Genomic DNA, 144,179 nt, shown 5'->3' on the forward strand with positions numbered 1-144,179 from the left:
TGTATAGCGTAAAACGTGGCCAAGAAGGGCACGTCCGTTCGGATTGTCTCCGAAGACGGCTTACTCAAATCGCGACAGGTGAATCTATGACTCCTTCTACGGTGACGACCCTTTCTCTCAATTACGCCGAAGTTGCACGGGCAGCAACCTTTACCGATGCTGACCACACGTCCGATAGCCGCCCCCGAGAGCGAGGCCATGATGGATTCTGAAGTACGGGTTCCGGCCTGTACAACAGCGCCCCCACCTGAAGATACTCACCGACCAGCCTTGCAAGAAGGCGTTGTTGCCAGGATGGACATTGACCCACGGGTTGTGCCGACAGCGGCTTTCCTACCAGACACCAGAACAGCTCGAGAAATCCACCCACATTCAGGTAATGAAACAGACGTCCGTAAACAGCGTTCCCCGCGAAAACACAAGAGACGGCGGCGTGCTCCTACGGACGAGTGTTTGCAGCGATCGTCTGACATGGACTGTGGAAATTCCGGCGACGGTACCGTCGGTATAGAGGCCGCTGTAACTTCAAACTCGACAGATCGCCGTGGTGACGGCTTCAGCCCCTCCGACCCCACAGAACAGCAGGATCACAAGCAAACAGCCGCTGCCGATTCCCAGCCAGCATAGCCGATGGAGTCAGCGCCGAGTGCCGCAGCAGCCACTAACAGCCACCAACGGCCGATGGTATTTCATGGCGACTGGGTGGACGACAATGAGGAGAATTCCTTGCCCATCGTGTCGGACGACACGCGGGGAAATCTACTCTACCAGCGTTGATCCTTTTCCGCCATCAGTTACAGTGACGAGACAGCCTTACAAGAGTATCGATGGCCAACACGGGTGCAATGGATAGACCTCAAACTTATCGCGTTGCAACTATAAACATCAACACTATACGGACGCGCGCTAAGTTATCCTTGCTTCAGGATATTTTGAACTTTGCTTCCATCGATATAGCCCTTCTCCAAGAAGTGCATGTCGACGACTTCCCAGGCATGTACGGTTACGATGCTTGCGCCTCTCCAGCAGCGGTGTCGCTGTACTTCTTCAGGAAGGGATAGTGGCGGACGATATCCTGTTTCCGCCTGGGGCCAGAGGAATGACACAGTATTAGGTGTCCACCTTATTAATATCTACGCACATTCCGGGACGGACAAACGTCGCCAATGTTCACGATTCTTTGCGGAAGACGTAGCCCCTCTCTTCCAAGGCCGCCACGACCATCTGCTGTTTGGAGGTGACTACACTTGCGTACTGGCGCCCAGAGACCAACTCCCACGACATAATCCGTGCCCGGAACTCGAGAAGCTAATTCGAGACCTTGCAAATGGTGGACACTTGTGAACATCTTCACGGCCACCGGCCGGGATTCACTCACTTCACGAGTCACTCTTCCAGGCGTATCGACCGGATTTATGTCTGACGCTCTCTCGCCGCTGGAACACAGGATACGGAACTGTGGCCTGCAGCTTTCTCCGACCACTCAGGTGCCGTCACCCTGCGGCGGCAACAAGTTTGGATAAGCCGCAGCCCTTGGAAATTAAACATCGCTCACCTGTCGTACCGGGATTGCCACCAAGCCGTTGAGGATACGTGGCATTTGTGTGGAAATCGCCTCCGTGCATATCCTACAACGATCCGCTGGTGGCTGGACTGCGACAAACCGGCACTGAGGCGAACGTTGATAAACTACGGTCGCGACCACGCCACTTGGCGTAGACATGCACTCGACTTTTACTTCAGGGTACAGCGCGACTGTGATGCTATGGCGCCGTCTCCGTAACGGCAAACGGCAGTCCACCGTGCTAAGGCTTAGATCATCGCTCATATGCGACGCCACCTAGAAGGGATAGTCATCTTGTCGAGGACGCAGGATCGGATACCGAGCGAACGCCCGTCAATGTTCCACGTCCTTCGTGAACGTGAACGACGCCAACGAGCGCTGATACGCTTCATCGACACGGAGGACGGTCGTCGCCTCATCACGCAACAAGACATAAACACAGCATTCTACAATCATTATTCCCAGCTCCATTCCGCTCAGACCCCTGATCCGACAGCACTGGAGGACGTCTCTCAGACGATTTACGGCACCGTCACCCCGGCAATAGAAGCGGCCTTGATGAACGAAGTTACAGAAGAATAAGTGATCGACGCCATTAGAAAAGGAGCTTTCAACAAGTCTCCGGGTCCTGATGGCCTCCCCTTGGAATTTTACCGGACTTCAATATTTATTAGCGTCCCGATGGACGGACATCTGTCGCGAACTACTATCCCCGGACGTGCCGCTCCCTGCGGCCCTTGTGGAAGGGATGATAATTCCTATTCACAAACCGTCCGGTGGCTCACGACCGCAGGACTACCGCCCGTTGACGCTATTGAACTGCGACTTTAAGATCTTTTCTCGACTGTTGGCGGCGCGGATACGCCAGATCTTACGAAATGTTATCTCACTCGATCAAACTTCATTAGGAGGCGACAATAATATTCAAACAGCACTCAGTGAATATCGTAACTAGATCTCACTGGATAGGGCTTGTCGTCTGAAGGGTGCACAGGTGGCAATGGATTTTAGTCAAGCTTTCGACCTGCCCGCATCTCGTGGTCGTGCGGTAGCGTTCTCGCTTCCCACGCCCGGGTTCCCGGGTTCGATTCCCGGCGGGGTCAGGGATTTTCTCTGCCTCGTGATGACTGGGTGTTGTGTGATGTCCTTAGGTTAGCTAGGTTTAAGTAGTTCTAAGTTCTAGGGGACTGATGACCATAGATGTTAAGTCTAATAGTGCTCAGAGCCATTTTCAAGCTTTCGACCGTGAGGACCACGACTATTTGGAAGCGGTCCTCCAACTTTTGCGGTACCCACAGCCATTCGTCAATGCCGTCATGCAACTACTCCGTGGCGTGATGTCCAAGGTGATCGTCAACGGCCGAACTACGCAGCCCCTCACCATTTCTCGATCGATACGTCTAAACTGCCCTCTGTCCACTTTACGCTGTGGCCATGGAACCACTTCTCTGCGGCCTGGGCCAACGGCTAACGGGTATGACGTTACGAGGCCACACTTTCCGATGTAAAGCGTACGCTGACGACCTGGTGATTGTCATCCACAACTGTCACGACACCGCTGAGGCACTGAATTGGATAGAGAAATATAGCATGGCCACAGGTAGTCGTATCAACGTCGCAAAATCAGTGGCGATGAACATCGGGGTCGGATTGTCTGAGAACAGAGACACCCCCTTACAGCTCAGAGATAGTTTGAAATGTCTCGGCATTGATTTCACAGACGATATACGACGGACCGCTGCTCGCAACTTTCGACGGCTTTTACGAAATGTTCGAACTGGAATTGTCAACAACCGCCTACCAGCCCTGGATAGTGTCTGAAGGACTCAGTATGTCAACACACATTTAGCGTCACGCATTCCGCGCATCGCCCAAATATTACCTATACCGGTGATGTTAGCTCGCCGTATACTTGCGGCTTTTGGGTCCTTCGTGAGTTCAGGGATGCTTTTCAATATCAAATATGAGACTCTCACCCTTCCCCCAGATCGGGGAGGGCTTGGCCTTTATCACGTTTATGACAGCGCAGTCGCCCTATTTGTGAGCACATTAGTCAAACTATGGCACCGCCGTCCGGACAGTCTGACCAGTTTGTTAATAGAAGAACTAGCACCGCCCTCCCTGCTGCCACCTGTGTCGATACACCACGTCCCCTCCTCGCTTTTCTACATCTTTGTCTTTTACCTCGAACTCAGTTACGTTTACTTATTACCAGCGACTCAATTGGCGACGGCAAAGACGGTTTATCGGGTCCTGCAACGTGGACGACCCGATAACGTCGTGGAGAGGAAGCACCCGACCGTCAACTGGCGAGTAGTGTGGAGGACAATTCACCACGTCACACTGGACTCTGACGTCACAGCGATGTGGTATATCACTGTCAAAGGTAAGCAGGTGACCAGATCAAGCCTACATGCAATCCACATGGTAGACTCACCCACGTGCACGAGCTGTGGCGTTCCGTCTTAGCTGTGGCGAGTCTGCAGCAGTGTGGCACTTAGTGGCTTCGTGGACATGCAGTGCATTGTTTGTTTCAAGACGGCACTAAGGACACTTTAGACTTTTGGAACTATTTGCGAGAACGTCATTGCAAGATCCTCCGTAACCCAAAGTATCAACAATATTTTTCCAATTATTTGTGGAGTGCGTTCCACGACCCTCCACGTATCTGGAACATCACGGTAAGAGAAGCTAAAAATTACAAGACGATGATAGAACACTACACGAGAAGTCATACCTGGATGATACAGCAGAGTTTCGTCGTGAACCCTCACACTCTGTAGCAGTATTTGCCCCATTTTCTATTTTTGTCCCCGGTGCTGAAAAGTCTTCGCAGTTTTTGTTTCCCATCAAGTGCAAGATGTAGCACTGGTTAATGGTGGTATGGATTCCACCCTTCAGTTTTGTTTCATGGTTTCCTTAGCCCCGCACTTTTCTCTCTTTCTTTCTGCTTTTTCTACAACTATTAGCATGTTTTTAGTTATGTGCGTCCCCAACTCGACGCAGCGAGTGCACTTACTACTTTTCAGTTCCTTACCGTCTAAAAAAAATTTTAATTAAATTAAATTTAAAAAAATATTTAAAAATTTAAATAAAAGAATAGAAAAATATAAGAAGTTCACAAAAAAGGCACGTAATCGCTGGGTCGGTGGATCGAGTTCGCCTCGTCAGTTTTTTTTTCTAACACAGTCATTTTCTTTACTATTAAAAAAAAGTGCGAAACGGTTAAGGTAACCGGCTGGGAAGTGGTGAACGCGGGTCCGAATCTCGAGGAAACTATACAGATTTTTTTCAGATTTTTTTTTTCTAAATTGTAGTTTCCCTTTCAGAATTCTTAAGGGTAGGGGCGTTAATAAGGTACGCAACTCAACACCGAAGAATAATAGTAATAAGGTAGGGAAATTAATTTCCCAAGGAACGTGAACTAGTAAAGAATTAAACTCTAACCTCTTCACACGAAAACAGCTCCGAGTAAGAATGCTGCGAATTCCTCACGAGTGACCACAGATAGCCAGCCGCGTGGCGCTTGTTTACAGCGAGGCACGGGACAGAACGATGCGGGGAGAGTTACTGCATGCTGCCCCTATTGCCTCTTCGTCGTATCATAGTAGTGAACCTCGAAGAACCCAAGCACGACCCTTATATGGTTCAAATGGCTCTGAGCACTATGGGACTTAACTTCCGAGGTCATCAGTCCCATAGAACTTAGAACTACTGAAACCTAACCAACCGAAGGACATCACACACATTCATGCCCGAGGCAGGATTCGAACCTGCGACCGTAGCGGCCACGTGGTTCCAGACTGTAGCGCCCAGAACCGCTCGGCCACTCCGGCCGGCACCGACACTGTGTTTCGATTGGCAAAAGTGTTACAAGACCGTTTTATTATCAATATAGTACCGGAAGCAGGCAGTTCTGTTTCTCGGCGTTCCAGATCGATAGGAGCTGCTATCGTAGAGCGATTTTTGGAGCTTACGAACGAAATGATTTTTGTTGATACTGAAGAACTATACAGTGAAGGCGAAGCAGAAGTTGATTAAGTGGAAGATATCACGACTAGTGAATCTCAAAATGATCATAACACTTTGGAAATGTCCACGTCACAGGCAATCTATGCTCCATCTGTTCCCCTTGAGCTTTACGAACCGGTTACTAAAGGATTTAACTATGGCGCTATACCCCTGGAAGTAAAAGTAAAGGCGGTAGCGCTTGCCAGGAATCACCCAGATTGGAACCCACAAACACCGCAAAAGGATGGATCAACAACAGCCCTGGAAAGGAAGAAGGACCTAAAATTGTGGGAAAATGATATTGTTAAAGGAGGGACATATACCAGGCGATAAATAAGTGGTCATACGACCGATCAGTCGAATCTCGTCGTCGTAACGAGAATCTAACAACGAGAATACACCTGGAACGGGCTGCAGGGATTTTACGTTTGCTGCATCATTATTTTCGGCAAGGAATTTCAAATCGGAATATAAAACTCGCCAACCGCACGTCACTAAACACGTATCCCACAAGGAGGTAGAAAATAGAGAAGATATACAGAAAGTGGCGGCTCCTTTCAGCACATAAACGGCGTCACTTGTGATCGGTTGTAATCGTGATTACGCGATCAACGCTGATCATACAGGATGCAAGTATCTCGTGAACATTCGACGCACGTTATCACATAAGGGAGGAGAACAAACACTTGTCGCAGTTAGTAGTAAAAAAAACTAACATTCCTGCATGGCGCAGTATGCCATCACAGCCTCTGGAAAAGTGTTCCCTAAGGTTTTCCTGTGTTTACTAGAAACGAATATCACATTTGGTCCTCGGGTTATGGAAGTGGTCAAACACTTAGCCAACTCGTTGAAAAATGTTTACATTACTTGCTCCAAGTCCGGGAAATTTACAAATGCGGTTTACAGAACATTTGTTGAGAATGTTTTAAAGCCACACCTTGCTGATAACAAGTTTTGTCTAATATTGGATCGCTGGGGTGGGCAAACTACTACTCTAGTGTATGACACCATGTTTATAGATGACGAGCGTCAACCGACGCGCACGGTAAAAGTAATACCGCCAAACTGCGCACCTCTGTGCTAGATGTGTGATGTTTATTTCTATCACCAGGTTAAAAATTTTATTTCCAGGCTTTAGAATTGTAGTGTGTTTCTGGAAACCCAGCGGGAATTGCACTCCCGCACGGATGCAATAACTGTTCACAGCATAACTCATCACCAACTTTCAGCACCGATTTTAGAGGCAATGATATCGTATACCCGGTGCGTATCAAAATTAATTCCCAGAAAAGACATACTTTTAAATGTAAACCAAGTTAGTTTTCCGCAAACTCTTCGGAAGGAACAGTGAAGCTATTGAAAGATTGCATTATTAGATGTTCTTGGTGCCGTGAGTATATTTCTTTCGAATGTTTATATGAAAGTACCATCCATGTAGTTGTTCGAAAAAAAGTGAGGACACATAACGGTGGATGGAAGAGCCATTGGAAAGTAACCAGGAGTAACATTTTAGTTGTTTACTATCCCAAGAGGTTTGAGAAACTTATTTGCCTACCATTTTATCAATCATAATTGTTTTACTTATCTTATTAACCCTCCTATTCCTATCAATTGAGATACGGAAAAATAGAAAGGAGGAGAATAACTTGTGCTAGGTTTCCTCGAGGTTCGAACCCGCTTCTCGGCAGTTACCAGTTAACTTGAACATTTTTCTTTTGCGTTTTGTTCGTTATTGTTCGTTGTATTCGGTCGTAGCGGAGATCACACGATATCTGTTGAAGTTCGTTGTTGATCGTTTCACTGAGTTTTTGTTTTATTTTTTATCATAGAGGCCAGGCATATCTCTGACCGAACACACAATGGCCGTTGCGCTATCGTCTCTCTCGGCGAAAGTGTTTGCCGTGTGGTTGCACAAGAGGCAGTTAAAGAAGTTTCTTTCCTCGATTTATGGAAAAGTATCATCAAAAATGCTCTATTTACAGTTATCTATCGATCCCATTAATTTTGAGTCGATTGTTCATCATAACCTTTAAGGGCGATTTTCTCAAAAACGGGAGGGTGTTGAGCCAAAATATCTTAGATTGCTTCGTTCTAGGTTGTGCACAAGCGACCTGCCAAATGTGAGCCAAATCGGTTGGCCATGTCTGATGCCTTCCCCTTGTCAGAAAATTGTCTAGTTTCAGAGAAAAATTTCTAGCACTTGCGAATTTAACTTTGTCGTAGTTTCTCATCGACTCTTAAGTCGTTCTGATACTTTTATATTACATGCACAGCTTAAGTTCAGTGTCTGACAGTGCCGATTCTGTGAGGACTGTCTTTTCTGTCACAAATTTGATTGAAATACATCCAGAGTTTTTTTCTTTTAGTTTCTTCGGCATCAGTGTACGCACAGTCTGCAATATCAAGTATTCCATTCTTCCTAATCAAATACGTCCCCTTTTGAAAAGTCGTTCTAAAAGTTTAATCACTTTTTCGCATGTACGCAACCTTCAAATGTGTTTTCTGTTGATGGTGTAGTGGGTACGGACACAGTGAAATGTAAACATTGTAAAAATTATAGATACACATTGAAGTTATTAGTCTTTTGTTTATCTATTCATCGTTTCCAGTGTAACAGACACCAAATACTAGATGTGTGCATTCATTGTAGTGTTCTTTGTATTGCCAAATAACTAATAATTTTTACTAGGATCCGCAACTGGTGTGATTGTGAACATCCAAGAGGCACTCGAGTCATTCGAACGTAACTGCAGCAATGTTTTCTTAGGAAAAACTTACCATTGAACGCCACTGCTACGGAAACGTCTCTTTTGGAAATTAAAATACAACCTTTCTAACGGCAAAACGTAAGGATAGGATTTTTGCAAGTGGAGCCAATTTACTACCCCAAAACTTAACAACGAAATGTCAAACTATCACTATGTTTTGCGATCGCTTGATAGCGAGGTTGCTGAGCTAATTTCTGATTTTATCTCCAAACCACTACCAGCTTCCTCACATAGACACAAAAACCATTTAATATAGAATTTAAAGAATCTGAGTCACGTTCAGTTAAAAAAAAAAAAAATGTGGACTGCCACGAATTTCTCTCCCGTGCGATCACTTTCATCTCAGCGCAGCATCTGCAATCTACCTCCTCAATTACGTGCTGAATATATTCCAATCTCTGTCCTTCTCCACAGTTTTTACACTCAACAGTCCCTTCCGGTGCCGTGGAAGTTATGCCCGATGTCTTGGGGGTGTCCTATCATTCCGTCCCTTCTCCTTGCCTGTGTTTTCCATATACTTTCTTCGCTGATTTTGTGGGGAATCCCTTCATTTCTTACCTTATTAGTCCAGCTAATCTCCAACATTCTTCTGTAGCGCCACATATTAAATGCTCGGATTTTCTTTTCCGGTTTTCTCACAGTACATGTCTCACTATCGTACAGTGCTGTGCTTCAAAAGTACATCCTCATAAATTTCTTCCTAAAATTGAGACCTGTGTTTCATACTAGCAGACACCTTTTGGCTAGGAACGCCCTTTTTGCCAGTGCTAGTGTCCTTTGATGTCCTACTAGCTCTGTCTGTCCTGGGTTATTTTGCTTGCTAGGGAGCAGAATTCCTTAACTTCATCTAATTTGTGATCACCAACCCTGATGTTAAGTTTCTTGCTGTTCTTCTTTCTGCTACTTCTCATTAAATTCGTATTTCATCGATTTACATTCGTTATGTATTTCCTTGTACGCTGTGTTATTCTTTAGTGGGCACAGGAGCGCCGAGAACAAGCTCTTTATCAACAAAGAATTCTTATATTAATTTAATCTACATGTAACATCAAACAGTAAAATTATACATAACTTCGTTGCGGTATCTGTAGCGCTAATCGCTAACAGTATGTTTAAATGATTTATAAATATGTGACTCTCCAATACAGTATCGTTCAGGACATGGCAAGATGACAAGACATTATCCAACTGGCGAACACACAAATGGGGCTAGGTCACGAATGTTCGAGCTTAAGTGCGCCCGCTGCTGGACATCTGAAGACGGGATGCTTGCTGGCGCCGCGTAATCGTTCGTGGGAGCGCCACCGTGCTGCTGTCATGGCTGTAGGAAACGTTGCGCCGTGCCTGCCGGCGCGTATGTGAATGTGCGGCCGACCAGGTAGCGGCAGGCTCAGAAACTATTAATCCATCTTCTGCACTAATTACGCTGTTCGCCCCAGTCAGTAGATCCTATAATCCTCTTCACTTTCACTGAGGACAGAAATGTCATCAGTGAATCTTATCAACGGTTGGCGAATTTTATATTCCGATTTGAAATTCCTTGCCCACAATAATGATGCAGCAAACGTAAAATCCCTGCAGCCCGTTCCAGGTGTATTCTCGTTGTTATATTCTCGTTACGACGACGAGATTCGACTGATCGGTCGTATGCCCACTTATTTATCGCCTGGTATATGTCCCTCCTTTAACAATATCATTTTCCCACAATTTTAGGTCCTTCTTCCTTTCCAGGGCTGTTGTTGATCCATCCTTTTTATCGTTGATATCCTTCTACCCTGTATTTTCATCACACTTCAGAACCTTCCTTTTATTTCTGTCATTGATGCTCCAAGTATAGATTGAACAGCAAGGGTGAAAGACTACATCTCTGCCTAGTACTCATTTTCTCAGATGACACTCTCAACACAAAGGACCAAGTCTATCAAAGAGATGTAATATTGTTTGACCTGAATAAACCATTTGACAACGTACAACATTTAGAAGTATTAACTAAATAATTGATGAGGCAATCATTCACAACTGAGGAACATATTAATGGAGCAAAATCAGATGAAGTTTTAAATAACTTTTTTAATCCGAGCACTTCATTCTTGGTGTTCCAGTCTTGTTGTTTCCTTTTCCTTCTTGTACATATAATTTAATCTCATCTTTCCCTACAGCTTTTTTATTTCACAATTGGATTAATTAATTAACGAAATTAATTGAATTGTTGATATCTTAACTACTCCATATTATATGGAAGCAGTAACAGGCTGCTGACAACCAGTTACTACTACCTCATAAGCAGTGATAGAATGGCTATGTAATTTAATCTTATAATAGAAAATTCGGGTCCAAAATTCCGAGCTAGTCAACCATTCTCTGCAAAGAAGTGTGTGCCCTCTTTTCATTTTGTTTACAGCGAAACAGTTAAAGCTGAACCTTAATCAGTAATACAGCCAGAAGCAAAAGACAGCACCTCCAAAACATAACATTTGTATCTTCATTATATTGTCATGTCTACTTTTCATCGTTAAACAACAACCATCGAAGGATTTGAGGTTTCATTTCAAGCAGGAGACAGATTGTCAATATGATCACAGTAAGAGAACAACATGGGTTCCATAACACTGCACACAAACTGTTGCACATATCAGGGACAATCATACAGGTGAGGCGATAATGAATTGCATGAGATTATAGGAAATAAAATGCTCTAATTTCGCTCATGATCAAATAAATGATTATTACTAACAGAATGTCTAACAAGAGTGTTACTGTTTCAGACCTTCGGAAAACGGCATCCAAACAATTCTGAAGATACCAAGCGCCGACTATTGCGAGCATTACCGTATTGTCAGCTTAACATGTCGTGCATTCAACTTTCTCAAAATAGTAATATACGCAAGAGTGGAGAAAACAACTGAGGATCTATTAGATGACGATAATTTTGAGTTCAGGAGAGGTAAAGGCACTAGACAGGCAGTTACGACATCGTGGTTGATAATGGAAATAAGACAAGTTCATAGGATTTGTCGACCTGGAAAAAGTGTTGGACAGTGTCAAGTGATGCAAGATGTCTGATGGTGTATCTCCAGTCTCATATATTCAACAGTCGTTTTGTTGCCACTTCTACCAAAGGTTTTCAGATATTATCCATCCCTTCTGCTTTATTTGCTCCTAAGTCGTCCAAGGCTCTTGTGAATACTCTTTTAATACTGGATCCCATATCCCCTTGTCGACTCCTGTTTCTTCTTCCGTCACGTCAAACAAGTGCTCCTTCTCACAGACGTTTTTATGTACTCCGTTCAGCTATCCTCTCTCTCTTTTTCATTTAACAGTGGAATTCGTTTTAATTTCAAACACTATTGTTTTGACATTTCTGTCTGGGGTGACAGTTTTTCCAATAATCATATCTTTTCCGTTTTTTTCTTACTTTTCAATGCAGTCACTCCACCTTAGCTTTCCTGCACCTCCCATTTATTTCGTTTGTATTGCTGTACTACTGAATTTCCCTGAAGATTTTTGTACTTCCTTCTTTCGTCGATCAACTGACGTATTGCTTCTGTTACCCATAGTTTCTCCGCAATTGCCTTCTTGTATCAATGTTTTTCGTTCTCTTCATCTCTGACTGTTTTCTGAGCTACTCATTATAGCGGTAGTTACTTCAATACCTTTTGATGAATCACCATCCAAAGTAAGATGCTGCTTCCTCCCTATCAAGAGAACTTTTGTACAGTGATAATTTTGTATGGTACCCTATACGAGATTACTTCAGTTAGTAAGTATTAATGGAATAAAAATCTGCTTACTTTGTAAGTAATTATTTTTTTGTTTGACCATCGGTCTTGAAAGTCTAAAGCTCTGTCTTCAGATGGTGCTAAATAATTAAGAAATAATAAATGTGTGGTAGTGGAGCCAGGCACCCACAAGGGACCAAACCCATGTTGACAATATATGGAAGCATAGGAACGGCAACCAGGGCACCCGCATCGACTTTGTTCTCATCTGTCGAGATGGCCCGCACACCGATGCTCCTACACACACGTGTTGCTCAGTGTGGCTTTGATACCTGTTGGCTGACCCGATCACCACTCATTTATGACTTCTTGAGTGATTTGGGTTCACCTGAAGATGGGGCTGTAGGCATCCAAATCCAATTGTGAAATAAAAAAGTTATTTAAAACTTCATCTGATTTTGCTCCATTAATATATTCCTCAGTTGTGAATGATTGCCTCATCAATTATTTAGTTAATACTTCTAAATGTTGTACGTTGTCAAATGGTTTATTCAGGTCAAACAATATTACATCTCTTTGATAGACTTGGTCCTTTGTATTGAGAGTGTCATCTGAGAAAACGGAATTTGATTTCACACTATGAATGTTTTGAAGATCATGTCAGTTAGTATGGAGGAATTCTTCTGTTAGAAGCATTCATTCAGTAAGTACAAAAATACATCTCAAATATGTATTAGCTATACTAGTAACATATTAAATCTGCATTGTGCACACAAAAGCAGAGTTTTCTACATCAAAACAGCTTCGAATTATCTTTTTATTTGAAAGCCTGTATGATTGTCCCTGATATGTGCAACAGTTTGTGTACAGTGTTATGGAACCCATGTTGTTCTCTTACTGTGATCATATTGACAATCTGTCTCCTGCTTGAAATGAAACCTCAAATCCTTCGATGGTTGTTGTTTGACGATGAAAAGTAGACATGACAATATAATGAAGATAGAAATGTTATGTTTTGGATGTGCTGTCTTTTGCTTCTGGCTGTATTACTGATTAAGGTTCAGCTTTAACTGTTTCGCCGGCCGCGGTGGTCTCGCGGTTCTAGGCGCGCAGTCCGGAACCGTGCGACTGCTACGGTCGCAGGTTCGAATCCTGCCTCGGGCATGGATGTGTGTGATGTCCTTAGGTTAGTTAGGTTTAAGTAGTTCTAAGTTCTAGGGGACTAATGACCACAGCAGTTGAGTCCCATAGTGCTCAGAGCCATTTGAACCATTTTTTTTAACTGTTTCGCTGTAAACAAAATGAAAAGAGGGCACACACTTCTTTGCAGAGAATGGTTGACTAGCTCGGAATTTTGGACCCGAATTTTCTATTATAAGATTAAATTACATAGCCATTCTATCACTGCTTATGAGGTAGTAGTAACTGGTTGTCAGCAGCCTCTTTGTCGACTGAAACTGCTGATCATAACGCTTTATTATTCATTTTGACAAACTGAAAAGTTCTTTCTCTGTGCATAGCCGTTTATTTTAAGTACCACGGGAGCCATCAGTTCTAATTACTTCGGAGGAGGTTTACGTGTAGAGTCACATGTGGCAGGAAGGAAAAGTAGACAGAGTGAAGACTTATGTCACCTGATACAAGGTAATATGTACGTATTATAACTTCAGCATTGTGGATCATAGTATTTGAAGCTGTTGTAACATTACTCTTACTTACAATTAAACTGACAATATGGTTCCAGGTGACAATGCGAGAACAAGGTGGTAATATTGCTGCCAGTCTTACATTGAAATTAAACACTGTAGCCATCTGTACTAAACTGAGGCTGCATTCGGTAGTAATGCGCTGTGGGCATTGCTAATAATTCCAGATAGTAACCACAATCACAAATTATTGCACTCTCTGCATGCAGAAGTAAGTTCAGTTTTAGATATTAATGAAAGATACAGTCTAACAGTAAAGCTTATAAGACGATAATGTGCATGTGGTAGTTTCACACTGCACCAGAATGCAACTACCGAGTATTTTGCAGTAAAATATGTAGGAACTGCTGTTTATTAGTAATTGAATGCTTTTAGAGATCTGTTGACTACACAAAAGAAAGTTCCTGTTGCTTACATTAGTTTGTAGATATCTCTGTCTGTTGCTATTGTTGTAATGTTACTGAAGCTGTTCTACATGCTATTCAGTGGGGGGTACACAAAGTGGTTGCAGAATAAATTATCTCAAAAATTCCCGTTGGAAGCTTTATTTCTGTTTCTCTAGCTAGATCTTAGGATGTCTACCAGCTGCTGGTGGCCGTTCGCCCTGGCGAGGTCCAGTGCGCTGCTCCCGCGGACGTCCCTGGCCTCCACGTCGGCCCCCGCCTCCAGCAGCGCCCTCACCGTGTCTGCGTAGCCACGCTCCGCCGCCCAGTGCAGCGGCGTCTGCTCTTCGTCGTCCTTAGCGTTGGGGTCGGCAGAAGACGCCGCCAGCAGCCGCACCACAGCTACGCGATCGCTTCCTGCAGCGAAGTGCAGAGGGGTAGCCTCGTAGTCGTTCCTCGCGTTCACCTCCGCCCCGGCCCCAACCAGGCACCTCACAGCCTCCACGCGTCCCCAGAAGGCAGCCCAGTGCAGCGCGGTCCACTCCAAGTCGCTGTCCCTCGCCCTCACATCCGCCCCCGACGCGAGTAGCGCCTGCAGGTCCCCAACTGCCCCCTCCTTAGCCGCCTGGATCAGTCTTCTGTTCTTCTCCTCTTGAGAGAGGTTCCTGCACAAAACAGCTGGATAATTACACATTCATCCTAACGCACACACACACAGCTCATTAAGAGTTTTATCACAAAAGTCACACCGAGACCAACGTTAAAAGAAAAAAGAATGTTGCCCAGTGACAAATAGCTAATCTGCAATTATCTCCTTTCTGTGATACAGTAAAATGGGAACGTCTGTGTGTATTATGGTACAGACGAACAGAAGTATCGTCCTCTGTGAGGTACCATCCATTCTTCATTACAAGTTCGCATACTCCATCCTTCAAGTAATCGACTCATTACATTTTATCACATTGATTGTTGACACTGAATTCCTGTAGCTCAGGAAGCAGTCAGTGACGTCCACTGAAGGAAACGCATCCTGCAGTCAGGACTAGTTACCTGTGTGCAGCAATCCCTTCCAATGCTTACAAACATAATACAGAAATTTGTCACATCTACAGATAATCAGTAAAACAATTGTGTCCAATTATTTGCAAATATATAGATACAGTCTTGTTGGACAAAGCATCTTATTAGCAGAAAGTCATTTAATCAAAATATTTCAAACATGGCAATGGCACTAACTGCATAGCCACACCTCTGTGCATGAATACAATTATTGTCACATGCCCCCATGGGCACTTGCTACAATAAACGTCGTTGTATGACAACCAACATGCAAGCATGCAATCAGTCACACAAACACTCACACACCTACATAATTTTAATCTAAATTGTTGCTCTGATATGTCTGAAGGCAACAACAAAACCTTCACGTCAATAAGGGTAAATTAATGTCTCACGAACTTATCTCGATTACCATTAGAAATACTGTTCCAAGTAATTACAGATTTCTTGAAAAAATTGTAGTCTCCGCACCACAGATGTCAACACTGAGAAATACACGACGTCACTTGCACGTGACAGCCTCTGGCACTAACAGACAATATGAGAACTGCTTTATAACCTAAACACAATGAAGAAGAAATTAATTTCGTTATTCAGCTAAGTGAGATTTTACAACTTGTAAATCCACTTCGATCAATTGATCAAGTACTCACTTCCTTCTTCCGCATATATATGTGCATGTAGCGGAGCTAATGTCGCTCTTTCGACTGAAAAGTCATACATTTCATATATTGAAAATGGGTGTTAGTGTTCTGAAACAGTTTCAAATAGTTTAGATCCACTCTATCGTGTGAAGAGGCGAACAACTGGTAATTTTCATCAGCCAACAAGTTGGTTTGTCCCCCACTGTGCTTTTTTAGGTGTGGCCTGGGAGGAAGCGGCGCACCTATGACTGCCTCTTGGGTGCACACCGCTTGAAATGTAGCCTACAGTCTGGTGTGGAATACCAGCAATGTTCCAACATAGTTTTTAAACGCATAGAGTACTGGCACATGTCCGAGTGATGTCTACAAATTCAAAAACTCGTATAAATGCGACTCGAATCCTAAGCTGTAGAACTGGTGAGTACTACGGAGCAACTGGGCTTGTTGACATACAAACGCTTGACTGTCACGGTCACCTGATGCAAACTGCTTAGGATCACTGATGTTGTACGAGATTTAGCTTACCACGTACTCTCATTGTTTACGTACATTTTTGGGGTAGGCCTCACCATCAGTTCCACTGCAAGAACCCCCTGCATGACCAAGTTACGGGAACGCTGTATTTTCTTAGGACAATCATAGGTGACCAGTTTGTTTGCTGTTAAATTCTGTAGTGTTACCTATAACAGGAAGAGATTCTGTTTTTCGTGTGTGTGGTTACTGGGGTAGGCTGTGACGTCAACTTGTAAGGGTGTGCCCAGGCTGTGGACTTGTAACGGCCTCCTAGGAAGTTTGAGACAGATCAGGACGTTTGGTGAAGTAGCCTACTGGTTAAGGCGACTGCTCGTGATAAGCCAGAAACCCGCCTTTCAGTCCCAATGTCGTTCAGGTTGTAAGTGTTCACTACACACAGAACTACCCAAAAAAGCCAGATAAAGAAAAAATTATTTAAAACTCACATAGCTTCTTAACAAACATTCCAAAACATGTATGATGCATGCACATAATTTTTATTCCGCGGTAGGTTCTGACCTCAAGTAAAAGCAAGTTATTTTTACCAGTTATTGGCCAAAAGAACTGCTCATACCAAATTTAAATTTGCTTACTCCCATTTTCCCACTCTTGCTTACTGTGGACTGAATATTCCCTACTTCCCCTGCAAGATGATGCACACGAGAAAGAAACGTAGCAGCCAGAGCACCTCCTACTTCTGGCAGCATAATAAATAATTTTCCAAGCAATCTACCACCCAGATTAACAGTCGGCAAAATCGTAAACGACTGTGTTAAGACAGTGATGTCAGTTGATTTAGACACAACTCTCTTGGTGCCTCTAATTTCTGTGGTCCTCTCATATGCATTTCCCCTTCAAATCCCGATTCGTCGGTGTTGAAAACAAATTCTTTCAAAATGGCTGTGAGCACTATGGGACTTAACTCCTATGGTCATCAGTCCCCTAGAACGTAGAACTACTTAAACCTAACTAACCTAAGGACATCACACAACACCCAGCCATCACGAGGCAGAGAAAATCCCTGACCCCGCCGGGAATCGAACCCGTGAAACCGCACGACCACTAGATGACGGCACAAATTCTTTACTTAACAATGGGATAAGTATGTTTATCTCGTCTACAAATCTTCGGGCCTATTCCGCAGTTTGCTGTGCATCGTCAAGTTGATGCATCGTTGGAAATGTCGTTATCTTACGTCTTACAATTCTTTAGCACTCTTTGAAATTATGCAAACCATCCACTGCTCCCCTTGAAATCACTGTAATTTATGTCGCGCGCAGTTTGATGTGCATAACGTAGTAGGTTACTATTATGCACATCCTGTAAATTTTATGGAGCATCTCGAAACGCGCAACCACAAGTTTTTGTAACACGGCTCCTTGTGCCCCCTTGAATATCCGTATTTTTTCTTATGCGTTACACGATCATATTGATGTGGGCTTAATCTACATCTGTTCATAATCGTTTTTTTTTTTTACTTTTTACTATGCTGCGGGTATCTTCCATGTACGTAGTTATGTTTAGCAAACATTTTTCTTTTACTACGTTTCACTGTAGACGTGGTTTGTGGCTTCCTGTCCCACAAGGACGGTGAAATACACGGCTCGACATCTGCTTCAGTGTCACTCTCACATGTTAAGCACATATCGTGTTCATTGTAGTCCTCATGTATGTTGTACACCCAGTCGAGCGTACACGACACCACATTCCACTCAAAAACGCTAATATTTCATCTGCCACTTCTTTCTCACTCTGCGAAATTCCTTGGGTTCCTTTCTGACGAAATTTTAACTTCGACAGTTGTTGACGTAGTTATAACACAAGGTTTGTCTTATTTATCATTGCCACTGGTTTGCTTGAAAGATGATTATTGTCAATGAAGTAAAAGATCCACGCAGAGAACACCAATTGAAAAAGCTACTCATTATGTTTCTGATCTAGACTGCCATAAAATGCGAAGGAACTATTCTTCAGAACTCCGGAAGAAGTTGTAGCCTAATTCACAGTCGATTTATTGATCTTAAACATGACCAGAAAATTAAAAAGAAACATCTAACAGAAAAATATTTTTTTAACAAAAGCCTTCTTAAAACGAGTTCTATGGTGGACAAAGTGATCTGCTGGGGATCGACACACGACACTTACCAGAACACTACTCGCTCTGTCTCACTTCATACACGTGAATCCAGGTTATGGCATCATACTACGCCACCACCAAGCATCTATATTTTACCATAGAAAAAAAAGGAAAAATATGGTTCGAAAGAACAGTGAGCTGCGAAATAGATAGCATAGCCCTACGTCGCAGCAGTGAATACTTTACCATCCTACTGGTCAAGGCGGCACACCATGATGCTTTCGGCGACTGAAGTCATGGATGGCGGCAATCTGTTATTTAATGTACGTTCCCGAAACATGCAAGTACGCAGTCTCGCGTTTGGTTAATTCAGAATGCAGGTACTTCCCTAAGAGTCTCTGAAAGCCCGATGGATTCCAGTCGGCAGGTGGACCAGTTTGCTGGTCTGCCAGCACCGTGCATGTCAGACTACGTCAAATGTTTAGACGTCCGACTCAAGACAAATAAGTACACGGACACATCACTCATCATGACCGTGATGATATAAGCAGTACCTCTGACGGTTTAGAAGGTGACTGGCACAGGCTCTAAGTCGCAAGCTAACAAAGGACACAAGTCTCACCGCTTAGGTAGAGACCTGTAGTTCTTTACCAGCAAAGTGCCCGTACAAGAGACTTGCACAAAGGTGCCTCTTCTTCATTTATCTGTGTTTCCTCCTCAGCTCGGTTCCAAAAGCACATTTTTCTTTTTTGACTTTCCCCAATTTCGCACAAGCCAGTCACGAACTGGAGCCTGGCATTCTAAGCTTGGAGAACGGTCATTGCACTGCTAACCCATTTGACCAATCAGAGACTTTAAAGTTAATTTGCATAAAACGGAAAAAAATGTGCTTTTCTGCCTCTTTCCTAAGTGTTGGCATGTCTTTTGCCAACACAATACAGGGTGAAAGCACAGCCCTCCACAAGCAGCTTGTTATCTCCCCTGTTGCGTCCATTGCGTGCATTGACAAAAACAGAGTCTGGATGTCTGGGCGCCAGTTTCCCTGTCCCACGGACATTTGCAGAACGTTTGCATTTATTTTGGCAGCTGCCTCCTAACAAGGCCTACAATGCGCTGTCGGCGGCTTTTCGGCTCTGGACGTCTGCCCCCTCACTGGTGCCAAGCTAAATGTGTTTTGCACAATGTGACCGCTGCATGCAGCCATCTGGGTCTCCTCATCGTTCCCCAGAAAAAACGCGCTTTGTTGGCCCACCAACGCCTTGCTTTTACTGCAGTCATTTAAGTTGGCACCCTGTTCTTTTGAACGCAGGCAAAGTTTACCGTATTTCTTTCCCTAGAGCACGCAAACAAGACCATAAAGTGCTGCACAATGTATGGAGTCAAATCGCAGCAGGTCGTGTTCCCTACACCGCATCAGAAGTGAGAGTGCCCTGCAATCTCTCATGGCTGATATCGGCAGCACTAGCACCGAGCACTGCCGTGAGTCCGTCGCCGGCTAAGCAGTGCAACTACGTTCCGCGGACTCATGCTGTGCTCACCGTTGCATACCCACAGTCCCGCATCCTGTCGCCATTAGCAGGCAGTATTTTGCTTGCATGGTAGGCAATATGTAGGACGTCGAATGCTGCAAACATCATTGACCTTTTGTGAGCTCGCACTCAAGGGGTTCCTTTCAGTGCTGTTCGCAGTGCTTCGTTTTCCGTATGGCAGTACGAGAGACAGAGGCGCCGTATTAGTAACCTAGAGAGCGCGTGGACTGCTGGAGGTGGCTTCGTTGTGATCGGAGCGCGCGCCACGGAGGGCTGTGCTGGCGACACGTGTCTCGTCACGCTCACGCCTGCAGCAGCAGAGCGCAGGAGTCTACGTGTGGCCCTGCAGCTGGGCCTGCTCCTGAGTTGTGATGCAGCCTGCGATCTGGCTTCGATTACACCTTGCCTGTGGAACTACAGTCAGCATTCCCGAACTTTATAATCGAGTTCCTCGATCTTTGGCCAGCTCACCGTAACCTCACTCTGTGCTTAAGACTTACAGGTTTGCTTTGGGCAGCGGGGGCGAGCGTGAAAGCAAGTGTGTCCTCGGTTGTCCCACGCTCGACTTAACTGCTGAAATTTTGGAGATATATTTTTAACACAGCTGTTTACGGTTGTCAGCCATTAAGGCCACCTTGTGACAATCGTGCGACCTAATTTATGCTCAAACTAATCGCATTTCCCCGTCTGTTGTAGTCTTGTGTGCGATTTTGCCTTTTCCTGATATTACGGCGCACGGTGTGGTGAGGCACTGGCAGCTACAACAGGAGACAACAAAAGGGTGCCATTCACTGTGTGCAGGCTGACTGAACGTTTGGCGCGCCATGGGTTAGTACTACGGGGTAACTGCATAACAAGCTCATGTGTCTTTTCATGAGGTTGTTCTGTATTATCAAGTCTGTTGTTCCTTGCTTAAACAGAATTCAAGACCTTGTGTTGACTGTGTTTGCCTTTGTTTTTCTTTGAATATTGGCGGCCGAGTTCCTCAAAAAAGTGACTTGAAATATTCTAACACTCCCTTGGTGTACTACTGTCGCTTTACATTTAAATGTAGCAGTAAATGTTCTTCCATGGGTTATTACGGTCGTTTGTGCAGAAAGTAAATTTTGCTTGACACATCATCATTTGACAAACAGCCTGCTGGATTTTATCTCAGGTTCTTCGTCCGACGTTTGTCTGATGATTTCTCTGTTGTATCGCCAGTAAGAGTGTCTGGAATTGTCAAAGTTTCACCCTCTATTGCTGATGGTGGACTGGAGGCGAGCTCGTGGCGTGCCAACGTCCAGGGGCTTCTCCACAGTCATTTCCGGTCCGTTGCTACCTGCAACGATCGTTCACTGCAGCACGGGAATCCAGGATCCGTTTACCTTGAGAATCTCTTCCATCTCTGTGTATTTCTGTAGCTTCTCTCAACAACCAAGTGTGGTAGCTCCTCTCTAGAGCCAGGACTTCCCTGTGGGCGAATTTTACTACGTAGTTGGCCTCAGACCTCATGCGCTTAGGAGTAGCTCAGTGACTTCCTAAGGCAGCCTCCATGCCAACATAAATGGCGCTAGGAAATGACAAACAACTAATATTTCTAGATGTGCTGCTCACAAGAAATGGTGAAAACCTGGGACACAGCGGGTATTAAAAACCGATAGACACAGACCGATACGTGCAGCAACTGTCGTATCAAAACCCAAGCCAGAAAAGAGGCATGTTTAATATAATAGTAAACTGATATATGGCCACAGCACCTCAGACGCGAAATGCAACACTTGGAAATTGTTCTCAGGAGTACTGGGTACTCCACAAGTTATATTAGAAGTGTAACAGAATCAAACAGTCGGCGAAGTGTCATGTACCACACATTTCCAGAGTGAAGTGCAGAGTCGGCCCTATATTGCGCAAACATGGCGTAAAGACTATTTATAAACCGACAAAGAAGACCAAACAGTGTTTCAGATAGGTTCAAAAATGGTTCAAATGGCTCTGAGCACTATGGGACTTAACTTCTGAGCTCATCAGTCCCCTAGAACTCAAAAGTACTTAAACCTGACTAACCTAAGGACATCACACACATTCATGAAGGATTCGAACCTGCGACCGTACCAGTCGCGCAGCTCCGGGCTGAAACACCTAGAAGCGCTCGGCCACTCCGGCCGGCTGTCAGATAGGCAAAGGAAAAAGCGACCGACTTTCCATGTCGGGAGTATGCGGCGTAGCATGGAGATGCGGAAAAGTTTATGATAGAACCAATGGACGATCAGTCAATACCATAATCAAAGAACATAAGCGACATTGCAGATTGGCGCAGGTGGAGAAATCGGCCGTGGTAGAACATGCGCCATTTGAGGCAGGCTACATAATAAAATTTGACAACACGGAAGTCCTGGCTGTAGAGAAGAGCTGTCACACCCGCTTGTTCAGAGAAACCACAGAAGTACATAAACATCAGAAAAGCTTCTACAAGAAAGAAGAGAGCCTCATGGCGAACGGATCCTGTATTCCCGTACTGCAGCGAAAGATAATTGCAGGTAGCAAGTGGAGGATCTCACCGGAAATAACCGCGGAGAAGCCCTCGGACGTTGGCGCGGCAATTACATATAACGTGCGGCCACGGTTTCGCCTCCAGTCCATCACCGGCACTCGATGGTGGAGCTTTGACAATGCCAGCAACTTGTGCTGGTGAATCGTCAGAAAAATCATCAGACATACGTCGGGCGAAGAACGCGAGAGAGAAACCAACAGGCAGTTTATAAACAAGTGGCCATTAGAGCCTCAACAATTATGTACTTCCTGATTTGTCTGACAGTTTAAACCGCCTATCGTTACTTGAAGGGTACTCTAGTCTTCAATACCATAAACTGTCTGACCGAGCCAGGTCAGAGGCGTGTTACTTAACAACTCTCATTTAAATAGTTTTTGCTTGCCTTAACTTAACTGGTCTTATTGATCAGTCATGACTATCTTTACTTAGTTAAAATTTGCTTCACCAGGTTACGCTCCATTCAGACTTTTGCACGCAGCGACTGTTATATTTACTTGTAAATAATAGAATTCAGCTATCGGACGCCCCTTTGAAGTTTTCTTGGCAGTTCTAGGTTTCACCTAGAAACTAGCCATTCTCAGTGCATTATCATTTTTGATCAATGCATGTAATGCCAATTCAATGAACTGTGGATGAAGCCCGACCAAAAGGCATTACATGCATCGATCAAAACTGATCAATGAACCGTGGATGGAGCCCGACCAACAGGCATTACGTGCATCTATCAAACATGATAGTGCATTGAGAATAGCTAGTTTATAGCTGAAATCTTGATCTGCCAATAAATTTCAAAGCGACGACTGACGGCTGAAATCTATTATTTAAATGTTAGAATTTGCTTATTTATACACTAATAGCTCCAGTTAGTCACCGCCGTTCTCTCTCTAAAATTACTTGTATTTTGCTGAAATTGTTGGCGTGTAACACTGCTTATGTTGTTCATTTTACTGTTGCACGTCCATGGCAGTTTGGGGATAAAGAAGAAATTTCACGACACTAATTTGGAAGGTCTATGTTTACGTATAATTCAGACTGTTCTCTGGAATTATTGGACTTCAATCCTTTTTGGGAAAATAGTAGTTATTCTCATTTTGCTTGCGACTACTTCGATGTGCATACATATTTAATCGAAACTGTTTCTATTTTCTTACACAACAGCTTTAATTGTATCTGTTGTGTAGAATTGACAGTATTTATGTTTTGTTTTCTACTAGAAAGAAATGTTTTACCCATGTATGCCTTTTTCTGTATTGCTCACGTACCAGTGCGTATACTGTTTGCCTTCACGTAAAAACAGATTTTGAGAAGAGCTCAGTGACTTACCCCTCAGGAAGCCCAGTTTCCATGCATACTAGCTACAAGATTAAGTTCTGCCCTTCAACTCACCCTCCTTTGTCATATTATTTGGTTTGTCGCTTCCTGCTCATTATTCCTTGATCTTTTACTTTTGATGATCGCTGTAGACTTAGATTCACAATTATTTATAGGTACCGGGTGATCAAAAGCTCAGTATAAATTTGAAAACTTAATAAACCACGGAATAATGCAGACAGAGAGGTAAAAATTGACGCACATGCTTGGAATGACATGGGGTTTTATTAGAACCAAGGAAAGAAAGAACAAAGTTCACTAAATGTCCGACAGATGGCGCTGGACAGCAAAACGTCAGGACTGTGCATGACAGTCGCGTACAAAAGGAGCTGTAATGCGAGAGAGAATCAGATGCGCCAGCAGTCGCAGTATGTTGACATTACCTTAAAAGACGCTTTTAGAGAAGCTGTATTATCAGAATGGGGAATGTGCTAGTTCAGCGTTACGATCCTATCCCATAGGAAGGGGATTCTAACTGGTAAAGGTCTGTTGACAAATGCAGCTGTGGCGAGAATGATTTTGAAATTCGAAGCCACGGGTTGTTTAGACGATAGACACAGTAGTGGCCGACCGAGCCCAAGGCGTAATGCTGCTGAGACAGTTCACAAAGAAATGGAGACTGTAGCGGATTTGTGTATGAACGGGGAAGTCAGCGCTCGTGTGCAGTGGCACGTCGCACCGGCATTCCATACACTACTGTTTGGGGAGGAGAAAGACTAATTGACTTCTGCAACAAGTTTCAGCTAGTAATAGCGAATACCCTGTTCAAGAATCACAAGTGGAGGAGGTATACTTGGACAAGGCCGGGAGATACGGGAAGATTTCAGTTACATTACATCATGGTCAGACAGAGATTCCGGAATCAGATACTGGATTGTAAGTCATACACAGGAGCAGATATAGACTCAGATCACAATATAATAGTGATGAAGAGTAGGCCGAAGTTCAAGACATTAGTCAGGAAGAATCAATACGCAAAGAAGTGGGATACGGAAATTCTAAGGAATGACGAGATACGTTTGAAGTTCTCTAACGCTATAGATACAGCAATAAGGAATAGCGCAGTAGGCAGAACAGTTGAAGAGGAATGAACATCTCTAAAAAGGGCCATCGCAGAAGTTGGGAAGGAAAACATAGGTACAAACAAGGTAGCTGCGAAGAAACCATGGGTAACAGAAGAAATACTTCAGTTGATTGATGAAAGGAGGAAGTACAAACATGTTCCGGGAAAATCAGGAAGACAGAAATACAAGTCGCTGAGGAATGAAATAAATAGGAAGTGCAGGGAAGCTAAGACGAAATGGCTGCAGGAAAAATGTGAAGATATCGAAAAACATATGATTGTCGGAAGGACAGACTCAGCATACAGGAAAGTCAAAACAACCTTTGGTGACATTAAAAGCAACAGTGGTAACATTAAGAGTGCAACGGGAATTCCACTGTTAAATGCAGAGGAGAGAGCAGAATTATCGCACAATCACCATAACAGCTCATGCATCGAAGCTGCTTACAAGAATTAAATACAGAAGAATGGAAAAGAAAATTGAGAATGCGCTAGGTGACGATCAGTTTGGCTTTAGGAAAAGTAAAGGCACGAGAGAGGCAATTCTGACGTTACGGCTAATAATGGAAGCAAGGCTAAAGAAAAATCAAGACACATTCATAGGATTTGTCGACCTAGAAAAAGCGTTCGACAATATAAAACGGTGCAAGCTGTTCAAGATTCTGAAAAAAAGTAGGGGTAAGCTATAGGGAGAGACGGGTCATATACAATATGTACAACAACCAAGAGGGAATAATAAGAGTGGACGATCAAGAACGAAGTGCTCGCATTAAGAGGAGTGTAAGACAAGGCTGTAGCCTTTTGCCCCTACTCTTCAATCTGTACATCGAGGAAGCAATGATGGAAATAAAAGAAAGGTTCAGGAGTGGAATGAAAATACAAGGTGAAAGGATATCAATGATTCGATTCGCTGATGACATTGATATCCTGAGTGAAAGTGAAGAAGAATTAAATGATCTGCTGAACGGAATGGACGGTCTAATGAGTACACAGTATGGTTTGAGAGTAAATCGGAGAAAGATGAAGGTAATGAGAAGTAGTAGAAATGAGAACAGCGAGAAACTTAATATCAGGATTGATGGTCACGAAGTCAATGAAGTTTAGGAATTCTGCTACCTAGGCAGTAAAATAACCAATGACGGACGGAGCTAGGAGGACATCAGAAGTAGACTCGCATTTCTGGCCAAGAGAAGTCTACTAATATCGAACACCGGCCTTTATTTGAGGAATAAATTTCTGAGGATGCACGTCTGGAGTACAGCATTGTATGGTAGTGAAACATGTACTGTGGGAAAACCACAACAGAAGAGAATCGAAGCATTTGAGATGTGTTGCTATAGACGAATGTTGAAAATTAGGTGGATTGATAAGGTAAGGAATGAGGAGGTTCTACGCAGAATCGGAGAGGAAAGGAATATGTGGAAAACACTGATAAGGAGAAGGGACAGTATGATAGGACATCTGCTAAGACATGAGGGAATGACTTCCATGGTACTAGAGGGAGCTGTAGAGGGAAAAAACTGTAGAGGAAGACAGAGATTGGAATACGTCAAGAAAATAATTGAGGACGTAGGTTGCAAGTGCTACTCTGAGATGAAGAGGTTAGCACAGGAAAGGAATTCGTGGCGGGCCGCGTCAAACCAGTCACCAGACTGATGCCAAAAAAAAAAAAAAAAAAAAAAAAAAAAAAAAAAAAAAAAAAAAAAACTGTTTGGTTGGCACTGAGGCGTATCCTCCGATGCTATCCGAACAAAATTTATCAGCATCATGAACTGTTACCTTGCGATTTAGTGAAGCGGAGGGCATTTGCCGTGTGGGCGTTTCAAAAGATGGCGGAAGAATACGATTGGTTGAGTAACTTGTTGTGGAACGACGAAGCTCATTCCACGCTCCAAGGGTCTGTCGACGTCCACAACTGCAAAATTTGGGCTACCGAAAATCCTAGAACTGTCGTGGAAACTCCACTGCACGACGAGAAAGTCACGGTATGGGTTGGATTTACCACATCTACCGTTATTGGACCTTTTTTCTTCGAGGAAATGCGTGATTCTGGTTTTGTAACTGCTACCGTGACAGGTTAGAGGTACGCCCATATGTTACAGAATTTCATCATCTCCAGCCTGGCTGATAAACACCTACAGGAACGTACGATGTTTATGCAAGATGGCACTCAACGCCATATTGCTAGACGAGTGAAAGATCTCTTGCACGCGTCGTTTGGTGATGATCGTGTGCTCAGCCGCCACTTTCGTCATGCTTGGCCTCCCAGGTCCCCAGATCTCAGTCCGTGTGATTATTGGCTTTGGGGTTACCTGAAGTAGCAAGTGTATCGTGATCGACCGACATTTCTATGGATGCCGAAAGACAACACCAAACGCCAATGCTACACCATAACTCCGGACATGCTTTACAGTGCTGTTCACAACATGATTCATCGACTACAGCTACTGTTGAGGAATGATGGTGGACATATTGAGCGTTTCCTGTAAAGGACATCATCTTTGCTTTTTCTTACTTTGTTATTGTAATTATTGCTATTCTCATCAGATGAAGTACCATCTGTAGGAGATTTTTTAAAATTTTGTAATTTTTTGGTTCTAATAAGACCCCACGCCATTCCAAGCATGTGTGTGTCAATTCCGTGATTTATTCAGTTTTCAAATTTATACTGACTTTTTGATCACCCGGTATATTATCAAGGCTTTCTGCTTCTGCAATGCATCAAAACTCATTCCCAGATTCTTTCCGTCTAGAATTAGTTTGGAAGATAGAGAACCATCACTGAAAACAGAAATTGCCTCCAGCATACAAATAAGTTCACTATCTCTGGGGAAGAATTAAGTTTTATAGGATCTTTGCAGTATAGGTGCACTTAGTAATGTATTTGTGTCTCGATGTGAAAGTAATTCTCACTATGAACCCGGAGAAGGATGTAGAGAATCACTTATATCCGTGCCAGTCTATTGTCAACATTTACAGGAGGAGCGATATATCCAGGCCGCTATAAGATCTCCTTTACTAAAATAATTCGCTAAAGCGACATTCTATATTTTACCGTTGTACTTCATTAACGCTGCTATAAGTCGTGCTATACATGTGGTGAACACGGCCTTGTAGTGATGTAACTCAATGCAGGAGGCAGACGGCAGCATCGTCAAGAAAGAGTGTGGAGCAGGCAGCTGCGATGCAGGGGCGGCTGCGACGCGGGGGCGGCCGTGGTCTGTGGTGGGCGGCGTGGACGGGGAGGCGCCGGGCAGTCGCACTCATGGGTCGACCGCACACAAGTTGTTGTTGTTGTCGTTGTTGTGGTGCTCTCCATGCTACTCTATACCGAGCAAGCTGCTTCATCTCCCAGTCCCTACTGCAACCTACATTCTTCTGAATCTGCTTAGTGTATTCATCTCTTAGTCTCCCTCTACGATTTTTACCCTGCACGCTACCGTCCAGTACTAAATTGACGATCCCTTGATGCCTCAGAACATGCCCTACCAACCGATCCCTTCTTCTAGTCAAGTTGTGCCACAAACTCACCTTCTCCCCTATCATATTCAATACTTCCTAATTAGTTATGTGATCTATCCATCTAATCTTCGCCATTCTTCTGTAGCACCACATTCCAAAAGCTTCTATTCTCTTCCTGTCCAAACTATTTACCGTACATGTTTCACTTCCATACATGGCTACACTCTATGCAAATACTTTCAGAAACGACTTCCGGATTTATGGACAGCCCTGCAGTATTCATGGTGTCAGTTCCATCCAGCATTATTTGAGACATTAATTTTGAGGCGCTTCTGCGAGCTCGCGGGGGCCCTGCATTATTTTAGGCAGATGTAGCACTATCTTTGTCTCTTCAGTGTAGAAGTTAGTGCACTAAGGTATTGCACATATCCTGAGAAACAATTGAAAAGGAATGGGAAGAACATTTAGAGTAAAGACCGACCCTAGAGTGCAACTGCCTGAATCTGCTGTCGTGTTGTGAGGACCGGTTTGCTGTCTTGTGTGGTGGTCACAGTGTGTACAGAGAGTAAGTCGCTACATCCGCCTGTACACGCTCTTATCCCATTTTCTTTGCTGCATCTCTTCCAGAGTTGCTCTGATTGGGAAATGTGCCCTTCATTTTGGGGACTAGTCCTTAAAAGTTGTACGCTATTCCCCTCTACTTCTCGAGGAAGATAAACGAGTTTTGCAATCGAAATTCTAGGTGTGTCTTTATGAAAGATAAATCCGCAACATACCATAGCGATTACTCTCAGTGTCAGCTTCTAACGACCCTACCACAACAAAGGTCAGCATTTAATAACGATTGTGGTGTCGCTCATGCTGCTAAATACTTCAATTTCGGGCAACAACAGTCATATTATGTGGCAGGTGTCATTAGAGCACAGTTAATAAAGTCATTTCATGTAATAATCAAAAACCTAAGCACTCATCTTTTTGTGTTTCCCACACTGGTCTCGTCGTAAAATCATGGCTCAGTCGTTGAAAATCTAGGTGGTTATGATTCCAAGCTCGGATGCAAAGGGGTCTAGGTTTTATTCTGCTATATTCAAGAGTTATGTAGATGCGTTTCACAAACCATTCTTGAAGATTACACTTTTGCTGAACAATGGTGATGTAAAAAATAAATCAGCACTCCGAAATTAAGTTACACTTCGTTTTAATTGCTTCTATCACGTGACACACAAACATCACTTCACAATACAAAACATACTTGAAAACATCTTCCTCACGTTTTATAAGCCAACTACAAAATGCATCTTTCCAACATGACGTCGACGACTTGACTTACTCAAGGTCCGACTCTCTAACTAGTTAACAACTAACTAATAATCGCTTACGCGCCCAAAATCAGTGTTACAAGTACGTCAAAGATCATAGTGACAAAAGAAAGAATACACATAGGAATAATATCATTGCAATATAAACGTATCGATGTATCACAAATGAAATCAAATCTGAATGTTGTCTCAGAAATATGTTAAATAGTTCACAGAAATACAGTAGAATATTACTGGTATCGAGAGGATCAGGTGACGTACCATAATGGTTACGTAATTTAAGTACTATTACAAGCGTCACTACATCTAAGATATCCCCAGGATCGAATTTACAGCAGGCCAACAGCGACTTCAAACATGTAGCCGCCTTCATTGAACCATGTTATGGCATACTACAGAGTTCCTGGTGCTCAGCCTGCTCTTCTTCCCTTGACACAGCATGGCGTCTCAATTGTCAGCACCAGCAGAGACAACAGACAACAATCACACCTATACTGCGTAAGAAGATTACAGTGATCTGACTAGTACACACAAAGGAGCCTGCACTGACGCTTTCCGTGTCTGCCAACAACAAACTTCAGTGTTTCTCTCTTTGTTCTCAGCAGCATATCATTGTGTCCGTGACTATAACGGCTCGTGCTATATTCACGTTAAGTATACTTCTCTTTCAGGTATTGAAGCCAACAGCTAAATAACTGCTTCTTGCTCTCGTGGAATTTAACAGAATTAATGACTGGAAATAAGGTCATAACAGTTTATGGAGCTACAAAAAATTTGGCTCTTCCGAGGCATGTGCTAGCTACGTTCTCTGCTAGGAAGCAGAGTTCAATTTAGGGACTCAGTGAACCAGTTATTAGAAGTCAATGAAAGCATCATGAGTAATCGGAAAACGGCCATCAAGAATGGTATGCCTTACAGCACAGAAACATCTATGGAAAGTAGCAAACATTGTTGCCTTGGATATATTCACACGTAGAACCAGGCAACACAGACGAATGGCTTATCTCGCACTTACATAATTTCTGACGGCGTCTGTAGGAGCACAGCTGTGGTCTCGTTGACCTCCTGACCTCGTTCCACTGTAGAAGAATCTGAAACATGGAGTCATTGAGCAGCCCTTTGCCCTGACGCAGTACCATCTACAGGGTGACTCAGGAGGAAAGATACATGCTTTGCGGGTAATAGTATCAGTCATTCTGAACAAAGAACATCATATGAATATATTCTTAACAGTCATATGAACATATTCTTAATAATTTCCGAAGAAACTAATGCAAATAATGACAACAGGACAAACTGCAAGGGATAGTAAATGAAACATTGTGATTTAATGTTTTGTTTAATCATGCACATTTTCTCACAAAAAGACGTTCAGAAAGTCCACCATCAACTCCAACGCATTTTTCAGCCCTTGTAGACAGCTGCTTTGAGTTCATTCGTGCAGTCCTTTACTTGAGCACATGCATGTAAAATACGAGCGAGGCATTTCTCCTTTGTGCCCGCTCGGCACGTATAGACTTCGTTCTGAAACCAACAAACTGTAATCTAACGGAGTAAGATCATCACTCGTATTCGTGAACAGTGGAATTCTCATTTCATTACCTGTAGGCGAAGGTCATGTCAATGTACTCCACATACGTGACGACATTGCCTTTTAATTACACTGAGCTGCACGATTTTGGCTGCACGCATAACAACATTGCAGTACACTGGTGTCACCACTATAGCACTGAGACACAGGGTAACCATATCTCGTCGCCATTCCGTGTGCAAGTGGTGTGTGCATTGAAGTGATCAATAATGACATCACTACGTATCCCCATGACACCTTGCTTCTATTCGTATGAGAGTGCTGGTGAAGAAGAACATGAGACTGCCATCTGTGATTCTCAGACATCTGTATATTGGATATGCTTAAGAAAAGAGCGTACGTTAATTCGGAGCTTCTTGTCCAGAATCACCAATACTATCACCCCTCAAGCTTGTATATTTCCTCCTGAGCCCCCCTGTATACTTCTATGAGACACATGCAGGTCAGTATCAAGTAGCAATTGATAAATTTTGTATATAGTATGTTAATTACACCAATGTGCCACAATGATGACACAGGTGAATAGCTGTAATTCGGAAATAACCCCAATTTAAAAACCCCTATTTCCTTCAGCACATTTAATTTCTACAACAAACCATAGAAGCGGTGGAGACATCAGATCTTTAATTTTTTTCTACACTTACCTGTTCAGGAAGCCATTCGAATTGGAAATCTAGCACAATACTAATATGACGACAAGATAGTAATACTTTATTCAATAAGCTGTCCACTTGACTTATGTTTTTATTTAAGAAACCCACGGTATTTTAAGACTAGAATCTGTTTCATACTGCCATTAACGGCAAGCATTGCATGCTGCTATGACAAAACTGGTCCGCACAGTGGATCAGTGATCTGCTACTGAAGTCTGGGGAGCATGACTGGGCATCACTAACTAGAAATGACAAGCTTAGTCAGACTTCTCATTCTCAAACATGCTGCCATAGTCCAACATGACAACACCCAACCACGACTAGGACGATACGTCAGAGCCAACCCTAGAGAATAGGTGTTTCCTTCTACTAACATATGTGCTAACGTTTTCTAGCTGATGCTTCGCTACCACAGCATTGGAAATGGTACTGAAAAGTAAGTTATTCCATTGACACAAGTTTTCAGTAACAACCTCGAACTGTCATTAAAGAAAATCTTAGTTCCAGTTCACACTCAGTATTTAAGATGTCCACAGTAGATGCTCAAGCTGATCCTTTAAATGAGTGGTTAAGTTACTATTTATTTCCTGCAATTACTTTTTATCCACTAACACCAGTCGTTCTGGGTTTCTTTTTGAAACTGAAGTGTGAAGTGCCTGCAAATAATATGGGAAACAACGAAGCCTGAAACATATAATGTGAAAAATAAATTATCTTCATTCGCGAAAATTACCAGGCCCTTAACCTAGATATGAATGCATCATAAAATAATAATCTCCACTGTCTTCAAGCAGTTGACGCCACGCTCTCAGAAAATGAATTAGGGTTCAGTAAAAAATTATGGAATCGCAGGAGAAAAATCTGATTTAAAATAATTTAGAGAGAAATGTACGGAAAAGAATTTGTAAGTATAAGAAGCTTTTGTAGATAAACGGAAAGTGTTTTATAATGTAAAGGGACAAAATAAAGCTTGCGGAACAGAAGGGAGTAGGAATAAGTCAGGGGCACTCATAACTTATCTGGAAGCTTTACAAACACATGAGGAATGTTACTGATGGGTGCCCAACGCAGACAGGAGCACATATTTAGAAAGGAGCCATAAGAATATCCGCAAACGGTAATTATTTTTATGGTATAAATGCTAAATGTTTTTAGTTAGGTGTTGGACATACAGTATCTACATACATAATGTGGTGTGCGTACAGTAAGACCTTCGTTACACACACCATCAGATTATTTGACTTGTCGCTCTAACAAAGTAGGCGAGTGTCAGCAATATGTCTCGTGGTCTTATCGTGGCGTGTTTATCTTCTGCCGTTAGTTCAGACGATAGAAATGCCACTTGCACGCTTAAAGTAGCAGATTGATGATGTCCAACTTTAAACAGAACTTGATTAATTTTCACACACATTTATTAAAATAGTAAGAATCATAAACCTTACTTAACTTGATTCTGGAAGCTATTTACAATTGAAAATTTGAAGTTTCTTTGGTCTTGTTACGTTAATCTTATTCTCATATATCTCTGTTACTTGACAAAGTGTCATGGCTATGTACAGGAATATGATAACCTTATTAGGCGCAGACTCAAACTTTAATGCAGACTAATGCAGACTGGTGCAGACCAATGCAGACTGGTGCAGACCAATGCAGACTGGTGCAGGCCAAAGCAGACTGACCACTCGGAGGTCTTTACACTCGTCATAATACCTCGCGCGTTCAGGTATCACTGCGCAAGTGTGATCCGCGAGGAGAAAAGATTCGACGTTAGCAACAATCGCATTGGCTGCGTTACATATTAATACGCGGATCGGCGGAAGCAGAATTTGGTCCATCTCTAAGACAACGCCATCTCGTAGTGCGGAGACGGACGAGCCCTGCGCCTGCGCTGTTGTGTTAGCGGGGCGCGCTCTAGTGGGAAAGTACGCGCTGACTACGCGGAACTATGTACACAACACATATTTTACAATGTTACAGAGTTAAAGGCTTTTTCATACTTTTCATTGTTAACAGACATATACGTATTACTTTTTATGCCTTGCTTATCGGCTAAATGTTTCCTTTCGAAAATTTGCTTGCAGGCACACATAAATTTGTTGACATATTTTTAGTGTCAAATATTTCGTTTTATGTATGTCTTTGTACACATGTACGCATATAGTTAATAGTATTTATTTATTGAATGCTCTTATCATATGTCTGATTGTGAACAGAAACATATACCTTCTTAGAACTGTGTTGTTGTCTTATATACTGCTGGACATGGATCCACCAAAAAAATAGTTTTTTGCAGCAACTAATCCAGATTCGATTTTCTAGTTACGTCGAGTCCGAAGCCTACATTTTAATGCCATTGAAAAAGGAAGATTTATTTCCCAGTTTCGTTTCTTGTTTTATTCCATCTAGTGCATACTCGAATAAATCATGAAGTTTTCGATACACAAGAAGGCGACATACAGATGCCCATGAGAGAAGGATGGATTTGTCCAATTTAGTCGGCGTTCTTGTAGCAAATATAACTGCGAGTCACAAATAGCATGCGTTTGAATTTGAGAGGCATATCTGTTGAAATCAATGGGACATGTGGCAACAGTAAATCTTCTCCTTTAAATGTTGTTGTTGTTGTTGTGGTCTTAAGTCCTCAGAATGGTTTGATGCAGCTCCCCATGCTACTCTATCCTGTGCAAGCTTCTTCATCTCCCAGTACCTACTACAGCCTACATCCTTCTGAATCTGCTTAGTGTATTCAACTCTTGTTCTCCCTCTACGATCTTTACCCTCCACGCTGCCCTCCAATACTAAATTGATGATCCCTTGATGCCTCAGACCATGTCCTACCAACCGATCCCTTCTTCTAGTCAAGTTGTGCCACAAACTCCTCCCCCATACTATTCAGTACCTCCTCATTAGTTATATGATCTACCCACCTAATCTTCAGCCTTCTTCTGTAACACCACATTTCGAAAGCTTCTACTCTCTTCTTGTCCAAACTATTTATCGTCCACGTGTCACTTCCATACATGGCTACACTCCATACAAATACTTTTAGAAACGACTTCCTGACACTTAAATCTATACTTGATGTTAACAAATTTCTCTTCTTCAGAAACGCTTTCCTCGCCATTGCCAGGCTACATTTTATATCCTCTCTACTTCGACCATCATCAGTTATTTTGCTCCTCGAATAGCAAAACTCGTTTCTACTCTAAGTGTCACATTTCCTAATCTAATTCCCTCAGCATCACCCGACTTAATTCGAATACATTCAATTATCCTCGTTTTGCTTTTGTTGGTGTTCGTCTTATATCCTCCTTTCAACTGCTCTTCCAAGTCCTTTGCTATCTCTGACAGAAGTACAATGTAATCGGCGAACCTTAAAGTTTTTATTTCTTCTCCATGAATTTTAATACCTACTCCGAATTTTTGTTTTGCTTCCTTTACTCCTTGCTCAATATACAGATTCAATGACATCTGGGAGAAGCTACAACCATGCCTTACTCCCTTCACAACCACTGATGCTCTTTCTTGTCCCTCGACTCTTATAACTGCCATCTGGTTTCTGTATAAATTGTAAATAGCCTTTCGCTCCCTGTATTTTACCCCTGCCACCATTAGAATTTGAAAGAGAGTATTCCAGTCAACATTGTCAAAAGCTGTCTCTAAGTCTACAGATTCTATAAACGTAGGTTTCTTAATCGAGATTCTAAAATAAGTCGTAGAATCAGTATTGCCTCACATGTTCTCCTATTTTGACGGAATCGAAACTGATTTTCCCCGAGGTCTGCTTCCACCAGTTTTTCCATTCGTCTGTAAAGAATTCGCGTTAGTATTTTGCAGCCGTGACTTATTAAACTGGTAATTCGGTAATTTTCACATCTGTCAACGCCTGCTTTCTTTGGGATTGGAATTATTATATTCTTCTTAAAGTATAAGAGTATTTCGCCTGTCTCATACATTTCGCTCACCAGGTGGTAGAGTTTTGTCGACCGAGCGAGGTGGCGCAATGGTTAGACACTGGACTAGCATTCGGGAGGACGACGGTTCAATCCCGCGTCGGGCCATCCTGATTTAGGTTTTCCGTGATTTCCCTAAATCACTCCAGGCAAATGCCGGGATGGTTCCTTTGAAAGGGCACGGCCGACTTCCTTCCCTAATCCGATTAGACCGATTACCTCGCTGTTTGGTCTCCTTCCCCAAAACAACCAAACAACCAAGAGTTTTGTCAGAACTGACCCTCCTAAGGTTGTCAGTAGTTCTATTCGAATGTTTTCTACTCCTGGGCCTTGTTTCGACTTAGGTCTTTCAGTGCTCTATCAAACTCTTCTCGCAATATCATATCTCCCATTTCATCTACATCTTCTTCCATTTCTATAACATTGCCCTCAAGTTCATCGCCCTTGTATAGAATCTCTGAATACTCCTTCCACCTTTCTGCTTTCCCTTCTTTTCTTAGAACTGGGTTACCATCTGGTGGTTCTCTTTTCTCCAAAGTTCTCTTTCATTCTCCTGCCCGCATCTCGTGGTCGTGCGGTAGCGTTCTCGCTTCCCACGCCATGGTTCCCGGGTTCTATTCCCGGCGCGGTCAGGGATTTTCTCTGCCTCGTGATGGCTAGGTGTTGTGTGATGTCCTTACATTAGTTACGTTTATGTAGTTCTAAGTTCTAGGAGACTGATGACCATAGATGTTAAGTCCCATAGTGCTCCGAGTCTTTTCAACCTTTTTATAAATTTTCCTGTAGGCAGTATCTATCTTACCCCTAATGAGATAAGCCTCTATATCCTTGCATTTTTCCTGCAGCCATGCCTGCTTAGCCACTTTGCACTTCCTGTCGATCACATTTTTGAAACGTTTCAATTCCTTTTTGCCTGCTTCATTTACTACATTTTTGTATTTTCTCCTTTCATCAATTAAATTCAATATTTCTTCTGTTACCCAAGGATTTCTAGCAGCCCTCGTCCTTTTACCTACTTTATCCTCTGCTGCCTTCACTACTCCATCCCTCAAAGCTACCCATTCTTGTTCTACTGTATTTCTTTCCCCCATTCTTGTCAATTGTTCCCTTATGCTCTCCCTGAAACTCTGTACAACCTCTGGTGTAGTCAGTTTATCCAGGTGCTATCTCCTTAAATTCTCACCTTTTTGCAGTTTCTTCAGTTTTAATCTACAGTTCATAACCAATAGATTTTGATCAGAGTCCACATCTGCCCCTGGAAATGTCTTACAATTTAAAACCTGGTTCCTAAATCTCTGTTTTACCATTATGTAATCTATCTGAAACCTGTCCGTATCTCCAGGCATCTTCCATGTATACAATCTTCCTTTATGATTCTTGAACCAAGTGTTAGCTCTGATTAAGTTATGCTCTGTGCAAAATTCCACCAGGCGGCTTCCTCTTTCGTTTCTTACCCTCAATCCATATTCACCTACTACATTTCCTTCTCTTCCTTTTCCTGCTATCGAATTCCAGTCACCAACGACTATTAAATTTTCGTCTCCCTTCACTATCTGAATAATTTCTTTTATCTCATCATACATTTATTCAATTTCTTCGTCATCTGCAGAGCTAGTTGCCACATAGACTTGTACTACTGTCGTAGGCGTGGGCTTCGTGTCTATCTTGGTCACAACAATGTGTTCTTCTGTGCTGTTTGTGGTAGTTTACCCGCATTCCTATTGTTTTATTCATTATTAAACCTACTCCTGCATTACCTCTATTTGAATTTGTAGTTTTAACCTTGTATTCACATGACCAAAAGTCTTGTTCCTCCTGCCACCGAACTTCACTAATTCCCACTATATCTAACTTTAACCTATCCATTTCCCTTTTTAAATTTTCTAACCTACCTGCCCGATTAATGGATCTGACATTCCACGCTCCGATCCCTAGAACGCCAGTTTTCTTTCTGCTGATAACGATGTTCAAAATGGTTCAAATGGCTCTGAGCACTATGGGACTCAACTGCTGTGGTCATTAGTCACCTAGAACTTAGAACTACTTAAACCTAACTAACCTAAGGACATCACACACATCCATGCCCGAGGCAGGATTCGAACCTGCGACCGTAGCAGTCGCACGGTTCCGGACTGCGCGCCTAGAACCGCGGGATAACGATGTCCTCCTCAGTAGTTCCTACCCGGAGATTCGAATGGGGGACTATTTTACCTCCGGAATATTTTACCCAGGAGGACGCCATCATCATTTATCCATACAGTAAAGCTGCATGCCCTCGGGAAAAATTACGGCCGTAGTTTTCCCTTGCTTTCAGCTGTTCGCAATACCAGCACAACAAGGCCGTTTTGGTTAGTGTTACAAGCCCAGTTCAGTCAATCATCCAGACTGTGGCCCCTCCAACTACTGAAAAGACATGCCTTTGTCTGGCCTCTCAACGGATACTCCACCGTTGTGGTTGCTCCTACGGTACGGCTATCTGTATCACTGAGGCACGAAGAGATTATAGGCACGCTAATTTTCAGCGTTAGAACTTGTGGTGGCGGGCTTCACATACCTAGTAAATTCGAGAATCCGGTTCTTTACCAGAGAGCTTCGTCTTGATTAACTACATTAACAATAAACAGATGCACCGTCACTTCGCGCGGTATTTAGTTTCCAATTTTGAAGCAGATGTCACTGTCATTGAAGTTTTTGGCTGCTAAAATAGCACGTTTGCTGAGCCGCTGTTGTTATTTGCAATTATTTGCGAGTTCTGAAAAATCTTTGTAAGTCGATTCGTCTCTCTCTGCTCCGACACTGCAGAAGATCATCGAAAATGTAACAAATTATGTGGATGTATCCATTGCCATTTCCCAGTCCCAACATTCGAAAGTTTATTCAAAACGTTCAGTGGCTGTAATAACAGTTGTAAACTCCAAACACAATTTCTGTACGTGTCCCTATACAACCGACGATTTTGGAAATGCTTTCGGTTCATCTGTGGCTGTGAGTTTGTCAACAATCACCAGAAAATAAAGTGAGTGCATCACCGAACAGCTGTTCATTTTCACTCAACTCTCTGAGTTTGGGTTAAAGAGCTTGTAATTGTTTTTTCTCCACTGTAGTGCATTAGTCCCATGTAATGAGCTGGGGTACATTACTCGTTACATACTTTTTGTTGGTATTGTGTAGTAATGCCAACGATTTTCATATTCATCTCCCACTCCAGTCTGAATACGCAGTTTGTTCATCATCCAGAAGAGTTTTGCAGTTACAGATGTTACGATTGCCAGTTCAATATTTTCTCGTGTTTGTGTGATTACCAAATGAGAGTGAAATGCCTCTGGGCGCATATAGGAAATAGAATCCACGTCTTGGGCTTGCAATTGCATGTATAATCTATATATATTATAAAAGTAGGAGTACAATGTGCGTGCCGCTAAAATTCAGAAACGAGACCCGGTACGATCAAGGCAGTTATATGGTATGGCAGCCCTCTACCTCCCATCCATGAACAAGGTTCCCGTTTTCACCTGAAGGGCGTGCTTTTCAACATTCCTGAAAATTCGAGAGTATTCGAGAACGTCCCAGACATTCTAGAATATTCAGAAGAACTCCATAACATTCCAATATGTCCGAAATATTCCACAATGATCCAGGATATTCTGTAATTTCGGGAGTAGTCTGTAACATTCGGAAAGATTCCGGCGGGGATTCTAACGTCAGTTCCTTACCAGTGACGAAAGCAGGAAACGAAAAAGTAGTGCAGTGAGTGAATGAAAACAGATAGAGAAGTGTGAGTGTTCAAAGTGACTGACTATAAATCGAAGATAAAGAATGAAAAGTGTGTAATATCTACTTAGTGAATTTATTTGTAAAAAGTTGATTTGATTTATTTTAGACAACGCGGAAGCGTAAAAGAGAAGGAGATTTTGACAGTTCTGAAGCAAAATGGGAGAAACAGAAAGCACGTTTTAAGTTCCCGGCGAACGAGAATGAGCGCCGCAAGAAGCAGAGAAAGGGAATAACAACGAGAGGGAAGGACTGAAGAATCAAGAATTGAGACACAATCTTATAATAAAAGACTGCAAACTCCTGACAGCCATGAAAATATCACGCTACGAGAAGCGCGGTAGAGGACAAGTAAACAGTACAACCTAGCAAATGAAGCTTTCCACAACGATCCAACGAAAGAATATAACAAACACAAAATGGATTACATCTGCCAGTTTTGCAAAGCGAAAAAGATCAGTAGAGAAACAACAACAGTCTCTTCATTGATGGAAAACTCAATTAGCACCACTCGAGCAGGAAAATTGTAGAGCCAAACACTTTTTTCAAAATACAAATCTCTACAACGCCTGCTTCCAAATGACTTACAGTCTCATCAACACTAAGAGAGATGAAATTGAAAACGTTTTCGCCATTCAAGGGCAAATCTATCACAGCACAGGATCGTTACTACCGCTACCCAACAAAGATCAAGAATTATTGCAAGTGCATTTCATCGCAAAATAAGAAACAGAAATTGAGCAACAATGAACAGCTATTAGTGGACTGAGACAAGAAGTAGTTCGAGAGGTGTAGAGGATCTTACACGAATAGAATCAACTTACTTACGTATTTAAGACAGCACTAGACAGAATGATTTCTGATGACTATAAACTCATAATTCGAACCGAAGAAAGACCACATCTACAGCACGAACGTCGACTTAGCGCACTTTAGATTGCAGTTTTGGACAATGAAACCACAAGCCGCGACGTAATTGTAAAACGAATAAGAGAAGGACTACAACGAATTGCAAAGACCCACCGTTCATATGACGCCCTCCAATATCCATTAACACTTCTGCACGGAGAGGACGTATATCATTTTAATTTGAAACAAATCGAACCTTCAACAGGCGTAGAAACAAACAGTAAAGGCACTTCCAAGGAGTTCTGTGTTAACCGGTCAATGATCGGAGACAATGAAACTTAAGTCAGGTTCTCAACAGTCACCGTTTATTCCAACTATTCCTGGTAGATAGGTATCCAAAAACAGAAGTGGAACGGAATTACGTACGGAAGAACACAGCCACCTTCGAGACGAAATCATAAATGACGGAAATATTTGCGACATTGGAACAATGGTAATCTTATGCCCATCATGCACATAAGGTGTCCGAGACCCATGCACGAATACACTCAAGATACGACGACCGACATAAAAAATATGGACAACCTGACTTCTTCATAAAATTCACATGCAACTCCTCGTGGCCAGAAATCAAACAGAAAGTAAGATATGGATTAGCCCCCACGCATTGACGCGACATAATAGCCTGAGTTTTCCGACAAGAAAAGTGACATACCAGATCTCTGCAACATTTTGGTATGGATGCATGCAATCGAATGGCAAAACGAGGACTGCCTCACACAGTCTCATGTGGCTACACGACGCAATTAATCCCACCGATATCGACAAAATCATCCAAGCTGAATCCAGTCAGAAGGAAGACCCGGAACTATACGACACATTAGTGAAAAACATGGTTCACAGACAATGCAGGCCATTTAAATTCGCCATGCATGAATAATGGACAATGTACAAAAAAGTGCTCAAAACCATGCTTGGACGACACACAAACCGCAGTTGATGGCTATCTTAAATATCACCTAAAGTCAACAAAAATACGAATACGAAGCAGCGACGACCTGGAAACAGGTGTCAGTGAGTAGTACCATAGAACACACTACTTTCCAAAATCTTCATAGCACGCATAAACGTAGAATACTACAATTCAATGGAATCCATAAGATACGAGAATCAGTAAGTATGTGAGCAAAGGCAGGGACTTGCCAGGAGAGCGAACAACAAAACTCACGTACCAAATGAGAAGATACATCAACAGCAACGAAGCAGCGTGGCAGATTTTCGGTTTTCCCATACACGAACGCGAACCATCTGTGCAACATACAGAAGTACATTTGGAGAATGGACAGAGAGTTTATTTCACAAAAGACGCTGCCATAAAAACAGCAAGCGGAACCATCTCAGGAAACAACATTAAAAGCATTTTCCCAAATCTGCCAAACTGATCCACTCACGAAAACATTACTATATGTCGACGTCCCTATATACAGTATTATACGTGGAAGACAGCAAGAAAAATCTTACAACGACGAAATCAAGGAATTCAATAGTAGAATATCCGGGAAGCATAGAAACGGACGCAGTAGGCCAAGTATACACCGTACATCCGAAGAACGCCGAATTTTCTGTCTCCGGATGTTGCTACACGAAATACGGCGACCAACAAGTTTCACAGATCTTAAGACTGTTGCTTACACCAGACGTACACAGAAGCAGGTCAGCTGTTACGACGACCGGGGGACGACAACCACTGTGGACTGACTCTACAAGAGGTTTCACTCACAGCCTCATCTCAAGAAATGACAGACTTATTCGCCATAATTGTAACAACATGTAACACGTCGAATCCAAAAGCCTCCTTCAAAGAGAGTATGAATGCTGACATACTATACCAAATCCGACCTCATCCTGAACTGAATTCAACAGCGATATCTTCAGTGAAACACTTATTTGCCTAATAAATATTTAGCAATAACCAACCAAACTTATTACAACTTGAGATGCAAGCACCACGAAAAGACGTTATCAGTGTGCTTAACTTCGAAACTACAAAGGAAAAAAACTACATCAACGACCTACTTCAATATATTGCTCACAACAAACCATTCCCTAGTGACAATCAAAATTAGATTTACAATGTTATCGCGGATAGCGTCGATGACAACACTGGGGGAATTATTTACTTGGACATAATAGGCGGCAGGGCGAATATGTTACTAATAAATCGATTGCTGACGGAAATACGTGCTAAATAACATATCGAACTTGCACTGGCATCATCCGACATTGTACCCATGCTTATGGGAGCAGAACGAACGGCCCATACCGCCCTATCACTACCGTTGAACTCAGTCGAAGAATAATTCCCGGTATGTAAAATCTCAAGAGCATCTGGACGGGGCAAACTCCTAAAGCAAAGCTAAAATTGTCTTGTGAGACGAATGCACAATGGTACGTAAAAAATTACTCTACATCATGGACACGACATTACAAGACTTTCGAGGATACTCTGAAGTGATGGGAGGAACTCTACTCATACTCTCAGGAGATTTTCGACGAACACTTTCAGTTATCCCCAAGTCAACACCAGCAGACGAGATAACAGCATGCTTAACAAAAATTACATCGCTGGCCATACATACAAATACTGCGACTAACAAAAAAAAATATAAGAGTTGAACTATCGACAGATGACTAACTCATCGATCAAATTTATTCAAATATTGTTCATAACTGTATCAATCCGGGATGACTACTGAAAAGGCCAATTTTGGCACCTAAAAATAATATCGTCGAATATATAAACTTTAATATTCAAAACAAAGTTTCCGGTGAAGAGAGAATATACATATCAATCGACCCGACGGTAAACGTTGGAGAAACTGTGGACTTCCCTATGTAATTCCTAAACTCTCTGCATCACCCTGCCATCGACATAAAATAGGATCTCCGATCACACCTCTCAAAAATCTCAGCTCAGGAAAACTGTATAATGGAACAAGGATAATCGTCAAATAGCTGTCGAGTAACATCATCGAGGTCGAACTTATGATTGGAAAGTACGAAGAACACACACGCCCCCAAAATGCCACTGACCTCTACTGCACTACCATTCCAATTTAAATAACTGCAATTTCCAACCAAATTAGTTTACAGTTTTGCAATTAACAAAGACCAACGACAAACTTTAAAATCTTGTGGCATCAACTTCAACGAAGACTCCGGCTTCTCTAACAGTAAACTTTACGTAACTTGGTGACTAGTAACAAATTCGAAAAATTTGTATATACATACCCCTCAAAGTTAAAAGGGAAATATTGTTAATAAACAAGTATTGTAGATAGTTAGACTATATTTACAAAAAAAATACCTCTTATAAATTCAAGTTCATTCTTCTGTTCCACCTGCCACACAATCCCATATCAACTCCCTGAGCGAAGCCGGGTATCAGAGATAGCTCTAGCATAAGAAATGATTTGTTCTGGTGCCAGATTCGGAAGATTAGTTTGAACGAATGTACCCAGTTTGTCGACATCAGGAAATGTTTTTCGTTGCAAATCACTACAAAAATGTCGTTTGCATATTGATTCAGTGCAGCCATTCCCAACTATTTTGCTTGCAGTTGCCAAACATACCTCCTCAGTCAAACCCAGTGGCGCATTAAATACGTTTGGTATTAATTTAATATCCGGATTTTAATTCGTAACACTGAAACGATGTAGTATGTCTTCTCTCAAGAATGTTTTTGTATTTTTCTCAGAGATCGTTTTGTTATGATGGGTGGCATGGTGCTAATGATCGTAAGTAATGTGCGTATTTGTAGTGGTTGAGCAGTTCAGTACATCAGCGAGTGACGTGCCTCAATGTGCATCATTCTGAAGACGATTTAATTCCTGCCAAGAGTTCTCAATTCTCGGAAGGACACCGATCTGCGTACGTTGATTAACAATTATCATAAGTGAGAGCATTTTTGTTTTTTTGTGTGAATAGCATGCAGACGGCCTGACGCGACGGTGTAACATAAAGTGGGAAGTCCTGAAAATACTTTACCTAATTTACAATGTTAAAATCTGTTCACAAATACATTCTACATTATGTAATATTCTGGCACTTCGAAGTAAAGTCTTAGCAGATATTACGCTTTCATTATTAGAAAAATCCAGTTAACGTAGTTGGCGGTGTCAACAATATTCTTATATGTGTATTGTCTATTACGAAGCACATGTACCGTCCATTTCAGAAGTGAGCTGTGAAATGAACAATTATTAGTTGTCCCAGTTAATACTCGTCGCTTGTTGCGTTTTCCCTGACATAACGCTTCACATTTTGAAATGTATGATCATGTGTTTAAACTTTTTCATCAAACTACACTACCCGATACTAATATGTGATTTGTGAGTTTTCGAGAGTAACTGTGAATGCGGTACATCTTAACCATTATTGTCCTTAACATCATTGCGTAGTACTTTTGAATTGATGGATTTTTCACCATCTTCAGTTGATCGTGTACAGAAGAATAAATAGCCACCACTGCAGTTAAATGACTTGGATTTCGATTGGTCCATTAATATTCGATTGCAGGGTGAAGTGTTGAATAAGCCACATGGGCGCTAGTGACAACTTCAAACACGTCTGGGTCAGTGTCAGCAACTAGTGTTTCTGCTGAGATGATTCGACAATTCGATGTGGTGCGCCTTTGTCGATTAATCAGTTTAAAATGTGTGCAGGCAGCAATGCTCTTTTTTACGATTCAGTGCAATACATCCAACAACGTGTCTATAGAAAAACATAATGGTTCTTAGTGAAATCCATTAAAGGTTTCAATTTTTGTTTCAACACAGGTACATAAATATCACGACGATCCGATGATGATTGTCCAGTTAACAGAAGTTTGTTTATTTCATGCCATACGGGATTGCATGTGAATGTAACAAAAGACTGGGCGGTCGTGTGTCATTATATCTTGTGTATATTCATGCATGTAATGCAACCAGTAGTACAACTGTTTTAGCCAATTCGATGTGATTCATACTGTCATAAACAACTGCACCAAAGAAATTAGTGTACTCCTTGTAACGCAACTTGGTTTGCTTTTTTCGACTGCTGAGGAGTTTATCAGTCTCGATTGTCGCATTCATATCCACAATGTACTGATGTAACAATTTTAGATGTTTTAAAATGTGACTTTGATCGTTTTCACATATCCTCAATTGATATGGATACTAAATTCCTTTTCGTTTCTTAATCCTCTTAGGGATTTCTCAGTTTTATGCTGAAATGGTATCCACCTTCTCTTTGCCAGAATAATAAGGGCTCTCGCGATCCGTTGTATGAGCGAGAAATTCTGGACAATCGCTGAACCTCAGCAATTCTTCCACGAAGAATTCTATCTCCCTGGTTAAATGTTTCACAAGCTGTAACCACTACCACCTCACCAATTGTTGGTACATTGAAGTATCTGTCGTGTTGGCCGACATGTGTTTTGTCTACTGTAGTTACAACTTTTTAGTTCAAAGTTTGTAATGCAGTGGGAATTTCTCAAATAGTGGCCGTATTTAATCGACAATGTCGATCGATTTGAGCACCATTGTTTCATACGACATGAAGTTGCGTTCTACAATGGGCAGTAGAGATTCTGTAAAATGATAAATTTTGCCTTTACACTTTGTAGGTAATTAAGTAATTATTTACCACGGAATTTGTTGCAACAAATTATGTCATTTGCAAACATGATATGGGTATGCTCTATTTTTGCCAAAAAATGTTTCGATTGACTAGTGTCACTTGCTACTATCGTCGAAAATGCTTTGGCTGGTGAATGTACAGTAATTCTGGCAGTTTCACTGTTCCACTCAAGCGGCAAATTCCTAGTGATTCATTCCTAAATTTGAGGGCACTGTAATTCACGCATAGTGGATGCATTATTCCAGTACTCTCACTTGGACTGAGGCTTTAATCAAAATTAGCATCTTAATGCAATGGGACAGTATGTAAATCCATGTCGAATATTTGCCTGGATCGAGGAATGCATATTGGAGAACTATCCAGTATTGCTTCTCACTGCCCGTTTATTCCAAAATATAGCACTGGAGTATCGCGTACTCGAAGGGTTTTCACTCTAGCCTCCCATCGCTCGTCTGTTAGTGACATTCGTGAAGTCCTTTCCTTTCTTGCCTCTAGTGTAGATCGACCAATTTGTTGGGGTGAAGTAACTGATCTGACGCCGAAAATAATGATTTTTGGCGACAATTACAAATTAAACTGGAATAAGAAAAGAAAATACATATGCAATCCTCTCACCTAACATCTACCAGTGATTGCAATTTCACAATTAAATTGACTTTTTATGTCACGTATGAACAAAAATGTCACTTGTTGTATTCAGTTATGTCATGTGTGCGCAGTCTGGTAATCGTAGGTGAGTTCATCTCTTAGAGGTCTTTATGAGTACGTCCAACTTTTACAACGGAACACTGCTTTCGTTCTGCGTTTACAAACACGACTCTCTGGGCAGAGAAGTTTGAGAAGCTTTAAAATCTTTATTTCGCCAGGATCGGTAACAAAGGTAAAAACAACACTAGGGGAAAGGCTCGTCAATTGGCAAGGGAAACGTCTTTTTTTCCAACACGTTGGGGCAAATAATGATAATCGGTCTGCTCAGGTATGGTTTCTCAGGGGACAGGACTTCGTATGTCTCCTCTATAAACATATCCGTCAGAAGTTTATCTAAATATTTTAATGAGATTCTCGTTTTATTCATGCACTACGCAGCGTTTTGTCAATTATTTTTCTGTGAAATTCCGGTTTCCTGGCATAATTTGATTCCACTTTCTTTGTACACTGAAAACCGTGGCTATAAAACAGTTCAGTCGTGCTATAAGACGAGTAAACGTTTTCATACTACCAATTCCTGTGTTTAAGAATACCAGTGTTTGCTGATCGTTTTCCTTTAAATATCACTTTAATTCTCTGATTTCACTCGATTAGCCGCATGATCTCGACCACGTGCCTCCCGGTTAACTTAGTCGTGATACAAGATAAGTAAGTGTTTCCTTTCACTATTTAAAAATGTCACGGACGTGCCTGCTTGTTTTCTCATAACTTACTGATGTAATAATTATCTAATTTCGCACCATCTTCCTTGCGTACTCAACCACGTGGCTCTATAACGTCAATTTGATTACGCTACAAGACCACTAAAAGCTGTCGTAGCTCTTGTGTAAGAAATCTTGAATAGTATGCTTCTCTAGCTCAGAAGTACGCTAATTATCTTTTCTTTTCTCTAAACTATGTCACATAACTAAGAGGTGCAAACGACAATGACATCTCTACCTTCCTTTCCACATTTGAACCATATACAGTATAAGGTTTATGTAGGTCCTATTATGTGCTGTCTACCAATAATCAATTTTCTTTTAAGAAATGTCATGTTATTGGCCCTTGTTCCATGTAACAGAAGATCATGCTCTCTGTGTGTTATCTTTGACATTAAAACCATCAATGTTTTACTGGCCATCCAGTCACTGACATACCCTACCGATAATACTCAACTGATCGGTTTCCATAACGAATGAGATTATCAGAAGGTTGAAATATTTGCACTGTGGCTCCGTGTAACATACTTTCATCCGCAACTCACGTTACGAACCACTCTTGTCAAGTTTCTTTTAGTTACTGGAACCGATAAGTACCTTGTGTAACATTTCTGACTGACGAGCTGTCTTAGTTTATAAAACAGGCTATGTGCAAGATGCATAACTTGACAGTAGCACACATAAAATGTTCCGATACTAATGAGACACATTTAGAAAACGCTTGCATATGTAAGTGCCCGCCAGGCCCATTAAGTCTTACTTTCCTGTCACTACATTTCCTGTAGTTCGTGAATGCGGCATGACAGATAAGCTATTCAACATAACCAATAACTGCGGTGGTCTCACAAGTGCTGCAATGATCTCACTTTCCCTAGATAAGGAGTCATTAATTACCAACTACAGAATTATATGCAAATTGGTGAACAGCTCTTTCAAAATAGATCCATAGGCTACGAGTATCCCAGCAAATGTTCCCATATCCCCTGAAAAGCTCTTTCCATCTTGTTTCCGTACAGTAGGTGTTGGAATATTGTCTCATTTGTCGCCATAAATACAGACTTCCAGTTGCCCAACAAAGTAGATGCCGTTTGTAGGGATTTAAACCTTCTAAGGAAATACAAGCATCTGTATGAAAACAAGGAGCTCAGAGAGAAAGTTTGTACCAAACAAAGAAAGAAAGGGTACAGGGTGGCACAATATATAAGATAACTACATAAAAGAAACAGAAGTGAAGACAGTAACGTAAAAAGGAAAAAGTCACTGATGATGACGTAGGAAATGTATTACTGCGAAAAGAATATGACAGGGAATTGAAAGACCTAAGCCAGAGAAAGGCACTAGGTGTAGACCACATTCTCTCAGAATAGGCTATTTTCCTGAGTTAAAAATATTGTTTGGATTATTGTTATTCTGATTTGAATAGCATTTACGGCCAATATTGTCACAACATATCTGTTATTTTTGTGTAATTAAATCCTTAAAGTCATTTACATCAAGGTCTGGTCACGTGATCGAAAACGCTCTGTCATTGGCTGATGCTCTGGCGGCGTCACAGACTCGGAGTACGACGAAGCTACACGTGTGTTACGAGGGTTTTACGTACTTTTACTTGAAACACTTCAGCTATTTAGCGATGGAAAACGCATTTGCAGCTTTTAAGTAGCAATAAAAAGGAATTTATTGAACGGTGATAGTGGAAGCCTTGCGAAAGTTGATGCGTTTATGCTCCGCCCATTTGGAGCAGCGATATGGTCAGCAACGGACATTCTTTTCCCTATTCCCTGCAACATTAATAAACTCGCTCAAGACCAAGGAATTCCAGAACTTTTGCAAATGGATCCATATATTATAACTACTTTGTTGACTGTTAGTCATGAGCTGCAAAGCAAAGCACTATACAATTATTCCTGGCTAAACTCAGTGTTGGTTTCCTTTCTAAAAGACACTCAATAGATAGACGACGCTCAGTAGGTTTTCAGTGCCGCAACGGATAGCGCATCGGACTCTAGATGAAGAAGTGACATGTTCGATTCCGAAAGATCATGTATTTTTAAAAAGTTTTGCACGAAAAACGAAAATAGTGTTAGCAAGAACTGATTGTAGCAGTTATTCGACTGTGGGAGGTATTACATACATATTCACATTAGTCTTAGTCTGAGAAATGCATTTACTTTGCGACCAAACATTTCACCTTTTTGGAAAGCATTGCTAATAGTGAAGCAAGCTATTACCATACGCCCACAATACAGTATTTACGACGATGAGGTTATACGGAGAGATATAAAGAGCGTAGAACGTGGAGGTCACACAAACAAAAGAGTTGTGATCCTTTTGAGTGTAAACTAGCGTTATGTCTGAAGCAGACTTACTTCATCTTCATTTAAGACGTTAAACTGCAAATGTTTAAACGATGAGGATCTTAGATGGATAGTACGAAGATAAAAATATTGTTTCTAATATAGTAAAACGTGTGTGGTCACATAAAGTGGAAAATATCTATGTGTACGTGACGTGTATGAACAGCGATTGCAAATGCAAGCGTATGTAAGGAAAACACAATAATATTCTATTCCTAATCGGTATGGTAACGCTTCGTAATTGTTATTTATTTTTCATATGAGAGGACTGACGAGTCGTTTTAAAAATAAGTTAAAATTTTCTTTAGGATTAAATTCGAACCAGCGATCTGTGGAAAAATTGTAATAAAATTCGACGGTCTATCCCTCTAACATCTGTGCCGCCGATTAACTGCAGTTTAGTTAGATAAAAGGACAATTTTCACTAGGAGTTTGCTATCGACGCTATTTTTTGTCGAAACAATGGAAAAGCATTTGTCGGACGTAAGGTAATGTTAACTTCACAGTGCAACATATTTTTAATAGGTTAGTGGAGTTGTGCGTCGACGTGATGCTCTTGCCAGTATAGTGCAACCATATTTTATGCGTGTCCTCATTCTTTGTAACACTTAAAAACAAGTTTTCAAGAATTTTTATAGGTGTATTTGTACAGTATGGTACTACACACCATTTCTAACACATTTTCCGAAACGTAAATTCAAAAACAAGACTTCACTCTGAATTAGCATTATGACAGAAAGAGCAGCGATCTACCCAGTGACGTCACAGGCATCGCATGACTAGAATGGAGCGTTTAGCGTGCTTTCAAATTATTTGAATTTCATTTTCGTTTTTATAACAGGATTCTGCAATTCAAGAGGAAAAAAAGCATGTTCGGAGCATAAAATAATTTAATTAATTATTTAATACAATTTCCAGAAAACAGTAAAATACCCTACTATTAACCGTTATGGGAGAACGCGCTGCACCTGCTATGTGGGATAAATGAGGCAGACTATATATCATCGGACTTCATGAAAAATGCTAATGCTGAAAAAGTAAGGTTTATAGAAATATCACTATAATGAGTCATGGTTACAAAATACTAAGAAAAATTATTTACAGAAGAATGGAACGGAAAAGCTAGTAGACGTTGGCTGTGGGCTAAATAAGGATGGGATCTAGAGAGATATAGAAACCAGTCAGGCAACGTTGGTCCTGTGACTTATTTGAAAACATAAAGAAAGGCTTGAAACTACAGCATTTGTAGATTTGGCAAAATATCTTTCGACCAAGTTGACTCGAATACATTACCTATAATTCTGAAATTAGCAGCGATAAAAAACAGTAATCAATAGATCATATATAACTTTCACCAAAACCACACTGCACTTACAAGAGTCATACATATAAGGTGAAGCCAGTAATTGAGGAAGAGAGTAGCCTACTGCCCATATTATTGAGCTTGTACACAGGAGCAAGCATTAAAGGAAACCAAGGAGAAATTGATAAAAGGAATAAAAGTTTACGGAAATTAAATCATTGAGGATTGTGATTGACAGTAATTGTGGCAGAGAGGATGAAGAAATGGGAAGATAAGTTAAACGTAGTTGATAATGTCTTGAAAAAAGTCAAAAAATAAATCTCAACTAAGTAAATCACAGCATTTCTGATGGAATTAGTTAAGGAAATGTGACACTTCACGTAATCGACGATGTTGATTACTTTGGTATAAAACAGCAGAAGTCGATATGAAATGTAGACTGGCAACAGGCAGGGAAACTTTTCTGAGAATGGAAATATGTTAATACATAACACAAATTCTTACTGAAAATATGTTTCATGAATTGTAATGTTATACAGAAGTTAAACATGGATAAGAAACAGTACATGCAAGAAGTCAAGAGAAGCTTTCCAAAGCCTATAGAAAAGACTAAATGGGGAAGACACAATAACAGAACAAGAAGTACTGAACAGAACTGAAGAGAAAAGAGCTTTATGGCTCAACTTGACTGAAGGAACAAACAGGTTGAGGGACACATGAAGGAGTAGTTAAGAGAAATGTAGGAACCAAAAGTTATAGGTGGAGTCTGAGCTCTGAGTACAGAAAGCAGCCTCAAATGGATGTGAGTTGCAGTAGTTGTGCAAGGCTGAAATACTTGCACGGGACAAAGTGAAGAGCCGGCTCCACCTAATGGTCAGAGTGAAGACTAAGTAATTACAGCAATGAAACAGAAAACGTGACTCATCAGAGAAGATCAACTTATGACACTGTCATGAATATTCAAGTGGTTTTTTTTTCTGATGCCTTGCAGCTAACAAGGGCCCATGCTCCAACTCTCTACTGTATAATCCAACAGCAATGTTCACGAAGCTGTTGCGACAGACTTTGGTCCCCGTAGTCTATTCAGACAGAGAGATTATTTCACTACAGCATTTCAGTTTACCTGGGTGCATAGGAATACAATGTTTCCAGATAATACGAGGGTTGACTGAAAAGTAATGCCTCCACCTTCGTAACTCTTCAACAGTCGGCAGCATTGGTATGCGGTTTGTTCCGTAGCCTCTTCTCTACAGCTCCAGGTGGCGGGAAGCCTTAGCATTGAACAGTTCTGTTGTTACAGTGTGAAGTATGGAACTCTGCGCAGACGGTCGGTCAATGCGATTTAAGCAACGTGCAGTCATTGAATTCTTGACAGCAGAATGTGTCACCACAAAGGAGATTCATCAGAGAATGAAAGTAATTTATGGTGATTGTGTTGATGTGAGTACTGTTCGTCATTGGGCGACTAAGTTTAAAGATGTGAAGACGGTAACATCTGACGTGCGTGACAAACAAAGAGTTGGACGTCCTGTGACGGGAACTTCTCTCGCGTTACGAGAATGAAGGTGACACTTTTTTCCATTCGATTGTGACAGGAGATGAAATGTGGGAACACCATTACGACCCAGAGACGAAACGTCATTCTGTGGAATATCGACACAAAGACTCGCCCCAGAAAAAGAAATTCAAGACGCAGCCCTCAGCTGGAAAAATCATCACTGTGGTCTGGGTTGCAGATGGTGTTATCCATGTTGATTTCCTTGGTCGAGGAACAACAATAAATTCGGGAGCGTTACATCACAACGTTGCGAACTCTATCACGACGGCTAACAAGGGTTCGAAACGAAAGGGAAATGTTTTCCTGCAGCATGACAATGCCAAACAACACACTTCACGTACCACCACAGCAGAACTTCAGAGACTGAATCTCACCACCGTACGGCATACTCCATACAGTCCACATTTAGCACCTGACTTCCATTTGGTCCCGATAATAAAAGACGATCTGCGGGGACATCATTATGCATTTGATGAAAACGTTGCGAGAACTGTGAGACTGTGGTTGCGGAAAGAGAGTTTCGACTTCTTCCGTGACGGCTTCAGAAAACTTGTTCATCGTTGGCAGAAATGTATCCAATTGGCTGGTGATTATGTGGAAATGTGAATATTTTAATTAATGATCACATACTAGGGATTATTCCCGTCCAAACCCAATTAACGAAGTAGGAGGCATTACTTTTCATTCTACCTTCGTACAATCCCAAAATGAGGAGCTCTCCAAAATTCACAATGTTCATTTTTTACATTGGGGTCTACAGTTCACTCAATCGTCATTTTAACGGCTAATGAATGATAACAGTTACAACTTAACCTTTGTCATTATGACAGCCCCTAGCACGCTCCTCCTTCAACATAATGCCTGGGGTCACCTTTGCGCGGAACAAGTATAGCCTCCTGCTAACCGCTGAGATCCACATTACCCTTATGCACTGAGAGCAACAGCCCGTGCAGAATGTGGCCCAGTGCTGGCAGCTGACGACTCTGGTAGAGTGCGTCACGAGAGCCAGTTGTTCGATGACACAGACATAATTTTACCTCATCTATTCACGTCAATGTAAAACCAAATCGTCCTGAGACTTCGGTAAATTCAACTAGCTGTTTCCCAGTAATTCAACTTCTTTTGGAACTACGATGAGCGCTGGAAACAGAAGCTACAAAATTAAAATTTGGGTAGTATGTGTAATTAAGTGTCCAAACTTGGTCCTGAAAGTATTTTGACATCATTTGGTAGTTTCAAAATTATCGAGGAAAATGTATATTTTGGCATTAATACCAGGAAAGGTATTAACCATCCACTTAGTTTAATCCAGAAATTGGAAATTTTGGCATCATATTCAACTAGTAAATGGAATCTGATCGTCGGAAGGACACAAATAACGAATTTTCTATTTAATAAAAATTCTGTGATACTTCCTAGTTCTAAATATATACCTACATTTAATGTATGGTATCTCACCATATTCCTGTTTAAATGCCTTTCTAAAGCAGCTGCGGCGCGTGAATTCCTAGATGTCACACTAATAACAAATGCAAAACCTTTCCCACAATGTCTCGTCACTTAAATTTGACACCACGATTTCGATAGCTGCCGACTTGAGTAATATCCTTGAAGAATATGTCGACTGTTCTATGAGCAGGGATTTATTGCAAGCGATCTTTCTGTCTATACAAGAATATTAGCTAAGTTTACTGATGTTTTTCTCATACGTTCGTGTTGTAACCTAGTTGTTGTGACCGTGTATTTCAATAACTTTATATTGTAAAACGCCAGTCGTAAATTTTTTCGAAATCAACACAAGCGTGTTGTTGTAAATTGTAGAAATGGAAAAACTCTTACCCCACAGCGAAGTGAAATTAGGCCTAAAGGCTCGTCAGGCTTGAACACTCAAGTTGAAACATCTTCCCGATAGTTAACAAGATGTTGCTAATTCCTCTTACCTTATCTTTGTGTTGCTTAAGCGAAATGTATCTTGGAGGCAATAGAATCGTTCTGCAGTCAGCTTCAAATGTTAGTTCTACAAATTTTCTCAATAGCGTTTCTCGAAAAGCACCTCGCCTTCCCTCCAGGGTTCCCATTTGAGTTCCCGAAGCACCTCCGTAACACTTGCGTGTTAAAAATTTATCAGCCCGTCTCTGTATGTTTCGATTAAAATGTGACCTAGTACGGACAATAGACAATCGAGCAGTACTTAAGAGTAACGTCCCATATGCGGTATCCTATACACATGAACTCCCCAATAAACCAAATCTCATTATTCGCCTTACTCATCACAGTCCACAAATGATCGTTCCATTTCAAGTCGCTTAAAGGGTCTAAGGCTTCCATTCAGTCTCTTGTTGACCAGTCTGGTGTGGCGTCTCAAGATACCAAAACGGCAGCCGAAGTTCTAAATTTTACGCTGAAAAAATTCATTCACACAGGGGAATCGTACAGAAATTCTGTCATTTGACCATCGGGCAGACTCCCGTGTGGACAACATACTAATAAGCTTCCCTGGCGTAGATAAACAACGGAACGATTTGAAAACAAATTGCCGCCCGGAGTGGCCGAACGGTTCTAGTCGCTACCGTCGCAGCTTCGAATCCTGCCTCGGGCATGTATGTATGTGATGTCCTTAGGTTTGTTAGGTTTAAGCAGTTTTGAGTTCTACGGGACTGATGACCTCAGAAGTTAAGTCCCATAGTGCTTAGAGCCATTTGAAAGCAAATAAATCAGTACGTCTAGATGGAATCTCATATCCGTTTTACAATCAGTACTCTACGGCGTTGACCTCTTATCTAGCCTGCATTTGTCGTGAATCTCTCGCCCAGCAAAAAGTCCTAACGACTGGAAAAAAGCGCAGGTGACTCAAGTGTATAAGGCCGGCGAAAGATCGAACCCGCAAAATTACGCACTAGTATCCCCAACGTGGGCTTGCTACAGAATCCCTGAACACATTTCCAGTTCGAACATCGCCCATAGGACGCTGGTGCAGGCCCTGATCTACGATGTTTCCAAACCAGGGCAAAAACTTGATAGTGGGGCTCAACCCCCCCCCCCCCCCACCCCACCCCTTTCCCCTAGAGTGTTTGAGGCAAGACGTCAAAAATAAAAAATAAACAATCGATTTTTCAAAAATATGTTCATTTTGTAGCGCCCACCTTTCTGAAGAGTTTCATATATAAAACATATATGTTCGAAGAAATATAAGACATGTTATTTCTACGTCTACATCTACACAGATACTCAACAAGCCACCGTCCGGTGCGTGGCGGAGGGTACCCTGCACCAGTACTTGTCATATCGTTTATTGTTCCACTCGCAAATAGAGCGAGGGAAAAATGACTATCTATATGCCTCCGTATAAGCCTTAATTTTTAGAATCTTATTTTCTTGGTCCTTACGCGCAGTTTATGTTGTCGGGAGTAGAACAGTTCGGCTGTCAGCTTTAAATGCCGGTTCTCTAAACTTTCTCAGTAGTGCTTCAGGAACAGTACTTCGCCTTTTCACCAGGGATTCCCATCTGAGTTTCCAAAGCATTCCGTAACACTTACATGATTTTCGAATATACCACTGAATTTCTTCATCTACATCTGCATGGATACTTTGCAAATCACATTTAAGTGCCTGGCAGAGGCGTCGATGTATTCCTTCAATTCCACCTGATACAGATCCCAAAAATTCGAGAGGTACTCACGAATAAGTCGCACCAGCGTCTTATATGCGGTCTCATTTACAGATGAACCACTCTTTCCTAAAATTCTCCGAAGAAACTGAAGTCGACTATTCCCCTTCCCTACCACAGTTCGTTCGACCTGATGTCACTGTGAAATGTTATGTCCAGGACACTAGTAACATTGTATCCGAACATCACAGGTTTGTTCTTCCTACTCATCCGCATGAACGTACATTTATTCATATTTACGGCTAGATGCCATCCATCACACCAGCTGGAAGTTTTGTCTAAGTCGTCTTGTATCTTCCTACCGTCACTCAACTACGACACCTTACCGTACACCACGGCATAATTAGCGAAGAACCGCAGATTACTACCCACCCTGTCCGTCAAGTCATTTATGTATACGGAGAATTACAGTGGTCCTATCGCACTTCCGTGGGGCACTCTTGATGTTAATCCGGTATCCGATGAACAGTCGCCGTCGGGGGAAACGTATTGAGTTCTAACACTTAAGAAGTCTTCGAGCGAGTCACATATCTGGGAGTTTATTCCATATTCACGTACCTTCGTTAATCAGTCAGCTACCGTGTCGAAAACTTTTTGGAAAAACTGTGAATGTGGAATCTGCCTGTTGCCCTTCATCCACTGTTCGCAGTATATCGTGTGAGAAAATGGAAAATTGACTTTCACACGAACGAAGGTTTCTAAAACCATATTGATTCGTTGACATAAGCTTCTCTGTCTCAAGAAAGTTTATTATGTCCAAACTGAGAATATGAGAGTATGTCAAAGGATTCTACAGCAAACAGAAATTAGGGATATTGGTCTGTAATTTTGCGGTTCCGTTCATTTACCCTACTTGAATAGTTGCGTAATATGCACTTTCTTCCAGTCGCTTGGGACTTTGTGCTTGGCAAAACATTCACAATAAATGCAAGCTATGCAATGGGCCATTGCCGTAGAGTACTCTTTGTAAAATCTAACTGGGATTCCACCTGGACCTCGCGATTTATTTGCATTCAAGTCTCTCCGTTGTTTCTCTGAGCCAGGTATGCTTATTACTGTGTCGATAATACGAGAATCTGTCCGATTGGCAAATGAAGGTACGTTTTTACGATTCTCCTGAGTGAACGATTTCTTGAATCTGAAATTTAAAACTTGGGCTTTCGTTCTGCTATCTTCAACCGCCACGCCAGACTGGTCAACAAGGGACTGAATGGAAACCTTAGATCTGATTACGGATTTTACGTAAGACTAGAATTTTCTAGGGTTCTCTGCCAGATTTTTTGCTGATGTGTGACGGTGGTAGCTGTTGTATGGTTCGCGTATAGATCTCATTTGTATGTTCCCGTTTGAAGCAAGAGCGCTACAGGCTCTGCTTTCTCAGCATCCGCCATGGTGGGCCGTTTCCATTCTTTATCCACTTACTATGAACGTCACTCTCCAGACCACGACTCACAATCTGCATAATCTTTGCCCGTAATTCGTCTATATTCATCTTACTGGAACTAAGTGATGCCAGTTTACTGCGTAAGTGAGATGCTAATAAATGCTTATCTGCTGTAACTAGCAGAAACATTCTCCTAGACTTGTTGACTGATTTATTAACTTTCGTAATCATAGTTGCTATAATGACATCACGATCGGTAATTCCCGCTTCTTCACTGACATTGCCGATAAGACCTGGCCCTGACATTGTCGATAAGGTCCGGCCTATCTGTAGCTACAAAGTCGAAGAAATTTCCATTGAGTGTGGGCTGACGATATAGCTGCTCAAGACAATTTTCAGGAAACGTGTTCAGAAGTATGACTGTCTGGCTGTATCCACCGCAATTAATCCATAGACATTCCAGTCTATAATCGGCAGGTTAAAGTCGCTTCCAACTAGTATTGCATGATTTGGGCATTTACGCGCTGTTGACCATAACTTCCAGAACTGTCACAGCAGAGTCGGGTGACCGGTAAAACCATTCAACAGTTAACTTGGTTTCACGTACACCTGTTATAAGCGACCAGATGACTTCAATGTCACACTCAACTTCGACCTCAAAAGCAACAAATTTTTATTTCTACTGCAATGAACATCCCCTCCCCCCCCCCCCCCCCCCCCCACCCTATGGCCTCTAATTTGTTTTTCCTATTTACATTCCACGATTCGCTAAATATCTCACAGGTTTCAACATCCGGTTTCAGCCAGCTTTCATTCCCAAGAATAATTTGAGCTCGTGAACTTTGGTTTCAAGTGCAGTACGACGCCTCTTCACACGGAATTCTTCTATCGCACGTCACAGTATTTCGCTCCATGAAATCCAGACGTGTGTATTTTGTAATTAACACAGTGAACCTATATTCAGGACAGTGGAAATTAAAATGTCCTGTCGTGTCTCTCTCGATCCCAGTAGGCCGGTTTGGCATCTTACCCCCGTTACAGACAACTCGCAATTAACACTGGGTGGGATTATTTGTGACCGGGAGAATAATCTTCAGAAAATTTTCACTGTTCTTGCCTATTACCTAATAACTTCACCTTTTGTGTGACAAAATGTCGTTGTCTAATACTGAAAAAGTCGATAATTCGAATAGTACCCAAGAGTGGTGTAGTTTCTCGATTTGATTACGTTTATTTTGTCACTGTCTGCTACGTAAAAGGGAATAGGCCTCTCTAATATTTCAGCAATTATAACACATGCCAAATAACAAATTTTTATCTAACTAGTATATATAAATAACACGACAGAACATAAGTCATGAAGAAACAGTGTCAAATACGTATTAAGCTTATCACAGGCAAAAGTTTATGCTAGGTAATAGTTTCACATTTCATTTATATCTTCCAGTTTCTCAGAGGTCTAAAAGTGGTAGCGGTACGTAATGTTTATATAAATTTGGAAGCGTCATATTCTTCCATAAAATTTGTGTGATTTACTGTCTCTTCTCCCTCGTTCTAACAAACAATCTTGTCATCACTAGTTCTGTAACTATTCCTGTCACTGTCAAAATTTATTCTCCGGTTAACTTCGCTAACCCTGCCGGAATCACCAGTTGTGCGACTGGATTCGTGATTTCCTGTCAGGAAGGTCGCAGTTCGTAGTAATAGACGGCAAATCATCGAGTAAAACTGAAGTGATATCAGGTGTTCCCCAGGGAAGCGTCCTGGGACCTCTACTGTTCCTGATCTATATAAATGACCTGGGTGACAATCTGAGCAGTTCTCTTAGACTGTTCGCAGATGATGCTGTAATTTACCGTCTAGTAAGGTCATCCGAAGACCAGTATCAGCTGCAAAGCGATTTAGAAAAGATTGCTGTATGGTGTGTCAGGTGGCAGTTGACGCTAAATAACGAAAAGTGTGAGATGATCCACATGAGTTCCAAAAGAAATCCGTTGGAATTCGATTACTCGATAAATAGTACAATTCTCAAGGCTGTCAATTCAACTAAGTACCTGGGTGTTAAAATTACGAACAACTTCAGTTGGAAGGACCACATAGATAATATTGTCGGGAAGGCGAGCCAGAGGTTGCGTTTCATTGGCAGGACACTTAGCAGATGCAACAAGTCCACTAAAGAGACAGCTTACACTACACTCGTTCGTCCTCTGTTAGAATATTGCTGCGCGGTGTGGGATCCTTACGAGGTGGGATTGACGGAGGACATCGAAAGGGTGCAAAAAAGGGCAGCTCGTTTTGTATTATCGCGTTATAGGGGAGAGAGTGTGGCAGATATGGTAAGCGAGTTGGGATGGAAGTCATTACAGCATAGACGTTTTTCGTCGCGGCGAGACCTTCTTACGAAATTTCAGTCACCAACTTTCTCTTCCGAATGCGAAAATATTTTGTTGAGCCCAACCTACATAGGTAGGAATGATCATCAAAATAAAATAAGAAAAATCAGAGCTCGAACAGAAAGGTTTAGGTGTTCGTTTTTCCCGCTCGCTGTTCGGGAGTGAAATAGTAGAGTGATAGTATGATTGTGGTTCGATGAACCCTCTGCCAAGCACTTAAATGTGAATTGCAGAGTAGTCATGTAGATGTAGATGTAATTTGTCCCACGTTTATTCTCCGGTTAGGCGTCATTACCTATTCGTACAATGCGTTTTCCGCGAAATTCCGAGAATAGAACTTACGCGGCTGCTAACCGGAAACTGTACAACTGTCCATCAGTAGTGTAGCAATCTGGCAAAAATTTTCTGTCAAAATTTCATGTTACTGGATATCGCCGAGAAGGTAATATGTAATCTTTTTTACCTGTTATTCCTGTTAGTCGTTTATTTCCGCTCTGGTAGTTTGAATCCACGGATTTCGCTAATAATTATGACATCACTAATCATTCGCACACTCAATCAACAACATTAGCAGTGATTGACATTCCCCGTTGGGTTTTTTATTCGGCCCCGTTAATATAGCCGAGTCGCCTTTTGTCTGCGGGAAAGTTTTTTTACTTCTTGAAGCGACGGGCAGTCCTCTGGCAGAGACATCACGTACACTATGCACGGATTCTAAAGACAACTTATGATTAGTTCAGAAATCAACTTACAACATGTTCAAAAATGTTCAAAAACCAACAGTGATGCGTTTCAAAGTCGTATGAAAAATCAATAGACCAATATGCTCTGGTTGCTAGGAGGTTTGTGAAACAAGGTTTTTTCCTCCTTTGGCGATCCCGGTTTGCTCGCCTCCCCTCCCTTCCCTCCTAAACCCGTTCCTGCGCTAGTGCGACCTATTCTTGAGTACTGACCGAGTGTCTGGGATCTCTACGAGGTCGGGTTAGAGGGAGACATCGAAACAATTCTAGGTGGGCTAGATTTCTAACTTATATATTCCAACAACACGCAAGTGTTGCGGAGAAATCAAACGGGAAATCCTGACGAGAAGGCGACTTTCATTCCTAGGAATACCACTGAGAACCGACAACTGAAGCTGACTTCCGAACTATTCTGTTGTCTCCAACATACATAGCGTGTAAGGACCAGAAAGGTAAGACACGAGAAACTGGGTAACATAAGGATGCATACATATAGTCGTTTTTCCTTCGTTCTGTTTCCGAGTGGAACAGGAACGGAGATGAGTATTTGTGGTATAGGGTACCCTGCCTCATATGCCACAAGGTGGAGTGCGGAGTATCGATGTAGATGTAGATACATCCTCACTAAACATAAGGGATTTTTCAGTATTTCAGTATTTACATTTAGCAGCTCTGGAAGTTTTGCAATTAGTAACTAAAATGTAACCGTTACTTTCACTATTTACAACAGCAACATCTTGTTAAATTCAAGTTAGATGTTTCAATTTACGTTTGCCAGCGCAGCACTGCACCCTGAAAGAGCTGCTAAATGCATGACAAAGGAGACCAGAATACCATATAAAAGAAACAGAACTAAAGATGATGAAAACACAGAATGGTTCAAATGGCTCTGAGCACTATGGGATCTAACTTCTCAGGTCATCAGTCCCCTAGAACGTAGAACTACTTAAACCTAACTAACCTAAGGACATCACACACATCCATGCCCGAGGCAGGATTCGGACCTGCGACCGTAGCGGTCGCGCGGTTCCAGACTGTAGCTCCTAGAACCGCTCGACCACCGCGACCGGCCATAATTTAGAATGTAGGACAAACATTAATTTCATCCACTAAGTATTACTGAGTTTTAAATTTCTTTTTCACTTAGGGGACGCAATATACTAATTATCTAGTTAAAGTTTCATTCAAATGTCAATTTTGAGATATTCAACTTCACCGCGTGGAGCGAGTCGGCACGGTAACTGAACGTGTTCGGTCAGAGGTTTAGTTGCTCTCTGTAATAAAAAACTGAATGAACGGATCGACGCCGGCAGCTGTGGCCGAGCAGTTCTACCCGCTTTAGTCCGGAAGCGCGCCGCTGCTACGGTCGCAGGTTCGAATCCCGCCTCGGGCATGGCTGTGTGTGATGTCCTTAGATAAGTTAGATTTAAGTAGTTTAGGGGACTGAAGATATTCAACCTTTTTTTGAATATTCACGTTAGGAAACTCTTTTATCTATTTTTATTCGAGTAGATGTGTAAGCTTATGCCACCTACACTTGACAAACACCCTCTGCTTCGTCGCTGTTTAGAGTCTTCACTAGAAAAATGATGAGAAATTTTACTAGAATACGTTAGAGACTGTTCTTCGGAACGTCCCTGGGGTTACAGCAGGTGTGAAGAAACCCGGCGCAGCGAGCTACACAGGCCGGCACGTGCTGTGCGCGGCGAGAGCAGTGGGGCAGCAGCCAGCAGCCAGACTCCTGGGGGAGTCGTGGGGCGAGGAGCCCGCCGTGGCAGTCGGCCGAGCTGCGAGTCTCGGGAGGGAGTGCTGCGTGACGAGAGGAACCGTGCTACCAGTTACTGATAGCTTCCGCAACTGCCTTTTAGTGTACTGACTACATCAGACTGGAAACTAAGCTTTTGAGACTCGTGGTCGTCACTTTGAAAAAATAATATGACCTATGTTGCTGTTATGTGGCCATGTATGCCCAGTATGCCGTCATCGACAGGGGTAACATAAGGAGTGCCCCAGGGATGTGTGATAAGACTGTTACTATTTTCCGTATACATAAATGATCTCGCAGACGGTGGCCAGCAGTTTGTGGTTGTTCGCTGATGAGCCTGTGGTGTACAGGAAGGTGTGGAAGACAAGTGACGGTCGGTTGATAGAAGATGACCCACACAAATATGGTGTGATGAGTGGCAGCTGTCTCTTAATGTGTAAAAATGTAAGTTAATGGGATGAGCAGGAAAACAAACCCGTAATGTTGAGATATAGCACTAGTAGTGTCCTGCTTGACACAGTCGTGTCGTTTAAGTACCTGGGCGTAACGTTGCAAAGCGATATGAAATGGAGTGAGCTTGTGCAGATTGTGGTAGGCAAGGCGAATGGTCATCTTCGGTTTGTTGGGAGAATTTTACGAAAGTGTAGTTTATATACTAAAGGCGATCAGCTACAGTCGTTACCTGTAGATTCTACCAGCTTGCAAGTGTTACAGATACACTTCGAGAGCTCAAGTGGAAATCCCTGGAGGGAAGGAATCGCTCATTCCGAAGAACACTACTGAGAAAGTTTAGAGTACCGTGAAATGAGGCTGACTGCAGAAGGATCCCACTACCACCAATATACATTTTGCGTAGGGACCAGGAAGATAAGATACGAGAAATTAGGGCTTATAAGAAGGTAAATAGACAGTAGTTTTTCCCTCGTTCTCTCTGCGATTGGAACAGGAAGGAAAACGATAGTTGTGATACAGAGTACCCTCCGCCGCGCACCGTATGGTGGCTTGCGGAGTATGTGTGCAGATGTAGATATACCCATAATACAATAAATATGCTTTTCGGAACGAGGAATGTAATATGTGGCAAATAATAAATGAAACGACCGCATGACGAATATGTGTTCAGACATCGCGGAATAGCTTCTGTGGTACCAGAGAAGGGTAGAGGGCAAAAGCTGCAGGGGAAGACAGAGACTGAAACATATCGAGTTAATACCTATAATTGAGGACGTAGGGCAAAAGTGCTGCTCTCAGATAAAGAGGCCGGCATAGGATGGGATGTCGTGGTGGGTCGCATCAAACCAGTCCTTATGAAAAGGGGGTATGCGAGACTCCTCAAATGCCGCTGGAACTGCACCTTGAAATATCTACCCTTTAGCAACTAATTACCTATATTGAGCCGGTCGGTGTGGCCGAGCAATTCTAGGCGATTCAGTCCTGAGCAGCACGACCTCTACGTTCACAGGATCGAATCCTGTCTCGAGCATGGATGTGTGTGATGTCCTTAGGTTAGTTAGGTTTAGGTATTTCCAAGTTCGAAGGGACTGATGACCTCACATGTTGAGTCCCATAGTGCTCCGAACCATTTGAACCATTTTTGAACCATCACACCTTTAAGGAATACACATAACTTGAGACAATAGTACATCAAATAAGCTGTTGAAAACGTAATCAACGGAAATATGTACAATACTGGTATTGAGTCACATCTTTCTTGCAGCAGTTCACCAGGGAATTTTTCCCAACAGAATGAAATATATCATTCTATGATTTCTTGAAGGAAAGGCAACCCACGCAAAACAATGACTGATCTTAGCAGGATGCCAGAAACGTCACCTACTACATACTTTTCTAGAGTAGGAAATTATTAGAATAATTTATTCATACAAAAATGAGCAAATTTCTTGAAGGCTCCGTAGTCATTAAAAGAAAATAAGTTCCCTTTCAGAAGAATGTTGCAGTCATATCTTAGGACACGTAAACTAGAAGTATTTGTCAGTAAGTATAGTCTGTGGTTTCACCGAAGCCCTTGTGTTTATCACAGTCTCCTATTAGCAAACGCTACCACTATACCATCAATAGCTCGTCAGCTAATTAGCTCAAATCCTGTCCTACAGACAGTTATTGTCTATGGTATCACATTAATGTTTTGTATAGTTTTAGGTTCCTTTCTGTCTTCCGTATCCAGTCTATGGTAACAACCTGGTAACGGGACGTAAGTGTAATTTAAATTAATGACTTCGGCGACGCCAACAGGATGACTAAAATTGTGTCAGCTACAGACCAATAACTTCCTTTTCCTGTTTGCCTCATGTCTACCATAAACTCCCTATCAGCCAACCTACCTCAGGCCAATTACATTCAATTGCCCTTCAACCATAAAATGTAGAATAAGCCATATTTATGTACAGTAATGAACTGTTACATGAGGTATATAGCACAAAATTCGTAGGTATTCACTCTTATTACAACTGAAATGGAAATGTAACTTACTTAACACTGTGAAGAGGTAACTTGAGGGGTGTTTTTTAATGAATTTCTCTCGTTGTTGACCAGAGAGTCATAAAGCTTCCTTTTTTGCTTGTTTACGTTCCATTACGCGATAGGTGGCTAATTTTTCAGCGAACTTGGCTCTTACTCAAATTATCTTTATTACCCAGAGAAGACTGAGTAGAACCATTTGTAAAATTAATGCGAGGTTCTTCCCTATTAAATTATCTAGTTGTGAACATTTACCACTGCTCCAAAGTTCACAGATTTTCTCGTGTGGATTGTTCTAACAAACTCTATTGTAAATCACATTAAGTGTCCACATGAGCTGTAACAATGGCCTAAGGAAAGGACTGAAAATTCTGAAGTTGATGAAAGGATACAATGCTGTTGAAAGCTGAAAGTTGATGAAAGGAAAAATGCTGTCATGAGTCTGAACCAGCTTCGCACTGATCTTGAAAGCATAAGACACAGGAAACCGTTTTCTAAACACAACCCTAACACTTCTGTTAGGTAGCTCCTGGTACTCGTGATTTTGTAAAGACAAATACTTCATACTTTTTGATTGGTTACATATGTACTGTGAATGCAAGGAGTTTATTATGATAACATTGTGTAGATAATGCCAGGAGAGTTCGCCACTGTTTGTATATCACCATTGTGTTTGTAAAGTAGCAGCTTGTTCAATTGTTGTCGATTCGTTACTTACTTACTTGCTTTTTACTGTTCATGTGTACTACTGATCTACATTGAACAAGCATTTGTTTGTCAAAATGGTAGTGATACATTCCACAGCCGTGGTGCAATTATTGGTGCAATGATCTATGGAACATGTATACAATGGATAAATAAATAGCATTCCAACTACTAGAGTACATAATACTGAAAAGCAATTATGTTACAGAGATTATCCATAAGAGTCACAAGATCAGACTGTGACTCGAAGCAGTTATTAAACCAAGAAATAAGACAATCACGATGAGATGAGATAGCTGCGACTGAAGTTCTTGAACCACTTAAGTGGGCCAAGGAATAGTGGAACAATAATAGGATGCTTACCTGGATTACCGGTTTTGAAACGATGGACCGTGACTTCAGGATCAGATCCTGAAAAAGAAATTAATACAAATCTCAGTGGAAAAACTGAACATGCGTTTCACGTCTTGCTATAACATTGTTATTCTTTATAATACACAGAATTATAAAAGAGAAAAAGAAAATTTTTTACCTTCGAACGAATTTTGGTCACTGAAGTTAATAGCTGTGGCTACTGTCACAAAAATGTAGATGGAAAAGATGATGCTTCTGCAGGCCATAATGAAAGGACGCAAGTACTGAGCCAAGTAAAGATATTTTCCCTCCAAATAAATTCATAAAATGTGCGCACTGTTGAACAACCTGTAAGTTTATGAATAAATATACTTACACAACTAATTTCATTTCTACACGTTATATATCAACTAGTAAAATTAATGTTTCAACCTAACTTAGATTACGTTACATAACAAAATTCGCTGTGGCCAATATATGCTGACTGGTTCTGCTTAAATATTAACCGCAAATGTTCCGAAGCAGCTGAGTTATCGTAATTCTATTTACATCTGATTAATTGTGAGAAAGTGCGAAAACAGAAAATCTGAAGGAGAAAATACCGTTGATGACGCACAAGAGGTTCTAAATTCAAATACAACGGAGTGACACTGCCGTCCAATAGCAGGCGTTTGGATGATATAAACAATAAAAAAGGCCTGGCCAAGCGAGCCGTAAAACAACTACATTGTACCCTCTGGAAAATATAACATGCAGAACACAATATAACATGTAGCAATTCATTTGAAAAAGTGTCAAAACGTATAGAGCAAGGTTGTGGTAGCTTACAGACTGAAAGACCTCCTGTTGGCTGTCGAGCTTTTCAGAGCATTCACACAAGGTTGGCGCCGGTGTCGACACCTGGAACGTGCTGACATAAGGAAAGTTTCCAACCGATTTCTCTTACACAAACAGTTGACCGGAATTTCCTGGTGACAGGTTGTTGTGATGCCTCGTGTAAGGAGGAGAAACGCGTACCATCACGTATCCGACTTTGATAAAGGTCGGATTGTAGCCTATCGCGATTGTGGTTTATCCTGTCGCGACATTGCTGCTCGCGTTGGTCGAGATCTAATAACTGTTAGCAGAATATGGAGTCTTCACAGGAGGGTAATATGGAACGCCGTGTTCAAACCAACGGCCTCGTATAACCAGCAGTCGAGATGATAGCCTTCTCATCCGCATCCCTGTCAACAGATGGGGACGTTAGCAAGACAACAACCATCTGCATGAACAGTTCTACGACGTTTGCAGCAGCATGGACTATCAGCTCGGACACCGTGGCTGCGGTTACCCTTGACGCTGCATCACAGGCAGGAGCTCCTGTGATGGTGTACTCAACGACGAACCTGGAATGGCAAACCGTCATTTTTTCGGATGAATCCAGGTTCTGTTTACAGCATCATGATGGTCGCATCAGTGTTTGGCGACGTCGCTGTGAATGCACATTGGAAGCGTGTATTCGTCGTCGCCATACTGGCATATCACCCCGCGTGATGGTATGGGGTGCCATTGGTTACACGTCTCGGTCACCTCTTGTTAGCATTGACGGCACTTTGAACAGTGGACGTTACATTTCAGATGTGTTAACCCCCGTGGCTCTACCCTTCATTCGATCCCTGCGAAACCCTACATTACAGCAGGATAATGCACGACCGCAGGTTGCAGGTCCCGTACGCGCCTTTCTGGATACAGAAAATGTTCGAGTGCTGCCGTGGCCAGCACATTCTCCAGATTTCTCACCCACTGAAAACGTCTGGTGAATGGTAGCTGAGCAACTGGCTCGTTACAGTACGCCAGTCACTACTCTTGATGAACTGTGGTATCGTGTTGAAGCTGTATGGGCAGCTGTACCTGTACACGCCATCCAAGCTTTGTTTGACTCAATGCCGAGGCGTATCAAGGCCATTATTACGGCCAGAGGTGGTTGTTCCGGCTACTGATTTCTCAGGATCTACGCACCCAAACTGCGTGAAAATGTAATCACATGTCAGTTCTAGTATAATATATTTCTTCAATGAATAACCGTTTATCATCTGCATTTCTTCTTGGTGCAGCAGTTTTAATGGTCAGTAGTGTACAATTTCAGACCGCACGGAAAGAAAGGGCCTACTCTATTATAGTCACAATGTATGCCAGACACAAGATGGGCAAAACGAAAATGGCAACAGACTCCCTGTAAACTTCAGTAGAAAATTAATAACCAAACAAACAGTTTGAGCTACCATAACGCAGAAGATATCGAATGAAAGCTAACATGTATAAATCGCAAAAGGTAACAGTTATTTATTTCACACGTTCTAAAAGTTACACCTAATTTTATAAGACTATTATTGAGTAAATGTTTGACGATTCGACACAAATGTAGGTCGTTTTCTATATTGTAACTCCCACCCTGCCTATACCAGTTTTGTTCATGTAGTAATCAGTCAGATTATAATCGCTCCAAACCATACAGATGTATGTTGTTGTTGTTGTTGTTGTTGTTGTTGTCTTCAGTCCTGAGACTGGTTTGATGCAGCTCTCCATGCTACTCTATCCTGTGCAAGCTTCATCATCTCCCTGTACCTACTGCAACCTACATCCTTCTGAAACTGCTTACTGTATTCATCTCTTGGTCTCCCTCTACGATTTTTACCCTCCACGCTGCCCTCCAATGCTAAATTTGTGATCCCTTGATGCCTCAAAACATGTCTTACCAACCGATCCCTTCTTCTAGTCAAGTTGTGCCACAAACTTCTCTTCTCCTCAATCCTATTCAATACCTCCTCATTAGTTACGTGATCTATCCACCTTATTTTCAGCATTCTTCTGTAGCACCACATTTCGAAAGCTTCTATTCTCTTCTTGTCCAAACTAATTATCGTCCATGTTTCACTTCCATACATGGCTACACTCCAAACAAATACTTTCAGAAACGACTTCCTGGTACATAAATCTATATTCGATGTTAACAAATTTCTCTTCTTCAGAAACGCTTTCCTTCCCATTGCCAGTCTACATTTTATATCCTCTCTACTTCGACCATCATCAGTTATTTTACTTCATAAATAGCAAAACTCCTTTACTACTTTAAGTGTCTCATTTCCTAATCTAATTCCCTCAGCATCACCCGATTTAATTTGACTACATTCCATTATCCTCGTTTTGCTTTTATAGATGTTCATCTTATATTCTCCTTGCAAGACACTGTCCATTCCGTTCAACTGCTCTTCCAAGTCCTTTGCCGTCTCTAACAGAATTACAATGTCATCGGCGAACCTCAAAGTTTTTACTTCTTCTCCATGAATTTTAATACCTACTCCAAATTTTTCTTTTGTTTCCTTTACTGCTTGCTCAATATACAGATTGAATAACGTGGAGGAGAGGCTACAACCCTGTCTCACTCCTTTCCTAACCACTGCGTCCCTTTCATGCCCCTCGACTCTAATAAGTGCCATCTGGTTTCTGTACAAATTGTAAATAGCCTTTCGATCCTTGTATTTTACCCCTGCCACCTTCAGAATTTGAAAGAGAGTATTACAGTCAACATTGTCAAAAGCTTTCTCTAAGTCTACAAATGCTAGGAACGTAAGTTCGCCTTTTCTTAATCTTTCTTCTAAGATAAGTCGTAAGGTCAGTATTGCCTCACGTGTTCCAACATTTCTACGGAATCCAAACCGATCTTCCCCGAGGTCCGCATCTACCAGTTTTTCCATTCGTCTGTAAAGCATTCGCGTTAGTAATTTGCAGCTGTGACTTATTAAACTGATAGTTCGGTAATTTTCACATCTGTCAGCACCTGCTTTCTTTGGGATTGGAATTATTATATTCTTCTTGAAGTCTGAGGGTATTTGGCCTGTCTCATACATCTTGCTCACCAGCTGGTAGAGTTTTGTTATGATTGGCTCTCCCAAGGCCGTCAGTAGTTCTAATGGAATGTTGTCTACTCCGGGGACCTTGTTTCGACTCAGGTCTTTCAGTACTCTGTCAAACTCTTCACGCAGTATCTTATCTCCCATTTCGTCTTCATCTACATCCTCTTCCTTTTCCATAATATTGCCCTCAAGTACATCGCCTATGTATAAACCTTCTATATACTCTTTCCACCTTTCTGCCTTCCCTTCTTTGCTTAGAACTTGGTTGCCATCTGAGCTCTTGATATACATACACGTGGTTCTCTTCTCTCCAAAGGTCTCTTTAATTTTCCTGTAGGCAGTATCTATCTTACCCCTAGTGAGATAAGCTTCTACATTCTTACATTTGTCCTCTAGCCATCCCTGCTTAGCCATTTTGCACTTCCTGTCGATCTCATTTTTGAGACGTTTGTATTCCTTTTGGCCTGCTTCATTTATGGCATTTTTATATTTTCTCCTTTCATCAATTAAATTCAATATTCCTTCTGTTACCCAAGGATTTCTAGCAGCTCTCGTCCTTTTACCTACTTTATCCTCTGCTGCCTTCACTACTTTATCCGTCAGAGCTACCCACTCTTCTTCTACTGTATTTCTTTCCCCCATATCTGTCAATTGTTTCCTTATGCTCTCTTTGAAACTCTGTACAACCTCTGGTTCTTTCAGCTTATCCAGATCCCATGTCCTTAAATTCCCACATTTTTGCAGTTTCTTCAGTTTTAACCTACAGGTCATAACCAATAGATTGTGGTCAGAGTCCACATCTGCCCCTGGAAATGTCCTACAATTTAAAACCTGATTCCTAAATCTCTGTCTTACCATTATATAGTCTGTCTGATACCTTTTAGTATCTCCAGGATTCTTCCATGTATACAATCTTCTCTTATGATTTTTTAACCAAGTGTTACCTATGATTAAATTATGCTCTGTGCAAAATTCTACCAGACGGCTTCCTCTTTCATTTCTTAGCCCCAATCCATATTCACCTACTACGTTTCCTTCTCTTCCTTTTCCTACTGACGAATTCCAGTCACCCACGACTATTAAATTTTCGTCTCTCTTCGCTACCTGAATAATTTCTTTTATCTCATTATACATTTCATCAATTTCTTCATCATCTGCAGAGCTAGTTGGCATATAAACTTATACTACTGTAGTAGGCGTGGGCTTCGTATCTATCTTGGCCACAATAATGCGTTCACTATGCTGTTTGTAGTAGCTTACCCGCACTCCTATTTTTTTATTCCTTATTAAACCTAGTCCTGCATTACCCCTATTTGATTTTGTATTTATAATCCTGTATTCACCTGACCAAAAGTCTTGTTCCTCCTGCCACCGAACTTCACTAATTCCCACTATATCTAACTTTAACCTATCCATTTCCCTTTTTAAATTTTCTAACCTACCTGCCCGATTAAGGGATCTGACATTCCACGTTCCTATCCGTAGAACGCCAGTTTTCTTTCTCCTGATAACGACGTCCTCCTGAGTAGTTCCCGCCCGGAGATCCGAATGGGGTACTATTTTACCTCCGGAATATTTTACCCAAGAGGACGCCATCGTCATTTAATCATACAGTAAAGCCGCATGTCTTCGGGAAGAATTACGGCTGTAGTTTCCCGTTGCTTTCAGCCGTTCGCAGTACCAGCACAGCAAGGCCATTTTGGTTAATGTTGCAAGGCCAGATCAGTCAATTATCCAGACTGTAGCCCCTGCAACTACTGAAAAGTCTGCTGCCCCTCTTCAGGAACCAAATGTTTCTCTGGCCTCCCAACAGATACCCCGCCGTTGTGGTTGCACCTACGGTACGGCCATCTGTATCGCTGAGGCACGCAAGCCTCCCCACCAACGGCTAGGTCCATGGTTCATGGGGGGGACAGATGTATGTAGAAATATATATTCACACATTCATTTTAATTTTCGCATCATTGCGAAATTGTGCATACCAAGTTATGCGTTATTTCCATTAGGCCTCCTTCAGACTGGAGCTAATTGAGGCTAATACACGGAAGGAATATCCGCTGACAGCTTTCCACTGTCCATCTGTTCACAACAGTTCGCTTGTCCCGGTGACCTGGCGTTCACTCTGGAGCGAACACACGAGAACACGACACAACCTATGAATGCTGAACCGCTTTTAGTAAAACCATACAAGAATGACAATTCATACAATTTTTAATATCAGATCATCCCTACACACAAAAAATTAAATTCTTTGTAAAAAAATGGGAACTTTGTTTGACCAGAAAACTTTATGTGGCGTACACCTTTCTTATGCTCCACTACTTTCAAATAAGAGAAATGTACTGTTGTAACTGGAAACTCTCATGCGGTCAGTCGTGACTCATTGTATTAGGTCATTTCATCAAATATCTTGTTTAAAAATTAAACTTTAATTTATGGATCACTATGAAATAAATGAATAACCACCCACACCTCGTCTCTTCACTGCACTGTACGGTGGCGGGGAGCACTCACACACGCACCGCTGTAGCAACAGCCTCGCTACAGCTCTTGTACCTCCCCTTCCCCCCTCCCCCCCCCCCCCCACGCACCTACCAGCCACTCTCCTACGTGTCTGACCGCACTGCGTCAGCACCCGCACCGCCGCACCGCCGTAGCAACAGCCTCGCTACAGCTCTTGTACCTCCCCTCCCCCCTCCCCCCCCCACCTACCAGCCACTCTCCTACGTGTCTGACCGCACTGCGTCAGCACCAAGGGGAAGTCGCAGTGTTTGTCGACACGCTGACCGCTTCCTGTTGACAAACCGCTGTTTCGCAGTGCTAACAAATTATCTCACAACTTCCATGCTTGCAGCAACAGCATCAACAGCAGCGTCTGTCAAAAAACGCTAACGTGTATCTATATCTACATATTGTTGTTGTGGTCTTCATTCCAGAGTCTGGTTTAATGCAGCTCTCCACGCTGCTCTATCCTGTGAAAGCCTCTTCATCTCCGAATAACTACTGCAACCTACATCCTTCTGAATCCGCTTAGTGTATTCATCTCTTGGTCTCCCTCTACGGTTTTTACCCTTCACATTTCCCTCCAATACGAAACTAGTGCGCCCTTGATGCCTCAGAACTTGTCGTATCTACCGATCCTTTCTTCTAGTCAAATTGTGCCACAAATTCCTCTTCTTCCTAATTCTGTTCAGTACCTCCTCATTAGTTACGTGATCTACCTATCTAATCTTCAGCATTCTTCTGGAGCACAACATTTCGAAAGCTTCTTCTCTTCTTGCCTAAACTATTTATCGTCCACGTTTCACTTCCATGCATGGCTACAGTCCATACAAATACTTTCAGAAAAGACTTCCTGACACTTAAATTTGTACTCGATGTTAACAAATTTCTTCAGAAACGCTTTTCTTGCCATTCCAGGCTGCATTTTATAACCTCTCTATTTCGACCATCAGTTATTTTGCACGCCAAGTAGCAAAACTCATCTACCACTTTAAGTGTCTCATTTTCCAATCTAATCCTCTCAGCATTACCTGATTTAATTCAGCTACATTCCATTACGCTCGTTTTGCTTTTCTTGATGTTCATATATGCATATATATCCCGCAAGCCACCCAACGGATTGTGGCAGAGGATACTTCGTGTACCAATATCATTGCACATTTTTCCTGTTGCAATCACGAATGGTTCGCGCAAAGGACTATCGGTGAGAAGCCTTCGTCTGGGCACGAATCTCTGATTTTATCTTCACGGACTTTATCGAGATTTACATAGGAGGGGACAATAGCTGTTATTTCGAAATGGATATACAGGTTTTAACGTATCGTAGCATTTATTACATTCAATTTACAATTATAAATAACACATCAAATGAAAGAGCAACACAAACAGTTTCGTTTGTACAGCTGTGCGCAAAGGGAACAGTATGGAACGACCAAGAGTGACTGAAGAACGTGTTGAAAAAGTGCCAGTCTCTTACACGTAGTCCCAAGAAATCGGTTTGGAAGGCTAGTCGCGAATTAGCAGTTCCAGTAACGTCTGTGTAGAGACGTTCAAGGTGACGCCTACAACTACGTCCTTGTCGAAGCAGTTTAATGCCTACAGACTACGGTTTACGTGCCAACTTTGCAAACGCAATGCTGCTACATGACGATAAAGATTTTCTGAATTGTGTAGTTCAAATGTGTACACACATAATGTGAATTCAATGTCTTGTGTGCCATATCCTGGGGAAAAGTTTATTAGCCTTTCCTTTTCGAGCCGACCGTGCGGTTCTAGGCGCGTCAGTCTGAAACCGCGAGACCGCTACAGTCGCAGAGTCGAATCCTGCCTCGGGCATGGATGTGTGTGATGCCCTTAGGTTAGTTAGGTTTAAGTAGTTCTAAGTTCTAGGGGACTGATGACATCAGATGTTAAGTCCCATAGTCCTCAGAGCCGTTTGAATCATTTTACTTTTCGATGAAAAGGATATTTCTTACCTTCTCAAGTGGAAGACGCTGAACAACAGAACTTTATTTGGCAGCCAGATGTTGCGCCACCTCATGAACTCAGTGGGCGATTGGTTGAATGACGCCGTACCCGACCACTGGACTGGCCTTTCACATGCGGTCTGACAGCGTACAATTTTTTCATTCGGGGATTCTTAAAGGATCGTGTGTATGTGTGTCTCCGCTACCAGCTAATCTAGACGACTTTAGAAGCAGCATTGTTGCAACAATTACTCCAGACACACTGATCAAGGTTTGGAAAGAAATCGCCTATTAGATCGATATGTGACGAATGTGGTCGCAATGAACTCTTCAAGAAAAACTGAGTTGGTTTTTCATTTGGCCCATTATTTAAAACTGTAAGTTGAATGTCATAAATGCTGCAGAACCTTAAAACCTGTATATTCATTGTGAAACCTCCTGTATATTGGTCGGCTCTTTCAGGAACACACGCTCCTGGAACGTCTAATAGTAAACCACAGCGTGATGTAGAACGCCTCTCCTACAACGTCGGCATCTGGAGTTGCCAGAGCATTCTTTTGCGCCTACTAAATGAACCTGTAACAAAACACGCTCAACTTCTTTCGATCTTCTCTATGCCCTCTATCAATCCCATCTTCAATCCTATGTGGCATGAATTCGTGACTGACGTGCAGTTTTCAAGAACTCTTCGAACGAGTATTCTGCAAGCCACTTTCTTTGTTGATGGACTACATTTTCTAAGCATTCTTCCTATGAACCTAAGTCAAGGCATCTGCCTTTTCCAGAATTTATTTCATGTAGTCGTTCCGTACGGATACGCTTTTACATAATATCAAACTTCGTACTTTATAATGTCAAGTGGATAGATCAAATTTTAGTTTCGAATACATTTAGGCTTCACGCCTGCCCTTCCTTAAGCTGCTTTTGGTTCGTTCGGTTTTCGTTGGCCTGTGAGGCTTGGGCTCCGCCTAACTTCGCAGTGTGCCTCTCTTTGCTTTCCTAGGAGCTCTCTAGGATGGTCGTCGAACCACGCTTGATCTTTCCTGCCTCTCGCACTGGACACATTGCAAACTGCAAGCGACAGGGACTGGAGGTAACCACATGTTCTAGCGATATATCATAGCGGTCACCGAACTGGACCATCCCGCAGCCTTCATGTGCCAAGTCAGCATTGCCAATCGTTTGCAGTTTCGCAAACCGTTGGTTGGTGTTGCGCTGCTGCTGCTATGGTTGTCAGTATAAACACCATTGCAGCTCAATTACTTTTGTCACATCTAGTTTGATAAGAACTTGCCTTTGCGACGTAATTTTATTCAGCCAAGGATTGTTCCAAAGAATGCTACGAACTTCATCAGGGGTACTTTTATTTCTACTTTGTTTTATAAACGTGGAGTAACAGTTTTTACACAGGAGGAAAGTTATGAGTGGTACATCAATTGATAACGTCCAAGTAGATTCCAAGTAAATGGTATCAATGATACATTTCACACGTGTTTGTTTTGATTGCACTGAAACAATAACAAAGTAGCTTCTTCCTATCTGATTAAACACAGCAAATATTGAAAGCCATAAAACTTGCCTGTGTTTTTCCTCTATTTAAACCGAAGTCAAGATATTACTGCCGGCAACAAATATTAGACTACGGTGAATAAAGTTCGCACATTCCACAGGAGGAGACGGATACGTGTCGTCCAGGTAAGTGTGGCAATGAATATGCGATGCCCCATGACTGCAGCTTTGAGAGTGTTTACTCTAGATTGAAAAAGTTTAAGTAATTTGGACGTACCAGCGAAGCTTACACGTTAAGTACGATGGACCCCCTAAACTCCCAGCAGCAAATAACTATGTGCAATGACGGAAGCATAACTATTTAACTGTCAGAGAGCGAGAGAAGAAGGTAGGGAATTATTTTTTTCTTTCTCATTTTTTAGAGAATGTTTCAATCGAATTCGTGGACGTCATCGTGACGCTCAGAGCCTAAGACGGCCAGCGACGAGCGCCTGAGAAAGCTCCGCTTCTGCAGTCCAGCGTGATCCGGTCACTTATGAACTACACGCCATTTATGGTTCGAAAAGGATGTTTACACAATGAGTGAAAAATCTGAGTTTTAGAAACTAAGAAACTGGGACCGGTAGATTCGTGTCGTGATGTCAGCCGATTGATCTAGTACGTTCACTTCGGAGCGACGATTCGACCAGTTTTGGGCTCGTTTGGCTCGCCATCTTCTGGCGAACGAAAACATTTCTCTAGAAGAGCAAATCCGAGCTACTAGCTGAGATACATTCTAGTAAAAAAAGTGGCACTTCTTGAGGAGCGGAAAATTTGTTCTCGTTTCCTTAGCGGTTCAAAATCTCCACCCTGTTACCAACAGGACGGCCTAATCCCTGAAGGCATCCACGAGTGGCCGTCTCATACTTAAAAAGAACGCCAACAGCAAACTAGGCCTATTCTTTAATTTCCACTAGTGGCTCTGTATTGCGACCTAAGAGCAGCGACATGAGGAGGCGAAACGGCAGGGAAGTCAACACGGAGCCGCGAGCCTAGCCTGCAGCCCCTCCCACCAGCTGGAGGTGGGCACTCATCACCCGCTGCCTGTCTGGCTCCGAGGCGTGATGAGACGATCTCAAAATTCGTGATTCGCCACTGCCAGCTGCACACCGAGCTCCAGTACTAAGTTCTTCAAAAATGGTTCAAACGGCTCTGAGCACTATGGGACTTCTGAGGTCTTCAATCCCCTAGACTAACAACTGCTTTAACCCAACTAACCTAAAGACATCACACACATCTATGCCCGAGTCAGGATTCAAACCTGCGACCGTAGCGGTCGCGCGGTTCCAGACTGAAGCGCTTAGAACCGCTCGGTCACACCGGCCGGCTCTAGTTCTTCCACATTTCGCTTCATAAATTCTCATCTCAAAAGCGTCTGCTCTGAAACAAGGAAGGCGGCGCGTCACAGAAGTACTGGCTCGGCGCTCCTACCTGCTGTGCGAGCGCACTCGTGCACTGCTGCAGAGAAGAAAACACGGAGTCTTGTGCTCTGTCACGCCTCACCGCTGCCACGCCTCGCGAGCGACTGTCCCACAAGACGCGCGGCCGCAGCTCTGCACTGGTGTGACCCCCCACTCTCCGGACGCTGGAGGAGAGGGCGAAACTCGGGAGGCACCACCGCTCCGTCCATCTTTTACCGAAAAAGTGAGCCGACTCGACACTTCCTGCGGCAGAACGCTGCATTCCGTGTCAGCCATTCGACCTTCCATTTGCCTACACGTCCGCTCAGCCTTCCTCAGTGACGAATCAGCTGATATTTCCTATTAAAAACAAAAGATGCAGTGGAGAAGTAGTTCCAGCTTCCTAGATTTCTGGAAGGCATCAACGCTGTACCACATCCTCTACACTCTGTCGCCAACCGAGATACGATCGCACTGTGTGTCTTCGAAGATGTGTGACTGCTTCCAGGAATATCTGACTGATGGAACCGATAATGTTACAGTGAACGGTGGACGTTTCACAGAAACGAAATTAAGAGGCCGTGCTGATAATTAATGCCTCCGCATTTTTATGTGAAGAGTTTTAAAGCTATGTAAGTCTGCATGCTTTCGTTGCCGTTGTTACTGAAGTTAAAATCTTCTGGGTTTCACCCGATGAAGCTGTCGTTTTTATGGAACATTTTCAGCAACAGGCCTTAAGTAGTGCCCCATTGAAGCCTTCTTGCCGGCTCCGCTATGTGGACGATACAATCGATTTATGGCCACACGGTGAAGAAGAACTTCATGAGTTCCACAATTTCTGAAATGGAATTCACCCCCAAATAAAATTCACCTTGGGGCTGAGATTGAGGTCGGTCTCCCGTTCCTAGGTGTGTTGGTATACAGAAGACCAGATAATCTAGGTCACAGAGTGTACAGAAAGCCGACTAACGCAAACAGGTATTTAGATGCTATTTCGCACCACCACCCAGCCCAGAAGCAAGTAGTACTCAACACTCTGTCTTCACCTGCCTTCCGTATTAGCGATGACGACTACTTACAATCGGAGTTGAACTTTTTAAAGGGGACATTGAAGGCAAATTGGTATGGTATTCATTCGGCAGAGCTTTTAGGCGGAATATTTATACCACTAATAAGAATGACGAGGGACTGCCTTCTCACTGCGTCAGGTTACCGTTAGTTTCTGGGGTCACTGACCGCATAAGCAGAATTTTAAAGGAAAACGGTATTCAGACATCTTCCTTTAGTCAAAACAAAATAAAAGACTTTTTCCGATGGAAAACATATGCACCTGATTACTCCCACAATGCAGGCATCTATCAAGTGTAATGTAGCTGAGTCACAGTGTATATAGGCGAAACGGGAAGAACTGTTAGAGAACGCATCAAGGAACACGAACGGCACATGCGGCTAAAACAAAGTGCAAAATCGGCAGTAGCGGAACATTACGAGAACTGTGGCTTTGACATTGATTTTAATAACGTACGTGTTCTGGCTAAAGAAAAAAACATTTATAGAAGAAAGGTCAAGGAAGCGGTTGAAATTTCTAAGAGTGCATTTAGTTTCAATGGAGAGGACTGCTATAGGCTTCCGGCATCGTGGCTCCGCGCCATCAAGGAAGTATATACGCGGCTGCGATGTAAACAACGCGCTGCAAGTCACCTCGGCGTGCAATAATATTTTGGGTAAACATTTCCCCTCTCTTTCTCTGTCCGTTTGGAATCTAGCGACTGATGATGACCAACCAATAGCGGTAGCAGGCATTCCAACCCTTCTCCAGTGCTTTTTTGTCCAATGACGATGACCGCCAATGGTATCCACAGGAGATGAGTTACCAACGCCCCTTCTTCTGTATTAGCCTATGACTGTGGCCCACCATTGGTAGCCACATGTATTTTAACCAATACTATCACTTCCCCAGCACGAACGCCAGAAAACTCCCCCTTTATAAGTGGACGCGACACTCGTCTCTGGCAGTGTTCTAGCAGTAGTGGACAACCAGATCGTGAGGAAGGTCCCAGCAGAGGGACCGAAACGTCGAACATTTTAGAAGAAACATGACGCGGCCTAACAACCCAGAAGATTTTAACTTCAGTTTTAAAGCCTTTTGAATAAGATAAACGCTATTAGTATTCCACATCGTTATTAATCGTTAATACATATTTGCAGTCGTCTGTCACTAGAAGGCCCCGAATTTGTGCGTGTGATATGACAGTGTGTAGCGTAGCTACGAATGTCCGCGAGAAATAGCCTGCTGTAGTCGAGTTTAGAACTCGAGGAGTTCGTCGACCCATGGGCAACCCTTTCCTTCAGTATGGCAATGCTGCGAGAACTGCAACAATCCGGCCCCTCGGGCTCACAGTTATCGATCATCCGATCTTCATCTGCTTCCAAAACTTAAAGAACACCTTCGAGGACTTCACTTTCGTAGTGATGAAGTGGTGTAAGTAGTGGTAATGTTGTAGCTCCGTCAACAAAGTCAAACATTTTACAGTGGCAGTACCAACAAACTGGTGTTGTTTGTCGCTATGTTGACTGCCGACAAACAAATAAGTAGACATGAAGTATAAACGAGTAGAATGTTAATAACGTTGGGTTTATTCAAACTGCTGCAATACTTTTCACATAAAATGTTCGGAAGAATAACTTTCCAGTGACGCTCGTAACATATGGATGCCCAGAGAAGGCAGATATAACAACAAATGTTCTCAAAATGCCTAGCTCATTTTTATCAGATAGGTTAAGTAACACTACAGATTGCACGGTGATGGCGTCATCTACATGAAAGTATCCTCACTGAGCGATCGTGAGGTAATTGACAAAGAACTATACAATATTTTCACCTGATGTAATAAATGGCAGCTCTCTTTGCACGTCAGTAAATGTAAAATAATGCCTCTAAGAAAGAGAAAAAGTAATGTGGCACCCGATTACGACATCATTTTTGGCGTAAGTATTCGCGTAATTACTGAGGGGTGACGCTAAGAGGCGATATGAAGTGGACCGGCACGACCCCACCAGTAGTAGAAGACGTGGACCTGTCAGAAGGGCTCCAGGAGAGGGCGGCGCCCCCTACGGAACCTCTGGTTGGTGCGAGCGCAAGGCAGGCGCTGCTACAGTCAGAACTGGCCGCTGTTGCCCATAGAAGCGGTCGAGCAACTCTTTCAATGACCCGGTATTCCACAAAGAGAATAAGGTCAGAGACATTGGAGGGAATGAGCAGCCACTTCTCCCTCGCACAACAAGCGAATCGAATAACAAAGAAAGTCCACAATACTAGGTCGAAGTACTCTGCGGCATGCAGCGTACTGTTGTGTGCGGTTTAGATGCGCAGATGTGCAGCGTTGTGACAATTACACTGTATTTTAAGCTGGAAGATGTGTCGATGTAAAATCAACATGACCTGTCTACTCATTACAGAAAGCCTCTACTTTACATAATGCGTGTGAGCGTCTTAAGTAATATTTGAGATTTACAACGTACTGTTTAAGAGGTTGTCTTCAGTTCCAGACTCACAAGTAGCGTAGGTGTCGTTAAAGTCCCGCAATTTATAGTTTTTCTAATATTGTAGGCAATCACGAATCCATTTTCCGCTATTTTAAATTGAAGTTATAGGATAGATTGTTACCTATTACCTATTCAAATACCAGCTCCGCCCCGTCATTAATTGCAGAGAAATTCACAATTGAACTAAAACAAAAACTGCTAGGTTTTACCCCAAAAAATGGAGTAAAGGCCCGCAGTGCAATTCGTTGTCCCACTGGAGATGTTGTTGTTGTGCTCTTCAGTCCTGAGACTGGTCTGATGCAGCTCTCCATACTACTCTACCCTGTGCAAGCTTCTTCATCTCCCAGTACCTACTGCAACATACATCCTTCTGAACCTGCTTAGTGTATTCATCTCTTGGCCTCTATCTACGATTTTTACCCCCAGTACTTCTCTCCATTACTAAACTGGTGACACCCAGGTGTCTCAGAATGTGTCATCCTATCAATAAATCCTTTCTTTTGGTCACGCTGTGTCACACATTTCTTATTACCCAAATTCTATTCACTATATTCTCGTAAGTTACGTGATTGACCCATCTTATCTTCATCAGTTTTCTGTAGTCACATTTGAAAAAATTATACTCTCTTTTTGTCTAAACTGTTTATTGTCAGTGTTTTACTTCCATGCATCACAACACTCCACACACATATCTTCAGAAAAGACCTCCTAACATGTAGATTTGATGTTAACAAATTTCTTTTTCCGCTTTTCTTGCTATTGCCAGTCTACATTTTATATCCTCTCTACTTCGACCATCAACAGTTATTTTGCTCCCTAAATAGCAAAATCCGTCTACCACTTTAAGTGTCTCATATCCTAATCTAATTCCCTTAGCATCCCCTGGTTTAATTCGACTACATTCCATTACCTTTGTTTTGATTTTGTTGATGTTCATCATATATTTTCCTTTCAAGACACAGTCCATTCCGTTCAACTGCTCTTCCAAGTCCTTTGCCGTCTCTGACAGAATTACAATGCCATTACCAAACCTCAAAGTTTTAATTTTTCCTTCCTGGTCTTTAGCTTCTACCCCAATTCTTTTTTGTTTCTTTACATCTGGAACTGGCTACAAACCTGTCTCACTCAATTTTGAAACACGGTCCCTGCCATGCCCCTCGACTCTTATAACTACCATCTGGTTCCTGTACAAATTGTAAACAGCGTTTCCGCTTTCTGTATTGTACCCCAGTCACTTTCCGAATTTGAAAGAGAGTATTCCAGTCAACATTTTCGAAAGTTATCTCTAAGTCTATAAATGCTATAAATGTAGCCTTGTCTTTTGTTAACCTATCTTCTATGAGAAGTTGTAGCGTTGGTACAGCCTCGAGTATTCCCACATTTCTCCGGAATCCAGTCTGACCTTCTCCAAGTTTTTCCATTCATCTATAAACAAGTTAGTATATTGCCACCGTAACTTACTAAACTGACAGTTCGGTAATTTTCACACCTGTCGGCATGTGCTGTCTTTGGAATTGTAATTATTATGTTCTTCTTGACGTTTCAGGATATCTGGTCTGTCTCATACATCTTTCTCACCAAATGGAGGAGTTTTGCCATGTCTGGCTCTCCCAAGGCTAGCAATAGTTCTAACGGAATGTTGTCTGCTACCGGGGCCTTTTCTCGAGTTGGATCTTTAAATGCTCTTTCAAATTCCTCACACAGTATTATATGTCCCATCTCATTTTCATCTGCGTCCGCTTCCATTTCTATAATGTTGCCCTCAAGTACATCTCCGTTGTATAGCAACTTTTCACCTTTCTGCTTTCTCTTCTTTGCTTAGGACAGGTTTTCCATCTGAATTAATAACTAATATTCGTACAGATGGTTCACTTTTCTCCAAAGGTCTCTTTAACTTTCCTGAAGGCGGCATCTATTTTTCCCCTAGTGATATGCTCTTTTAAATCCTTACACTTGACCTCTAGCCATTCCTGACTAGCTATTATCCACTTCCCATCAATTTCATTTTTTATTCATTTGTATTTTCTTTCGCCTCCTTCATTTACTGCATTTTTATATTTTCTCCTTTCATCGATTAAATTCCTCAAGGATTTCTTCTAGCCCTCGTCTTTTACCTACCTGATCCACTGCTGCCTTCACTGTGTCATCTCTCAAAGCTATCCATTATTCTTCTGCTGTATTCCTTTCCCCTCTTCTTGTCAATCGGTCCCTAATACTCCCTCAGAAGTTCTCTGCAACCTCTGGTTCTTGCAGTTTCTCCAGATCCCATCTCCTTAAATTCCTACTTTTTTTACTATTCCTTTAAATTTAATCTACAGTTCATACCCAATAAATCGCGGTCAGAGTCTGCATCCGCCCGTGCAGACGTCTTATAATTTAAAATCTGGTTTCGTAGTGCCTGTCTTAACATTATACAATCTGAAATCTTCCGGTGTCCCCTGATCTCTCCTGTGTGTACAACCTTCTTTTATGATTCTTAAACCAAGTGTTAGCGATGATTAAGTCATGTTCTGTGTAAAATTCTACCAAGCGTCTTCCCTTCCCCCCACTCCATATTCACCTACTATTTTCCGTTCTCTGTCTTTTCCTACTATCGAATGCCAGTCCTCCACCACCATTAAATTTTCGCTTCCTTTAACTGTATTTTATCTCATCATATGTTTCTTCAATCTCTTCATCATCCGCAGAGTTAGTCGCCGTATAAACTTGTAATGCTGTGGTAGGGAGTACTTCGTGAACATCTTCGCTACGATAAAGCGTTCACTGCTTATACTAACTTACCCCCCATTCCTATTGTCTTACTCGTTATTAAAACCAATCGAGCATTGCTTCTATCTGACTCTGTATTCACTTCGCCAGAAGTCCTGTTCCTTCTGCCACCGAACTTCACTGATTGCTGTTACATCTAACTTCAACCTATCCATTTCACTTTCTAAATTTTCTGACGTACCAGCCCCATTAAGGGATCTGACATTCCATGCTCCGATTTGTAGAATTCCAGCTTGGTTTCTGCTGATTACGACATGCTCCTGAGTAGTCACCTTCAGGAGATCCGAATGGGGACTATTTTATCTAAAAGGACGCGATCAACATTTAACCATACAGTAGAGCTACATGCCCTGTGGAAAAATTACATCTGTAGTTTGCTTTCAGCTGTTCGCAGTACCAGCACAGCAAGCCTGTTTCGGTTGATGTTACAAGACCAGATCAGTTAGACATCCAGACTGTTGCCCCTGCAACTACTGGAAAGGCTGCTGCACTCTTCAGGAACCAAATGTTTGTTTGGACTCTCAACAAATATCCCTCCGTTGAGGTTGCGCCTACGACACGGCTATCTTTATCGCTGAGGCACCCTAGTCACACCACCGGCGTCAAGGTCCATGGTCCATTGGGTGTGCGGGGCGGGGGGGGGGGGGGGAGGGGGGAGTGTTGGTGAGGGGGGAGGGAGCTTTGAGATAAATGTGGATAACAGTAGAGGACTGCAATAAAAAGAAACATTTTCAGTAATCGCATTGTTATGCAACACAATATTGAACTGAAATGGCACGTCAATTTGAACATCATGCATAAAAAATTCTTTGTCCACGAGTGGAGAATCAGCAGGATAATTTGAGTACAACTATTGAAGCTAAGCTAGCTAGGAAATTGTGTATTTTGTTAGGTCCACCGATTTTTCCTTGAAGTCCCAGTCTCTTGTTGTTCTTCTTCGGATAAATTTTCCCCAAACATTAAGTCCTTAATGCCAAGATCTGAATCAGACTGTGAGGAATAATTGTTTTCATCCTTTCTTTGCCACTGATGTAATGAAATCTAGCTTCTTTCTTTCTATGACAGGAACTTTTCTTCCTGTGCGATGTATTCTCCTCTCAGTAGCAAGCTTTTCTTTTCCGATGAATTCCTCTTCGATTCGTTAGTTACTGGGTTGTCGACGTTAGAGATTTCAATCCTTCGTCAGAAAGTTTCCCAAAATATTTTAAACAGGGGAATTATATCTTAGAGAGAGCAGACCTCACCCAGTGTGGGTTAAATGTCATCTTCGCAGGGGTTATCAACGAAGAATCGTATTTCCACTCTTGGAGCTGAGGGGACTTATCGCGAAACGCCTGCCGGAATTTCTCCCATTTCGCACTTTTCTAATAAATGCGCCACTGTCGGTTCGGGGCCCCAACCGGAACAATTATTTCCACGCCAAAGTGAAGCTTAAATGCTACAGTGACAACTAGTAATTCGTTGATACTTCCTTTAAAACCCTACATTATAATATGTTCACGTGAAACATAATAAAAATTACATGTAAGTAGCAAACGTACCTTATCTTCTCACCTCTGGAGCGACTAGCCGGGAGCAACTATCATGGAACATTAAGTTGCGACTACCCCGGACCTGCCACCTGCTGATCAACTCCTGAATCGATGGCACTCTGTTCAGAAACCCGGTGTGGATTTTTACCCCAAGCGGGTCTTACACCCCCCCCCCCCCCCCCCCCCACACACACACACACCTACCTTACCATAACGTAACACAAATTTCTCTTTATATTAGGGAGGTGAAACTACACTACTGGCCATTAAAATGGCTACACCAAGATCAAATGCAGATGATAAACGGGTATTCATTGGACAAATATATTACCCTAGAACTGACGTGTGATTACATTTTCACTCAATTTGGATGCATAGATCCTAAGAAACCAGAACCCAGAACAACCACCTCTACCCGTAATAACGGCTTTGACACGCCTCAGCATTGAGTCAAACAAGGTTGGATGGCGTGTAAGGTACAGCTGCCCACGCAGCTTCAACACGATACCACAGTTCATCAAGAATAGTGACTGGCGTATTGTGACGAGCCAGATGCTCGGCCACCATTGACCACACGTTTTAAATTGGTGAGAGATCTGGAGAATGTGCTGGCCAGGGCAGCAGTCGAACATTTTCTGTATCCAGAAAGGCCCGTACAGGATGTGCAACATGCGGTCGTGCATTATCCTGCTGAAATGTAGGATTTCGCAGGGATCCAATCAAAGGTAGAGCCACGGGTCGTAACACATCTGAAATGTAACGTCCACTGTTCGAAGTGCCGTCAATGCGAACAAGAGGTGACTCAGACGTGTAACCAATGCCATCCCCATATCATCAGCTGGGTGATCAGTATGGCGATTACCATGAGCGAAAGTGTCGTTAATATCAACGCTAAAATTAAGTCTACATCCAACAAATACACAAGGTCCATCGACAAGAGCACTAGTGGCAACAGATTTAACTGGTATGCGGTTCTTCTTATCACCAGATGTTTTAGCGAACTCGATGTTCTCGATCGTTTTATATACTGTAGACCGCTTACGACGAATGTATCTCCTTCGTGGCATGTTGGCGGCGTTCAATGCAGTTGCCTGTGCAGCAGCAAAATAGGATAAGATAGGTTAATCAGTTTTTCATTTTTGAACATTTTCATCGTAAGGTGTTATCCCGTACGCGTGCTAAAGGAAATCTAGTAGCACGCGTACGTGCGGGTTGTGGCCCACCCCCCAACCCCCTGCTTTTAACCACAGCACCCATGTATGCAGTAGCTTCAACACGTTTAATCAATGTTTTCGATTCATAGGCCGCATTCCAAAAAAAAAAAAAAAAAAAAAAAAAAACTCCCAACCTAACCTCAAGTGGGCTACGCTACAGATCAATTGGTCTTGTAGATCAATTTATTTATGAAAATACAAAGCACAGTCACCAACAAATTTAACATACTTACATACACCTTTACCCTTAATCCAAATTAAGACGGCAAAGTTAAAGTCCGACTACACAACTCCGTATGGGACTTAGTCACTGAAGTTAAGATTAGCTGACACACTACATAATAATAAAGTTAATCATATATATATATATATATATATATATATATATATATATATATATATATATATATATATATATATTCGTAATCAGCGCGTCAAATAGGATAAGATAGGTTAATCAGTTTTTTATTTTTCAACATTTTCATCGGAAGGTGTTATGCCGTACGCGTGATAAAGGAAATCTAGTAGCACGCGTACATCCGTTCCAAAAAAAAAAACTCCCAACCTAACCTCAAGTGGGCTACGCTACAGATCAATTGGTCTTGTAGATCAATTTCTTTATGAAAATACAAAGTACAGTCACCAACAAATTTAACATACTCACACACACCTTTACCCTTAATCCAAATAAAGACAGATTCATTTACAGACACTTTCCTCTTATTACGAGTATACAACACAAGTGCAGAGGGCGACATATATGCGGATTTACCAAAGTCTTTATTAGCAAGTTCAGCCATATGGTAAGTACGATAGGCAATTATGTCTCTGTCCACAAAACTTTCTAATCCTGGTACAGATGGAGTACCAGACCCACCTCGTACAAGAGGTCTACAGTGTATAAAACGATCGAGAACATCGAGTTCGCTACATCTGGTGATAAGAAGAACCGCATACCAGTTAAATCTGTTGCCGCTAGTGCTCTTGTCGATGGACCTTGTGTATTTGTTGGATGTAGACTTAATTTTAGCGTTGATATTAAAGACACTTTCGCTCATGGTAATGGTTGGCTTACAGTAGCTATTGTACGAGGTGGGTCTGGTACTCCATCTGTACCAGGATTAGAAAGTTTTGTGGACAGACACAGCAGAGACATATTTGCCTATCGTACTTACCATATGGCTGAACTTGCTAATAAAGACTTTGGTAAATCCGCATATATGTCGCCCTCTGCACTTGTGTTGTATACTCGTAATAAGAGGAAAGTGTCTGTAAATGAATCTGTCTTTATTTGGATTAAGGGTAAAGGTGTATGTGAGTATGTTAAATTTGTTGGTGACTGTACTTTGTATTTTCATAAATAAAGTGATCTACAAGACCAATTCATCTGTAGCGTAGCCCACTTGAGGTTAGGCTGGGATTTTTTTTTTTTTTTTTTGGAATGCAAAAAACTGATCAAGCTATCTTACCCTATTTGACGCGCTGACTACGAATATATATATATTATTATTATTAGCTTTATTATTACTACTATCGTCTCTGTCCACAAAACTTTCTAATCCTGGTACAGATGGAGTACCAGACCCACCTCGTTCAATAGCTACTGTAAGCCAACCATTACCATGAGCGAAAGCGTCGTTAATATCAACGCTAAAATTAAGTCTACATCCAACAAATACACAAGGTCCATCGACAAGAGCACTAGCGGCAACAGATTTAACTGGTATGCGGTTCTTCTTATCACCGATGTTGTAGCGAACTCGATGTTCTCGATCGTTTTATACACTGTAGACCGCTTACGACGAATGTATCTCCTTCGTGGCGTGCTACTAGATTTCTTTTAGCACGCGTACGGCATAACACCTTCCGATGAAAATGTTGAAAAATGAAAAACTGATTAACCTATCTTATCCTATTTGACGCGCTGATTACGAATATATATATATATATATATATATATATATATATATATATATATATATATATGATTAACTTTATCATTATGTAGTGTGTCACCTAATCTTAATTTTAGAGACTAAGTCCCATACGGAGTTGTGTAGTCGGACTTTAACTTTGCCGTCTTAATTGAAACACTACACAACTCCGTATGGGACTTAGTCTCTGAAATTAAGATTAGGTGACACACTACACAATAATAAAGTTAATCATAAAAATATGTATATATTCGTAATCAGCGCGTCAAATAGGTTAAGATAGGTTAATCAGTTTTTCATTTTTCAACATTTTCATCGGAAGGTGTTATGCCCTACGCGTGCTAAAGGAAATCTAGTAGCACGCGTACATCCGTGAAAAATGAAAAACTGATTAACCTATCTTATCCTATTTGACGCGCTGATTACGAATATATATATATATTTTTATGATTAATTTTATTATTATGTAGTGTGTCACCTAATCTTAATTTCAGCCGCATTCCAAAAAAAAAGCTCCCAACCTAACCTCAAGTGGGCTACGCTACAGGTCAATTGGTCTTGTAGGTCAATTTATTTATAAAAATAAAAAGTACAGTCACCAACAAATTCCTTTAGCACGCGTACGGCATAACACCTTCCGATGAAAATGTTGAAAAATGAAAAACTGATTAACCTATCTTATCCTATTTGACGCGCTTATTACGAATATATATATATTTTTATGATTAACTTTATTATTATGTAGTGTGTCACCTAATCTTAATTTCAGAGACTAAGTCCCATACGGGGACCAATGTGGGTTCACCGCGATGTCGCCAAACAATAATGCGACCATATGATGCTGTAAACAGAACCTGGATTCATCCGAAAAAATGACGTTTTGCCATTCGTACACCCAGTTTTGTCGATGAGTGCACCATCGCAGGCGTTCCTGTCTGTGATGCAGCGTCAGGGGAAACCGCAGCCACGGTCTCCGAACTGATAGTCCATGCTGCTGCAAACGTCGTCGAACTGTTGTGTAGATGGTTGTTGTCTTGCAAAATTCCCCATCTGTTGACTCAGGTATCGAGACGTGGCTGCACGATCCGTTACAGGCATGCGGATAAGATGCTTGTTATCTCGACTGCTAGTGATTAGAGGCCGTTGGGATCCAGCACGGCGTTCCGTATTACCCTCCTGAATCCACTCATTCCATATTCTGCCAACAGTCACTGGATCTATACCAACGTGAGCAGCAATGTCGATATACGACAAACCGCAAAAGCTATAGGCTTCCAGTCCGAAACGTGATGGTACGCATTCCTCGTCCTTACACGAGTCTTCACAACAACGTTTCAACTGGCAACGCCAGTCAAATGCTGTTTGTGTATGAGAAATCGGTTGGAAACTTTCCTCATGTCAGCACGTTGTAGTTGTCGCCACCGGCGCCAACCTTGTGTGAATCTTCTTCCTGCTGGTTAAATTTCGCGTCTGTAGCTCGTCATCTTCGTGGTGTAGCAATTTTAATGGCCTGTAGTGTAGTTTCAGGGCAGCTGATAGGTACCAAGTATGTAACAGAATTAATTCATACGAGTCGGTAACGAAGATGTTTTCCGAGTACGGTGAGATGGGCGAAACGCTTATTTTGTGGCTCCACTTACTAAATTAATCATTATTTTTTATCCTAGTTATATTTATTTGTTTCTGATGAGTGGCTGTTATCTGTGTTGTATATGGTTCATGGAGAACAGATTGAGCAGTCGCCAAATATTGAATTATAGTACAGACACTTTCTTGCCATATTTGTAGAGTCGATCTTTCATAACAGTTAAACATGCAGTGCAATAGTTGGAAACCGGGGTCTCTGTTAGACTTCGTGTTGTGGTGTAACTCCAAGTGCCGGCACGTCCGCCGGAAACGCAGCCGCAGAGGAAGCTGTGAGGCGACGTTAGCTGACCGGACTAGGACCGCACTACGAGGAGAACAGAGGCGGCGCTCCTGCCAGCCCTGGCCGCAATGGAAGGTGGCCATTAGGAGACGCACTGGAAGACGAGCCTTGACGTGCGGTCAGCGTTATTTACTTGCACGGAAACTGAATATAGCGAAGGACACTGATTACACAGGCCAACGGTGGAAAAACGTTTTTTTTGCTAAAAATACCTTATTCTCAAGGTTTTTAGGGTGAGAAATCCAAATATGACACTTAAAAAACTGTATCGCCCACCATTTCTTTACATTTGTGAAGACATTTGTACACACAATTTATTAAATTATGCCAATGTTTCAAGAATTTAACAGCTTTTATGTAGGTAAAATAATTTAAAAAGGAGATGTAATGAATGTAGATAACGTTGGTAGCATTGCTGAGAAACATTTGCTGGCAAAAAAAAGGTTGATTCTATTTTTGTGTTAACAGATGCTGTTATGTTTACTCTCAACCTAACCTCACTTTCCCGTTTCCTGCACATTGCTCAGTACAATGTCTAACCGTGGTTGTAAAAAACTCTGCTGACAGTTTTTGTTACATTTGTGTTGAATCTGTCATTAAAAACACAAAAGAAACATTCCAGACTTCGTGAAAAACGTTTATCTATCATACTTTGGATCTAAACTTGGTGATCAACGTAAATCTTGGTCGTCGCATAAGGTATATTATGCGTGTGTTGAAGATCTGAGAAAATGGTCCAAAAGAGATGTAAATGGTTTAGATTTGCTGTTCCTACGATATGGAGGGAACCAAGAAATCATTCTGCAGTGTTGATATTAGTGGTCATAATTTGAAAAACACGAAGGTAATAAGCTGCCCTAACCTTCCGTAGGCCATCCGGCCAGTAGGGCATGGTGTAGATTTGCCGGTGCTATCCAAACAGAAGTATCTGATTTAGATGAACCAGATGACGATGAATTCCATTGTAATACAGAAAGTCTAGATCCCAAATTGTTTCCGCAGACCGAGCTTACAGATTTGATTAGGGATCTGGGCTTAACGAAATAAAAAGCTGATTTGCTTGGCTCAGGATTAAAAGAAAAGAACTTGCAGATGGAACCAGCATATACATGTACAGAAAGAGAGAGAAGCAATTTTCCAAGCTTTATCAACAAGAAAGTGATTTAGTGTACTGCTCAGACATTCCCGGTGTAATGAATGAGATTGATATTGAATACAAAAAGAAAGGCTTAAGGCTGTTAATTGAATCATCCAAAACTAGTTTAATGGCTGTTTTATTACACAATGGTAACATGTATGCATCTATACCTGTTGGACATTCTGTGCACATGAAAGAAACCTATGAAAACCTATAAATAGTGCTAAATAAAATAGGCTATTCTGCTCATGGTTGGATGATATGTGGCGATCTAAATGTAACATACATGCACCTTGTTCAACAAGGTGGCTTTACCAAGTTTCCGTATTTCTAGTGTGAATGGGACAGTAGGGTTAGGGGTCAACACTGGTGCAGAAAGAACTGGCCTGTGAGAGAGCATTTAAAACCTGATGAGAAGAACATTCTACGCAAAAACCTTGAAGGTCCAAAAAAGTACTCCTACCACCTCTACATATAATGTTAGGCCTAATGAAATAGTTTGTAAAGGTTTTGCCTAAAGATAGACATGTTTTAAGTATCTCTGCCAAAAGTTTCCACACCTTTCAGCAGCTAAACTAAAAGAAGGCGTATTTGTCGGACCTGACATTAGAAAATTGATGCTTGATGTTAACTTTGAATCCATTACAACTGTACTTGAGAAAGAAGCACGAGTATCACTCAAGTAAGTCGTTACAAAGTTCTTAGGACATGAAAAAACCCAGAATACAAACCTAGAAATTGAAATAAGAACACCGTAAATTCATTGTCCCAGGAAGGGAAAGTTTTGACACATTCCTGGGGTCAGATACATCACATGATCACACTGACAGAACCACAGGCACATAGACACAGGCAACAGAGCATGCACAATGTCGGCACTAGTACAGTGTATATGCAACTTTCGCAGCAATGCAGGCTGCTATTCTCCATGGAGACGATCGTAGAGATGCTGGATGTAGTCCTGTGTAACGGCTTGCCATGCCATTTCCACCTGGCGCCTCAGTTGAACCAGCGTTCGTGCTGGACGTGCAGACCGCGTGAGACGACGCTTCATCCAGTCCCAAACATGCTCAATGGAGGACAGATCCGGAGATCTTGCTGGCCAGGGTAGTTGACTTACACCTTCTAGAGCACGTTGGGTGGCACGGGATACATGCGGACGTGCATTGTCCTGTTGGAACAGCAAGTTCCCTTGCCGGTCTAGGAATGGTAGAACGATGGGTTCTATGACGGTTTGGATGTACCGTGGACTATTCAGTGTCCCCTTGACGATCACCAGAAGTGTACGGCCAGTGTAGGAGATCGCTCCCCACACCATGATGCCGGGTGTTGACCCTGTGTGCCTCGGTCGTATGCAGTCCTGATTGTGGCGCTCACCTGCACGGCGCCAAACACGCATACGACCATCATTGGCACCAAGGCAGAAGCGACTCTCATCGCTGAAGACGACACGTCTCCATTCGTCCCTGCATTCACGCCTGTCGCGACACCACTGGAGGCGGGCTGCACGATGTTGGGGCGTGAGCGAAAGACGGCCTAACGGTGTGCGGGACCGTAGCTCAGCTTCAAGGAGACGGTTGCGAATGGTCCTCGCCGATACCCCAGGAGCAACAGTGTCCCTAATTCGCTGGGAAGTGGCGGTGCGGTCCCCTACGGCACTGCGTAGGATCCTACGGTCTTGGCGTGCATCCGTGCGTCGCTGCGGTCCGGTCCCAGGTCGACGGGCACGTGCACCTTCCGCCGACCACTGGCGACAACATCGATGTACTGTGGAGACCTCACGCCCCACGTGTTGAGCAATTCGGCGGTACGTCCACCCGGCCTCCCGCATGCCCACTATACGCCCTTGCTCAAAGTCCACGCTGACGTGGCATGCTACCAGTGTTAAAGACTGCGATGGAGCTCTGTATGCCACTGCAAACTGGCTGACACTGACGGCGGCGGTGCACAAATGCTGCGCAGCTAGCGCCATTCGACGGCCAACGCCGCGGTTCCTGGTGTGTCCGCTGTGCCGTGCGTGTGATCATTGCTTGTACAGCCCTCTCGTAGTGTCCGGAGCAAGTATGGTGGGTCTTTACACACCGGTGTCAATGTGTTCTTTTTTCTATTTCCAGGAGTGTATGTTTCTATTATAGCTACAGAAAAGGTTAAAAGTTTAGGATGCTTAATGAGCCCGAAAGTTCACTATTTGAAAAGTCACCATCATTTCTTCCCGGACAATATGGGAGATGTTAGTGAGGAGCAAGGAGAGCGTTTTCACCAGGACATTAAAGTGATGGAAAAACGCTACCAAGGCCGCAGGAACCCCACCATGGTGGGGGACTACTGTCGGCCACTTCACCGTGAAGATCAGTAAGCGACTCATTGTAGGAAAATCTACACAAGAAGCTTCAAAGAAAAAAGAGAAAGAAAATACAAACCAATTCCAGACGACAAGAGAAACCTCGAAACTTCCTGGCAGATTAAAACTGTGTGCCCGACCGAGACTCGAACTCGGGACCTTTGCCTTTCGCGGGCAAGTGCTCTACCAACTGAGCTACCGAAGCACGACTCACGCACGGTACTCACAGCTTTACTTCTGCCAGTATCCGTCTCCTACCTTCCAAACTTTACAGAAGCTCTTCTGCGAACCTTGCAGAACTAGCACTCCTGAAACAAAGGATATTGCGGAGACATGGCTTAGCCACAGCCTGGGGGATGTTTCCAGAATGAGATTTTCACTCTGCAGCGGAGTGTGCGCTGATATGAAACTTCCTGGCAGATTAAAACTGGAAGAGAAACCTCTATTAACACATATCATTGTTTGAACTCGCTTACTATAAATACAAACCATGCTCATGTTGTAACAAAGCGCTTCATTAATTTCCCCGTTTACCGTATAGTATAGGATTTTTATACTACATAGTAAAACGCTTATTGCTCGATAACTATGGCTGTTTCAAAAATTTAAGGTTAGATTTTTATACAGCTCATATAAATCTATAAAGATCAGCTATCAACGTAAAGGAAGTTAAAAAAAAAATCGTTGGCCTGTGCTATTGTCAGGTTGCCATTTGCTTGTGACACGTCATTGTAGAAACGCATGTCAATTCAATTACTGTAACAAACTTCAGTAATGTGATTAGCTTGTATGTTGTCTAGCTATCCGAGGAAACAGCTTCCTGGGCATCCTATAGGAGATGAGTGGGCGGGTGGGATCCCACACTACTAAGTCACGCTTCGAAAACGCACGTCATCTGCATCGAAACAATTTATCGTGCAAACCTGCGAATTTCCTGGAAACTGAAGCCCGAGCATGTTACGTAGCCAATACATATCGTGACATGGCGGATCGCCGACGGGCGACTCATGCAGAAACAAGCAGTTAAATACGGCAGTAGCAAGCTGTACATCTAAGCGCAAAAATCTGATTTAAACAAAACTACAGCTTCTACCAGTAGAGTATTGCCCATGTATGTAAAAGCCCTTAACCTGTAAGTAACGTTTCGTCAAATTCCTAATTTTTCTGTAGTTGGAATGGGTTGGTTTTAGTATTATGTCTTGTCGCTGTCAGTGTGTGAGTCTGATCCAACTGTCGTCTGTTTAGTGATAATTGTTCCGTATGTGCTCGATCAGAGACTTCCGCTGACAACACTTATTCCGCATGTCTTCTTAGCGTTGGTATGTACTAGCTACTTACGTTGCTAGCGTATCAGCTACTGTATGAAACACTTGTGAGTGCCGTATCAGACTCAGACCCTTAACTGCACTGTGGAGTCTGCTGCGCGGGAGACTGGGAGGAGAGGGGGAGCGGTAAGAACGCCCTCCTCCTCCCTCCTCCCTCCTCGGTCAACGCCAACTGTATCTTCCTCATTACTTATATTTAGGCCAAATGAAGCTCAGAATGCAAATAGCAGTCTCCCTCGCAGCAGTCTGATGCATCCCTCCAACAGTATTGAGAAAATCGTCTTTGAAGTTTCTCGTATCATTATGAATCTGCAGCAATATCTGTTTTTTGACAGGCAGCATGACTCTCTGGTAGAATATTTGCTCACGGCGTTGGCGGTTCAGATTCAACTCCTGGATGTGGTAAATTTTTAAATAAAACGCATTTCCCCGAAGGCTAAAATATATTAAGACGAAAAGACATTAATTTGTAATTTTTTCGCATTATTAACGATCTTTTAAAGAAAATCTCTAATTAAGAGCAAACATTTCCGATGAAAACTGGATTTTTGCTTGTGATATGTAAATAAAAATAAGAAGACGTGCTTAAAAATAAGAATACATGGATATTTTACAGAAATTATAATTATATGTGTGTAAATTGGCTTATATTTGATGTGTTTTATATTTAAATTGAAATTGAGAAAAAGTGAAGTCCAAAACGGAACTCGAATTAACGTATATCAGTCTCGAGCGCTACCGATTTCTTTGCCACCTGTATGTATTTTACGCTTTACGAAAATGCTCGCAGATAACGCGTCTTTGTTTAAAAATTGGCACTGGCCGGGAATCGAACCACAACCGCTTATGCAACAAACGAATGCTGCATCGCAGAACTGCACCGCCCAGTGAAAAAGCGGCTTTACTTAAGATTATAAGCACACTCGGAATACCTCAAAACATGAAAGCTGATTGTCAGAGACCTTTTGAGTGTTGCATCTACTTGCTTGGATTGATCGTCATTTGAGATCTGATCTTCGTGTTTCACAAATATATATAAACATTGGGAGACTGCGGCAAGCACGTGGTCTGTTTCTCGGAAGTTGTGGGACGCGGTTCCTTTACGCCTGTTTCCCTTTGCCTGTCAGCTGTTTCCGAGGCCACGTGGTCGCGGCCTCGGCTGCCCCTGGGCTGGCGACGCGCGCTTATCTCTGCTGTTTACAAAACTGCGGCTCTGCGGTATCCGACATACGCTCTGCATAGTTATCGTTTCGAGGGTAAGTGTTGCAACGAGATTCATTACTACAAGGAAACGTCACCCACATTCTATCTCGCTTGAAGACAAGATGTAGCGAGTCTGCGAGCCCCACCCCAGCCTGCCCCAGCAGGTTCTCCTCCAGGCTCTGCTACCCGCTGTGCCTCTGCCGCCTCGCAAGGGCTCCGTGCAGACAGCGGCCGTTTCTGATTTGCTTCATAAATGTGCTCGTATATCAGGTTCCTAGAGCAGTCCAATCCACTTCTCATAAATACTAGAAGAAATCGACTGGGAAAATTTGTGATCTCAATTAAGCATCGAACTGTCGAACATAAAGGGCCGACTGTATAAAGCCTTTGATCTTAGATTAACATAGAAAATGATACGAGATCATCGAAAAACTGCGTTGTGTAAGCTTTAATCCAAGATTTTACCGTAGTAAAGTATGAAAAACCTTAACTAGTGGAAATTAGCGAATCAAAGTTGGGTTTAAAAGTAATTATGAGCTTACCGTATGGTGACGTAACAAAACAACGCTTTTCTTTTGTACAAATACAAACTGAAGTAATAAAGAAGTTGTTATTAATAAGTAAATATGTGACTATGCCAGTCCAACATTGCTGAAGCTCGAAACATATTTTTCGATCTGTAAGGTTAGGTTAAGGAAGTTATTAGCCATGTACGTAATGAATGCAGATAAAGATTGATCTCATTACAGTTGTTGTATCGTAATTTTATACACACTCAGCGCCGCCGAGGCATGGTAAGAAAGGAAATTAGAAATATTTGGCGTGAATAGCTATGTATGTTGATTTTCACAGTAGAAAATAATGACTGAACATCTCTTAAATGTGCTGTCTCAGCTCGAGTAGCAGTGCGTATTATTTTTTTTTTTTTTTCTAACAGTCGAGCACGAACCCAATCTGCTTTAACAACTGCATGCACGTTGATGAATGAAGCACATGCAAGTCTTTGTAAGTCGCTTAGCAACGCTTTTCAGAGCGTGCTAGTGGTGGATCTGTTTCATAAGTATGTGGTTCTATTCGGTTTGGTTCGTTTTCAGGTGCAATAGAAAACGAATTAAGCCCTTTAACACATACACACTTCATATTACGTTTTCTCTTGCCTTCCGTACACAGGCTCATTAGTGGTCACGTAGATAAGTTAGGTTGTTTTCATGTTGTTTCTTGCAGAAGGATTAAAAAAACGAAGGAGGAATACTAGAATTCATTGGCAGTGCTCTATCATCACTTTACAGCAGGGACTTGGAGCACTCTACACCATTTTCCCCTTAGCAATGAGAACACGAAGACAAATCTTTTAACTACTTCCGGATGACAACCAATTCATCTGATGAACTGGGGTAGCTAAAGGACCGTTATCAACGCCAAGATACAATTATGAGGGAAAGTGTTCAACCGATTCAGATGTTGTCCATAATTCTAAGTTAAACAATGCAATCAACACAATTTTTAAGGAGTCTCTTTCTTATTTGAATTAAAAAAATTGAAGTAACAGTTTTATAAATAATAGGTTAGACTAAATTCAACGAAAACTATCGTTAAATGATGTTTGACTAACTGCGAAACGCATATTCTGGCCGTCCGTCGGTAGAAGAACTGTGGAGAAAGTTCAAACCAAGATTGTGTGCGTCCTGGCAGAATTGAACATCGAACACTTGTGACTGAATTGGCTTCTGAAGCAGTGTTTTGCGCATTTGGGTGGCGTTGCACATATTGATACCGACTGGGGCCGTCGGCAGAGAACTAAATGGAGAGACCATCGGTCGAGTACTAGATGCACAGGCATATCGTGTATCGGCTGTAGGACGAAGAGGATGCTTCCGCTGCCTGATTGTCTTTACAGATTACAGCACCTACATTTTAAAACAAAATACTAAGTTCTTTGAAATCTTCACGAGAAGAGAATAATGATTTGAAAAATAATAGGTGCAAATTTGGTGTTTCTTTCGGGGCTATAACAATTCCCAGTTCAACAGAATCTAATTGTCCATTTTCTGTTTTTTTATGTTGATGTTTTGAAAGATGTGGTACGCTTGGAACTGATCGTATGGGAGTCTCATCATTTTCAGCAGTTAAATTCGTAACACTACTATAATTACCATCTCTTCAGAACGTGTTTACCTTACAAAAATATGTATGTCATTAATCACAAGAACTATCAAGTTCTCATTTGCCGTTTCTTGTAACACCTTGCGTTACAATATTTTAATCTAGTTGATTTGTTTTTCTGTTTTAGGTATTTAACAAGTGGTCATATTTACTCAAATTTGCATTACATCTATCCCATCGAGATTTAGACTATAAGAAAGATCGCCAGAGAGGACCATTGTGAAATCTAGGTTGCGATTGGAATGCATTCTTGTTCCAGATAAGAATAAATGGGAATCTGTTGCCCAGAAATTTGAACGATCACTAATTTCCCCGAACTGCTTGGACACCGTTGATGGGAAACACATAAGGATCGTCCAAGCTCTCAACTCGATGCATATCGACTACAAAAGTTATTCATCTATAGTTCTGTTTACGGGAAAATTTCCATTACTAACAGAATTGAAGTTAACACGAGTCACAATGCAATGAGTGCGGTAATTATTAACAATTTATTTGCATGAAAACAGTTACATTCTGTTCTTGATGGCCTTAGTAACTTTATCAGCTTCTCTTGCGTTATGTTTTGTCTTTACATTAGCCCAATATTACTTCAGCAATAAATCATTGCCGGCCGGAGTGGCTGAGCACTTCTAGGCGCTACAGTCTGGAATCGCGGGACCGCTACGGTCGCAGGTTCGAATCCTGCCTCGGGCATGGATGTGTGTTACGTCCTTGGGTTAGTTAGGTTTAAGTAGTTCTAAGTTCTAGGGAACTGATGACCTCAGCAATTAAGTCCCATAGAGCTCAGAGGCATGAGAACTAATAAATCTTTTTGGTATGGGGACAAGTTCGAAGATGGCTCCTCTTTCTGTTAGCTTTTGCCGTTTTTATAGCTTGACGCCTTCGATTATACAGGATTAATCACGTGAGACATAACACTCCTTACATTTGGTGAATGATTACACATACTGAAACACGGTTTTCGACAAATGTTAGAGCGTAGACGGACACATATCTTTTTGTTTGGTTAATGTTTTTAGCGCTGGTATCAACGGAGATTTTGAAACAGGTACGTTTTTTAAATGGTACTGTATACTTTTAATGACTAAATTCGGCTACGTTTGATAGGACAATTACAGTGATATAGCATATGTTGGTGTTGACCTTGAAACTTGCCGTAAAGACATTCGAGAAATGTCCTGGAATGTGAGAGCACGGTGGCTGTAAAAGCAGTTTCCGGTGCAAACACTACCAGGTAGGCGTCACGGGCGAGGCTGCGCAGCTGTATACCGTAGGGTAAGCCGGCGCTACCAGAATAAAACTTTATTTCCCCCTGAACCAACTTACAATATAGATGCAGGTTCATCTAAGAATTTTGTGGATGTAAATTTGACATAGGCTAGTATTTAGTGTATCACAAAGCGCTTAAAAAAAAACTCTTACACATTTTTGTATCCTTCCAGAGTTACGTGATCTGAAACAGAGAAATCATCTGTTCATTCTTCAAAAGTATATAGGTCTTATACTCTGCGAAAAGCAACTACTGTATTAAATATCTAAATGTCACAACGAATATTTGACCTATCATTTCCTGTAGTAGCTCTGTGGACGTACAATACACACTGTCAATTTATTTGACATTCCACTATCATTTCGTACACACATAAATGAAATAAATAATTTACTAACAATGATTTGGTAACCACCGACATCATATTGCATAGATTTTGTCTTTCAAAAAAATAGCTTTATCCTTTAATTAGTCATGTGTTCAAACTGTTGACCATGGGCTGAAAGGCTCATTTGCAATCGGCGTTCGGAAGACCGAGGAATAGATATAATTTGCAGTTGATGATATGGTATGGCACGCACTCGTGATTCGGCGACACATATCGCCTATCGGGGTTGCATCTTTGAGTGCTCCTAAAATAAAGAAATCAAGAGAAGTCAAATCGGGGCAGCAGTATATTTATGCTCAGCCTGGCACAAAGACCAGATTGGATTAAAAACTTCAGGACAGAAATCGAGATTCCAGTTTCTGGGTACCCCTCAACGAAAAAAATTTAACGATACCCACGAAACGGAATCTTCATTTAATAAAAAAAAATACAGAAATCTATAAAATTTATTCAGATTCAATAACATGAATCAGACGATATTTATTTTGTTTTTTACCTCAATAAATACAATTTTATCTAATTTACCATCACCATTTGTGAAGGTTTTAGCATAACACTCTGGAAGAGTAATTTTACATTTATCATCTAAAAGTAATAAAACTTTTCACCAAATTTAGTTGGTAAAATTTCAGCTTTTGAAATTTTGTAAGATTTATGTTTTCTAAGCTCTGACAATTTAGTGAACTCCTTTACACAACCATTACTATAATTATTAAGTTCAGTTAATAGATTTTAAATGTTACCATTATAAGGTGTCAATCAAATAACACACCTTACATTGAATTCCTGAAATAGCGCCAGCTGATGTGTGAGGGCATAGGTATGTGAAACCATGTAAATTATTGATAGACAAAGCGAATAATCAAGCCAGCATTTCGTGAATATAAGCCACCAACACATTAGTAAATGAATGCAAGTAATATCCTAGACCGGGGCAATGAGAGACAGCCTGAGGGAAGTAGAATTTTATGACAGCAACGCCCATCCCAATGCTAGGCCGAAAAACTTCACAGTGGGATATCCAGTGGACACAATGAGATCCCAGAACCACTGTGTACGCTGCCGACAAAAGCTGCCCTTGTCCCTGCTTTTAACGATGGCCCTTCAGAAAGCCTTTCTACAGGAGAACAGCTGGAGATGGCAGATAAATGCCCAGAGAACTCCAACTCAAAACACTGGTGACTCATTGACGACACCTGCGTAAAAACCAGCATGAAAGAAAAACTGTTGGTCTCAATATTACATTGCAGAAGTTAAATCTTGCCCAACAAAAGAAACGACGCCTGTGATAGGCTACAGAAGCTCTAGTGGGTGGAGTTATAACAAGTACGAATGTTCTGACTGGTCAGAAAGAAAACACTTGACCACCAGCTTTGATATAGGTAAATGGAGACAGAGAAGTGTAGAGTGTTTGAGCAAGGCTACTCGCACTGTGCTGAGACGATGGCGGACAAGACTAATTAGGTGAACACTTGTCCATTGTTTCGTTACCACTCTAAAGGAGTTGAACTGCAAAGTCTCCTAGTATGGAGAATTGCTTCGAGCCCTGACGATTAATGCTTTGAGGCCAATGACGTACACACTATTCCAGCCAAATAGCGTATGTCACGCCAGTTATCTTATCTAGGGAACAAGTAGTAGTCTCGGCTTCTACAAAGACGTAGGAAATGTATCAGACTGATATTTAACAGTCAGGAGACATTTGGAATCGATTCTCAGGTTCACAGATCAAGCTGACAGCAGCCACTACCACTGACAACGAAAGGTAAACACACGCGCTCGTACTACACCAGCAACTGATATTCACTTGACACTCAGAACTGTTACAGAAACTTAGAACACTTAGGAACATCGCTTCACAGTTGTGAACACTCATTATCAATATTTTACCGCTCTGTACATATTAAAATTGTGATATTATGAAGTCATTCTCAGAGCAAAAATAAACTTTAATAAAGAATATATAAGATTTTCATTTTTTGCTAACATATAGTTACGTCTGAACCCATACACTAATTTCTGTTATGGATACCCTTTCCTTTACAGGAGTATAGTGGAACCGACATTGTGACCATTGTCTGGTTACATCACTGTCCGTATTGCTGCTCTCTTTTGAACTCTGCATGGTGGCCTGGTGTCTTCCTGTCTTGCAGGCTGTAGGTTCAATACAAATTCCTAAAACACTCACAGAGCTTCCTTGTGCAACTGTGGTAGGAAGTTAGAACAGAACCACTCTCACACATGTCAGATAATGGCCAGCCTGGCAGGATGGTAAAATACTATTGGAAGGTGGTCGACCATATGTAATCAGTAGACCAGAAAATTATGCTCTTAAAAATGTTCGTAATAAATTTTTCTGTGTTATATCAAGCAATGGTAAATATCAGTGACTATTTGCAAGTCAGGAGGTAGACAGAGATGTGCAATGCATAAGAGATGTACGTGGTATCCCCATAGCATAATTGTAATGCCTTTGTTAGCTTTAAGATTTCTTACAAGAAGGCAGGTGGCTGACACAGTGTGCATAAGTTAGTTCTGTCCCAGTTGCTAAGTGATGGTCATACAGTCTTGTTATGGTCAAGGGAACTAGGAACAGTAGAGAAGTGGTGAAGGTAATAAGTTTAAGAAGCAAGTAAGATAGCGTGATCGCATGATTACGAGAAGTAGGGCATTCAGTTAAAATTGCAAGACGGGAATCAGAGAATCAGCAATGGCAGACCAAGACGCTGACTGAATTGAGTGTGATACCCAGGAAGAAAACATACGGGAACCTCAGAACAGGACAACAGACGACACAACACTGCGAGAAATAGAACAGAGGGTGGAACAGGATTTAAATATCGAGCAACAAGGTGCTGTAAGCGACGTCCAACATATTGCAGAGGTGCAAAAGGATGGGGAACGTCTTGCATACGTAGCACCCATAGTACATGTAACAAGACCTTCCTCACAACTGATTACAGGCAATACCAGTCGAAATGTGTGACCACGTGGTTCACTGCAGTCAGTTACGGACAGACATGAGGATGTAAAAACAGAATTAAGCGTGTTGGAAGAAGTTAATTTGTCGGAAATCCTCCGGCAATTAACGTGAAAAGCAACGATATAAATCAGAGAGATAAAACAACATATATGTGAGCAGACTGCGGGAACACTAAAGCAACTGCAACAACACATACTTGTTCAGAATGCACAAAGAACGAAACAACTGCATGAAATTGAAAAACAAAACATAGAGGCCAAAGAGCAATTACGTCACATTGAGGAAGAGGCAAAAGAGTCATGAGATGTGATTGAAAATTTAGCAGTAGGTCACACCCAATTATTAACAGGTATTGACAAGGTCCAAGTGGACTTACATACTTTGCGGGATGACACTCAGACTGAAATAAAAACGTTGCGTGACGACACTCTGGGTGAATTGAAAACATTACGTGATGACGTCAAAACATTGTGTGATGACAAACCATTATGTGACGATACGCACAGTGAAATTGCAAAGATAGCCAAACAGGTTAATGCAACTACACGCCAAGAAGCTAGCACAGCATGACAAATAGTTGAAGATAGTGTGTTGCAAAAACGCATCATGAAATTGTTTCTCAAGAGGCACGATACTCACGTCGTGAGAATATAAGCCAAAAAAGAAGAATCAATTCGAAAAATTATTCAAGAGCGAATGATCAAGATCATACAAGCTCTGAATACGTAACAGCTTCCGAGTCAATAACGCCCCCAGAACAGTAATAAGTTTCACAAGGAATGAAAAAAAAGATTTCACTCAAATACAATTTATCATCTGCAATGCCACAGGCACATTTCGAAACTTACGAAGAGCACCACGAAGACATTGGGTACCTCAGGATTACTTTTCGGGACAATTCAGACCACATGATGAAGCGGCAAGATTAGCCGGGCAAGACACCAAGCCAATACAGGATAGGGAAATGAAACAGCGCAAACATAACGCATACCGCCATTGCGCAGAGCCAATGAAATAAAATCAATGCGTTCAATTTTAGTGAAATGCAAGACTAGACGAAAGTTGTAGTGGGCAATAGCCAATGGATTTATGACAACCTGAAAGACTGACACGTGAAATGATCGCAAACAGAAGTGGCGAGGACCCTCGAATTTCGTACGGTACCGTGACGAGGTACGAAAAATGATCATTTCCCCACTTGAAGAAATTTTAAGCATTTTCGTGAAGGAAACTTACTGCATCCACGAACCTTCATTGATCAGTTCAGAGTAGGACTACCAGAACATTAGACATTAGCACTCAAACTAGACTTTATGTGTGCCCATATGTCTGGAACAGTACCAGAAACGATGCAAAACGTAGCAGCAACAGGACATGTCGATCATATGAATGTTTCAAATATAAGTTTCTCTCACGGCATTGGTCAAGTGAAGTGCAAAATAATCCATATTTCGAGGATTTCACAGAGACAAGAGCCCTGTAAAATAATCCATATTTCGAGGATTTCACAGAGACAAGAGCCCTGTAAAATTTTTCGAAGCTATGGCATAGAAAAACCAATGTTTGGATGTGCCACAAGCAATGGAGCATTGATTGCACAGGGATAGTTGTCACAGTGTAGATGTGTGTATGCCAGACTGTCCCACCACTGGATATGAAGAGCATCTGGGAATGATTAGAGTGGTAGGATTTTGGATATTATCAATACGTCCAGAGTCAACACTTATCAGTTATCGGTACTGAATCGCTCAATTTTCTGTGAAGAATACATGCAACCCACGCGATCGTGGAGACAGCCAATGTGGCTGACTGTTAGTTTGCCATTCAGCTATCCAGAGAGCGTTGCCACTGGGACTTGCCCCCCCAGATGTGGGTAAGAACCGACTAGCCAGCCAGCCAGAACTTTTATTTGTACCCCCCACTGCTCTTGAGAGGCTTAACCCGGAAATACTCATTCGTTCCAGCCCCAGGCTACCTCCACCATGCGCTCCAAAATGGCAAATGGTGCCGTCATAGTAAACAAGTCACATATTTGTCACTGTAATTACAGTTGAATATAACGATTGCTGCCCCAATCTAATGATATTCGACAATGAGCAAAGTATTGGGAATACCTCCTCCTGATGGCTGTATCTCTGGATATATCAGTATATGGATCTTTTTATGTGTGGACGTAGTTTTCTATGTAAAATCCTATATCCCCCTCAAGGTTATTGGTTCATTGAAATCGCAGTCTTCAACATCAAATCAATATCCTCTAATGACTGAATGGAGGCAATCTGCTTGCAGATGTCAGAACAATGACCAGATTAACTTCACAACCCAGCGCAAGCTTTATATTCTGCTGATCACAGCGAGTCTATCACATATCCCCTATCAATCATAGCACTTCGCAAATAACTGAATACTAGAGGCACCAAACAGTATTGCACCAAAATCCACGATGGCTGGACATGCCACATTTGTTTTTCTTGTGAGTGGAACCCATGTGTCATAGGAAGAGAGACGCTATCGTCTTATAAGTGAAAAGCCGTTAAAAATACGTTGATGACGACCATGTTACTAACACCCTGCATAGAAAGCAGTCCTGGTTATACAGGCACACACAAGTATCCCTAGCAATATCCACGTTAAACAACTATACAGGCTTTATAAATCGAGGTGTGGTATTGTTTCCGAGTGAGGTGGCCTCCCACACAAATACCACAAGATTGAATGTAGGTGGTGGTTTCGGGATGTGTACTAGAAGACCGAAAGTGTGGGTGCACGTCGCCAGCAGTGTAAGCTCATAATAAAACCACACCACTGACTGAATTTCGGAGTTTACAACTCCATTCTGCCACTACTAGATATCTTCTACTTTAACAACCAATATTTGTAATTCATATCATGTAGAAAATGGAACAGAGCTTCTGCAATATATCCTCAGTGTTATACGCAAGGGAGGAAGATGGTTGACTGAGAATGGTCATACACAGTAAGTGGTGTGCTGTGTGAGGAATCGCTTAAAAATGCAACACTAGATTGGAGTTGTAAGAAGTGTACAAAATCCTATGACCAGTACATCATGTTTTCAGTATACTTTAATGCTCTCTAGTAGATATACTGTCTGCATTTCGGGACCAAGTCTCTCCATTGAACCACGTATTTGCTTTGGATCCAATGGATATGTCTTTTCATGGTTACAATACACTAGCGAATCATATTCATGACACTCTCATATCTCAAAGCGAATCCACTTCTTTTTGGAACTTATCTACTAAGGACCCCATACAGCAAAACTCCAATATGATTTTAGACAGCACTTCTTGATTTTAGATAGCCCCTCTGTATCTTTTACCTGTTCATCGGTCTCTGCCACGCCCTATCTGCAACTTCGTCCATGTGATAGTTCCAGTTTAACTCAGAACTGAGCAAAAGTCGGAGAGTGCTATGTGTACCACTTTCTGCATCTCATGACAGAACATGGTGAACCGAGTTAATGGGACAGAATTAGGTGGAAATGGAAACATGTTGTAACTCCGCCAACTGTGTACAGCGCGTAAGTCCAGTACCAACGACAGATGAAGCTTTGTCCTGAAGCATAAAGTAGTAGAAAAGACATGATGAGCTGTTATGATGGTGTTTCTTATCAGGAAATTTATGAACACTCCACATCGTACGAGAACTTGAAGAATGGTGACTATTTTCCTAGTGCATTGCACTGCATTTACAATCTACGTACAGGTACTGCAATCTGAAGCCAATCTGTGCCCCTCAGCGTGCATTCATGTATGTCACCCATACGTTGTTTCTAGCCCCCATTATTTTGTACCATCCAACAGGAAAAAACTATGAACTATAAAAACTCAACCAACATTATAGAGTAGATAACTCAACAAGAAATTACTGTGTACCTCTGTCTAACATATGAAAACAAATACTGTCTACGTGCTGACACCTAGCGTATGTGATGATCCTATTAAATGTGTAGATATAGGCTCATTGGAGCAGGTAGCCAGTGACCGAAGTCGCTTGCGTAGCCCAGTGTAAAGTTTCATCACCCATACCGGATGAGTACCATACCCCAAAGACTATCAGTCACATGAGGGGGTCCCTGTGTTATTCTCTCATAAGCACTTTGATACAATGTTGTTTTTTTTACTGCTGTAACACATCCAAGCTTTGTACACCAGTGTTTGACTACAGCTTATAGGCCACCATCCTTTTTTTTCCACCATGCCGTCGAGGTCTGTGTCAGTTGCAAAAGCGACATTAACATGTTTCGATCCCTTGTCTCTCACAGAAGGCTGGACATTGCATGATGTAAAGTAAGTTGCTCCCAAAACGCACAGAATGGTTGAAACAAAAGACAGAGGTAGTGGTACTTATTGAAAAAAAATGCAGAAGACATCACAACACATAGCAAATGGAAGACTTTGTGGTATTGTGGAGCATTTCAAAACAGCTGTCCATCGGTTATGACCTCTACACTTTATCTCTTCTTTCACAGTGATGCAGCCAAAGAGACCATGAGCATTGATTTCTCATGTTGCAGCCATGTACACGATCACTGTTTAAGTGCTGGCCATCCCCAGAACATGTTGCTCCCACCAAGAATATATATAGGTCATACAAGTGGTATCACTCAATCATTATGTGGTAATCCACAGTGTACCAGCTGATGGGATGAAAAAAGGCATTCTCCGTGTATTGTAACAAGCACCACTGTTGACAACGTGGTTAGGTTTAGCAAATTTACCAACTTTCTCTAATTTAAGTGCTGACCAGTAACTTGCTTCTCAGTTTCTATATCATTGCTAAACCATGGTTCCACTACTTTGCAGGTATCATATACTAGATTGCAGATGTGGATAGATGACTGTGCAGTACATCTATTCATGGAAAATTTTTGAACATATACATGAAGTATATGAGACAGCATCCTATACTGATGCAGTAGGGTAATCTACATGTTTCTAGCACATTAATCATAATATGTAATTTACATTACATTGCTCATCTTTCCCTAATTGGATGTAAGTGACAGAGCATTTTTATAATCTAAGTATAAAGTTGGAGGCTGAACAATCTCCCCATAGAGTCTTTGGCCAGCGCTCTGTAGAACACTGACATCGATTTAATTTGCAGCGGATCAGAAGTAGGAAGCTACTTTAACCACTATATTCCATGTCTCCTGAAGAAACACAGCGAGCTTAGTCCATAAGCGCCGTACACCAAAGATTATTCTGCACCAGTCTTTCTCATAGCACACATCAAAGTGCACAAGGTCTCTCCAGGTACACGCTTGTTGAAGAGGTTATCCCCTTACCAGTATATATTACATATGAGGCTGTTGTGATGATTTAACAGGTGGTTAAGAATAAACATGTGGTTTATGCAAGCTGGAGCTCCAGCGGGAAAGAGTTCGAAGCATTTTACATAAACCAACTGTGCTATCAATTCTAAAGTATTGTTCTAGTGTCTGGGTCAGTACCAAGAAGGCATTGAAAAGAGACAAATTCACACATATCATAAACACACGCACTCCTAAGGCTACATGGTTCTGCACTTAAACACACTAAAATATTAATGCCATTTGGTTTCCAAAATATTAGTCATGCAGAGTGCAACGCTCTTAACACTCCAGTGCAGAACATATACTTCCTTCATCTGACATACATCCACCCTGTGAGTTTTCTGTCCCAATCACTACAGTGACAAACTTTAAGATTGTAAAACTATTTCCTTATACGCCAAAGAAAAACATAGATTCCTTGTGATACATGCACAATACAGCTTTCTGGAGGTGTATGGTGCTCACTGTTCACATCCAATTATGGTTCAGAAATTATGCTAAGCTCACATCAGTCCCATAAAATGATCATCCGCAACTAAGAATGCCTTCACATGCAAGTGGTGAGTCTACCTTTGGACATAGAACACTAGTCCAGAAGTAACATGTGCTTGATCACCTTCAAGTAACATATGACAGATCCACATTCGAACACTAACATCAACACATATGACATGCACACAAATACAGACATAAAGAAAACAGAGTAAATGCACTGCAACTGTAGAATATGTGTTTGTTGGTGACAGAATGTATTCCAGTGTAGTGCTGTACTATAATGTCCAACCAGAAAAAAGTGCATTTGTGCTAGACGTTGACAACTGTATTATATTTACAGCCCATTTTAGAATACATGGTGGCAAGTGATATCATGTTGGCTTGGGCAGAGGTGACATAAAATCGATAAAATTACTAAAATTGACGGAAAACACTTATAAATTGAGGAAAGAAGGTGGAAAATTGAGGGTGAATGAGAGATTACTTACATGTCTTTTGCTTGGTGCAGGAAAATTCTTATACATGGGAATGAGTATGCGACAGTAATAGGAATATAAGAAAAAGTTGACATGGAAGCGCTGGGAATCAGGGAAACAGTCATTTTTCGTCCACAATGATAGGGCGGCAGGAATACTGTGTTCCACATGGAGGACGACTAAATGTAAAGTAATAAATTTACATATGTCATATCAGCCCAGGCGTGTCCCCAGAGTTATTGGCAGCCACCTTAGCAAAAGAGCATTGTATTATCAGATGGGGGCTGCAATATACAACTACACAATCCATATCAGGTTTGACCCCATGCCAGACTATTTAGGTATCTTAACAGCTAGTATTTGCCAATCACAACCATGTGGTTTCAGCTAACAAATGCCTTACACAGTTCTTGTATGGCTTTTTTTTAACGACATTCTACTGTGTGTCTAGTGAGGTAATAGTGATACAAGCAAGTTGACTAGTATCTTTGATGCTTTCCTGGAAACGAGAACCACCTGGCTCTAAAGTGGCTTGCATCTGCATTGAAGGATGATACACAGCAGATGGACTGTTGAGAGGGGTTGTAATGAGGTATGGTTTAAATGTAGGTAGACGATGCGTTCTAGATAGGAGAGATGTTGTTGCAGGTCATTTATGACGCATTTCACCATTTTCTCCATTGTACTGTTAGGGTGCAACAGGTGCATCAGTTATATGGTATAACTTGCGATCGAGTTACCTATAATTGCATGTTCTGTATGTGACTTAGAGCGCTATCTACCTGCAATCATTCGCAGGATATGTCTCCATACCACGAAGGGTTCCCAAGGGATGTGCGATGAATCATATCCATCGATGAAACACCTATTTCAACACCCTCCTCTAGACAAACGAAGATGTATCCAGAGTGCTCCATTTCTCTGCCACATCTTGGTCATAAATTAAGCCTTCAGTTTCATAACTCCAGTGATTTTAAGTTAGTGACTGGTATTTGCGTGGTTTTGCAAAACCTACATATACATTTGCTTGACCGTTGTCCTGTTTACAGTGTTAGTGCAGCATAGCATGTAATTTCACATGGCAAACACCGCTGTATACGTTTGTGTGTTTCTTGTAAGAGTCATCCTCCATTGCTGACGATCATGTTATGTGACTGATGTGAACATAGTATGATTTCTGAACTGCAAGATGTGAACAGTGGGTGGAATACACCTTCAGAAAGCTATATTGTGTATGTATACTAAAGGAGCTATGTTTTTTTTCGGTTAGAAGGAAGTAGTTTTACCATTTTAAAGTTTGTCACCATAGTGAATGGGACAGAAAACTTATAATGAAATCCTAAACTCAGATTGGAATGTCTACCGCAGAGACAGGCTGGACAGTGAGGGGTAGGCGTGTTTATAGCGGTAAGAAGTGCAATAGTATCGAAGGAAATTGACGGAGATTCGAATTGTGAAATGATTTGGGTGAAGGTCACGGTTAAAGCAGGCTCAGACATGGTAATTGGATGTCTCTATAGGCCGCCGGGCTCAGCAGCTGTTGTGGCTCAGCACCTGAAGAATAATTTGGAAAATATTTCGAGTAGATTTCCCCACCATGTTATAGTTCTGGGTGGAGATTTTAATTTGCCGGATATAGACTGGGAGACTCAAACGTTCATAACGGGTGGCAGGGACAAAGAATCCAGTGAAATATTTTTAAGTGCTTTATCTGAAAACTACCTTGAGCAGTTAAACAGAGAACCGACTCGTGGCGATAACATATTAGACCTTCTGGTGACAAACAGACCCGAACTATTTGAATCAGTTAATGCAGAATAGGGAATCAGCGATCATAAAGCGGTTACTGCATCGATGATTTCAGCCGTAAATAGAAATATTAAAAAAGGTAGGAAGATTTTTCTGTTTAGCAAAAGTGACAAAAAGCAGATTACAGAGTACCTGACGGCTCAACACAAAAGTTTTGTCTGAAGTACAGATAGTGCTGAGGATCAGTGGACAAAGTTCAAAACCCTCGCACAATATGCGTTAGATGAGTATGTGCCAAGCAAGATCGTAAGAGATGGAAAAGAGCCACCGTGGTACAACAACCGAGTTTTAAAACTGCGGAGGAAGCAAAGGGAACTGACTTGGCAGAAAATCCTAAGAAATTTTGGTCCTATGTCAAAGCGGTAGGTGGATCAAAACAAAATGTCCAGACACTCTGTGACCAAAATGGTACTGAAACAGAGGATGACAGACTAAAGGCCGAAATACTAAATGTCTTCTTCCAAAGCTGTTTCTCTAGATTGTCGCACAGTTGACAAAATTATAGATGTCGAAATAGACGACAGAGGGATAGAGAAACAATTAAAATCGCTCAAAAGAGGAAAGGACGCTGGTCCTGATGGGATACGTTCGATTTTACACAGAGTAGGCGAAGGAACTTGCCCCCCTACTTGCAGCGGTGTACCGTAGGTCTCTAGAAGAGCGAAACGTTCCAAAGGATTGGAAAAGGGCACAGATCATCCCCGTTTTCAAGAAGGGACGTCGAACAGATGTGCAGAACTATAGACTTATATCTCTAACGTTGATCAGTAGTAGAATTTTGGAACACGTATTATGTTCGAGTATCATGTCTGTTCTGGAGACTAGAAATCTACTCTTTAGGAATCAGCATGGGTTTCGAAAAAGACGGTCGTGTGAAACCCAGATCGCGCTATTCGTCCACGAGACTCAGAGGGCCTTAGGCACGGGTTCACAGGTAGATGCCGTGTTTCTTGACTTCCGCAAGGCGTTTGACACAGTTCCCCACAGTCGTTTAATGAACAAAGTAAGAGCATACGGACTATCAGATCAATTGTGTGATTGGATTGAGGAGTTCCTAGATAACAGAACGCAGCATGTCATTCTCAATGGAGAGAAGTCTTCCGAAGTAAAGGTGATTTCAGGTGTGCCGCAGGGGAGTGTCATAGGACCGTTGCTATTCACAATATAGGTAAATGACCTGGTGGATGACATCGGAAGTTCACTGAGGCTTTTTGCAGATGATGCTGTGGTGTATCGAGAGGTTGCAACAATGGAGAATTGTACTGAAATGCAGGAGGATCTGCAGCGAATTGACGCATGGTGCACGGAATGGCAATTGAATCTCAATGTAGACAAGTGTAATGTGATGCGAACACATAGAAAGATAGATCCCTTATCATTTAGCTACAAAATAGGAGGTCAGCAACTGGAAGCAGCTAATTCGATAAATTATCTGGGAGTACGCATTAGGAGTGATTTAAAATGGAATGATCATATAAAGTTGATCGTCGGTAAAGCAGATGCCAGACTGAGATTCATTGGAAGAATCCTAAGTAAATGCAATACGACAACAAAGGAAGTAGGTTACAGTACGCTTGTTCGCCCACTGCTTGAATACTGCTCAGCAGTGTGGGATCCGCACCAGATAGGGTTGATAGAAGAGAAAGAGAAGATCCAACGGAGAGCAGCGCGCTTCGTTGCAGGATCATTTAGTAATCGCGAAAGCGTTACGGAGATGATAGGTAAACTCCAGTGGAAGACTCTGCAGGAGAGACGCTCAGTAGCTCGGTACGGGCTTTTGTTAAAGTTCCGAGAACGTACCTTCACCGAAGAGTCAAGCAGTATATTGCTTCCTCCTACGTATATCTCGCGAAGAGACCATGAGGATAAAATCAGAGAGACTAGAGCCCACACAGAAGCATACCGACAATCCTTCTTTCCACGTACAATACGAGCCTGGAATAGAAGGGAGAACCGATAGAGGTACTCAGGGTACCCTCCGCCACACACCGTCAGGTGGCTTGCGGAGTATAGATGTAGATGTAGATGTAGATAGGGTGTGTAGGGAAGCAGCCTACTCACGCCGTATAAAATTCACATCAGTCTTTCCATTGTGTGCCAGCCAGTACGCTGTATCTACCTCTGACGTCATAAATGTTGCGCAATACTTTAAAAATACTTTGGCCGAAAAGCTAAAACCTGAAATGATAATACTAGGTCTTGAAGCCAAACTGCCATGGTATTATCAAACTACAATTATATCTGCCCCTAGAGTCAATCTTGATCGTTTCATTGAGTATTTGGAACGTGTAGAGCGTGTGGCTGCCAATGAGGAGCAAGCACGTAATGACAGAAATGCTAATAACACTATTAGCAGAGTAGAATGGCAATGTAAACATGAGAACAGTAGGTGTTCGACATACTAAGAGCGGTAGTAATTGGATAAATAATTATCATAACCATCAATGGCATCCAAATGATAGTAATTTTGTTCCGAACAAAATTATGCAGGTGAACAACAGTGCGGAAAGCAATGCTGTGCCAGTTAACCATAATGGAAATAAAGGAAACAGTAGTAGGCCGAGGCAGGAAAACTAGTTCCCGTCTATTACAGTAATTGGTAAGATAGATCAGAATACTCAGACTGAACATGTGGATGAGGGGTCTGTAGCATATAAGGATACAGCAGAAATATTAGATCACTGATAGTATTTGATATATACCGTGTTAGAGACGCTTTCTAAGTGGGAAGAGAAAGAGAAGGCGCAGCGGTGTAATGGTAGGGAAGAGCTACAAAATATTGAATTGTCAGGTGAAGAAGCAGAAGAAATTCATGCTTATATTTACGATGAGGATGATGTGCTCTTATCTTAAGTGCCTGTGCAGGATGTTGATACTGTACTAATAGATTTATGACACGAGGTAAGGGAGAATGTAGAGGATAGCCGGTTGGGGGTCGATGAATCCAGTAGCTGTGATCAGTTGTAACTTGGGAAGGAACCCTACGATAATAGTGAAAGTGGTTTAGCTGTAACTAGTGTTATGTCCTGTCTGGAGACGCAGAATCGCTCAGACTACAGTAATTTGGGTCATGTTCAGCAAACTAAATGTAATGAAGTCGTGCGGTGTTTCGGTTTGAAATTAATAGACCGACTGGAAAAGGCAGCTGAAAATGTAATTCAGGAAACCCCTACACACTTTGACCTAAATGTAATGAAGACAGATGTCTATCACTTTAGTTGGAGACAAATCCAAAAGGAACTATTGGATGAGTTTGAGGAACCACCTGTACAAACTAGAATAAGCGACCCTATAATAATAGTGAATATGTTGGGTATCAATGTACGTTGTCTCTTAGACAGTGGAAGTGAGGTGAGTGCGATATCTCAGTCCTTCTTTGATGTATTACCTGGTAAAGACAAGCTTACAGTAAGGATAAGAATAATTGGTGTTGCTGGCAATGTGTCAAAAACGGTAAAGGAAGAAGCTTTGCTGCCCTTTGACATTAATGGTAATTTAATTGATCATCCATACTTAATTGTAAACAATTTCAGTATTGAGGTTTTAATTGGCATAGATTTCTTGTGGAAATATCAGAGTGTTGTTGACTTTGAAAGACGCCAGTTAAAAATGGTCTTGCCGATAACCGGAGTAATCACGGTACCTTTTATTGATAAACATGTAGTAACTAATGATGAGACTTGGGAGCTGCTTATACGAGTTCTGAAAAATAGGAGATACTGGAACGAAGATATTAATATTAGTAAAAATAAGCTAAACACAGAAGAAGAAGCAATTATTTTGGACAAAATAGAAGCTAAACTGCAGGAGATCAATAAAATTTCAGCTAATCAGAAGGAAGAACTGAGACAGGTTTTAGAAAGTCATCATAAGGTATTTTCAAATCGACCTGGTGTGGTCAAAGGTTATGAATGTCAATTAAAGGTGAAACCTGGCCAAGTGTTTTTCAGGAAGCCATACCAAATACATGTAGCTAGGAAAGAGGCGGTTCGAAAGGAGATACAGAGGATGCTAGAGTGGGGTGTGATTGAAAAAGCGGTCAGTGAGTACAATAATCCTCTTATTGTTGTACCAAAAAGAGACGGGAGTGTCAGATTGGTCTTGGACGCTCGTTGGTTAAATGAAATAGTGGTTAGGGAAAGTGATAGACCGCAGAACATGGACGAGTTATTGCAAAAGTTCCGGGGAGTAAAATTCTTAACCTCTATGGACATCAGGTGTGCATATTGGAATTCGCCACTGGCGGAAAGTTCAAGGAAGTACACAGCTTTCTTGTACGAAGGAGTTTGTTACCAATACCGTGTGGTACCTTTCGGACTTAACATCTCTGTTTGTGCCTCCGTACGTGTGATGTGCCACGTTTAAGGACCAGCCTTAAGTAATAAAATCACAGTCTACGTAGATGATCTGTTAATAGCAACTCCTACCTGGGAAGAACACATAGTTTTATTAGAGGAAGTGTTAAAGGCTATTGAGAGAGGTGGCATGAAACTAAAGACAGAGTGCGTTAAAGAGGAAATAGGTTTCTTGGGATATATGATAAGTGGAAAGGAATTTTGCCGGGCCCAGGCAAGCTAGCAGTCATTGAAAAATTTGAGGCTCCCAGAAACAAGAAGCAGTTGAGATCGATGTTCGGTTTTTCGGCTTCTATATGTGTTTTGTTAGTGATCAGGATTTTAATGCGCTCTATCTTCACCTCCTGCTGAGAACGAATACCCCTTGGGTTTGAACAGCAGAATGCCAACAGGCGTTCGAGGTGCTTAAAAAGTCTCTAATTAATAGTCCTATTTTACATCATCCTGATTTTGAAAAACCATTCTGTATGTCTGTTGATGCTAGTGGCTATGGAATAGCTGTGGAGGCATTCCAAGTAGAAATAGAGAACGAACAAGAAGTGCACAAGACTATAGCTTTCGCAAGTCGATCTTTACAGGCAGCCGAGAGAAATTATGGCATCTCAGAACTGGAAGCGTTGGCAATTGTATTTGGGGTACAGAAATTTGAGCAGTATCTATTAGGTCACAACATAATCGTTTACAGTGACCATAAGGCGTTGACCTTTTTAAAGACCTGTAAGTTGAGGAATGCTCGTTTGGTGAGATAGTCATTGTATCTCCAGCAGTTTGACCTTGAGGTTAGATATATTCAAGGGAAATATAGTTTGGTAGCTGATGGGTTATCTAGAAGTGCGGAACTCTGTGAAGACGCGGGAATTACAGCAACAGACCTAAGTGAAGAACGAATGTTTGCATTCCACGAAGTAAGGGAAGAAATTGCATTAAAGAGGGTGATTAAGAACTTGAGACCAGCTGAAGTTAGTAAAGAGCTATTTGGGAGATGCGAACTATCATAAGGTTTCGCAATGCTACTGTCTGCATAAAGGTATTCTGTTTAGGAGGAAAAAGGTAGGTGTTTCTGAGTGGAAGCTATGCTTTCCCTCACAACATGTAGACTCACTAATGGACTACGTACACCTGAGGTATGGGCACTATGGTGCAAAGAAGTACATTGCGAAATTAAAAGAGAAAGTTGTGTTTGACAACATGTACCGCCGTGTTGCCAAGCGTCTAGCATCTTGTGTAGTGTGCCAGAAACTCTGTGCTGCTAACACCTAAATACAAGGGGATACGCATTCAGTAGAGCCAACTGAAACGCTAGAATTACTGGCTTGTGATTTGTTTGGCCCTCGTCCTGCTTGGAGAGGCGGGTGCACCAATGTTTTTGTTGTTGTGGATGGATTTAGTAAATATGTTAAGCTATACCCAATTAAAAGAGCAAATGCAAAAACGTTGGTAGAAAAGTTAGAAAAAGATTTCTTCGTGAACGTTGGCGTTCCGAAAAATTTGCTGTCAGACAATGGACCTCAATTTACTTCTGATAGATTTAAAGAATGTCTGGATAAGGTCGGAGTGAAGCATCTGAAAATATCTGCGTATTTCCCCCAAGGACGTATGAGTGAACGTATTATGAGAGAATTGTGTAGTCTCTGCAGCACTTATTGTGCTCGGAAAGACTCAAGTTGGGCAGAGCACATGAAGTTTTTTGAGAATGTAATTAACAACTTAAGGCATGATGCAACTGGTTTTGCGCCTTGCGAATTGATGTTTGGCCAAGAACCGCACAATGTGATTGCAGATATGGTAGAATTCCCTATTCTAACGCAAATATCCACAGGCGAAAAGAAGTTAAGGACTAGGGCAAATAGAAGAAAAAGAGCATTGGAAAGGAAGAAGCGTCATGACCAAAATTTCGGCTCTTACTCTCAAATACCAAAATCTTCGGTATGACTATCAAGCCAGCATTAAGCTAATGAATTCTGTAGGGAGGAGGTTTTCTGTAACCTCTACACAGTGTAGCATCTGTGCAGTCCCAGCTGTGTGGGATCTTCTTTCCTTTTCAGATCTCACTCATTCTTCATCTTTCCTATCTACAAAAATTTCGACCCCTTCTGTCCAATATGAAAATTTTCTGAAACAAATGAATTCTGTAGGGAGGAGGCTGTTCTGTAACCTCTACACAGTGTGGCAGCTGTGCAGTCCCAGCTGTGTGAAATCTTCTTTCCATTTCAGGTCTCACTCATTCTTCATCTTTCCTATCCACCAAAGTTTCGACTCCTTCTTTGCAATACAAAAATTTTCCGTCATGGCTATCAAGCCATAAGTTCAGTAACCATTCTCCCCACCGATTAGTGAAGAAAATACCTAATGTGACCAACCTAACAGTGACATAAACAACAGAGAAGTATGATGTAATTGAGATACAAAGGTATTTGAGTAACAAGTATGTATAGAACCCTGGTAATATTGTAAGTATAAAGTGTTGATTTAATAGAAATGGTCCACAAACAGTAATTTAAAAAGATATGCAAATTCGTGTACAAGCAGGATCTGAAGTGGCAGTGAAACCTATTGTATGCTCTAGAGCTAACTAATTAATAGTAAAAGAGATTGCTTAGACCCTGGTAATGTTCTAAGCACAAAGTGTTGGTTTATTGGAAATGGTCCACCAACAGTAATTTTAAAATATATACAAATTCATGTACAAGCAGGATCTGAAGTGGCAGTGAAGCCTATTGTATACTGTAATAAATAGTAAGAGAGAGTGCTTAGTGTTATGAAAAATATGCATATAAGTTGTAAAAATAAACTCACCTTGTGTAGCAAGGAATGGTAGTGTAATAGAATTGAACAGTGTTTGTGGTTGAGACGTGAAGGACACGTCCCTGAAGTATTTATAAAGTTGGAGATGCCCATTATTTTGGTGTAGTGTGTGACAGGACACACCTACACGTATTGAGGTTATCAGTTGGAGGCGTGAATGCGACCTTAGGTACCCTTATGTTAGATTAGACAGAGCAGCTCACGGTGTCCTATAGGTTTAAGGAATTTAGCATTACACTCGTCCATAATTACTTAATGCACTTTAGTGGTAGGTCGAGAGAGACTACCTGTGGTTTCAGCGTCCGATCGAGTGGAAATGGACTGCCACGTGAGCAAACTGATCAGCTCCAATACACTATAGATATGAAATAAATGTGCTATCCTATGCTTTAAATGTTAATAGAGTGAGTGTTAAATAAGTACATACACTAGCAACATAATTGAGTAACATAATGGGAGACGTGAAACATTATTTATAGCTCAGCATAAATACACTTCGATGAAGTAAGTACATAATTGCAGATGTGGAACTGTCATAGCAGCAGAGGACCAATAAGTGGATTTAGCAGTCAACTAGACGTAGTGTGTTTTGAACACTCAGAATTGTACTATTACCACAAGTTACTCACATGTACAAAGAAGCTGAGAAGACAACTACTAATCAAATATACGCATACTATCTCTGAGAATAAGGTAATCAAAGGTGAGTCAGTTAAGTAAATAGAATACAGATTTGTCAGGAATGTACAGAGCATTGGTTCAGTGTTCCGGCCCAGAAACAATAAATTGAGATTAAACAGGATTTATGATTCATGCCTTGAGCATAAATTTTCTCTAGTACGTGACTAACGGCGTTTTGAGCCATTTGTTTATCGATGTTATGACAGTTAAGTAACCGAGAGAGTAAAATTGAAAAAGTTCTGTTAACTTTGTTCCAGTAACATATTGAAAGATAAGATGTATATATCCCCATTTCATTGTGACCCACCCTTAGGTATTAAGTGAACAGAGTCTGAGGCACTCTTTTTGTTTGTTCTACAGGACAAACCAGATAATGGCAGCTTGGTAGCTGCGTGAAAGCGTGGAGTGACTTGGACACAACTCACAGTGACCCCTCCCCTTTCACCGAGCGAGGTGGCGCAGTGGTTAGCATACTGGACTCGCATTCGGGAGGACGACGGTTCAATCCCGTCTCCAGCCATCCTGATTTAGGTTTTCCGTGATTTCCCTAAATCGTTTCAGGCAAATGCCGGGATGGTTCCTTTGCAAGGGCACGGCCGATTTCCTTCCCAATCCTTCCCTAACTTGAGCTTGTGCTCCGTCTATAATGACCTCGTTGTCGACGGGACGTTCAACACTAACCACCACCACCACCCCTCCCCTTTCCCCACGTAATTTAGAGTGAACGTGAAGGACGCACACCACAGCAACTGCCCCTCCTCCACCCTTGTGAATGGAAGTGTAGAACGCCAGCCAAAGCGGCTACAACCACGTGTGTAAAAATGAAATTGTTATGATTTGTAAAATTTTCTTTCAGGTTTCGAAAAGACTGAAAAGATATAATTATCTGTTTATGTATCATGAATAACTGTGTTATTTTCTTTTAATTTGTGTATGTAAAAATGAATTTAATGGATTTAAGATTTTCATAATTTTACATATTTTATGTTTGTTTGTCTAAGGCAATATGTATGAAAACGTGTTTCATTTATTTTGCTTAAATTTTGAGTGATAATGTTGCTTAAGAGGCAGTGAATATGCCAGCAATTTATAAATGGAAGTAGGTAATCAGTTTTCTTTTAATATTTCTATATGTTTACTATTAAAATTTAATTTTTCAAAGGGAGTTAAGCTGTACTCTTGCTTCCCTTTTTGTAATTAATTTTATTTTCATTTAAATTCAAAAAAATTAGGTAGAGGGTGATGTAGGGAAGCAGCCTACTCACGCCGTATAAAATTCACATCAGTCTTTCCATTGTGTGCCAGCCAGTGCGCTGTAACTACCTCTACGACATAAATGTTGCGCAATACTTTAAAAATAAAGTAAATAACCTGAAACGTTGCTAGAAAGTCAGGACCAATACTAAATCAATATGTGTTGAATATCAGTTCAATAACTTTAACCACTTTCGAAATTTGCACGCTTTTCTGTAAAAATCATTGGCGCAACAGAAAAGAGCTAGAAACTTAAAAATTTTTATTTAGATTCCTCTTCGCATAACAATTTAGTAGAAACAGTATTCTGGATTTCATCAATTAAAATTTTAGTTGAAATTCAAGATTATCTGGTTTTTGTCTTAAAAATTAAGGAAGCACGATATATTAAGTAGGTGAATAAATAAAGCTAGGATGTTTAAATTTAAGTAGAAGGGGACCTGCTACAATCATAAAGATGTGATAAATTTCAACCGAATAACTGTAAAACTATAGCAATAGCGTATCTCCAAAGGGCAAGTTCAGAGCTCGTCTACTGCGAACAGTGTAATTAAATTAATTCTCTCTCCCAAAATATTGGACTTAGCCACGTCAAACTTTTATTATGATTACTTACTTGTGTGATGATTGCACACATAAATTGAGAGCTTCATTGGCCATCAGCAAAGGAAGCAATGATTTATTTGATAACTTAAAGTGGTGCATTACTAGCCCAACGGCTAGTCGGGACAGCGGATTTTAATCAGGCGTTCCCTTAGCCGTCCGCACCGCGGCTTTATACACTCCTGGAAATGGAAAAAAGAACACATTGACACCGGTGTGTCAGACCCACCATACTTGCTCCGGACACTGCGAGAGGGCTGTATAAGCAATGATCACACGCACGGCACAGCGGACACACCAGGAACCGCGGTGTTGGCCGTCGAATGGCGCTAGCTGCGCAGCATTTGTGCACCGCCGCCGTCAGTGTCAGCCAGTTTGCCGTGGCATACGGAGCTCCATCGCAGTCTTTAACACTGGTAGCATGCCGCGACAGCGTGGACGTGAACCGTATGTTCTTTGAGCGAGGGCGTATAGTGGGCATGCGGGAGGCCAGGTGGACGTACCGCTGAATTGCTCAACACGTGGGGCGTGAGGTCTCCACAGTACATCGATGTTGTCGCCAGTGGTCGGCGGAAGGTGCACGTGACCGTCGACCTGGGACCGGACCGCAGCGACGCACGGATGCACGCCAAGACCGTAGGATCCTATGCAGTGCCGTAAGGGACCGCACCGCCACTTCCCAGCAAATTAGGGACACTGTTGCTCCTGGGGTATCGGCGAGGACCATTCGCAACCGTCTCCATGAAGCTGAGCTACGGTCCCGCAAACCGTTAGGCCGTCTTCCGCTCACACCCCAACATCGTGCAGCCCGCCTCCAGTGGTGTCGCGACAGGCGTGAATGGAGGGACGAATGGAGACGTGTCGTCTTCAGCGATGAGAGTCGCTTCTGCCTTGGTGCCAATGATGGTCATATGCGTGTTTGGCGCCGTGCAGGTGAGCACCACAATCAGGACTGCATACGACCGAGGCACACAGGACCAACACCCGGCATCATGGTGTGGGGAGCGATCTCCTACACTGGTCGTACACCTCTGGTGATCGTCGAGGGGACACTGAACGGTACATCCAAACCGACATCGAACCCATCGTTCTACCATTCCTAGACCGGCAAGGGAACTTGCTGTTACAACAGGGCAATGCACGTCCGCATGTATCCCGTGCCTCCCAACGTTCTCTAGAAGGTGTAAGTCAACTACCCTGGCCAGCAAGATCTCCGGATCTGTCCCCCATTGAGCATGTTTGGGACTGGATGAAGCGTCTTCTCACGCGGTCTGCACGTCCATCACGAATGCTGTGCCAACTGAGGCGCCAGGTGGAAATGGCATGGCAAGCCGTTCCACAGGACTACGTCCAGAATCTCTACGATCGTCTCCATGGGAGAATAGCAGCCTGCATTGCTGCGAAAGGTGGATATACACTGTACTAGTGCCGACATTGTGCATGCTCTGTTGCCTGTGTCTATGTGCCTGTGGTTCTGTCAGTGTGATCATGTGATGTATCTGACCCCAGGAATGTGTCAATAAAGTTTCCCCTTCCTGGGACAATGAATTCACGGTGTTCTTATTTCAATTTCCAGGAGTGTATATAAGAACGCTGCGCGAGGAAAAAAGAGCCCAGTTCTCTCCAGACGCTAATCAGCGCACCACCTGTGCCGGGAGTCGCGTCGCGTCGGTATCATTGCTAGAAACAGCCTCGGATGCCGTAACCATGAAATCATTTTCGAGTGAATTAATTCTGGGATGACTTTAATGATCTATCTTCAGTTTGCGTTGTTGTATTTTCACGTGCCGCCGCGGGACAGACATTCTTCCATTATTTAGCGTGGCGTTTTATGAACATTATCATCAAATTATGGCGAGCATTCACTTAAACATTTAATTGGAACAGTTATAGTTGCATCGGCGCATTAGAGTCTGAACTGCTCTGGTAGTTGGATGGTGTGGATTCTTTTTGATCCGTGACTTTCAGAATATAGTGAACCTTTTAGAGTGAATTGGTTTTGATTATGAATCCCAGACAATCTCCTAATTCCTCAGAGCTGTAAGCTGTAGCTATAAGTGTATTTCTCAGTTGAAGTGGGCACTAGGAATTCTAATTACAGGCTTCACATTTTGTTAATCACTTTCTTGTTGCCAAAATTATAGTTAGAGAGCCAGTGTTGAGAACGGCAAACAACAGCATTAAATAAATCATTGGAATATTTTAATAACAACAAAAAATTCCAACCGCCACCCCACAGGTGGATGTATGTCAGATGTTGGACATACATGAACTGCATTAGAGTATAAGACTGTTGCATTCAGCATGATTAACATTTTGGAAACCAGGTGGCATTAACATTATAGTGAATTTAAATGCAGAACCATGTGGCCTTAGAAGCGCATGTGTCTATGTTCTGTGATCATTTCTCTCTTGTCAATACCTTCTTGGTACTGACCCAGATACTAGAACAATACTTCAGAATTGATAGCGCAGTTGATTTACGTAAATGCTCCAAACTCCTTCCTTTAGGCGCTATAGCATGCATAAACCATATGTTTCTTGTTAACCATCTGTTATATCATTTCAACACCATCTTGTCTGCTGTAAGCTGATAAGGGGCAATAACCTTCTCGACAGGCATACACCAGCAGAGTTTTTGCACACTTGGGTGGGTGAACGGAGTAAGATTGGCGTGGAACAGTCTCCACTGTACAGTAGTTAGCTCGCTGTGTTCCTTCACGAGATGTGGAAATTAGTGGGTATACTACCTTCTTACTTCTCGTCAGCTGCAAATTAAGTCAGTGACAGTATTCTAGCGAGAGTTGGTCAAAAACAGTGCAGGGAGATCTTTCAATTTCCAACTTTATCCTAATAAGGCGAGAATGCCCTGTGACTCACATCCAATTAGGGTAGGATTTGCAATCTAATTTTAAATTATGTGCTATGATCGAAGTGATAGAGATATGTGGACAACCTAAGTGCATTGGTATAGGATGCTCTCTGGTATACCTAACGGATTGGGAATTAGCCGTGAAAAGTCATAGTGCACAGTCATTAATACATTCACAGTCTAGTATATGGTACATGAAAAGTAATGAAAGACTGGTTTAGCGATGGTACCAAAACTGGAATGGATGCCACCATGTCGCTTGTCGGCATTGAAATTACAGAAAATTGGTAAATTTACTAAAATTCATCACACTATCAACTGTGGTGCTTATTACAGTCCATTGATGGTGTCTTTTCCATAGCACTCATCCACTTGTATGCAGTTGATTACCACATAATGATTAACTGACAGCACTTGTATGAGATGTAGAGATTCTTGGTGGGAGCAACACCTTTTAGGTATGGCCAGCAATGAAACAGTTATCAAGTATGTTGCTGCAGTACGAGGACCCATGATTCTTGGTCTCTTCAAAATGGAACACATAGACATCTGCTACCCCTTCATTGCGAATGATGAGATTAAATTTAGATATCATCATCTTTGGGAAGCTATTAGGAAATGCTCCATGACACCACAAACACTTCCAGTTTCTGTTTGTTGCATGTAAATTGCGCGGAACCACTGTCGTCAGCTGCATTGGGACATCACATAGAATCAACAGCAATGTGTGAAAATGTGAACCAGAGTGAGATTCAAACCCGGGATCTCCTGCTTACTAAACAGGTGTATTATCTGCTGAACCATCCTGTACACAGCACTATCGCAAATGCATGGACCATCTCGACATGCCTCGTGGCTGACCCATTCCCTCTGAGCACCAGTTATCTGAAGTACCTGCCCATTTTGTCCCTATTCTGAAATTTCCACATTAGGTCAGATGTATAATTGCACCTTGCATCAAGAAGATAGACCCAATTCCCAGCTACACAAATCAATTATATGACTGTGTAGTGTCCGTTGTTTCGGACAAGTCTGAAAGAACAGACAAAATGCATTCATAAAATCCATATGTTGAGATGTCTCAATAAGAAACACAGCCTCAGTCTTTTATTTGAATTATCCTGTGTGTTGTGGGAGCAGCATAGCTGCATTATGCAGTGTCCAGCTTTCTGTCAGAGACAATGGAATGAAACGTATTAATGTTGGTTTAGCACCTGACACAAACTTTTATGTTGTTGTGGAAAAACAAAATGTATGGCTGTGTAAAAAGCTGTAGTCATACTCTGCTTGGATGTGGTACAGCAGAAAAAAAAAAACATTGTGTCAAACTGTTTATGAAAGAATAACACAAGGATGCCCTCTTGTTATTGGTAATCTGTGAAGTATACTACTTCTACAGTATGGATGAAGAAGCCATCTGATCCAGTCCAATATCAGCATATTTAAATGGTTCACCACATATGCTCAATGTCAGCATGCAGACAGTAGTTGCTTTTGATATATCAGAGTTCTTATAGTTCATAGTTTTTCCCTGTTGGGTGGTCCAATAGAAAGTGGAATACAGAGAATATTTGGGTGATATATATGAATGCACCCTGAGGGATGCAAATCTCCTTTGGATTGCAGTATCTGGTTGTTGTTTGAAAACACTCCACTTGCAGATCTTCAACAACTTGTCACATTGTCTCCCAGTTGATTTCCACCTGTTATGCAGCTCACCTAATCGATTTCCTGTGCTGGTTTGAAGTGCAGCGCGCGTCTTCTCGATGTTTTCAGGTGTTTTCACCCTTTTTGGAACACCAACATTGCCAACACACTCATCACAAACACTACCCATTCTTTCAAACCTGCGAATCAAACTCTTGACTGTTAGCACAATTGGATCGGTTGTCTTCAGCTTGAACTCGGTAGCAAACTCCCTTTGAACCGCAGTTGGGCTGTTATTGTTCACATAGTAGGCCTTCACAAATGGTACACACTGTACCGCGACATCTTCAGGAGAAAACGGCTGACAACACAAGGTACGTGCGCGTTCGCATACTAACTCCCATCGTGCCTCTCCTGCAGTTTAAACGTCCAAACGCAAACCGTTCGGAAGTATGACGATTTTATTTCAAGTTGTTCAGTAATTGTCACCCTGCAAAAGTGTTGATGAGGCATCAGGAGTAGAGGCCGTGCCATATAAAGATAAGATATCCAGAGAAACCAGAAACTTTGCGAGTTAAAGGGGAGTTAGAACGGAAAAAAATTTAGTTTTCATATTTTCGGATTTTTATCTCGTTACAAAATTTGCAATTTTCCGCGTAAATTGATATACATATCACTTACAAACCCACACGGGAAGTGTTTTATTTTATTTATTTAAATATAATCTACACCAGTTGTAATGTTAAAATTTTTACATGCTTTTCTTCAAAACCTAATGAAATCCGTAATTTTTTATGTTGAAAGCTGTGAATTGCCATGTTATAAAGGTTAAATTACGTGTTTGTATTGGTACCACTGTCGAATACAGTATCGTATCGTTTCATGGTGTAAACACGCGTTGTATGACGAAGTGCTAACGTTTTTCCAAGGAAAAGTGACGAATACATTCGTAAATCTCTCAAAAAGTAAAGTATGACGCCAAAACGAAGAATTTTTAAGAAACGCGGGTTTCGTGGTAGAAGATTTTCAAATAAAGGGAAACAATGTGTTCAACATGTGGCGTGTGAAGTTACAGACAATGAAATACTGGCCAACTCGTAAGTATCTAGAGAAACACCCATTAGTGCTTCGAAAATTAAAATAAAACGACAGTGATGTAAATGGTAGGTTAGGTTATATTCTTTCAGATTGTACCTCCTAACAAGAGTGTTAGGTGAATGTGTGTGTTGTAAAATATGTGGAGAGGCAGTTAGTTTACATGAAGACACTTGAGGTATCAAATGGACTTATCATTAATTGTGCCAGTTGTAAATATATTCATTCATATGGAGAGGCATTTAGATTACATGAAGACACTTGAGATATCAAATGGACTTAATTGTGCCAGTTGTAAATATATTCATTCATTTTGGAATTTTGAAAAGTGCAAAAATAATTATTTTGAAGTAAATGTTAAGTGGTTTTATGGATTAGGAGCTATTTTCAAAGGACACACTGCAGCAGAAACAATGTGTTCCGTGATGAATATGCCACGCCCACCTTGTAAACTCGACAAGTATGCAGGATTTATTGGAGCGGCTGTGGAATCTGTTGCATGTGGGTAAATGAAGGGTGCTGCAAATGAAGCTGTTGAAATAAACGATGGTATGACTGAGATACCAGTAGCTTTTGATGGCACATGGTAGAAGTGCGGCTACAGTTCTAAGAATTCTGTTGCTTTGCTGACCACTGAGATACTGGAAAAATAATAAATTTCCAGATTTTAACCAAACTTTTGTTATAAGTGTAAATTAGAGAAAGAAGAAGGCCTTATCTATGACAGGAATTATGAAGGAGAAAGTTTTGGTATGGAGGCCTCTGCAGCTATCGAAATTATTAGTCGATCTGATTTCATAGGTGATGGAGATTCAGAAGCATATAACAGTGTAGTACTAGCTCAGCCTTATAGTGAGAAGTTTATCACAAAACTGGAATGTGTTGGTCATGTCCAGAAGAGGATGGGCACCAGGTTGAGGAATTTGAAATATGGTTTGAGAGACTAGAAACTTTCTGAAGGTGAAACCACAAGAGGCAGGCTGACAGACACAATGATTGATGAACTACAGCAGTATTATGGGATGCCCATTAGTAATACTACTGAGGATTAGTTCAAAATGAAGCAGTCAGTATGGGCTACCTTCTTCCACGGATTGTCAACTGATGAAAAACCAGTACACCACCTTTGCCCTCCTGGACCTGATTCATGGTGCAATTGCCACAGCTCCCAGTACTTAAACAGTTCATGAGGCCATAAACATTCTATACCAACAGCAGTCATGGACATCATAAATCCTATTTACAGAGACCTGGCAAATCCTAAATTACTGAATAAGTGTCTCCATGGTCAGACTCAAAATCCCAATTAGTCGTTCAATAATCTTACATGGACTCACTTACCAAAAAATGTTTTTGAGGGAATGAAGACACTTAAAGTAGGGGGGGGGGGGGGGGGGTCGGATACGCTGTTATTGCTTTCAACAATGACAACAATGGTAGGGTGAAAGTGCTAGAGCATATGGGAATTAATGCTGGAGCAAACTGCATCAGAGAACTTGAACGGATGGACAAGGTTCGGATTGATAGAGCAGAGTATGCTGCACAATTAGCCACTAAGGAGTCTAGAAACAAGAAAAGAAGAACAAGCTTTGTAAAAAGATCAAGAGGTTAATATACATCACGGTGAACGGTACTTCTAAGTGATAAACAATAAATAACTAACCATACACTACTCTCCATTAAAATTGCTACACCAAGCAGAAATGCAGTTGATAAGCGGGTATTCATTGGACAAATATATTATACTAGAACTGACATGGGATTACATTTTCACGCCATTTGGGTGCATAGATCCTGAGAAATCAGCACCCAGAACAACCACCTCGAGCCGTAATAACGACCTTGATACGCCTGGGCATTGAGTCAACCAGAGCGTGGATGGCTTGTAAAGGTACAGCTGCCCATGCGGCATCAACACGATACCACAGTTCATCAACTGTAGTGACTGGCGTATTGTGACAAGCCAGTTGCCACCCTTGACCAGATGTATTGGTGACAGATCTGGCTCAGAATGGTTCAATTGGCTCTGAGCACTATGGGATTTAACATTTATGTTCATCAGTCCTCTAGAACTTAGAACTACTTAAACCTAACAAACCTAAGGACATCACACAACAACCAGTCATCATGAGGCAGAGAAAATACCTGACCACGCCGGGAATCGAATCCGGGAACCCGGGCGCGGGAACACTACCGCACGACTACGAGCTGCGGACGAGAGATCTGGAGAATGTGCTGGCCAGGGTAGCTTTCGAACATTTTCTGTATCCAAAAGGCCCGTACAGGATCTGCAACATGGGTTGTGCATTATCATGCTGAAATGTAGGATTTCGCAAGGATCGAATGAAGCGTATAGCCACTGGTCGTAACACATCTGAAATGTAACGTCAACTGTTCAAAGTGCCGTCAATTCGAACAAGAGGTAACTGAGACGTGTAACCAATGGCACCCCATACTATCACGCCGAGTGATACGCCAGTATGGCGATGCTGAATACACGCTTCCAGTGTGCGGCCACCGCGATGTCGCCAAACACGGATGCAACCATCATGATGCTGTAAACAGAACCCGGATTCATCCGAAAAAATGACGTTTTGCCATTCGTGCATCCAGGTTCGTCGTTGAGTACACCATCACAGGTGCTCCTGTCTGTGATGCAGCGTCAAGGGTAACCGCAGCCATGGTCTCCGAGCTGATAGTCCATGCTGCTGCAAACGTGTAGCAGTTTTAATGGCCAGTAGCCTAGTGTACATTGAGTTACAGTCTTTTGAAACTTTAGAAGCCGTTCCTGAAAATTTAGGTTTTGCTGTTGCATTTTTCCCTAAATCGCAGAAACCACTTCGAGTAGAGTATTCAAATTTTCAGGGATCAATAACATACATATCCTGAGTCTACTGAACTAAAAGAAAAACATAAGGTTATGGATAATTAAAATTATTTAGTTTAACGTACAAAAAAAGTACACAAAATTTTAACCATGCAATTAAAAAATTGTGTTTCCGAAAGCAGACGCTGAAATACAATTATTGTTGTTCAGTAGACTTCGAACATGCAGTTTAATGTCCTGTAGAAGTGTTTCATGTCAATGGCTGCAGTGCTTCTTGACATACAGGGAAGCCAAGTCACTAAATTTAACATTGTTGGGATAGGGCGTTAATGGTTTCATTGCAGTTTTACTGTAACTGTACTTATTACTTAGCTATCGGTATTTTTGACAATGTGCAAATACACAGTATTACAGAATGAAATTTTCAAAATCTGGGATGCTGTAGAGGATGGAATTCGAAACATTTTGCAATAAGAAACCTATACCTGGAAATTGAAATAAAGTTTCTGCAGCACTGCACACTTTACGCATTCAGCAGGGTAAATGAGACGACATAACACTGTAATTTCGGAGACCTTTATTGAGAGAACAGTAATTACAACACATACTGTAATATGAATCTGTGGGCTCAATAGTTGCGACTGATTGGTCAATGTGATGACCACAAACTAGATAATGTGCAACCATGTACCACGTTTTGTCTGTGCCATGCTTTGTCTGATTCTCTGTAAGGTTTCGCACCCCTTTTGACGCTATCAAACGCTGTGAAGATGTGGTTAGGAGGCTCAGATGCTGCTCCTACCAGCGTTGAGTAGAGAAGGGAGGATACAGTAAAGAGGGGTGTGATCAGGAACAAAGAACAGAGCATCGCCTTTCAAAGTGGCCATTGGACACTGAAACTGTCCACTAGCGTACTTCAAAGGATGACGTGAAGGTTCCTTTGCTGAAGCAGTTGTTCAATTACACTGCTCTGTGATTGCAGACGTGGATTAGCACCGGTAGTGGCTATTTTCGTTTTTTCGTTTCACTATTAGTGTTTTCTGATTTTCGTATATAGTTGGTGAGGTTTAGAAGACCAGAAAGCTTATAAGTTGGATGCACGGGATGAATAATTTGCCCTTAAAAACTGTTGAGACTTTGGCAGAGGCGCTGCCGCAGGTAACCACACTGGTATTCCTGTCCATTCTAGACAGCTCTCCAGGAGGGTTACGGGACACGCTTTCTCTGTCGAAATAAACAAGAAATTCTTCGGAAAAGAGTCGTGGCTTCCCTCAGGGCGTGTGAATGTTCATTAGGCCGCAACGGGCTAATGTTCGGTTTGAACTTCCAGAATCCAGCTTTCTGATTGGGCTATACTATCAATTTCGGGGTACACCGCGCCATTTCGCAGCGTCTACGTGCAGCTCATAAGGTAGGTACTTTTAGAATTGTACCATGGAGAGGGAGAGGTTTTTCAGATTCTTCAAGATCTAAGGCCGTTATTTATTCGACATAGAGAGAGAATATACGAGAGGGGGAGATTTTTAACATCCTGAGTCTTACTGCTCAGCATTCGGAATATTTGACAAAAATTGTCCAGCGAGTTCCTGTTTTGAAGAAAAACAGCTAAGTTCCAGAGCAGCCAGAAGGAGGACATTTCATTGTAGGATTTGGAGGAGTAAACACTTGTCTTTAGGTTTCTGTACGGTAAACATGTGAGGACAGGAAAGATGATTGATGAGATGAGCTTTGCTGCCTCCAGATGTATTTCCGTATTTAAGCAGCAAGTGTGAACAGAGGGCGGAAAACATGTTCTCCAGCTGCTGCTGCCGCCGGCTTCTGTATTCACGATCCGCGTGATTTGGTGAGAAGGGCCACCGTGGCACACACGGTCATCGTTCGGTCGCGAAGATAATTTACTCCCTTCACGAGCCAAGTAAGCAGGTTTGAAGACATGTGTCCCGCTTGTTGCTGTCAATGCTAATTTTAGCACTCTTATGGTGTTCGCGCCTATCTTTCTGTGTACTTACCGTATTTAACTGACAACTTTTGTAGTCACTGGCTGTGCCTGCGAATTATTAATTTAAATTTGTTTCATCCTCCCCACCCAGCTGTTAGAAGGTTATACTTTATGGTTATTACCCCTTGCTCGTTTGCTACTGGCCCTTTGTGAATGTCAGTGGGTAATTCTCATGTTTAAAGATAATGAATCTAGTTGCTATAGACACCACTTGTTACCATTCATAGGTAGAAGGTTCTTTCTCCCGTTAATATCTCTGTGCGAGTGGAGGGTTTCCCATTTTAATTGGTGTACCTCTGATAATAATCATTTAAATAAGACGTTTACCGCTGCGCAACATTATCTTTGTTTCAAATTAATTTGCGTGATACTTCGGGAAGTTTCCTCACACAGTTGGTCACCAGAGTTCTGTCCTACGCATCCAAGGGATTAGCGGCAACCACAGTCTACAGCCACAGCCTTCCAATTGCTCTCTACCTGAAGTTATCTTCGAGGTATGTCCTGGCCTGACGGTCAAAGCGCTGGAGCACCATCTGTCTGAAACCGCAAAGTACATTAGTGCGCATTTCCAAGACAACGTCCTTCAGAACTTCTGCCAAGGTATTGTCCATAAAGTACAGATATCATGCACCGCTCAAACAATCTCCTGAGATTTGTGGTTCAGTAAGGTTTTCTGCACGAATTCCGCCCCAAATGTTTGCTGGGAATGTCACCTGGAGTTAAGGACACCCTTTCTTGTTTACTGAGTCACCAATAAACGACAAAAGATCTGGGGAATTAGGGACAGCAGCACACTGCCGAAGGAATCACTGTGAGAGATGTAGCCTTGATTCAAAATGAGTCCGTTACATATTTTGACCATGGAACTCACGTACGAAGTTGCACACGTGTTTCTTGTTGGATTGGCAGCTACATGTTCCATAAAGTCTTCTTTTCAAATTAAGAGTTTCTTGTTCTTCTACTTCCACCTGCCTGATCTGTTGACACTGCTGGAGTGCTTGGAAGTCGTCATATTACCTTCCAGCGTAGAGCCGACGAGCTGCGCTGATATTCCCGCGAACTTCACCATAACACAAATGCATATCAGCAACTTCTCCAATGTGTAATTACCCTCCATCAAGTCATAACTTAGCCAGCCGGTGCGGCCAAGGGGTTGTATGCTCTTCAGTCTGGAACCGCGCGACCGCTACGGTCGCAGGTTCGAATCCTGCCTCGGACATGGATGTGTGTGATGTCCTTAGGTTAGTTAGGTTTAAGTAGTTCTAAGTCCTAGGTCACTGATGACCTCAGATGTTGAGGCCAAAGTGCTCAGAGCCATTTGAGCCAAGCCATAACTTAATTACAGGACGTAAAGCACGATAAACAGCAACTGTACATTGAATCACGTTCACTAAATGTATGTTCACAGCGCACCGCCAACTGATGGAAGGGGTAAACAGCAGGATGGCAAACACTAAGTAAGCAACTTACTGTACACAGGATCAGGCATACAACTGTAGTTGTGTGTGTACAACGTTCCATCCGCAGCAGTAACATAACGTCAATGGATGAAAGTGTAGCTACCCAGGTCTAGCAAAGTTTTCTGAAGATCAGTACAAATTACAAAATGATTTAGACAGGATATAATTATGGTGCGAAAAGTAGCACTTGTTCCTGAACTATATAACGTGTGAGATCTTCTCGATGAGTACTAAAAAAACAGTTCTATTTCGGGTGCACGATAAACAACAGAAATTTGAAGGCTGTCGGTTGAAATAAATATCGTCATTTGTACAATAATATTGTAATAGGTGCTCAATTTGTAATATGTTTCGCCAACTCGTCCATCTGTAATACGATACCAAGACGTGCAGAAGACATTGCAAACACATGACGCCACATAGATCGACAAACCGATAGTCAAACCGAAACCAGCTGTATTTTGACCGCCATCTTGTCCAGTGCACCACAGATTTGTGTTTGTGAGCGTGTTTCCAAGTTACTGCTACGTTTGTGAAAATTTGTGAACACTGTCCAAGAAAGCCAAGAGAACCACAAAAATGGAGTCACCTCAGCTCATCACAGCGAGACTGCAACGCCATAAGAACAAAGAACATTTTCATGCAAACTCCAGTTCAGCTTACAAAGTGATATCGCCTCTTACTAGGTTTTCTCTTCTTCCACAGGATAACAACAGCATTTATGAAAAGACAGTTTAACATTTACATGATCCTATTGTGAAATGGTTTAAGTAATAACATATAGCCTGATGATGAGGTATACCCTCGAAACATGTCACACAATGAATAAATAATACATTAGTTAACAAATTTTGTGACACGTAGCGGTAGTTAAAACTTTTACCTATGGATTACAATTAAGAACAACTTAAACTGGAGTGATCACATACATAAAGTGGGGAAAGCGAGTCAAAGTCTAGATTTTCTTGGCAGAATGCTTCCAAGATAGAACAGTGCCACTAAAAGGACTGCCTACACTAGGCTTGTCCGTCCTTTGCTTCAGTACTGCTGCACGTTACCAAACCTTACCAAATAGAATTTACAGGCAACACTGAAAAAGTTCAAAGAAGGGGGGCCCGTTATGTATCAACATGAAATAGAGATGTCACGCATGTAATATGCGGGCTAGGGTGACAGTCACTAAAACATAGGAGCTTCTCGTTGCTGCGAAATCTTTTCACAAAAAATTAAGTTGCCTACTTTCTACTTCGTATACAAGATATTTTGTTGACGGAAATTATCATCGTTCGAGAACAGAACAGTCGATAAATTATCCAAAAGTGGTTATCTGAAAACTCTACCAAGCATTAACTGTGAACTGCAGAGTGGTGATGTACAGCTAGATTCTAAGTACACTAATGGCCATTAAAATTCCTACACCAAGACGAAATGCAGATGATAAACGTGTATTCATTGGACAAATATAACATACTAGAACTGACATGTGATTACATTTTCACGCAATTTGGGTCCATAGGTCCTGAGAAATCAGTACCCACAACAACCATCTCTGGCGTAATAACGGCCTTGATATGCCTCGACATTGAGTCAAACAGAGCTTGGATGGCGTGTACAGGTACAGCTGCCCATGCAGCTTCAACACGATACCACAGTTCAAGAGTAGTGACTGTCGTATTGTGACGAGCCAGTTTCTCGGCAACCATTGTCCAGACGTTTTCAATTGGTGAGAGATGTGGAGAATGTGCTAGCCAGGGCAGTAGTCGAACATTTTCTGTATCCAGAAAGGCCCGTACAGCACCCGCAACATGCGGTCGTACATTATCCTGCTGAAATGTAGGGTTTCGCAGGGATCGAATGAAGGGTAGAGCCACGGGTCGTAACACATCTGAAATGTAACGTCCACTGTTCAAAGTGCCGTCAATGCGAACAAGAGGTGATAGAGACGTGTAACCAATGGCACACCGTACCATCACGCCGGGTGACACACCAGTGACGAATACACCCTTCCAATGTGCGTTCACCGCGATGTCGCCAAACACGAATACGACAATCATGTTGCTGTAAACAGAACTTCACTTCATCAGAGGAAATGACGTTTTGCCATTCGTGCACCCAAGTTCGTCGTTGAGTACACCAACGCAGGCGCTCCTGTCTGTGATGCAGCGTCAAAGGTAACCGCAGCCAAGGTCTCCGTGCTGATAGTCCGTGCTGCTGCAAACGTCGTCGAAGTGTTCTTGCAGATGGTTGTTGTCTTGCAAACGTCCGCATCTGTTGACTCAGGGATCGAGACGTGGCTGCACGATCCGTTACAGCCATGCGGATAAGATGCCTGTCATCTCTACTGCTCGTGATACGAGGACGTTGGGCTCCAGCACGGCGTTCCACAATACCCTCCTGAACCCACCGATTCCATATTCTGCTAACAGTCATTGAATGTCGACCAACGCGAGCAACAATGTCGCGATACGATAAACCGCAATAGCGATTGGCTACAATCCGTCCTTTATCAAAGTCGGAAACGTGATGGTACGCATTTTTCCTCCTTACACGAGGCATCACAACAGCGCTTCACCAGGCAATCGCCGGTCAACTGGTGTTTGTGTATGAGAAATCGGTTGGAAACTTTACTCATGTCAGCACGTTGAAGGTGCCAACGTTGTGTGAATGCTCTTTAAAGCTAATGATTTGCATATTACAGCTCCCTCTTCCTGTCGGTTAAATGTCGCGTCTGTAGCACGTCATCTTCGTGGTGTAGCAATTTTAATGGCCAGTAGTGTATCAAACAACTCCTACTATTGTAGTAATCTGATTTCACACTTCCGGCTATAGGTTCCTTGTTGCAAAATGATGTTAATTTCGTCCTCTAGAGTTTCCCAGATTTTTAAGCGTCTTTGTGTAATACCTGTGAACATCTTATACCGTATTTAAAATGAATCGTAAACCGGTACTTACATTGTGGTATTACGCACATACGATACATACAAACTCGTGAGTAATTTTGCTTCATTCGGACATTTATCTTAATGGTGCGTAGTTGCGGCAAACTCGTTCACCGTCTCAGGCCCCACTATCTGAAGCACCTCCTCGTCACATGTCACAAGAGACATTAGTTACACATGAAACTTCAGCAACGATATCTCAATGATAATTTCATTTGCCAAACCCTCTTTGGACAAAACGTATGTTTTTTTATTAATAATAAAAATATAATGCAGATTAGTTTCAATACAATGCAATAGTTGAGCAATAAAAGCTGCAAAGATACCTTCCTTTTCATGGAACGAAATTATTTAAGTTTTTCAAGATTATTCGAAACTAGGAACTATAAATATTATTATATTGTAACACTTAATTCGTAACTAAGAATTCTTCAAGGTCTTAGCCTTAATATGAAGATTCCAATAAAAATCAAAGTATTGAAACATAAAAGCACAATTTCTTTGTCGACACAACATGAGAAATATCGGAGAATTCCATTTGGTGAAATGAAATTTATATGTGATACTTAAATGAAATAATATTTTAGTGCCTCTTGGCAAGAGTACGTTGCTCTTAGTGCCGTTTAACAATTGTACATTGATATGGATAACGTTTTCCGTCAGTTTGAGGCCCTGGGTAGTCGTTGACCAAATCAGCATCTTAGGGAAGCGGGTTGCATACGTCGCAGTAAGTTTCCGACGACAGTCCACTCAGTGGAGTACTCCAACGCAAAATTTGCTGTATCTGTGGCGATAACATACGTGGAAATGTTGTAAACTTTATAGCGAATACATAAAAAGCGTTATTTTCCAGATAAAGGAACGACGTTCAAAATCTGTGCAGATCAAGGTAATAAAAACATTTGCAAGAAACTAACGAATTCCCTCTAAAACAATAATAACTCTCTTAAGTTCTCAGTGGATTTGTGTACACGATAATTTCGGTTGTGGACACAAATCAAAGGCAGAAGACATTGCACATTTCCTTTGTCAACGTTTTTGTCCAACGTGTCATTCACGTTGTAAACTATTTTTTATATTTTCTCATTGTTTTCTCTTTTCTTCTTCTATATCACTTTGCAAGTAGCTATATATGTTATATATGCGCTATAACTAATGCAGCGGAAGTAAGTGAAAAAATTAGGACTTTTTAAAGATCCCTCTGAAAAATGTAATTATGTATTGTTTCATTGCACAATTTTGCTGAATAAAGAGTCCATTAACTAATTTGCCACAGAATGGTATTTATTAACACAATAGGACGTGAAAGTACACCGGCTCAGACATACAACTGTAGTTGTATGCTTACGGCTTTCTATCTGCAACAGTAATATAACGTCAATGGATTGAACGGTAGCTACCCAAGTCTACTAAAGTCACCACTAGGTCAGTAAAACTTACGAAATGATTTACACAAAGTATGTCTACGGTGCGAAAAGTAGCACTTGTCCCTGAACAATAAAAAGTGTGAGATCTTCCAGATGAGTACTTAAAAAAACCATTCAATTTCGAGATAAATAATACAGATTTGAAGGTTGTCGATTCAACTAAATACCTAGGAACTGCAATTATGAACAACTTCAATCAGAATGATCACGTAGATAGTATCGGGAAAGCGAATCAAAGCTTGCATTTTATTCGTAGAACATTTATAAGATTTACTTTTTAAGCCAACTCAATGAGAAAATCTTATAAATGAGATAAATATCATTCTCAGTTTCCTAATTATACTGCCTGTGAGTTGACTCCACTATATGTAGTTAGACTCAAAGCTGTTGTGCATACAACCAACATTTGACTATGGTACATGCAAGAAATCTGATTTGTTTCAAATATGTTTGGTTAAAGTTCGGAATAAATGGAATAGGTGATGACATGTATGCATAGCATTCGTACTCGTGGAGCAATTTGAAACTTACACTCCTGGAAATTGAAATAAGAACACCGTGAATTCATTGTCCCAGGAAGGGGAAACCTTATTGACACATTCCTGGGGTCAGATACATCACATCATCACACTGACAGAACCACAGGCACATAGACACAGGCAACAGAGCATGCACAATGTCGGCACTAGTACAGTGTATATCCACATTTCGCAGCAATGCTGGCTGCTATTCTCCCACGGAGACGATCGTAGAGATGCTGGATGTAGTCCTGTGGAACGGCTTGCCATGCCATTTCCACCTGGCGCCTCAGTTGGACCAGCGTTCGTGCTGGACGTGCACGACGCTTCATCCAGTCCCAAACATGCTCAATGGGGGACAGATCCGGAGATCTTGCTGGCCAGGGTAGTTGACTTACACCTTCTAGAGCACGTTGGGTGGCACGGGATACATGCGGACGTGCATTGTCCTGTTGGAACAGCAAGTTCCCTTGAAGGTCTAGGAATCGTAGAATGATGGGTTGGATGACGGTTTGGATGTACCGTGCACTATTCAGTGTCCCCTCGACGATCACCAGAGGTGTACGGCCAGTGTAGGAGATCGCTCGCCACACCATGATGCCGGGTGTTGGCCCTGTGTGCCTCGGTCGTACGCAGTCCTGATTGTGGCGCTCACCTGCACGGCGCCAAACACGCATACGACCATCATTGGCACCAAGGCAGAAGCGACTCTCATCGCTGAAGACGACACGTCTCCATTCGTCCCTCCATTCACGCCTGTCGCGACACCACTAAAGGGAGGCTGCACGATGTTGGGGCGTGAGCGGAAGACAGCCTAACGGTGTGCGGGACCGTAGCCCAGCTTCATGGAGACGGTTGCGAATGGACCTCGCCGAAACCCCAGGAGCAACAGTGTCCATAATTTGCTGGGAAGTGGCGGTGAAGTCCTCTATGGCACTGCGTAGGATCCTACGGTCTTGGCGTGCATCCGTGCGTCGCTGCGGTCCGGTCCCAGGTCGACAGGCACGTGCACCTTCCGCCGACCACTGGCGACAACATCGATGTACTGTGGAGACCTCACGCCCCACGTGTTGAGCAATTCAGCGGTACGTCCACCCGGCCTCCCGCATGCCCACTATACGCCCTCGCTCAAAGTCCGTCAACTGCACATACGGTTCACGTCCACGCTGTCGCGGCATGCTACCAGTGTTAAAGACTGTGATGGAGCTCCGTATGCCACGGCAAACTGGCTGACACTGACGGCGGCGGTGCATAAATGCTGCGCAGCCAGCGCCATTCGACGGCCAACACCGCGGTTCCTGGTGTGTCCGCCGTGCCGTGTGTGTGATCATTGCTTGTACAGCCCTCTCGCAGTGTCCGGAGCAAGTATGGTGGGTCTGACACACCGGTGTGAATGTGTTCTTTTTTCCATTTCCAGGAGTGTATGTCTTGTGTGTATTAGTTATTATCTGGCAGAAATCATTGTTGGTATTGCGCTAATACTCTGTGGGCGTGAAAGTAACTTTGTACACTTCAAAATTGTTAACGCCTTCGCGGCCACTTGTTGACAAACTCATTATTGGCTTCTGTCTAGGGTTCTTCAGCCGACGTTCATCTAATAATTTTTCTGACGTTTCGCCAGCACCAAGGGCTGGCATTTTCAAAGCTTCACCCCCCACCGCCGGCAGTGGAGGGTGAAACTTTGACAATGATAGCCACTCGTGCTGGCGAAACGTCAGAAAAATCATTAGATGAACGTCGGCCGAAGAACCCGAGACAGAAGCAAATAGGCAGTTTTTCAACTATGTACACTGATGGAAAAAAATCGCAACACCATGAGGGAGTTGTGCGATGTAAATGAAAGTTGGTAGGCGTGTTTGTGCATCTGAAAGACGATGTCTGTTCAAATTTAGCGCCAGTCGAATACGAGCGGCCAGCCGCGGTGGTCTCGCGGTTCTAGGCGCGCAATCCGGAGCCGCGCGACTGCTACGGTCGCAGGTTCGAATCCTGCCTCGGGCATGGATGTGTGTGATGTCCTTAGGTTAGTTAGGTTTAAATAGTTCTAAGTTTTAGGGGACTGATGACTTCAGATGTTAAGTTCCATAGTGCTCAGAGCCATTTGAACCACTTTTGTATTCATAAGTTTTTTTCATATAGAATAACGGTCACCCACAAACCACTCTTGTAACCCAACATGCTCTACAGAGTGTTGACATGTTGCTACATCACCAGATCTGTCTCCAATTGACCACTTATGGGACATCATAGGACGACAATTCCAGCGTCATCCACAAACAGCATAAACCGTACCTCTACTGACCAAAGAAGTGCAACGGGCATGGACCTTCATCCCACTTACCGAGACCCGACACCTGTGCAACACGATGTTTCACGTTTGCATGCTTGCATCCAACATTCGGAGGTTTATGTATAAGCATTTCACAATAATCACAATGGGTTATTTCGCACTTACATTAACTAGAGATCTTCAAAAGCTAATCACTTAAAAACGAGGGTTGGATCTTAAATAGTGGCTACTCTTTATTCATAACCGATGCAAACGAGTTACATGTTTGCACCTGTTACTGTCCTGTTCAAAGTAGTCGCCAACGTTGTGTAGAATCCGTTGTCTGTGATGTGGAAGGTGTAGTATACCTTTAGCAGATACTGTTCTCTTGATGGTGGGAATGGAGCAGTCCAAAGTTTTGGTGATTCTCGTGTAGGACTGTGATGGTGTTATCCTAACGCATTTCATTCCTCCACGGCAGGCCGTCAATGCACAGTATTACTATTCGTTTTTAGAGTATCACTGCAATCAGCTTTAAGAAAGAACCGGCGACACTTTCTGCGCAATCAACCCATCATTTTGCACGACTAAGCGCGGGCGCATACAGCCCAAGCTGTGGCTGCACTGTTTGGTCGATGGGTCTGGGAAATACTGTACCATCCACCACACTCCCCCGACTTAAGTACATGTGACTTTGATTTGATTCAAAACACGAAGAACTACTTCGTGGCATTCGCTTCAGAACGGTTCCAGAGATTCGACAGGTAGTAGACCGCTCCATTCGCACCATCAACCAACAGGCTCCGCTAACGGTATACTACGCCTTCTACATTGCTGGCAACGGGTTTCACACAACGCTGGTGATTACTTTGATGGACAGTAACAGGTGCAAACATGTCACCCTTATGTATCAGTTGTGAATGTTCAATTTCCAACCATCATATGTTACCTAGACAAATACATTCCAGAAATTTAATTTTCTACATTAAGTATTTTTTGATTCCGTGACTTTTTTCCGTTAGTTTATATAAAGCTGTGGCACCAGCCTCACGAAGCTCTTGGCAACCAGCCAAGTACACTACTGGCCATTACAATTGCTACACCACGAAGATGACGTGCTACAGACGCGAAATTTAACCGACAGTAAGAAGATGATGTGATACGCAAATGATTAGCTTTTCAGAGCATTCACAGAAGGTTGGTGCTGGTGGCGACACCTACAACGTACTGACATGAGAAAAGTTTCCAACCGGTTTCTCATACACAAACAGCGGTTGACCGGCGTTGCCTGGTGAAACGTTGTTGTGATGCCGCGTGTAAGTAGGGGAAATGCGTACCATCACGATTCCGCGGTCGCATTGTAGCCCATCGCGATTGCGGTTTATCGTATCGCGACATTGCTGCTAGCGTTGGCCGAGATCCAATGACTGTTGGCAGAACATGGAATCGGTGGGATCAGGAGGGTAATATGGAACGCCGTGCTGGATTCCAACGGCCTCGTATCACTAGTAGTCGAGATGACAGGCATCTTATCCGCATGGCTGTAACGGATCGTGCAGCCACGTCTCGATCCCTGAGTCAACAGATTCGGACGTTTGCAAGACAACAACCATCTGCACGATTAGTTCAACCATGTTTGCAGGAGCATGGACTATCAGCTAGGAGACCATGGCTGCGGATACTCTTGACGCTGCATCACAGACGGGAGCGCCTGCGATGCTACACTCAGTGACGAACCTGGGTGCACAAATGGCAAAACGCCATTTTCTCAGATAAATCCAGGTTCTGTTTACAGCATCATGATGGTCGCATCCTTGTTTGGCGACATCACGGTGAACGCACATTGGAAGCGTGTATTCGTCATCGACATACTGGCGTATCATGCGACGTGAAGGTATGGAGTGCCATTGGTTACACGTCTCGGTCACCTCTTGTTCGCACTGACGGCTCTTTGAACAGTGGACTTTACATTTCAGATGTGTTAAACCTCCGTGCCTCTACCCTCCATTCGATCGCTGCGAAACCCTACTTTTCAGGAGGATAATACACTACCGTATGTTGCAGGCCCTATACGGGCCTTTCTGAATACAGAAAATGTTCGACTACTGCCCTGGCCAGCATATTCTCCAGATCTCTCACCAACTGAAAACGTCTGGTAAATGGTGGCCGAGCAACTGGCTCGTCACACTACGCCAGTCACTACTCTTGATGAACTGTGGTATCGTGTTGAAGCTGCATGGGTCTGCACACGCCATCACATGTCAGTTCTAGTGTAATATATTTGTCCAATGAATACCCGTTTATCATCTGCATTTCTTCTTGGTATAGCAATTTTAATGGCTAGTAGTGTATATCGGGCATCCACCGAGATGACTGTGCACGTGGACGCTGTAGTAATGGTGACTTCATATGCTTCAGTCCGGCGTCCTGCTATCTGTGGTGAGGTGGACTGCTACAGCCTACAGCGAGGTGGTGAGTTTCTCCTCACCTGACCGCAGCGAGTATAAATGCTCCTCGCTTAGCCACCTCTTGTGGCGTGCGTTCGATCGGCGCAGTCTCCTCGCGGTTCACTGGTCGAATGTGCGGCTAGCCTACCATATCTTCGTCGAGCCGAATCAGCAGCGGGTGAAGCGGCCTTTCTGAGAGCCGTCAGCTTATCCTGGCGATTTCAGGCTCCGAACTGGGTCGGAAGGGGGACGGCTTCACCCGGGTGCCACCACCTGGCACTCCGTGCAGACTGGAGAGCGCGCGGCGTGCTGCTGCGACGTTCCGCTGCCCTGATACACATCGCTCATTGCCCACTACACCTGGGCTACCACCAAGAAGAGCTGTATGAAAGGCAGCTAATGAAGAATGAATAGTGAAGAATGTTTCTGTTGAGAAAGTCTCCTCGCATTGCACCTGCCGCAGTACTTGGTCACTCGCGCAGCTAATGTGATGCCGCAGCCCGTGGTTTCCTCTAGTAGCACCATCACCTGTCATCCACACAGGACGCCACAAAAGCTGTCATTGGGGCGTCAACTGAAATCATACGAGCTATTATTAATATGCAGTGCAGGGTATGGCAGTAGAGCTCTGACAAGAGTGAAATACAAAGAAGACGAAACCCAAATATTAGATCCAAAAATAAACTTCCCGCAGCTATAAAGCAGGGGCCAAGAACAGATTTACAAAAGAAATAGCACTCAAAGAAGAAAATGCCGCATGCTATCTCAAACCTTAGTCCATTTCTTGATAATTTACGTCTGTTTCCACATCGGCCGCCGGCTGCTGCTCTGTTATAGTGACACGCAGACATTATCAGTCATTTAAAAAATACTGTTAATATGTAATACGGAGGAATGTGGCCTTGGAAATGCGAGATGCTCTGTGGACAGCTGTTTTTAAATGACCGCGACGGAACTGCGGCAGGAGACGCGTTTTGTAGTCCTGAATTTAATCTCTTGTCCTAATCTAACCACAACCTCGTATTGTATGATGTATTCCAGAAATAATCTACGGCGGAACCAAACTCAGGATCGCTTTTTTCGCGTCTGTTAGAGCTAACCTCTACGAGCAACTCAAGACAGGAAAAGTTCAGTTTCAGCGCTAAATGTAAACAGCAATTTGTTCTATCATCGGTTACCTAAAACTATCCTCTCACTGGCTACACGAGCTTCAGCGTTAGCAATCGATGAGCAGTCCTTGTTGGCACTTGGTTGCACAATATAGACGACACAGGCAGACTCCTGACGAAAGAAAGAATGATAGGTAGAAAACTAAAGGCAAATAAAAAAGGGAATAGGGTCATGGAAATGTCTTGGCAATGAACGAGAAACAAAACAAAATTACATATGAACCAATTAACTGATTAAAAACGATAATAAAACTCTCTTGATCAAATTTAGGAATAAAAAATTAATATTTGTTGAGATTTGAACATCGATTTTCG

At 42.2% G+C, this 144,179-nt stretch overlaps 1 protein-coding gene across 2 annotated transcripts; it reads right to left on the reverse strand.

The window, feature by feature from the left end:
* Positions 1-10,393: 10,393 nt before the first annotated feature.
* LOC126284648 (CARD- and ANK-domain containing inflammasome adapter protein-like) lies at positions 10,394-77,777 on the reverse strand. Of its 2 annotated transcripts, none has more exons than XM_049983735.1 (5): positions 77,678-77,777; positions 66,512-66,681; positions 66,364-66,390; positions 30,737-30,815; positions 10,394-14,816 (listed from the first exon to the last, which is right to left on the reverse strand). In XM_049983735.1, the coding sequence occupies exons 2-5, from the start codon at positions 66,597-66,599 to the stop codon at positions 14,327-14,329; spliced, it is 684 nt and encodes a 227-aa protein (XP_049839692.1). In that variant the 5' UTR covers positions 66,600-66,681; positions 77,678-77,777; the 3' UTR covers positions 10,394-14,326. The 2 variants fall into 2 exon arrangements, with proteins under 2 accessions (XP_049839692.1, XP_049839691.1); XM_049983734.1 differs by having other exon boundaries at positions 30,737-30,812; positions 66,343-66,390.
* Positions 77,778-144,179: the final 66,402 nt, after the last annotated feature.

This window comes from Schistocerca gregaria, chromosome 8 (assembly GCF_023897955.1).
Source record: "Schistocerca gregaria isolate iqSchGreg1 chromosome 8, iqSchGreg1.2, whole genome shotgun sequence".
Lineage (NCBI taxonomy): Eukaryota > Metazoa > Arthropoda > Insecta > Orthoptera > Acrididae > Schistocerca > Schistocerca gregaria.

Bases quoted from the DNA above. Each gene is read 5' to 3' on its own strand.
- LOC126284648 (XM_049983734.1), bottom strand. From the start codon at position 66,599: ATGGCCTGCAGAAGCATCATCTTTTCCATCTACATTTTTGTGACAGTA. The intron at 30,813-66,342 runs GTAAGCATCCTA...TCCATGTTTCAG, and splicing joins TTTCAAAACCGGTAATCCAG to ATTCTTCTACAGTGGAACGA. The intron at 14,817-30,736 runs GTAAGTGCGAGA...TGTTTTGTGCAG, and splicing joins CAGACGCCGTCAGAAATTAT to GAACCTCTCTCAAGAGGAGA.